The 124,764-nt window shown below is 40.2% G+C and overlaps 2 protein-coding genes across 7 annotated transcripts; one reads left to right on the forward strand and one right to left on the reverse strand.

Moving 5' to 3' along the window:
• Window positions 1-13,312: 13,312 nt before the first annotated feature.
• GTPBP8 (GTP binding protein 8) lies at window positions 13,313-92,235 on the reverse strand. Of its 5 annotated transcripts, none has more exons than XM_081797029.1 (6): window positions 91,858-92,234; window positions 89,932-90,030; window positions 88,031-88,161; window positions 86,601-86,700; window positions 84,557-84,675; window positions 13,313-13,428 (listed from the first exon to the last, which is right to left on the reverse strand). In XM_081797029.1, the coding sequence occupies exons 1-6, from the start codon at window positions 92,191-92,193 to the stop codon at window positions 13,338-13,340; spliced, it is 876 nt and encodes a 291-aa protein (XP_081653155.1). In that variant the 5' UTR covers window positions 92,194-92,234; the 3' UTR covers window positions 13,313-13,337. The 5 variants fall into 5 exon arrangements, with proteins under 5 accessions (XP_081653155.1, XP_081653147.1, XP_081653162.1 ...); XM_081797021.1 differs by lacking the exon at window positions 13,313-13,428 and adding an exon at window positions 21,828-22,074 and having other exon boundaries at window positions 91,858-92,235; XM_081797036.1 differs by lacking the exon at window positions 13,313-13,428 and adding an exon at window positions 52,891-55,447.
• On the forward strand, window positions 62,329-75,792 carry RMP64 (ribonuclease MRP subunit p64). Of its 2 annotated transcripts, none has more exons than XM_006742029.3 (9): window positions 62,329-62,511; window positions 64,388-64,542; window positions 67,562-67,641; window positions 68,026-68,157; window positions 68,567-68,644; window positions 69,310-69,671; window positions 69,818-69,879; window positions 72,867-73,120; window positions 75,152-75,792. In XM_006742029.3, exons 1-9 carry the CDS (start codon window positions 62,409-62,411, stop codon window positions 75,612-75,614), a joined length of 1,689 nt encoding a protein of 562 aa, XP_006742092.1. In that variant the 5' UTR covers window positions 62,329-62,408; the 3' UTR covers window positions 75,615-75,792. The 2 variants fall into 2 exon arrangements, with proteins under 2 accessions (XP_006742092.1, XP_030893494.1); XM_031037634.2 differs by lacking the exon at window positions 62,329-62,511 and adding an exon at window positions 62,604-62,966.
• Window positions 92,236-124,764: the final 32,529 nt, after the last annotated feature.

A 124,764-nucleotide genomic window follows, 5' to 3' on the forward strand; every position in this document is an offset into this window, starting at 1 on the left:
CCCCCCCCCCCCCCCGCTTGCTTGTATGTAGGCCTGCCTCAAGGATACAACGTTACTCCTTCACTCAACAAACAGTTGTGGGGCACTTAGCAAACTCTGGGCATGGGATAATTTAAGCCTATGGTTTGTCACAGAGGCACCACGGCACAAAGGGTCCAATCTTACCTTAGCGAACAAAGCCTTCATGGTTACAGTAAAGTGTGCAGGTGTGGGACTGTGGCGGGAAGGGGCAGCTCATCTGCCAGTGGCTTGGCCGTCGGGGAGGAAATGTGATCGACAGCGAGTGTGCAGAGGGGTCATATGCCTTGCAGGAAGGTTCCTTTAAATACCTACAGGCCCCCGGCTTCTAGGAGTCATCACCTCTCCAAAGGAGCTTGGGCCAGCAAACCAGCCCTGAGCATTTCCAGATTCCTTCTTGTCCACATTTCCTGCTCAGTCCATGTCCAGCTGCAAAACTTCTTTCCATCATTAGCAAGTTCCATTTTCTTTTCTTTCCCTTAGTTTTCTTTTTCTTTTCTCCATTATTTCCCCCAGAAACCTCCTTTGCTTTTTTTTTTTTAAAGATTTTATTTATTTATTTGACAGAGAGAGACATAGCGAGAGAGGGAACACAAGCAGGGGGAGGGGGAGAGGGAGAAGCAGGCTTCCCACTGAGCGGGGAGCCCGATGGGGGACTCGATCCCAGGACCCTGGGATCATGACCTGAGCTGAAGGCAGACACTGAACAACTGAGCCACCCAGGCACCCCCTCCTTTGCTTTTATCATCTTTTTCCCTTCACTTCTTTTCCTTTATCCTAGTCTTTCCCTGCGCACCCCAGGTACCCAAGCAGGCTTGGGCGGGAGAGTTGCCACGGAAGGGACCGTTTAGAGCTAAGAAAGAAACTGTGTCTCCTCTCCATACAGGCTGAAGGTTAAAGAACATGAGAATTAGACTTGGTGGTCTCTCCCTTCCTGCAATGCCATTACTTATAATTATATTAACATAAAATAATAGCTATTAAGCTCTTACTGTGAACTAGATACTGTACTAAACTCTTTGTCTTATTTAATCTTCACCATAATCCAATAAGGTAGATGTTGTTGTGATCCCCAGTTTACGGATGGGAAACCCCAGCCTTAGAGTGTTTAATCACTTTTTGATATCATAAACTAGTAAATGGAGGAGAGTCACCCAGAGCCACCTCTGTTTGAGCGCAGAGCCTAGGTGGTGATTTATAACGCCTTACTTACTTTCTGGGCTTCTATCTTTCCTCGGACCCACCTCCCACTTAAGCTGGCTCCCTCTCTCTTTCCGAAGTGAACTTTGCAGTAGAGTTGGCTTCTCTCCAGCGTTAGCAAGCTGGAGGATCCTTGGCATGGGCTTAGCTCTGAGCTCCATGGAGTATTGTAACTGCTGGTACTAGGGTAATAAAATCTTAACGGTCTCCAGAAAAGGCGGCTGTAAATTCTTCTGAAGTCCCACTTTGGGTGTAAAGGTTCACGCCTCTCTTCCCCCTCCTCCTCTTCTTCCTTGACCCCCCGCCTCCATGAATTCTCCCAGGTTTCATGAAAGGGGCCATGCGTTAAAACAAGGCACAGAAATCCCAGCAGCCTCCAGCTGCAGCCAGGGTTGTGTTTTGTCTAAAGAACGTTCTTTAAAAAAAAAAGTTTGGAATCAGCTTTGTTCAGGATCATAGACACATAGCTTATGCTTTGGGGAGCAATACTGAGAAAAAAGAAGAGGCAGAGGAAAATGGCCAAGAAGGATAAGAGAAAGGAAACAAGAATAACCCTGAGCATATAAGGATGCCCAGAAAAAAAACTTTGTGAAAACAACACCCAAGGGGTTCTGGGATTTTTCCTCTCTCAATTATTTTTAATATTGTTACCTGAGCCCTGACAAGCCAGCTGTGGTCTTTCTGAAAAATTCATTTGGCTGTTTGGAACTGAGCGGGGAAATAAATAGCAGAGGCCCGAGAGGGACTCAAAGCTCATTTCTTCCTTCGGGCAGCAAGTGAGCCGATTTGGAGCACCTGGGAGGCTGGTGTGGGGAGAGTAACAAAGGGGCCCCTTTGAGAGTTCCCTTGCTGCCCCCGCCTAATAACCGACCAGCTCACATTTAGAGAAAGCGTGGATATCAGACAGTGACCCGAGAAAAGTGACCATTGGGACAGATGTCTTAGGAGCCATATGACCTAAGTCCCAGCCATTACACCACAACAGGTCACTTTGACTTCCCTCTCCCAAGGAAGAGGCAGTACCAAGTGGGGGCCTGGAGGGCCGAGCTCAGAGAATGTATGTGCAAGTTAAGAATGGGTGAAACCCGGGGGCCCCGGGACTTGATAAACATCACAAAAGGGTTTTATGTGACCTGTGTGATAAAAGCCAAACGTACTTGTCTAAATCCTGCTTCCCTCTTAGTTTCTAAACCCTTGTGCATTTCACAGGAAATGAAATCTGTGTTTGTCAGATTCCTGTACCCCTACCTCATTGAAAGGAGGATAGGTTGGAGCTGGCTTATGCACCAGAAAGTCTAGGATTTGTTTCTTTAATTTACTTCTAATGCTTTTCTGATCAAGTTTGGAGTACAGTGGTAGGACCAACAGCAACTAGGTCTGTACTTCACTGGCCAGCTGGTCAAGGACATGATTGCTGCCTGTGTGTGTGTGTGTGTGTGTGTGTGTGTGTGTAAAGGAGAGGGGTGGGGTGTGGATAATTTGCACTACCACTGTTCGCTGAACCCCCCACCTCAAATTTGAGTCAAGTGTTTAAAGAAACTTCGGGAGTTGTTTTGTTCTTTTCCTTTCTTCAGATGTCATTTTGGGAGGGATGTGTAAAATTTTTCTGTTTTCTTCTGTATATATTTCAAAGCTCCTTGAAGGCAGGGATTTCGTCTTATGCATCTCTCTGAGTCTAGTAGAGTACCTGGCACCCGGTATTTGCTCAATTATTGTTTGTGGAAGGGAAGTCGACATCTTTAAGGGAGCATTTCAGCCACTCTCTTGAGCTCTTCCTAGTGTCTCTGTTTCCTTCTGTAGCCCTCTTGTAGATCTGAATATGTTGTTTGTCTCCGAAGTCCCCAGACTTTTCTTTGTCTCCTCTTTTATTTTTAATACTTAAAAAAATATTGCCTTTCTACAGATGACTTCCAAATTCCTTTGTTCTCGCCACTCCAAACCACCTTCCGCTATCACCACCTTCTGGCTCTTTGGGAGCCTTAGTTCGGGAGAAGGAAAGCGATAGGGAGAAGATACCCTTTGGCATCTCAAAGCGGCTGAGACTGCTCTTCTTGACCCTTTTCCCCGACAACGCTTCCCTCTGCACGAGCCCAGAGCCCTAACCTCCTCTGCTGCTCACTTCTGGTGACAGAGTGGGGCAGTGCTGTCTGCTGAAGTCCAGAGTGAGAGGGGGTTGGAGGCACCCCTGGGCCCTGGCATCTGGGGAGGGGCTGAGGTGTGGAGGACAGAAGGCAGTGTGTGGAGGTCTGAGATGCTGTCCGTGGCAGAGCCGTGCACACAGCACTGTGGCACACGAGGCCTCGTGGCCACTGGTGAGATGCCCATCCTTTGGTAGGACACTCCGGGCCACGGTCCCTCTACATTGCCTTTCCTCCTGATCTCAAACTCACAATACTGTGAGACATCTTTTTCTCTGTTTCCTCTCTAGAGAAGTAAGTCCTGCCTCTTTCTTGACCACAAAGGAAAGACCCTAAAAAGCTTGACGCTAAAATTTAAGCTTCTGTTTGTGAAGGCTCCAGCCTGGCGCCTGCCTACCTACCCTGTGGTTCTCCAACTTGAGTGTGTTCAGAATCACCTAGAAGACTTGTCAAAACACAGAGTGCTGAGTCCTACTCTCAGAGTTTCTGTTCAGTAGGTCTTGGGTGGGGCCTGAGATTTGGAATTTCTAACAAGTTCCCGGGAGATGCTGACGTCACTGGGGGGAGACCCCATCAGACCACCAGGCCCATTGATCCGCTTGTCAGACACCACTCAGTCCTGGTTTCCCTCAGTCACAGTCAGGGCTGCCAATTACTGAGCTTGCTTCCTGCTTCGCTTTTCCGATGCTTTTATCTCATTTAACCCTCACAACAACCCATGAGGTAACTACTGTAAATATTCCCATTTTAAAGAGGAAGAGACTGAGGCACAGAGAGGTTGTATATCTTGCTTAATAGAAGTGGTGAGGCTGTTTCAAAGCAGGGCAGTAATGACTAAAGCTTGTGTATTTAATCACTCTGCCATACTGCTTTCATGGTCTAAGGATATTTTTTTCCGAATGGACGTCTTCTACCTCAGAAACATGGGGCTTTGCAAACAAGGTGCTCTTTCATTCCAAACTTCCCCCTCCCCAAATTTCTCTCTGCTGCCGGCTAAGTATAGCAGGGGAAAGCACACATTTAATCTCCATTAAGACCTTCAGACTTTTTGGAGAGGAAGTCTGACTTGGGAAAGAAAACTGAAGTACTGAAATTTTTAAAGAAAGGCAGTTTTATTGCCTTCAATAACTTGGTAATACAAATGAATGGCTAAGGGAGCATTTCCAAGAATTCCTCTTAGCCTTTTGAAATAAATAAATATGGCTCATTTACATATAAACAACTGTATTAAAGAGCAGGAGCTGATTATTTGAGTTCCAGTTAAAAATACATGAGAATTTTGCCACCAATTTTTTAGAGGCTCAATATGAATTAAGAATCCATGTTTTGGAACATGCAACCTTTCAGATCATCTCATCAAACGATTCCTTTCCTTTTGCTGCTAGATTCGGGTGTTGGTGTCTCAGGAGATCTCTCTGGCAAAATCCACAAATAGGTAACTATTAAGTCAAAGCAAAATATGATGCATACCAGGCAGGCTAGGATTTGATTTTAAGTAAAGACAGTTCAGACATCTTGGTGCTTTACTTCAGCCTGGGGTCCCACACTTACTGCGAGTTTGCTTAAGTTACAGATTTTACCAGCGATTCTAGTGTACAGTGTGTCTAGAGGGGACCAGGGAATCTGCAACATACATTTCTCAAATTTTATTTTGTTCTTCTTTTTTTTCTTATCAATGTTTTTTTCCCCTGCCTATGCAATTCAAATGCACCAGACTTTGAGAAACACTGCCAGGTTGTGGAGTTGGGGTGGGGGTGGGGGAATTGGGGATTGGGAGGTTCTCAGACACTTCCAGTGGTTCCAACGCTATCTTCACATTGTACTCACTTGCAGTTCTAATAAAAAACATCAATTCCCCGGGCTCTCCTCAAGACCAATGAAAGCGGAATTTTTAGAAGTGGACCTGGGCAGTGGCATTAACAAACAAAAAAGCAAAACAAAAAAAAGTCCCTGGGTGATTCTAATGTGGGGGCCGGTGTTGAAAACCACCAAGTCTGATTCAGAGCAACACAATTAGGGGTGTATGTAGCTGAGGGTAAAAAGCAGAAAAGTAGAAGACACGATATGCTGAATGTATGGGTGGGTGGGTGGGCATCTTTTCCAAATTAGAAGGAACTTCTGTGATAGAAGACCCCAACCTAGGAAAGAGCTGTTGCCCAGTGAGGAAACTTCTGTGGGTCCTTCTTGTACCGTTGATTGATCAGATCCCTCTCCTGTGTACGGTCCAGGGACCATCACGGGAGGCCATCAGCCTAAGGTGCCTTGGGCAGGGACTTCGCGCTCACTTCGCAGGCCCTTGGCTCTCGGTCCCGGGCTGCTCTCTGCTGCTCAAATCTGGCAGCCCCACAAACCTCTGCCACCTGGTGCTTTCTGAATGATATCCCTTCAGCTTCAGCCCAGGGGCTCTGGCTTTTCTGTTTGTTTTCTTTTTTCTTTCTTATTTAAGAAGCTCAAGAGAACTTAAAAGCAGACCCTTGAAAGCTAAGCATTTCTAATCACATAAAGGTGTCTCTGCAGGGCCTGGGCTGAAGAGGGTTTGTTTGGGGGCTTTCATCTTTCTGTGTATCCCCTTCCTTCTTCAAACAATCTTTCTGGGCTCTTATCCACCCAGCTTCTTTGCCGGACACCCACCCCCATCATCTCCATGTTTGGGGCCCAGAGAGGAGAGGAGCGGAGGGGGTGGCTGAGGGCCTGAGGGGGAAGGGAGGAAGCAGTCAGCCCCCATGCTGGGTCCGAGGAGACTTTGTGAGAAAGCCCCTCTCCATCTGCAGCCCAGCCCGGTGGGAGTCAATTAATTCTGAATAACCTAAACCGACAGAGGTATTTGCATTCACAACCTGACTGATGACCGTATAAAATTGATTTATGAATTAAAGTGCTTCCCCTCCCTTTATCCCAATTCAGGCTGTAATTGATTATAAGTGCTGCAGCGAAATTAAATAAAAGAAAATTAAAAAGAAAAGAAAAAGGAAAGTGAAAAAAAGAGAGGCCCTTGCTTGGCGGTCCGGCCTTCTCAGGGCTCCTCGGGATTAGCCATTCTATTCATCACATACCAGTTTTTCTTTAAAAAGTTACTTCCCCTTTTGTCTCCACCCCACCGTGGCTCCCCCCACCTCTGCTATCGGCAGCATTCTCTCCAGGTCTCCTCCCACCGGCTGATCCTCTGGGGGGTGAAGAGCCAGTTACCCTCCTGCTCCCTGGACGGGGAGAAGCAAAGAGGGCTTGTCCCAGGTAGCAATGTGCCCACAGACACTGAGGAGCAAACAAGGGTGTCTACTAATCTTCTGCCTCCCTCTTCAGTGTGAGTCTCTCACCTTGTCCCTTTTCTAACTGCCCCCCACTCCGCATGCACACAATCAAAATTTCCTTGTTGGAAATGTCCTCATAAATATGTTTTCAGTAAGGCATCCATTAAAGATAACCTTTTTCATGGCTCAATCCTCTCAGTTACCAAAGAATAAAGTGTTGGATAAAGGAATAAACCTCTAATTGAAAAATTTCAAGCTCCTTTGCCTGGGGGAGGACCGTTTCTTGGTTCGAGGAGGGTCTGGAGTAGGGGACTAGGGGAGCTGGATTCAAATCTCCTAAACAGCATGAGAACAGACTTTGGAAGTTGGAGGAAGACTGAAAATTATGAGTCGTGTGTCCTTGTTCAAGTCACTTGACCTTTCTTGCTTTCATTGACTCCGATTTAACTTAGGGATAATGGCCTCAACTGAGGTAATGTATGTAAATCCCCTTGAAGTGGGGCTCAGAAAATATGGCTGGTCCTACGCAAATATTAGAGCCTACTTACTTGCTCAGTCCACTTATGAAGCAGGACTTGCTGACTCAAGAGCTTTCTGGTGGTAGGATAATCAATGGCTTTCTCCCAAGTCCAACCCAGTGTTGCTATTTGAATGACAAATGGAGATTTTTTTTCATTGCCAAACCAGTCTTGAGAGCAGACGACTTCTTTATTTCTGTACCCTCAGAGATCCCTGTGCACAAAACACATAATTAGACCCTCCCATTCAATTCACCCTCACTACTTCTTCACCTTTTCTCTCCCCTACCCTTCTTTCTACCTTGGGACTGCCCACGCTGGATCCCCAGTTCCTGCTACTTCTTTTCCTGCCTTAATTGTTATCTCAAAAACCCACTTCCTACTGTCCTCCTTTCTTGTCTTTTTTTTTTTAAGATTTTATTTATTCATTTGACAGAGAGAGAGAGAGAGTGCACAAGCAGGGGAAGTGGCAGGCAGAGGGAGAAGCAGGCTCCCCGCAGAGCAAGGGGCCCAACGTGGGACTCGATCCCAGGACCCCGGGACCATGACCTGAGCCGAAGGCAGTCGCTTAACCGACTGAGCCACCCAGGCGCCCCCTTTCTTGTCTTTGACAGGTACAGTATCGGTCCCTCTCCTCTGAAGTGCTAATGTGCAGTTTTATGGGCCAGCTCATGTGAAGTGCTGTTGGCCGCACTTCACACACACTTAAACAAAGTAGAGAGAGGTTGCATGGGCCTGAGCAGAAGAAGCGCACTTTGCTGACAACCAGCATGATGCTTATGTTCTCCAACTAGGAGCTCTTCCAGAAACAGATCTCTGACGGTGAGTGTGCACCCCCAAAGAGTCACCATAAGAAAACTGACAGTTGGATCCTCTTTGGGGAATGTTCAAAAGGTGAGCTATGTGACGAGCAAGTTTCTGATAAATGTCCAGGCAGCTCTAAGGTGCTAACCTGAGAGGGATTCAAAGCGGCCTGGAAGCCCCTTCTCATCTCAGGGGGGCCAAACAGCTGCACTGTGACATGGGCTCAGGCACCTTGAAATTCCACGTGACTACTGCTGGCTGCTCTGCAAATTCCTTTTTTGAAATGCAATGAGGGGAGGAAGGTGCTTCAGCGATTTGGGGCCCTTTACAGTTTGGTACAAAAAGAAGAGCATGCACCCTGAGGAGACAGACCACCTCTGCAACTTTGCTAATGGAAGCTCCACATCCACAGAAAACCCAAACGCATTTTAATATATGGGGAAGTCAGGAGGCCAGCAAATTAACACGGAGAAGAACCCAATGGAAGAAATCTTAAGTGGAGAGTTCTAATTAATAAGAACTTCCCTCGTCTTAAAAAGACTTATGTATTCATTTTTTAGAGTGTGTGCGAGAGAGGGGGAGGGACAGAGGGAGAGAGAATATCAAGCAGACTCTGTGCTGAGCACGGAGCCTGAGACCTGGCTTCATCCCACGATCCTGAGATCACAACCTGAGCAGAAATCAAGAACCGACTGAACCACCCAGGTGCTCCCAAAACATCCCTTTTTAAGTGAACCAGGGAACTTGACTATTTCCCTAAGGCTGGAGCAGGGTTTAAACTCACATAGGTGGAAAGACAATAAGCGTGGGGTACCCGATAGTATCTAGCTAGCTGAAGATTGACTTCAGAAGATGAAAGCTTTGTGTCTATGGCACATGACTGGGAATGGCATCTTCAGGAGACTTCTAGGACAGAAGTCTAAGTTTATGGCTCAGAAGCCCTGGTGGTAATGGGCTCCCCCCGATCAGCGGAGATTGCCTCTTCTCTACAATGGTGATATCTTAGGGCTCATCTCATCCTGGTCTGGGATCAGAGATTAGGCAGTCTGGATATAACTATGACCTTAACCTCTGCCATGGTGAACTTGGAGGAGTACCAAGAGCAGTTGTGAGGACTCGTAAGTCATGAGGGACCAGTCAGTCGACAAGCCAGGTAGGGAAAGCGTGGGTATATAGAATTCTGGGAGGCTCGCTCCTGTCACTCAGCTTCCAAATCAGGCGAAGCTGCACATGGATGTTCATAGCAGCTTCACTCATAACTACTACAACTTGGAAGCAATCAAGATGTCCTTCAGGAGGTGAATGGAGAAACAAACTGTGGTACTTCCATACAATGGGATATTATTCAGAGATAAAAAGAAATGAGCTATCTAGCTACAAAAAGATACCGAGGCACCTTAAATGCTTATTACTAAGTGGAAGAAGTAGATTTGAATGATTCCAACTATCAGGCAATCTGTATGGTTCCAACTACATGAAATTTTGGAAAAGGCAAAAATATGGAGACACTAAAAATATCAGTGAATGCCAGGGGGTAGAGGGGAGAGAAGAAGGGATGAACAGGTGGAGCACGGGGGTCTTTAGAGCAGTGAAACCACTCTGTTTTCATTCCATAATTGTGGATATGTTTCATCGTAGCTTTTTCAAAACCCATACAATGTACAACACAAACAGTGAACCCTAATGTGAACTTTGGACTTCAGTTAATACCAATGTATCAATATTGGCCCATAGATTGTAAGAAATGTACCAACACCAATACAGGATGTTAATAGTAGGGGAAACCATGGAGGAAGGAGGTAAAGGAATAGAAAGGAAGAGACGATACATGGGAACTCTCTATACCTTCGGTTCAGTTTTTCCAGAAACTTAAAACTCTCTAAAAGTAAAGTCTATTACTTAAAAAAGAGAGAGGGAGAGCCCTTTTTTCCAGTATTGACTTTTAGCAGCTTGTTGGAAAGAGCCTATGTAAATGCCAATTTATTTGATCATTCTTAAAGGCAGAAATGACTCCTGGAGACATAAAAACAGCTTGCTAATATTCAGAAAAAGACTCAGGCCGCAAGAGCGACACTGTTAGTGTTGATCAGTAATGCGGAGGGGCCATCCCTGAACTGGTGCCTCGTCCCACGTCCCACACTCAGGACCGTCCGCACGGTGCGACGTGCTCTCACAAGCAGAATCTGATCCCTTTTAAGCACTGACTTCCCCTGACCTTCCAAAGACAAAGAGAACGAAAGGTCCAAATTCCCACTTATGGGAAGAAGGGCAATCTGCAGAGAACGAATGACCAGCTGTTGAAACCACAAGAATGAGATCCTGGAATCAGTGTTGCTGTAATGGGCCAGTCCAGGATTCCTGGCAAGTCATGAAGCCACATTGATGTTTTTCTTTGAACATCTTCACCTCTGGTGTCCAACGGGTTTGCTTGTCATTCTCAGTGCAGACGTTTCTTCTGAACTCTTGCCCACAAATGGTACAGAGAAGGTCCTTCCTTTTGTTTAGAGGAAACCCAATCTTACTTCTGTGACTTCTGCATCTTTGAAGATTCTGGACAGTCTGCCTGGGCTCCTATCCTGACCTAGGATTACCTTCCTACATGCCAGACTATGGCCCAGGCCAGACCAACTTTTCTCCTATTCTTGCTGGGATGCTTTGTGTACTTGGCCCAGTTTCCCAATCAATTCACTGCTCTTACACTCAGCGATCGGACTTCAGGAAAGTATGTCATTTATATATAGCACTCTCTCGAATTCAGCTCAGCAAATTTGTCTGACCTACAAAACAAGACTCTGCAGAATCTGCAAAGAAAAAGAATAGCTCTTTTCCTTGGAACCTGGTCCTCTAGCTAAGATGTATGTAAATTAAACGAATAGAGAACCGTTCCAAGCCAAGATAATAAACAAGGGTTTGGTGCAGAGGTGCTGTCTGTATGTGTAAGTGCCAAGAGGGTTCAAAGAAAGGAAGAGATACCTGTGGGAAAGCCTTGTCAATGAAAACCTCTGGGAAAAACCAGTATGTAAGATCTAAAAGGAGACGTGTTTGCTCTAATGTACACATTTTCCTTGGCCCAGCAAAGTGATTAAAAACAATTGTGGTTTCGGTGTTCAGGAAAAGGTAGGATAAAATAGTAAAACCAACCTGGGAAGAGAGGACACGCAAGGAAAAAGTAAAAAATTTCACCAACCGTGTATTTTTTCAGTTGACTTATTCAGTATACTTTTCCCGCATGAGGTGATTATGAAGCTTTAAACCAGGTGATTTCAGAGCACCTCCTGCATCATCCTTGTCTTCTCCTTTTAGCTTGCCTTCACTTCTGCTGTTGTTGGAATAGGAAATTAGTAGGATAAAGATGTAGACTTGACTCTACCAAAATTAAAGTTGCCAGACATAACTCATAATCGCTGTAAATCATGGCGATTTCAGGGGGGACATGGAGGAGGTGGGGGAGGGAAGAAGAAGAGGAAGAGCCATATTGACTGTGTTTTAAAAGATAAGTTACTTTCAACTCTGCAAACGAACGGGCCATCAGAAAACCTGATGTGTGGCCATCACCTCTAAAGCCTGGAAAACAACCATATACTCAGAAGCCTGTTTATGTCATTAATATTCTCTCTTTGGAAAAGGAGGACAATGGTACCGGAGAGAGTATCGCAATAATTAAAAGAACGGATGCATTGAAAGCATTAGGACAGCACAGAGGAAGTACTATAGCATTAACTTTATTATTCATATGTGATAAATAAACACAAAGGGTAAAAAAAAAAAAAAAGCAAACAAAAACCCAGTCACTCTTAACATTTGGTTGGTATATTATTTTTAAGTAACCACATATTTGCTCTTTCCAAAATAAATGATATCTAGGATGGAAATGAGACAGTTTAAATGAATGCTGGTCTGGGTTTAATAACAAACTCATGTTTTTGTTCGGATGAGGAAATAAACCTTAATAATTACATTAAAATGAACTTTGATTGCCTGATATTAAGATGTCCAAGACAGGCGAATGTTTAGACCGTTTAAAAACACCCTACTTTTTTTTCTGATCAAAGGCTGTTTTAAGAGGATAAACCAATATCACTAGAAATGGGGGTTTGTTCCATCAGAACCTTCTTTTGACCTTGGGGCCAATGTTCCAAACCTGCTGGAAGAGCAAGTTGCCCAGCTCCCTGAGTTTCCCTGGTGGCCCCTATGAGTCCTTGTGCCACACCAAAGCTCTGCTGGCTCTGCCTTGCCATATAATGGCCCCTGCGGGTTGAGCCACATGCTGGAAGACGCCGGCAGAAGGAAAGGGTCCCTGATGTGCTCCTCCAAAGCTGTGCATTCAGTGGAGGAAAAGAACAACTGGCTAGAGAACTCAGCCATCCTGGCTAGTTGGAGAGGAACATCCCTGAGACTGCCTCATTGAATTCTTATTTCCTTCCGTGAAACTGAAAAGTGGGGATACACAGTATCTTGGCTGCTTGAATGATGTCTCTTCTATTTCTTCCAGCTGTCAACATCTGTGCATCTAATAGATTGTTCCGGTCCTCAGTCCCTCACGGTTACTTTGGTGAGGGAGACCCTTCACATCTTTTGTCAACCTCCAATCTTCTTTTAAAAAGACACATTTCAGCTCCCCAAAATTACTTTTTCCTCAAAGTACAGGGATTTTACTTATCTGATTTCCTAGAGATAGTCCACAGGAACATTCCAGAGGCAAATCTTCCATTAAAAGATGCTGGACAACAGAGCAGCAACCTAAGGAGGAAAGAATCAAGACTACCTACTGCATGGGCATAACTCATCTCCGCAGAAGGTCATGAGCAGTTGGAGGTGAGGTGCAATTTTAGGGAAAAGTAGTCTGCTAAGAAAAATGTGCAGAAAACTTATTCCGAATATCAAAAGGCCAAAATTAATTTTAAAAGTTTTTTTGTGTGTGAAAAGTTGAATGTTTACGCAAATATTATTTTTGAAATGAAGAACAAGTTCAGGAAGGTGAGGCCAGTAATGAAAGAAAAGAAAAGAACTAAAAGTCAAAAGCGTCAGTTTGTAGATGACCTGATAAACCATTCCGGCTTTGAAAACAACTTGGAATTCTTAAAAGTTATTTCAGCGTGTGTAACTTCATGTGATATTCACATCAGTGGTAATTGCTTTTATTTTTATTGGGTCTCTTTACTATTGAAGACTATGTCCTACAAAGGTATGAGTTTTGAAAATATAAAAGTCCTTGGAAGCTAATTCACCATGGGTCTGTGGTAAATCAGTCTTCAAGGCGTGATAATGGTGCATCTTTTCCAATTTTCTGTTTGGGCTAAACAATCTTAGCATGTACACATCATCATTAATAGAAGGAAAAAAAATTAACGTCCCCTCTTACAAAAAAAAAACCACACGAGACTGCTCAATAAGTAAGATCTGTTGTAAAATTAGAAATTTGGTTTCAACTCTGAGAATGAAGTTGTAGAGAGTTGGCCACTTTTGATTCTGAAGTGGGCCTTTGTAGCTGTCTTCGAACCCCTGGAATAAAGAGAGTTGATTTGCGATGGAATCTCCAGAGCCTGCAGTCATATATTACAATATGTTGTAAATCCAGAGGGTACAATATAGATTTCACAGGGGGCCCTGGGGTTAATTGAAATTCCATCTGCTTCTTCTCTGTGGCAAACTCAGTCTCCTGGGATATTAGCTCAGGATAAGATATGACATTTACAACTTTTTAAGTTTTAGGCTAAAGTAGAAGTTTGCCTAAATCGGCTCCTCCCTACTTTCTACATCCTACCTTCAATTTAAAAAAAAAAAAAGTTTACAAGACAGCCTTTATTTCCCCCACAGCTGCCCCCGAGGCAGCCCCCCCCTTTCCAGTGCATGCCGGGCAATGCCATGTATTCTTAGACTCCCAATGGCCCCCATTACTGTCAATTAGTTACGGAATGCTACAGGGATTCATGCCTGACAGCTCGGGTAAAGGCAGGAGAAATGGGCCCAGTAGGGAGCGAGGGGCCTGATTCTTTTTTGTGCACAAGAAATACCTTTCTCAGCAAAGCTTTTAATGGCCTTCCCTTCATTCTTTCCCTCTGCTCTAGCGCTGCGCCCCCCATGATCCCAACACATCATATACACATGCGCTCCTATATTCACACACTGACACGTTTGTGTGAATATCGCCCAGGACTGTGAGAACATTCTGAGCAGGAGGCTCTGAAATGTCCTTATAACCTCTGAAAATTACAGAGCTTTAACATTCCAGTATATATCTTTGCTATAATCTGATTCTTAACTTCCTCTCTTCAGAAGGTTTCTTGTTACCAAGTGCCTCTTTGGCCTCTGGCTTTTTAGCATATTTTCCTTCTGCAGTTCTGCTCCTTCCAAAGAAGAAATGCGTTCTCTCTGGCCACAGACTCTGGGTCGGGAGCCCACTGCACCCACCGTGGGGTCACTGAGTTGGGCAGGCGATGGTGCTTGGCATCTCCTGCCACTCCCAGGTCTTTCTGACTTCTTTCTCTTCCTCTTGCCATCCTCTCCTCTACTTTCCCACCATTTCTCCCTTTCCTCCTCCTATCTATGCCTAGATCATTCCATTTACTCTGGAGACTTCAGGCCAGAGGTGTGGTTTTACTCATTTTTGTTCTCTCTTCCCTTCCTTACCCACTCCAAGTATTTACCATTACAGGACAAAAGACTTTGTTTTGTTCACCAACGGATCCGTACTCCAAAGGATAGCACCTGCCCCAAGTAGGAGCTCAGTAATATGTGTTGAGAATGAATGCATGCATAAAAAAGCATTTAATACCATTGGTGGTACTCAGGGTTAAGGAGAACCCAGCATCACATCAAAATGGTCTGCCTGTTCCTGGTCTGCTGTCTTTGCTCTTTTGTAGGAGTACCAGCCTTTTCTTACCATTCAGAACAAAGATGCACTTAGGAAAAGCCTACTAGGAAGATAACAGGTCCCAGTAGGAAATAAATACAGTTAAAGCGATTACACTTCTCTGATGGGTTTGAAAAAGATGGCAGAGTAAAGGGAGGAGATGATGACATACTAGAGAAAAACACTCTCTGGGGCAATTCGTGCCCGGGTTATACATTGTTCCAGGCCCTTCCTCTCCTGGAGCCCAGCCTCATGCAGGGTGTTGAGGAGTCACCCAAGGGCAGTGGCAGGAAGACACTCTTAGCCCATCTAATCCAGACATCTATAGAAAGGCAGAGGAAAGATCCAGAAGAGGGCAATATGATGGAAACAGCAAGGAATGTAAACTTTGGAGGGACTTCTTGAGCCTAAGAGTAAGGCTGCAGGCATCCCTTTCCAGGCTCTTGCGGTCTCGGGCAGTAGTGGGTAAACACTGCCCACAGCATGACTCCGGTCTGCAAAAGGCAGCTATTTTTTATGGTCAACCCATCACCACCCACATATAGCTTTAAGATTCCTGCAGATTCATCGAGCTTCATATTTATGCCATCTGAGAGATATTTCCCATGCTGTCTATCAGATCTGCTTTACTTCAGTGCTTTTCAAATGTGACTGTGAACGTGAATCACCTGGCAATCCCATGAAAATGCCGATTCTGTGGTGTGTCCTGGGGTTCTGCATTTCTAACAAGCTCCCAGGTGATTCATTATTGCTGGTCCACTGACACACTGAATAGCAAGACTCTACTTCATCACCTTGGTAAGAAGTAGAGAGGGCTTTGTAAAGATGGATTGACTCTAACCTGAATTAAAGAAGTCAAAGTCTCATGAATAAAGATTTTGATTCCTCAGATAAGAAAAAAGATGTATGTATGATTCTCATATCTTTCCTTTTCGGTAAGTGAGTGTAGGTGGTGCTTGGAAATAGTCAACGAACTCATGAGCTAGATATGCTAATGCAGTTTGTCCAGTGTAAATTTCAATGCTTTTCTTCCCACTTGAACAAGAATTCTATTACAAAGTTTCAATTTTGTTTGTGTTTGTTTTAAACAGTGGAGTTACTTCATCGTGAAGAAAGAAGTAAGTCACTGTATGATCAATGAATGAGGTTACTTGGAAGAGAGTATGTCTACCTTGCTTCATTCCTACCTGCTAAAGAAGAGGCAAAAAGAAAAGAAGAGGTAAGGTACATAATACAGTTCCACTGGTAACCAATAAATACAATTTTGATTGGAAAGAAGTACAACAGAATATTCACACTTGCATATGGTTAATCCTGCCCATGGTGTCTGCTCTTATAAACACACAAGCTTGGGACTCAATATACAGGGACAACTTGTATTTATAAATCCAAAGAGATTCAGTAGACAGCTACTAATATTTACTACATCTGGTGCTAGGTGCCAGTTGGGGGTCCAGATCCAAAAGGAGTGGACAGTCTAATTAGGAATATAACACAATGTAAATGAAGCAATAATTTAAAATGTAAACTCTAACTTTTTATTATTCCGTAAACTTCCAGGCATTTATGGGAGTTAAAGGGAGTTTATGGGAAGAAGAGATTAATTGAGACTGAGATGGTCAGGGAAGGTTTTCTAAAAGGTAAGATATGAATTAGAATTTTAAGGAAGGTTAGGCCAGGAGAGATGGCAACAGAGTGATGAGTGTGTCAGGAAGGACGAACAACTCTGTGGAGACAAGAGAACATAAAGTGTGTGGGAGCATATGGGCACAGTCTGCTGGAGTGATTTACTTAAAGGAAATACGGTAGAGAGAGAAATGTGGGAACAATAAAGTTGGGATCAGATTAAGAAAGGTCTTGGATTTTAGGCTACAAAGGTTGGACTTTATCTGTTAATAATAATAATAATAACAATAAGGAACCACTGGATATTTTGAGTAGAAGAGTACATTTTAACCAAAGTATTTTATTTTATTTTTTTCCAAAGATTTTATTTATTTATTTGACAGAGAGATACACAGCGAGAGAGGGAACACAAGCAGGGGGAGTGGGAGAGGGAGAAGCAGGCTCTCCGCTGAGCAGGGAGCCCCATGTGGGGCTCGATCCCAGGACCCTGGGATCATGACCTGAGCTGAAGGCAGACGCTTAACGACTGAGCCACCCAGGCACCCCTAACCAAAGTATTTTAATAAATTGATTTCAATAGCCCAAGTATAAGGCATAATTAACATGGTGGCAAAGGACACTGACTATGTGGGATAGAAGGTTGATCTGAAGGAATCACAGACTTTAATGACTGATTATACTTAATGGATGAGCAGTGACCCTGAGGCTTGAAGTTAGTAGAATAGAAAATAAACAGTGGGGTGGGGGATTCAATTTGAGATATTTTAAGTTTTAAGTACTAGTGAGACAGATAAGTGGACAAATCCAAGAGTTAACTAGAAGTGGGACAGTGTGACCTTGCTGAGACATGGTGGGGGCTGATACCTTGGGAGTGAAAGACCTCTCCAAGGAAAAACATGCAGAGACCGAATCTGGGGAAATGCCCGTATGTATGGCCCACATGGGAGAAGAAGCAGAGGCACACAGAGAATGAAAGAAGAGAGGGGAAGAAGGGGCGTCGGGCCAGAGGCAGGGGCCACAGCATTGAATACTGCAGAGGAACCCAGCATGACCGGATCAAGGGAAGGTCCTTCAAGGCTACCGGTGCCTTTCCAGTGTGGACAACACAGAGTGGAAGGATGGGAGCCAGACGACAGGAGATTAAGGGGTGAGCAGGTCATAACAAAGTTAGAATTTATGGACTTCCCTTTAGATAAAAGGAAAAACAGAATGGAAACTGAGGGGGAAATTAAGACAAGTGCTTGTGTTGCTTCTTCATTTATTCTCATGGTGACCCAGATTTCTTTGTTTATTGATTAAGGGGAAGGAAAAAAGGGGAGAGGAAGAAAGGGGAGAGGAAAAAAGGGGAGAGAAAAAATGGCATCTTAAAAACTGCAGAGGGACGGGAATTTGAAGTGGTAAAATCCTGAAGGAGATAGGCCTCCTGGTAAAAGGCAAGCCCTATAAATGGCAGCAAGACAAAACAAAACAAAACAAACCTAAACCCAAAAACTCTCCAAACAACCCTGCTTCCATATATTTGAAAGAAAAGGGGTACAGCCTCCTGGGAGTCCCATCCCCTCCATCATGTGAGACTGTTTTCAAGTTCCAGGCATGGAGGTCACATGGAAGAATGGAGACTGTTTAGACTGGCCATTGTATTAGGAAATCAGCAAAAGGTGAATACAAAGCACTGCCAAACAACAGTTGAGATGAACGTCAACTGGCTAAATAAGCACAAACACACACCCAAAGACGGTACCCAGTGGGCATGACTCAGGGGTGTGGAGCCAACGCAACAGACTGGGGACAATGAAGCCCCAGAACACAAGCGGTTAATAACCTCAACTGGCATGATCCAGAAACTATGGCATATCGACAAGAGGAAGGTAATTAAGAATGCTGAGTAAGAGCTACTGTTTAAAAAAGAGACTATTTAAAAAGCACTCGTTGGGAGTCAAGCAAAGGACAATAACTCACTGAGCACCGTACAGCCCACACTCAGCTTGGACACGTGGGGGATACAGAAGAATCACCAGGCAGTGTTCCTGCCCTCAAGGAGCTTCAGTGTAGTTGGGGAGCGGAGATGAGCACGATCGAACCCTAAGAGCACATCCACATTGTGCCGTAGAGACAGGCTTTGAAGTACCATGAGGAAGAGTTGGTTGGAGCAGAGCTGGTTGAGAAGTAGCCAGGGTGCCAGAATGGGAGTGGTCCCCCATCCTACGTTCTTCACACCCTCACCAATGGCCACAGCCGACCCTCACATAGTTGTAGCTGCAAGATCAGAAATGGAGCCGAGGAAAGGGTAACTGTTTTCTTATCATGTGAAGGAGACCTGAGAGCTATACTCTCCCTGCTCAGCAACAGATCTGAAAGCAATGCTCATCTTCCTTCTGCGCCTGGTGTGGGGTGCTCTGCTCAGTACAGGAAGAAATGAGATTTGGGAGTGGTGAGAAGTCTGGAGCTCTTTTTAAAAATCTTTTTATTTATTCTTTCCCCAGTTGTATTGAGATATAATTGACACAAAACATTATATATGCTTAAGTGTACAACACAATGATTTGGTCTATGTATATATTGCAAAATGATTGCCAGGACAAGATTAGTTAAAGTGCATTACCTCACATAGTGATGTCTTTTTCTCCTTGTGATGAGAAATTTCAAGATCTACTCTTTCAGCACCTTTCAAATATACAGGGCAGTATTACTAAGTATAGTCGTCGTGAAGTCCTTGATGAGAAGGCAGGTGCCCGAAGCCACCCTACAGCGCACAGCCACTGAGTGCCTGAGCCGCCCTTAGGAGCATTCCCATGGGCTGTGGTGAAGACGCTTCCCCAGTGCTCCCCACTCCGGGAGTCTCCCTCCACTTCAGAGCATGTTCAGGTCATTCAAACCTGGGGGGCAGTTTTGGCTCTGCCACTTACCAGCTGGGTGGCCTTGGGCAAGTTGCTTAAGACAACTGAGTCGAATATCCTCCTCCAATGGGTAATAATTCTTGTAGGAAAAGTGTGTGGCAAGAGGCAATTGCTTGATGTTATTGTCATTTCCAATTACTCTCTCCTTCCCTTATCTTCATTGCTTGGTAAGGAAAATGGTAGTTTCCCCCTTCCTCTTTCTTTCATTCAGCCACACTGCTTGGCCGCGGAGAGTCTTCCCTTGGTCCGATGGATCTGGCTCAAGCAACTGACCATTTTTTTTTCTTTTTAATTTTTTTTTTTTTTATTTGACAGAGAGAGAGACACAGTGTGAGAGGGAATACAAGCAGGGGGAGTGGGAGAGGGAGAAGCAGACCCCCTGCGGAGCGGGGGGCCCGATGCGGGGCTCGATCCCAGGACTCCGGGATCATGACCTGAGCCGAAGGCAGACGCTTAACGACTGAGCCACTCAGGCGCCCCAAGCAACTGACCATTTACCTGGCGCTGGACTAATGCCCCTTTGATCACACACACACATGCACGTGCGTGTGCACACACATGCACACACGTGAGGCCTGGAATTCATGTTTTTAAAAGTTTCTACTCCTGATTAAGACTGTTATACCCATTCAGACTCAAGCACCCCATGAGAACACATAATGATATTGTATGAAAAACATGAATTATTTTCTATCAAGCCGAGTGAGTTCCGGGGCAGCAGCTGCCTCAATTATAGACCTAGGAATACATTGAAAGGGACTTGTCTAACTGGGGACTTAACATTTCAGAGAAGTGCACCATCAAAGACAACTTCTTTTTTTATTTGCTGCTTTCTAAAACAGTCTACCGTTCAAGCTTAGGTTTGCTCCAATCTTTTATTTTTGCTTTTCTGGGTTGAAAACTACCATCACTCCATCGTGGATGTTTCCTTTACCTGTGATCATGTGACTCATGTCCTTATAAGGAGTCAAGGACCAAGGCATCCACGGAAGGTGGAAGGCGGAGAGGGGGAGTGCACCACAGAGGATGGAGGGAGCAGAGGCTGAGTGTGGGGTGGCGGGAGAGGACAGGCAGAGTAGTTGGGGGTACTGGCTGTGAACTGAATGTCCCATATGTACAGTTCTGGCAGGTGGATGTTAAATTCAGCAAATCTGACCCAAGGAAAAAGCTTTTCAAATGTTTCTAAAGTCTTGCCCAGTGTCCCACACTTTTAGATGTGTGTGTGTGTGTGTGTGTGTGTGTGTGTGTGTGTGAGATGGGGGTGGGGTGGCTGTATACTCAGAGTTGAAAATAAAAAAGCTCCCTCTATTGACTCCTGAATGGCTGAGATAAAGAGAACCACATGGGACTCATTGTCAGAAATGAGAGCTCAGAAGCTGGCCTCCTTTTTCCCATTATTGTGCTATTCTCCTCCTTCCCCCTATCCCTCCCACCTCAAAATGTTTCCCCAGCCCCCACACAACCCCCACTACCCCCCTCCCCAATAGTCCAAAGACCCTCTTTTCAAGCTCCCACTGTTGAGGCCCCCTCGATGGAGCCCAAGACCTCCATTCAGAGTCACTGGTTTGGGTAAAATCCCTTATTCACCCCCTACCCACCCCCCTGCCCCATCAGCTGAGCCTCAGTTCAGACCTCACAAAACAAAACAAAACCAGCCCATAGAATTGATGGTTGCTGCTGGAGGACCCCCCTCCGCTCTGTCCCCCAGGGGCTCCTGCCGAGGCAGCTTCTATTCTCCACGTTCCCTCCCTCCCTGCCCCCGATCCTGCTGGATTTTTGTAGTTAACAAGCGCGCACTGTTATTATTGTGCCCCCTATCATATTTATTCCCTTTCGGAGCTGATCCACACTTTTGTCAGAGGCAACCGAGGCATCTTTTGACATTTGAGCCTTTCGGTCTGCCGGGGAGTGATGGCATTGGTGGCCACAGGGCTGACCCTGGCTTCTGAGATGGAGCAAGCAACGCAGAAATGAGGAAGAAGAGAACAAAACCCCAAAACAACAGGGACTGGAGAGGAAAAAGAAAAACATTGTAACTTGTTAGTGACCCAATGTGAAAGAGGTAAGGGGAGGAGGACGCTAATGAGTTTGACGACAGTTGTATTTAAAAGAGTTTTATTTCCAGCAAGGCTGCAAGTTGGCTAACTTGGTGATAACTCTCAACCAAGCTTTCATTTACACGTTACCTAAATTTGAGAGAAATGAGAAAGGGAAACAGAGAGAGTGAGAAGGGGTGAAACCCAGAGAGATTCAGAGAGAAATACCAACCACAAAAAAAAAAAAAAGAAGGAAAAGAGAGAAAGAGATAAAAATTTCTTTTTGGTGCTCTTAATATAACACACAGTTGCAAGTGGCTACTAGATTTGGCGAAGTCCCCTTGTGTTTTTTCTAAATGGAAAGCTTAGGAAATGTCACCAGAATCCCAAAACTTTGGTGATTAGTAAACTTCCCAGATTCTTTCATATTCATTTCCATTAAGAATTTTGTGGTCATGGGCTAGAAGTAACCTCTGAAAGTGTTGTTCCAATTAATGTCTGCAGAGTGCTGAAATGTCAATGGAGAGAAACTTCAAGAAAACACAGCTAACTAGTTTTCACTTGACCTCACAGAGAGGGGCATTTTTATTCCAATTGTACATCTGAGGAAAGGACGTTGAACAGCACTGTCATTTGCAGAGGCCCAAGGTAGAGCGAGGGACAGAGAACATCTGACTGCCGGGCCCCCAGCCAGCTCCTCGGAAAACCACAGCCTTCATTTTTCACGATCATATTTCTAGGGAGGAATGCATCTGTACTGATGAGGAAATCTGAACGACAAAATTCCAACATACTCCTATAGGAGAAGAGTGTGTGTCGAGAGAAGGTTAAGGGAAGAGATTAGCCTGTGGGATTAGTCATCTCCTGACTTGATTTTCTTTCCTTATAAGACAAAAAGAGAGGAATCTCATGAAAAGGCTACACAGAGGGAGACGCTCCGAGTCCTCTCTGATCGTGTTCTTTCACTTTTCTAAATAATCTGTTGTATTCTTAAAGACCTTGTCCTTCCAAATTGCTCAAAGCATTCACAAACATTAATCGAACCTCAGGACTGTTGTAGGTGACATATATCATTACTCTCCACTTTCAGGTGGAGAAACAGGCTTAGAGAAATGAAGTTTCTAGTGCAAGATTACTCAGAAACTCCACAGTAGAATGAGGTCTAGAATTCATCATTCCCAGGCTGAAATCCATCCATTTTGCTGTGAGATTAATGACATCCAACAGGTCCTCCAGCAAAGTCTCCAATGGCCAAATCTTATTTTTAGGCCCAAGCTTTCCCCCGTGTCCTCTTTCTGCAAACTTTAAATGGTGCCCATTACACTAACTATAATCTTTCCTGAGATATGAAATCTAAGATTCTCACAGGTTTTGCCTCAGAATAAACCCTTCAACCTTTACTTTATCCTCCCATCATACAATTTCTGTTCACCCTAGGCTTGATACCTGCCCCAATTTCCCTTTCTTGGGAGTACAGATACCCCCGCTGGTATTAGTACAAAAAGAATTGATCCATGATATTTGGATAGTGCTTCATGGTTCATAAAAAGGCTTCATTTAACCCTTCGGTTGAACTTCACTATAGTCCTAAGACTTTTATAGACAAGGAAAGTGAGTCAGGCTCAAAGAGGTTATGTGTCTAAAGTCGCATGGCTAAGAAATTTGTGTGGGGGTTGAGGGGGGGCAGGGAGACAAGAACCAAGTCTTCTAGGACTCAGATACAGAATATTTTATGTTAATGTTGGAGACAGCACCTGGAGAATGAATTTTCTGTATATACGGAAGAAGTCAACAAGGGCAATATAGAGTCTGAAAATAATCCAACCTCAAAGACAGTTTGTAGGTTTGATCTAGTAGAGTATTCCTTAAGTATTACTAAGGAACCTAGAACCACTACTTGAAAATCAAGAAGACTGCAACAAATGTAAGGTAAACTGTAAGCTATTTGGATGCAGGGACCTGAGATTTGGTTGACACTGAAACGTTCTGCTACATTGTGGGGAATAATTCATTCACGTAACCGAGACAAGTTTTGGGGTCAGAGTTATCACCCATTTTAGAAAAGAATATAGGTTCTGTAGATGTATGAAATGTTTTAAAGTATTAATTAGGTCAAGGTGGTCAATAGTGTTGTTCAAGTCATCTCTGTCTTTACTAATTTTTTATCTAGTTCTGTCAGTTGCTGAGAAAAGGGTGTTCAAATCTCTGACCATGACTGTGGACTTGTCTATTTCTCCCTTTAATTCTGCTCATTTTCACTTTGTATATTTTGCAGCTCTGTTATAAGGTGCATACTCACTTATTATTTTATACCTTCCTGATGAATAGACTCTTTATCATTATGTAATGTCCCTCTTTATCTCTGGAAATACTCTGCCGTTAAGTCTACTTTATCTGATAGTAATAGAGCTTTCTACCCTTCTTATGCTTACTGCTTGTATGGTTTATCTTTTCTGCCCACTTACTTTCAACCTGTATCATCTACTCAAGATCAAATAATTCTAAATTCTTAATTATATAAGAGCTTTTGTGAATTTTATTAGTTTGAGTGAGATACTGAGAGTATGATCATCTCTGGATGAATCAGTAAGAGGGAATTTCTGAACTTTCCCCCCTTCTCTCCAGAAGATAAATGCTAGTCCATGACCTTGTTACTTGGTCCATGATCATTAAGGTTTTCTTTTTTAAAAAGTTTTTTTAATTTAAATTCAATTAGCCAATGTATAGTACATCATCAGTTTCAGATGTAGCATTCAATAATTTATCAGTTGCGTATAACACCCAGTACTCCAACATCCCTGCCTCTCATCTCTTCAACTAAAAGACACAAGCAGGGAGTCTCATTGAATTTCTTTCTTTCCTGAGACTCTCTCCTCAATGCTCCTTTTGTTTCTTTTTTAACCCCTTGGTTTGGTAATAGCTCCCATTTTTGATGCTCCTTTATCCCTTTTCAAATCCCTCCACAAAACTTACTTCTTTTTCTCAGTCTCGGTTTTTTTTCCTCCTTTCCAGCCACATCAACTCAACTAGATGTCTCCCTGTTTATTCAGTGTTTTGTTTAAGCCTAAATCAGACAGTCAACGCCTTGAGGCTGGGGTTTCATGCTCAGAATTCTGTGCTTTGCAAAATACCATCTGCACTTACCACACTCCACAAATAATAAATAATCAGACCAAAGAATCAGAAAACTGGTGCCAGATCACTGATTAGCATAAGTACTCAGCACATAGAAAGAGCTGTTGCTGCTGCCAAAGAAACGTTTTCTCCGAGAAAAGGAGAGCAGGGAACAAGAACCTTGGAAGAGATCCTTGGTCACAATTCAATTTGGATGAGACAGAGGACAAACTGACTGTGGAGGGGAAGGCCCCCGGGGCTCCTTCTCCCCCTCTGTGTCTTAAGAAACTGTGGCCTGAGAGCTCTCTCTAGGTCTTATGCTTCCTCTGTACCCAGCCCCTGGCACAGTGCCCGACATGAAGGAGCCACAGAATAAACATATTCTTGAACCGTTGACTTGAACCTAAAGTGTTAGGGGGACACTGAGCTCATTCCAGTGCCTAGCTATGGAATTGTTCTTTCAGACAGAGCCTGACTCCTGACTCATTCATAGACATCTAATTGCTATAGGAACTGGATTACTACATTAAACTCCATTTGATATTCATAATTCGATGTTCTGAACATAGAGAACTATGTGAAATAGGCTCTGGTTAAGAAGGCAGATCTCATATATATAACATTTTCATTTGTTATATACAAATATATATTTATATTTACTTTTATGTATAATAAATGAAAAAAATCTGTGAAAATGATTATATCTATATCTAGAATTTCAAAAGTTCAGTGACAATATTTGATCCTTAAAGGGATACATCCTCAGCTACATAGAAAACTCACATTACAGAGGACTTGTAATGAAGACCCCAGTGGGTGGGGTCTGAAATTTCAGTTTACTGTCATTATATATCCTAGCTGGACCAACCATGAGTATACCTTTCTTTGTCTCTGCTTCCTCTCCCCCACATCCCTCTGTTTGCTAGAGGGATGAGCATGAGGTATATGAAAGCATATACCTTTCTAGCTTGCTCTAGAAATACCTGTACTATATCTTCTCCTATGAGGTATGGAGTTGGGGTTCTCCAACTACTAAGTTGTAGGATTCAGGTGCTCTGGGCCTGGTAACCTCAACACTCACATGCAAAAAGTTGGAGAATGACCATTTATCCATTCATTCAGTACACATTTCCTGAGCTCCTTCAATGAACCAGCTCCTTCATGAGTAAGATGAAGTTCCAGCCCTTTAGGAAGACTACAGCAAAGCCTTTAAATCCTGCAAAAGTTGGAAGTTTCTTATGATGTAGCTTTATCTTGGGATGGGAAGTAAAGACAAGGCTGATAAAGACATGACACTGATGGTCTAAATATCTTGCCTGTATCTTCTCAACTCTGAATATAGAAGACTCCTCTTTCATCTGAGACAAACCTGCTACTGACTGGGCTAACAGACAAAACCTTAAGGGCAAAGACAAGGCAGAAACAAAAGAGAAGACTGAGAAAACAGAGGGATGTGGGGGAGAGGACGCAGAGACAAGGAAAGGTATACTCATGGTTGGCCCAATATGAATCTTGTGGACATTAGGTTCATGCTATGGGGTCTAGGGTTGGACAAATCTGTGCTCCCTTTCTTGGCCTGAGTGGGCTTTGCAGCACCAGGCAATGATTAGCTAGAATAGAATGACTTAGATGGAAATATTAGGCTAATTAGGACAGTTTCAAGCCTCTGGAGAGCTGGGGTATATGCCTCTTGTAGGAAGGGAAGTCTAGGAAGATGATTTATAACATACATTTTTTGGCTGTGTACAGAAGATTTCCTCAAGAGGACTCAGCTGGATCTTCATTTAAGGGGCTCTGGATCTCAAGACTGGCTTAAGTTTAGAAATTGGTTGAGGGGCCTCAAGTCTCTATTGTGATTCAACTCAGAGTTCTCTTGAGCAAACCTAGTTTTTCTGCTTTTACAAATCTAGTGTAAAACTTTAGTAGACTGTCCATCTATTCAGCTCTAGAAATAGCAAAATTAACTAGCCAATGCCAGTGATTTCTGAGGTTCAGACCATTCTGTTTATTATTTTGGCTCTGCTACCCATTCTAGTAATCATATCCACCTTGCCTTTGTGACTTTCTGCCATTTAGCCCCTGCCATCCCTGAATCCACGGAAACCTGTTAGATGGCAACACAGAGCAGATAGGTGCTCTGGGTTCTGCAGCTCCCTCCGTGAACATATTTATTTCTTACAGACTTGATAAATGGAGAGTCCCCTGGACTCTCTTGTGGGACATAGTTGGAGGGGGCATGTCTTACAAGATAAATCCACTCTAGCATTCAGATGTCCTGAAGCCTTTGGATACCTTCCTCTGTGACAACAGATCTCAAACTTTTTGGTCTCAGACTACTTGGCATTTCTTAGAAATTATTGAGAACTCTAAAGAATTTTTGTTTATTTGGGTTATATCTATTGTTTTTTACTGTATTAGAAATTAAAACTGAGAAGTTTAAAATATATTCTTTTGATACTATACCAGAACTTAATAAGTGGTAGTTTCTTGAAGGTTAATTACCGTATAAAATCTAAATGACATCAATATATTTTTTTAATTCTGTAAAAACCACTGGTCTATCTTGAACTTTGGATGATATGGAACGATATTGAACTTAGAATATATTACAGTGTTATGCATTGGTCATTTGCAAAATATTGGTCCACTGACTTACACAGATCATCCAAATGTTGACACATTTTATTCTACAATAGTGAGAATCACATTTGCTAATATTAGAAATTAAAAGCTGTCAAGTATATAGTGGCAGATACAAGTTTTCAGTATCTCTAATTTTCACTAGAAAGTTTGAATTTTTATTATCAACAAATGCTGCCAGTTGTTTTCACTGAAGTAACATGAAAATGTCAAGAAAAACCTATAGTTTGTCAGTCTTTTTTTTCAAGTAAAAGATGGTATTCCACGAAAAAACCTGCTAGTTCAGCTCCCAACTCAAACAGTCACACAAGTGCTTTTTCTCAAGACGACCATCATATTTCAGCATGCAGCAGAAGTGCTTTATAAATACTTCCCATCTGGGGGCACATGGGTGGCTCAGGTCGGTTAAGCGGCCAAATCTTGATTTCGGCTCAGGTCATGATCTCAGGGTCATGCGGTCGAGCCCCACGTTGGGCTCCCCACTCAGCACAAAGTCTGCTCCAGGATTCTCTCTCTTCCTCTCTCTCTGTCCTCCTCCCCTCCCCACTCCCCACCACTCATGCTCATGAGCGCGCTCTCTCTCTCTCTCAAATAAATAAATAAATCTTTAAAAAAATACTTCCCATTTCATTACACAGAATATGAAAAAGATGTGCACTCAAGGATTAAAACCTAATACAATTAATATTATTACTGCTTCATCAAGGATAGTCTTTTTTTTTTTTTTAAAGATTTTATTTATTTATTTGACAAAGAGAGACACAGCGAGAGAGGGAACACAAGCAGGGGGAGTGAGAGAGAGAGAGAAGCAGGCTTCCCGCGGAGCAGGGAGCCCAATGCGGGGCTCGATCCCAGGACCCTGGGATCATGACCTGAGCCGAAGGCAGACGCTTAACGACTGAGCCACCCAGGTGCCCCCATCAAGGATAGTCTTAAGTGCAATTAACACTTTCTTTTTATTATGAGTGTGTGGCCATAAAGACTACAAGGGCAACTAGTATAGTTTGGAGATCCTGCTGGATTCTTGCTGACACACTCTACCCATAATTGCTTTTGCACCATCAGTGCAACATAGTGAAAAATGGAAATAACATCTTAGTATTATTATGAAAACGGTTTTGATCTTACGGACTCTGTGAAGGGTTTTGGGAGACCCCCAGGGCTCGGTGGACTACACTGTTAAGAATTGTTGCTCTACAGTGTATCAAAGAAGTTCTGGCATTTTATTTAGGATAGGCCACCTTTGCATCCAGAATTCAATCATCCAACCCATGGTAGAGCCATTTCCAGCTGCTCTTGGCTGCTTGAGCTAGTACTTAGAACTCAGAATCCAGAATCTCTGTTTAGTGCACCCATATCAATGAATTAGGCCATGCCCAACATTATACTCCTTCCACCCTGACCTCTCACCTTTAGGATCTATGTAGGATTCCCATACATTTTCCCCATTTTCTGTGAAAATGGGCAAAATTGTGCAATTCTTTTTGTGTGCATTGCACCTTCTTGTGGATCATCAATTCTGTACATTACCCTTTGGGCCTGCCAGGAGTTGAATCTGGTCATAGGTCTAGAAGCAATGAGAATGCATGAGGGAAGGTCTAGAAAAGGATCAGCAGTCTCCTGCAAGGTCACCACCTCAGGATTGGCCATTTCAGGTTCCTTAGGTGAGGAGAGACTAACCTCCATAGACAGGAAGGAAAGAATGCTCCTTTCAACAATGAAGACTCAGCAGAATTTAGGGGTTTAAGGTCAGGATGTGCCCATATGTCCTCATTACAATGTGTGCTGGGAATCTGAAGGCCTAAACTCACCATTTTCTTTCTTTCAAGTTCTCCAGCTTATTAAGAAGCATCTAACTAGCTCCTTTATACTTCTTATCTTTACGTTCTATGACAACATCTGCTCTTTCACAAAAAGCTTTGACTTCTGTTGGCAGTTGATTACGTGTGTTTGCAGATAATAGGTGATAATATAAGTTCTGTATCGGCATGACACAGATGACCAGTGTCCCCCTTTACCACTGGCAGTAGGGTAATTAATATATTTAAATCTAATCAGATCCAAGTAACAATTTCAGAAAACCCAAAGCTAATTCAGAGAACCCATCCTTAGGGCTCTGCTGCTCTAAAATCACTTCCAGTACTAATTTCTGTATCATAAGAGTTTGGAGAGAAGCAAACCCATGAGTGACATAGAGTAAGGGACTTTTAATATGCATTAGGCCTTGTGCAGTAATGGTTAAGCAGTCTACTTAAGGCCCTGCTTCCGTATCTCATGTGGGGCCCCAAGTCACCAGGGCCAATAGTCAGGAAAGAAAATTAGACATAAACTGGCGAGAGCAGATATGCATTAAGTGCTTACTATTATGTGCCCTCTGCTCTTCTGGGACCCACAGTGGTATGCTTTGTTCACCTCATCCCTACTGACCTTGCTGGCATTCATGACTAAAGCCAGTGGCTGGCGTAATGCTCACTTAGGTCCCTTTTGGCTCAGTTAGGGATAGTAATCATGGCTGGCAGTCCTGCCTCATCTGCAGACCCCTCTGGAATTGAGCTAAGACTTATATTTGGCCTTGGTCCAGGTGGTCTCCTCTGCTGAGTATAATCCCATGTCAGATTGGCAGGCCCTCTGTGGCAAGTTCTCTAGATAGATCCTCAGCCTAATTTGAGTTCTGCATGTCCTGGGTAACTTAAGGTGGTTTGGACAAGCTAAATTTGTATGTCTTCCGCTGTCCACTACATCGTACCCCTGGGTTTGCATTAAAGTAACACATCCCACGTTGATCAAGGGCAGCACAGGAGGTAGTCTTCCAGAGCCCCAGATGAGGAATCAGAATAAAGATTCCTCTCCTCAGAATTCACTTGACTTCATTGGGTGCTTCTAAAGCACACCTGCCATTTCAGTTCATGATCTGTGTACATATGTACATGATGGGCGGGGAGGGGGGCAGGAGGGAGAGAGAGAGAGAGAGCGAGAAGGAGTTCTATGGATCCAATAGTGTGTTGGTCATCTGGATCTGTGAGGGAGAAAAGCCCTGGTGTGCAGTGTTTGCTAATTTCTGTGATGAAATGGCTGATTTCTAGCTACCATTGATTTAATGACTGCTCAGAAAATTTTTGAATTTTTACAAAGTAACCTTGCTAGCCAGTATAAGCTGACTCCAGTATTCAGGTGCCTGGAACCTTCCTTTATCTGTCTTTTTTCCGTCTTATTTATCTATTGTCTCTTCTTACAACTCCACAGCCAGAAAGAGTAGGCTTTGTTTTTTTTTTTCTTTAAAAATTTTTTTAAAGATCTTATTTATTTATTTGAGAAAGAGACAGAGAGAGAGCATGTGTGAGAGCAAATGAACAAGAGGGAGGGGGCAGAGGGGAGGGGAAGAAGACTCCCTGGTGAGTAGGGAGCCTGATGCGGGACTTGATCCCAGGACCCTGGGATCATGATGTGAGCCCAAGGCAGATGCCTAACTGACTGAGCCACCCAGGCACCCTGGGCTTTGTTTTCTTTCCATTATATCACCTTTCTATTTTGGAGTGGTAAGCCTCTTGGCTAGGGAAGTCATATAATTTATCATCTGAATCAGGACTTTTTTGAGAGTGAAAGGGAGGACTCTTAATTATTCATCAGGATAATAGGAATAAACCAAGACTGTCCCAGAAAACTGGAATATATGGTTACCCTACTCATGACCTAGTCTTCATAATCAGTAATTGTATCTTCCATAAAATATAGAAATACTCTATGATCTGAGTTCTCCATGCTTCCTTCCCAAAGAAATTTAAGAAATCTTTCACACCCAAAGGCTAGTTTTTAAGCCTGTTGTCTTGTTAAATAGGCCTCCAATGTGGAGGGCTACAAGAAAACATCCACTATTTTAATATTTTTATCCCTTTCTGTCAATAAATACAAATCTCCTTACAGACCATTGAAAGGGAAGCCCTGTCTTTGAAGTCAGATTGGGATACAAATTCAGGTTGTGCCATCATATAGTTTGTGATCTCAAGCAAGGCTCTCAATTTCTTAGAGCATTAGTTTTGTAGTCAGTGAATTGGGGGATGGTGGAATTGGAGTTTAATTTTGTTACCAGCTCTTCCTGATTCACCTGAGACTATCCTGATGTTAAAACTAAAAGTCTGTATCTCAAGAACCCTCCCAGTCCTAGGCAGACTGGGATGGCTGGTCACCGTACGACCCAGAACAATTGTTATGAAGCTCACATATCATGTTATAGTGCATCTCATCTAGATGGACCTGCTTTCCCCAGGGGAGGGTGACTGAATGGTCAGAGGACAACCACCTAGCAATGGTTTTCAGTTTTGCTTTATTCTGTGTCTCTATCGTTCTACTTTATTGCCAGCTCTGGCGGGGGAGTTACCATCTGTTTGGTGGACATACCTATGGATGATGAGTTTGTCCTTTAAGTCATCTCAGTAATGCAATTAATTATTAGGCACAAAGTAAGAATTGTGAAAACGGATCTGATATAATTCTAGGCCCAAAATGATTCTTTAAAGAAAACCTCTGTATTCCTCTTGCCACAGAAAGTCTATGTTGCCAGTGGTGGACATTATCCTCCTGTTATTTCTGTTGGAATGATCACCACAATCCGAGAGGCAGAGGATCAATCAAGCGAGACATTCCATCCACCCTTCTGGGGACTAGTATGGCACTGTTTTCTCACAAAGGCTTTATTTAGATTGGCTTAATAAGAGCCTCTCTTTTTAAAATATAATGTGAGTTTAATACTGATGAGAGGGGCTGGACAGCCAGTACAGAAGTGAGTCTTCTATTCCCTGAGAAGGTTCAGCTGGTGTAGCTACAATATGAGTTTCTCTCCCCAAGTCTGAGTGGTGCAACCCTGACAGGTAGAAATTAGCTCTCAAGGGGCCTGTTTGGTCTCAGGGACTCATTCCAACTGTGACACCTTAGCCTCAGCTGCCCCATTATGCGGGGCAGAATAAATGACTCTTGCAGAGGCAAGGCTTGGGATGACATCAACCTTTTTCCATCTGGAAAGAATTGAAATCATCAGCTCATTTTTGGTAGTCGCCTAGGGAGTAAAAGTTGTGATTTAAGAAATTATGACTTGGAACTCAATTTGGGACAAAAAATATTTTTTTCTACTTATACCAGATGGTACATACACAGCACCTTCATTATCATCTCTTCAAGCACACATCCCTTTTCTAAATTGGCAGGCCCTTCATGGTTGGCGTTAATAAACCCAACTCTTCTTGAAACAACACATATTCCATGCGCTGGCTGGGAGGGAAGGATTAACGAGCTTCCATTCTTCCTTTCATTCCAACCTGCCTCCCTCCCCTTCTGGCGAATAAGTAATACTGGAGGCAGTGGTAGGAAGAGCAAGGATTAGGAACCATCAGAGTGCCTAGCACGTAGTAGGGATAATGAATGAGACCTAGTTGCTGGCCCTGGCCATGGCATTAAGTAGTTGTATGACCTACGAGTCATTCTACCACTTTGGTTCTATTTCACAACTCTAAGTGAGGGGTTGGGGTGGGTAATCCTCAAAGCCTGTCCCATCTGTAAAAGCCAATGAGTTGCATGCTTCAACAGCTTTTCTACTTTTTCCTTCTTCTTCTAGTTTGTGTTCCTCTCTGTCTCTCCTTAGAAACTGAGTAGGTTGATGAGATGGCCCTTGTCGGGAATGAGGAAGGGATGGTGATTAAGACTGGTTAGGAAAAAAAATGGATGTTTCTTTTATACTCCATAGTCAAGTCCTGCTTTCAGCAGGAGCCTCCCCAAGGCACCAGGTGGCTCTGCCCTACTCTGCAGACATGGCTTCACAGAAGCCATCTTGTCCTTTTTCGCGTCAATCCTCATATTCCTTCTAACTCTAAATGGATCATCTCCAGCCTTGGGGAGTGTCCCTTTATGGTTACTGGCAGTGTGTGCTGGTAAAACTGCCCTTGAAAAATGAAGTCCTAATTTGTAGGGTTTGTCCATTTTCATGGTGTAAATATTACATCTGTGGCTGATTTCAAGCTAACAATGGTTGAACAACCTGCTGGAGAATTTCCTGAATATTTAATGCTGTTCTCATGAGCTGGTGTGAGCCGATTCCAGCACACCACTTGGCTTGGCATAGATTGTAAATAGAAACCAGACCTTCTACTTCTTTCATTGGTCTATGGTATCGACACAATGTGGCGCACATAGTAGGAAGACAAGTGAAACCACTGGTTGACAGAGCCTCTTTGTGCCTTGATTAGTACAATCTTCCTTACTTCCTGCTATAGACTGAGGGCTCATATCTTCCCCAAATTCATATGTTGAAACCTAATCCCCAGTGTGATGGTATTAGGAGGTGGGGACTTTGGGAAGTTGTTAGGTCATAAGGGTGAGGCCCTCATGAATGGGATTAGTGCCCTTTCAAAAGAGACCCCAGAGAGCTCTCTCCCCCCTTTCCACCACATGAAGACACAGTAAGAAAATGGCGGTCTGTGAACCAGGAAGGATGCCCTCACCAGACACCAAGTTGGCTGGTGCCTTGAACTTGGACTTCCCAGCCTCCAGAATTGTAAGAAATGAATTCCTGTTGTTTATAAGCCACCCCGCCTTGTGTTCTGTTACAGCAGCCTGAACAGACTAAGGTATTTTCCTAATCTTTCTTAGGAGTAACTGTATTAATTTCCCCACTGGTCTTGGCCCCAACCCCTAATTCATTCTATTTATTGTAGTTTTCTTTTCAGCTTACAAATTAGTCTGGTTTGCTTTTTTTTCTGTTCCTTTCCTCTTCTGGTACTTTGATATTTAACGCACATACACACCCATGAAAAAAAAATCACCTTTAAGCTTCCCTGTCTATATCTTGGAAAAAAGAAGGTACTGCTAGAGCTCAACTTCATGCCGTGTGAACTCCACCTCACACTGGAGTTTTCTCGTGGTCCATGTCAGTCTGTAAGGTACTCAAGGATTCCTTCTTGAAATGACATCCATGGTGATCTCTGGGAATTGCACACCAGGTCAGAGGACTATTTTAGAGACTAACCTATTATTAACAAATCAGACACTGACTACACAAAAGCTTTCATAAATAAAAGAACTGCCTCTATTGGGCTCTTTCTCTTCTCAGTTCTTCCCTTGTTTAACTTTTGCCCGAACGTTGTTGTGCGAGCTTAGTTTGTAGGGCTGTGCCAGCTGAGGCTCTGGGACTAAGTGTTCCTTTTTCAGGCAGAGACGTTTCATCTGGAGCCAGCCTTGACTTTTCTTTCAGCCATAATGTAAGCATGAAAATATGAAAATGAACAGCACAAATAAGGTTTTATGGCTTTCCCCGGCAACGTCGGAAGCCGGGAAAGGCAATAACAGAATTCAATCCTTCATCCTCCTTCCCTATTAACTTGATTTCAATTTCTCTTCCAGAATAAATATTCGACAAATTTCCTCATTAGTGTGGAGCTGGAGGAAGTGCGGTCATTTTGGCTTGGGCGCGTCAATACTGTTCTTCCCTGGCAGTTCTGCCTCGCAGAGTTTAGTGTTGGGTTTGCAATTTCTACCAGGCTGTATGGCAAAGACTAAATAAAGAAGGTGATGAGGTTGCTGAGTAGGGGTCCAAGAACAGATAACATAGGTCAAGGCTGAGGTGTGCTGGCAGAGATGTGCTCAAGACCAAACTGTGCATGCACTGGCTATACTCATGCTCAGGAGTGCAATCCATTCTCCAAAGTGGAAAAAGACAAGACAGCTACCAGAAATAGAGTGAAGCCTTCAACAAATTAAAAGCAGTCGTTTTCTTCCCAGACTTCAGGAGTTAAAGCATTAGGAGGTCAATTGCAAATTAGATCAGGGAGGAGTGAAACATATGCACACTCCAGAAGGGGTACATGAGATAATTTTGAGATGGGATGGTAAGGGCCAGCCTGTAGCAAAATTATATGATTTCTTTTGGCATCCCCAACTTCTGCTGTCCTACCATCTTATCTTGCTTCAAAGTCTTCTGACTCCCCACCCTTTCCAGGGCCTTCCAACTCCACCCATTCAGTGAGACCGTGGATTCTTGCTAAAACAGATGCTTCCAGGAGAATGCCATATGCGGAATCTGATAATCTGGAACTCAGGTTTACATGTAAATATCTGCCTTCCTTTAGCTCTCTATTCCGATGATGTGCAAACGTGCATGCATACTTAGAATAATTTGGGAAGCCTTTCAAAATACCAATCTATTCCCTTCCCTTCTCACCTTCATCCAAGGAAGCAGGGCAGTAAGGGGGCGGCGGTACTAGGTGGATGTGGTGGTGGGAGGCAGCCTGATGGCTGAGGAACAAAGTGGGAAGATGTAGAGGTGGCAGATGGAGCAGGCAGCTGGAAGGCTGCGGATTGGTTACCTTTAGCAAATAAGCTAATTGAGCAAATAGGTAAATATATTGAGGATAGTCAATTCATACTTCTCACCATCTGAGACAAGATTTTCAAACGTGGAAATAGGGAAGGCTAGAAAGATGCTGAAGTGTTGGACTGAAGCTGTAAGTATTGGTATGAACTCATGAATTCTTAAATATATATACATAGATGTAGAAATAGTTTGAGCATACCACGTTCCCAGATCTTGGTTTTTATATGCTTCCTCCACTCAAAGGAGCCAGGGCTCCTTAGAGGAATGGCTGACTATAAGGCTAGGGCAAGGAAAGAACCAGATAAACGTCAGTCATCTTGTTGTGACAGAAAGTAATGCTCAAAGAATGATGGGGACATATCAATAGGACATATAAGTCAGCTTGAAGAGCTCCTACTGACCAAACCTAGGACAACTAAAGTATCAAGATAAATAATGAGAACACTGGATTGAAATGCAATGAATAAAATAATACTCCATAAGTTCACACTGATATAAATAAATGTGTACATAAGCAAATGAAGGAAAAGAAGTAGTTCTTCCTTACAGTAGAGTTCCAACTACTAAGTGTGCAAAGTTGATGCACAGCATATAGGTGTAATATTGGACTATCTCCCCACAAAACACTAATCGGATACAAAGAAAAGTGGTGACTTTGCTGTGGAGAACTTGGCAGACATAAACTTGGCCAGATGATCGGGGTTAACATCACTAGTAGTGGGACAGGCCATAGTGTAGCCTTGGAATGTGACGTGCTGAGAACAGCACAGCATCTTTTCTCCAATGTTTCTGCCAAGAATGCATGGCTTGTGTCTAAGGAAACATCTAACTGATCCGAGTGGAGGGTCATCCTAGTGAATGAAAAGTCTGTCTCTTTAAGACAGTCAAGTACACAGAGCCAGGGAAAGGAAAGACTGTTCCAGACCGAAGGAGAACAATGAGACAATGGGTGTTTCTGGAGAGGAATGAGAAAAAAGACACTCAGACAGTTGGAGAAATCTGAATGGGGTCAGTGGATTGGAAGTTGGTGTTGTGTTGATGCTGATTTTCAGACTGGGACAGTGGTCTGATGGTTTCACAAAAGAGTGTTCTTGTTTTGTGAAAGTAGACATGGAGTATTTAGGAGTCGTGAGTCATGATGTTGGGAAAAAAAACAGACTCTCTCTGTACACACATACACACAAACATATACACACACATATATATATGCACACACACACATATATATATACCCACACAGATTAGCAAATAAAAATGTTTATATTTCTCTATTAATACATTTATAAATATACTTTACATATATATCTGTATGTGTGTTAGAGTTACTAAAATTAGCATAAAGACATAGAGCCCTTGGACAATAATGGAGAAATGAAATGGCAACTTCTAAAATTTTCTCCATCTTTATTTGTCATCATTTGGGTCAAATGCATACAAGATATCATGGACCCGTTTAACCTCCTCAGAGTTCGTGAAATACCCCTTTTTGGTCATCACGTTAGAATGAAAATCTATGACACTACATTAGTCATTCATTTAAAGATTTTTTTCTTATTTGAGAGAGAGAGTGTGTGTGGGCATGAGTGGGGGGAGGGGCAGAGGGAGAGAATCTTCAAGCAGACTCCTCGCTGAATGCAGAGCCCCATGCGGGGCTCGATATCACGACCCTGAGATCATGACCTGAACCAAAACCAAGAGTCGGATGTTTATACTGACTGAGCCACCCAGGTACCCCTCATTTATACTGCTATTTTAGTAATCCTTCAAAGCCACAAGTAGCATTCATTCACACAGTATTTAATGAGCACTTACTATGTGCCAGGCCCTGTTTGACATAAGGACAGTGGTCATCTGGTGGTACCATCTCATTAAGTTGTGACCACACCATAGCAGTGTTAACACATACTGTGTTTAATCTGACTGAAAATGGAAACTGTTCATACTGTGCCTACTGACAAAACCTTTCCACAACACCAGGAAACTGAGAGAAGCTCTTTTAGAACAGAACCATGTTCCCTTGGTGATCTGCATGGGCCACACCTCTTCAGGCCGTGGTCCACACGTGTGACTTCCAAAATAGTCCAACACTTCCCAGTAGCAGGTCTCCCCTGAGTAGAGCCACATGCTCTCGTGTGTCTGAGGCAAATACATGTTTTCTGGACTGGAAATCAGAGCTCTGTGTCTTCATTCTTGTAAATTCCAAATACATGGGCATGAAAGAGGTGACTACAAATCCTTACATCGTCTTAAGTGACAGTGGCTCTGATAGGCTCTGACTGGGCTTAATGTGTTACCAACAGAGGAGAAGCAGAATATCTAGGCCTTGGACCCTGGAGGGAGACTGGCCGGGCCAAAAAGCTCCCTCTTCTCTGGGTCAGCTTTGGTAGGAGCCCCGGCCTTGGCCTTGAGCCCGACTTCCCCCTGGCTGCCCTGGCAATGACCCCAGCCTGACCTGGCTGAGCTTGCCTCCCTCTGCTAAGAAATGCATGTTAGGGAGGCTAGGGCAAGGCAGAGGGGTGGTAGGTGAGAGACTCTGCTAAAAGTTTCTTTTACCGCAGTGTAGACATTGTGGTTTTGTTGGAATCACATTTAGGTTTATGTGCATTTGGTTTTATGAAATACCCAGGGCCATTTGCCCAGGAGCGAAGTGAGTTGACCCAGCTCGGCCACAAATGACATTCTGGCTAGAGATAAGCTCCTGTAGGGAAGGGGACTCAAGGGGACAGTGTGGTGAGGGGGAAAGCACACGAGGACCTGGGCTCTGCCACCGCTCTGCTGCCAGTCAGCTGTGTGACCAAAGGCAGGCCCCTTGACCTCTCTGTGACTGTTTCCTCCTCTCTAAAATGCATGGGGGTAGAACCAGTGACCTCTCAAAGCCCCTCCAGTGCAAACACTCTATGATTCTGTGCAGGACTGCCTACATAATTTGCAGGGTCCAGGACAAGATGAAAACGCAGGGCCCCTTGTTAAAGTATTAAGAATTTCATGACAGCAACAGCAGAACATTAAGGGAAGCATAGGGTCGTTCCAGCACAGGGCCCATGAAGCCTTGATTCTGTGGGTGTCCCCATCACTACCCTTTGTTAATTACATTTGAAGGAGCATCTGCTCAATATAGTGGGAAGCATATGGACCCTGCCGTCAGAAAGACTTGGTCTGGGCGCCTGGGTGGCTCAGTTGGTTAAGCGTCTGCCTTCGGCTCAGGTCATGATCCCAGGGTCCTGGGATCGAGCCCCACATCGGGCTCCCTGCTCTGCGGGGAGCCTGCGTCTCCCTCTCCTCCCCGCTTGTGCTCTCTCTTGCTATCTCTGTCACAATCTCTGTCTCTCTCTCTCTCAAATAAATAAATAAAATCTTGAAAAAGGAAAGACTTGGTCTTCCCATGTTGGTCCTGTGTACTAGTGTGTGATCTTGGGTTTCTCGTGTAACCGCTGCTTGTCTCAATCTCCCCGTGTGTGAAACAGACAGAGCGCCCCCACCCAGCAGGCTGGCTGTTAGGGATAAAGACAGAGGCAGAGAGCGTGCGGAGGGGCTTCAGGAAGCAGCAACCCCAGTGTTGCAAGTACCCTGTGTGAACACGAAACGGAGTTCGATCTGAAAGACCGTTTCGTGGAGCTACTGCTTTTCAAAGCAAGGCTATGTGCTGCTAGAAAAACAGATTCAAAACAGACTTTATTTCTGCAAAAAAAAAAAAAAGTCACGAGTGGTTTTTTACAGTAACTGCGTCTGTGGCACTCTGCTTTTTGGACCACACACTCTCCGATTTAGGAAGGCATTCCGTTCCCAATTGTAAATTATCTCCTGGGCCCGTTACTTTTTGCGCTCAGTTCCCCGTCCTCCCACTCTTTCCCCTGCTATTCAGGACTGTACATGGCTTCTGAGAAAACCATCTGAGTTTCACATTTACTTCGTGGCTATTATTCTTGTTTGCTTTCCTTCACATGCTTGCACATGTGCAGTCTTGCCTTGTTCCTGTGTAGTCAGAGACGACGAGACCAGCCTCTCCTTGGGTCTCTCTCTGCTCTGCTTAATCTGCTGAGCACAGGTAGGCTTCTGCAGAGGAGGGAATTCCACTCATTCATTCATATGCTCATTCTTCCCACCCATCACTCACTCAACATTTTTCCAGCACTTATATGTGCTGGCCATGTTGCCAGGTGCTGGGAATATAAAGATGAATTAGGACTTTTAAGAAGCTCCAGAGGTAATGGGAGAGACAGATGAGTGAACATAAAACCCAAGATACAAGGTAAATGCCTTTGTAAGGATTGCATGGGTGGGGTGGGGCTGGGGTGGGGGAGAGAGGACTCTCATGAGTTCAGTTTCCACCTGGATGAGTCAGAGAAGGGAACATTTTGAGCTGGGTCTTGAAGTAGGAGTAGGAGTTTTCCAGGAAAAGATATGTCCATCTGAAAGGAACCCTGCAACCTCACTGCTGCTTTGCCACCCTTTAAGTCATCCCTTGTCATCTCCCTGACACATCTGGTGGAGGGTTATCCTTGTGGAACTGCAGGTTCACACACTGGGCAGGCCTTGGCGCATGCTCTACCATCTTGTTCTAGTGGATGAGAATGTCTGGAGGTGAGGTCCCTCCACTCTCCTCTTTACCTTGGTGATGTGGTGCTTCACTCCTTCCCCTTTTCTTTCCTTCTCTCTCAGGGGAAGAGGTCCTTTCTCCTTCCAAAGACAGCTCTTCCTCTGGGACTCCAAGCCAATTTTGACAGAGGGAAATGAGACTAGAACTTTCCAGGGGAAGAAAACAATTTCAGCAACTGGGTAAAGATGGGAAAGTACCATGCATGTTTGGAAAATAGTGAGCAATCCAGATTTGCTGAAGCTATCTCGTCTAAGTTAATCTACTTGATGAGTATGAAAATCTACATATTCTTTTAGGAAATATACAGCAAATGGCATAACTTAGGACTTTGCCTTATGCTTCAACAAAAACATTTATTTGAGTGCTTTATGTTTTTGTTGGTGTTAGTTTTGTTACACACATACACACGCACGCATACACACAAATCATGCTGGGTAGTGTGGATACACAGACCTTGCTCTTGAGGACCTCACAGTCTCTTAGGGAGGAGGGAATAACAGTTGCATATGGTAAATACTATCAGTACTAGCAAAGATGTGTGCAGTGCCTCTGGTTGCCAGAGGAGGGAAAGGAAATTAAGTTGGAATGGATTCTAAGGGAAACAATATAGATAGATAGCATTTGATTTAGGCCTTCAACAGTAAGTATAAGTTTGTCAATAAAAAAGAGAAAAGTAGGGTGTTTCAGGTAAAGGGAACAGGAAGAAAGCTGTGTGTGTGTGTGTGTGTAGCGGAGTATGGTGTGTGAAAATGTGTTCATAGAAAGGCAAGTTATCTCATGGGCTACAGTGGTTTTTAATGGAGGTGAGGTAGTTATTCCTGGTGGTTCTCAATGGGGGTGATTTTATGTCCCAGGAAACAGTTGGCAATGTCTCTGGACACTTTTTGGTTGTCATGACCTTGGGGGTGGGGTCCCACTAGCATCTAGTGGGTAGAAAGAAGCCAGGGTTGGTGCTAAATGTTCTCTAATGCACAAGACAGCCCTGACACCTAAGAATTGTCCCATTTGAAATGTCAATAGTGTTGAGACTCAGACACCCTGGAGTAGAGTATGGCGGTCCTAGAAAGAAGTGGCAAGAGATGAGGTTGGGAAGGTAGATTAGTGTTAATTTGTGTAAGGTCTTAAATGCCATATAACATAATGGAGGTTTCTAGAAAAGCAAGAGTTTCATTTTTATTCATTTGATTGGTGGCATTTTACTCAATGATACTCATTTATAATATGGTTCAATTAAAAGTGGTAATGTTTACAAGTGATAACAGAGCACTTGAACAACGATTTTCTTATGGAAAAGTGTTCATTACTGTCCCCTCCCTCATTGCCACCTAGATTCCTTTGTCCCCTGCCACTCCCTCCCCACCTCCCCCTAAGGTGTCCAGGGTCATCTGGACCCATGAAGTGCAAGGGCTGAGCTCAGGGTAAAGGTGGACCCGGTCCCTTTGCGACGGTGAGTGAACTGCTCACTGGTTTAGAGTTACAGTGAGGTATGGGTTTTCAAGAAAGATGGGCTCCGATCCAGGACTAATACTGGATGTTTGTGAACAGAAGTCTGAGGATCACTTTTTCTAAGCTTTATTTATATTGGAAAAGCTGAGTTCATAGTCTCCTCACTTCATTCAGTACTTTCCCCCACACTCTTGCATATGAATCCTTGCCGCATACCCAGAACTGGGTGGTAGATCTACTCCATTATTAGGAAGTTGATAATTAGCTGGAACTTACTTAGGAAACACAGAACTTCCAAGGCCTAGTGTCAACCTTCTAAAATAAGGTATCTGCCCAGAAAGTATTTCCCAAAATATGGGGGACCAGAAAGGTTACAGGGCAGGCTCTTCATTCAGATCAAAGACGACCGATTACTAAAGATTGTATACTAGTGCTTCTCAAAACTTGGAGGCCAGAGAACATTTCCAAATACTGGGATTTTTGTTGGCACACTTCAGGGGATTAAATGTTACCTACTGTTATCATCCCGCTATGATGGCATTCATACGCTGAAGTTAAAAGGATACAACCTACATGCCCAGAAAGGAAGTAAGATCACAAATATAAAGTCAGACCATTCCCTTACCCTTCTGCTCCGAAAGTGTACGCTCCAGAGTAGGATTGCCAGGTAAAATACAGGATGCTCAGTTATTTTTGAATTTCAGATAAATAATGAATATTATTATAGTATAAATATGTCCCCTGATAAATTCATTTATCTGAAATTCAAATTCAACTGAGCACCCTGTATTTTTATTTGCTAAGGCTGGCAATCCTACCCCAGAGAGAAAACAAGATGGCAGTCTTCTATTTATTCAGTCAGTATCTGTGCCCACACGCTTCTCAGGGCAGCTGGTCTCTCTGAATATTATTGCTAATATTACAGCTTTTCCATATGGGCCCTTGACCCAAGACAACTACCTCACCTAGTATTCCTACGGAAGAAATCATAAAATGCTGGGGATGGAGAAACGGCTGCCTGGAGAGGGTTTACTCAGAGATACTGGTCTCTGACGTGGCAGATTTCTGAAGTATTTTCTTCATTTGACAGATATTAATTGAGCACACTCAGGAAAAGTACTTAGTAAGAAAAAGGAACTAAGTCATTTCTTGTTAAAATAAGAAACGCATCATTCCTGTTTTCATGATGCTTACATGCTTATGGGGGAAGAGTTTTCATACCAGTTTTAATATCCTTAATTTTTATCCCAGAGTTGACCTGAGTTAGATGTGACCCTGCATATTGGCTTTATCTCACTTTAGCTTCTTGTCACTATTTGAATACTTTTGCGTATTGCCCTGATCATATTTTCTTATATACTTCTAGGGCAAAATTCTTGCTAAGTGGCAGCTCTCACAGTAGATTTTATGAGAATACACAGTGATACATACTGGTGTGAAAAAGAAAGCTTTTAGGAGCATGACTGTCCTGATAACTTTTTGTTTCTTGGCTGTGTGCATGTGTGTATGTGTTTGTGAGAATATCTGGGTGCACAGATGGTGGGTCTCTTGAAAACGCTGGGTGTACAAAGACTATCTCCTTTCTGAGTGAAAATTAATTTTTAAAAAACATTTTCTTGACTAGTTTAGTTGCAAAAGCAAACACTTGGAAGATTCCAGTAACAACTTCTTGTGCAGCAAAGATGGCCACTGCTCAGAGCCTGGGTGAGGAGCAGACACTGAAATGTGGCTGGGCTCCATCCCCTGGCAGAGCACGAGGGTGTGATGTTCCACTAGAGGCCCTGGTACCTTCTCAGAAACCTGCCAAATCCGGCACAGACTTGCTAGCAGCCACAACCGAGAGATCCTACTGACCCATGCCCAGTTCTCAGGACGTAACTGGCAAGAGAGAAGAAAGCAAACAAGCAACCAAATCCCTATGCACCTTATAAATCTGACTTGGAAATTTTGCTGCAAGGCTGTCAAAAAGTAAGAAACAATATTCCAAGGCCAGTTCTTGGGCATTTAATCTTTAAGGTAGGAAAAATACATCCAATTATCTATCAACTTGTTTTTTAAGTCTAGCATTCCCAGGATCAGATGACTCTGGTCCTTGAAAATGAACTTAGGTTATGCACTCCTGGCCAAAGCGAGGCCTTTGGGTCACTCTTCAAGGGACACGCCTTGAAATCACACGCATCTCCTTTGCCTGTGAGATATTTCCTTGATTATCTGAATCTCAGCTGCCAGGGGTAAGTTGATTTGTCGCCGTTCTGTCTGAGGTTGTGGAGCTAGGATTCCCTTGGAGGAATGGAATGCGGATTAAGTTACTTGGCTTGGCGTCGGACTGAAGCCAGAACGAGCCAGTTAGAGAGAGTAATCTGGGTACAGCCTTTTTCTGCCCCCTGGTGGAAAAGGTGTGTATTGAACTAGCCATAAAGACCGTACCTGAGCAAGCACTATTAAGATGTCCATGCCCAGGTCCACGGGGAATGATTATACCTAAAGCTATTAAGTTAAACTAAAATGTGAATCTACATGTCACAGTAGAAAGATATATTAAATAAATGGAGTTTGAAAGGTTTCTCTCTGAGAGTCTGATTTCTCAGTAATGGGACTTTAATTCTACCCCCTTTTTTTGTTTGCTAAGAACTTGTTTTTCATTTTTCTCTCTAAAGTCTTTTTTTTTCCCCTTCAACCATTATTTCATGTATCTTGAGATAGTTATAAGAATCTTGTAAGGAGTAATCTTTAAACATTTTTAAAAAATGAAAATCAGCATTTGATTGAGAGAGACTGTAATTCTTACATACTCCAGATCATAAACTGGGATCATACCTATACATTCAGATCAAAATCCAAACCAAAATTCACTTTCAGAATTCAAATGAATCATGTTAGTCTTATATCTTCTGAGAGTCCCTCAATGCAAGTGAGAGGCTGTCTCTTTAAGACTTTTGCATGCAAACTGCACTTTGTTTTTAAGTGGGCTCCCTGCCCAGCACCCAGCATAGAGCTCAGCTCAGAGGCTTGCTCTCAGGCCCTGAGATGCAGACCTGAGCTGAGATCAAGAGTCGGATGCTTAAATAACTGAGCCACCCAGGCGTCCCTGCAAATTACATTTTGAAAGAGACTATGCTTTTTTTTTTTTTTTTTTGTAAGTCCTGAAAATGCCAAAATTTTTCCCAAAAAGTATAGACAGGTAGAAGCATGCACTTTAAATTTAAATCTATGGCAGAATACATTTTAGAATCAGGAAAATTTTTGGAGACTAGTGTGTGGGATATTAACACATTATGCATATAAGTGTATGGCTGACCTTTCAAATGTGTTCCAGTGACTTCTAGAGCTATTATGTTTTTTTTTTTTTTTGAATGAAGAATTTTTTTATGCCAAGCTAGTACTTGGTTCTTATGGGAAAGCTTATTTATGAATTAACTCAGTATTTATTTAGCAAGCATTTCCTGAGCACCCAGGTGCCAGCAGGATGGAGGATATATATCTTCTGCCTGGAGGTGCTTACAGAACTGAGCACAAGTGTCTCAAGAACAAGACCAACTGTGGTCAGTATCATGAGGCAGGTAGAGATGAAGTGAGATGGAAGTTCAGAGTCAGAAGCAATTAATGCCAACCTTCAGTGCAGGGGAAACGAGGGGCATCTGAACTGGGAATTAAGGGATGAATAGGATTTGGACATAAAATTTTTCTACATGGCAGAAATTTGGAAATTTCTTCTAAAGGACTATTTTTCCTTAGGAAAATAAATTATGGGCAGCGGATGAATTCCATGGAAATAAACTTTCGCCCATTCAGGTGACTTTTGAAATGTGAGAATTAGTTACAATTCAGATACTGTCAATTCTTGATCGACTTCTGTCCTTTACACGTGAGATTTCAGCTTTCCTCCTCAAAATACTCCTCTCTCTCCTGACCAAAAGCAGTAAAACAAGAGAGGAGGAATAACCATTTTATCCCATCTCTCTGTCCCTATCTTTTCTGTAGGTCACCGGTGCTATTCATTTGATATTTAGCGTGCGCTTATTATATGCCAGATACTCTGCCAGATACCAGAAGGCAACAATTAACAAACATACATGATCTTCCTTCCGAAAAAGCTTTTACTGAATGGAGATAGTCAAATAAGCAATAGAATAAAAACTCTTAATGTACAATAAGAAAAGCAATACACCACAGAGGTCAATAAGCTGTCTTCTGGCATAAGGCAGTCTGGATTCAAATGTGAGTTCCGTTGAATAGACTCAATCATGTGACCTTGGGCTACTTACTCAACCTCTTTTCACTCCAATTTTTTTTTAAAGATTTTGTTTATTTATTTATTTAGAGTGGGGTGGGGGAGGGGCAGAGGGAGACAGAGAATCTCGAGCAGACTCCATGCTGAGTGGGGAGCCTGACCCGGGGCTCAATCTCACAATCCTGAGATCATGCATGACTTGAGCCAAAATCAAGAGTCGGATGCTTAGCCGACTGAGCCACCCAGGAGACGCTTCACTTCGATTTTTGATAGAAATATATTCCTAGCTTACCTAACAGTCCAAGCAATTGTTTCTGGTGTACAATGACTTCCTCCAGACAACAATTCCACGTTGTGACTCTGCCGTCCTCTAGGGCTTCATCCTAACTACTGAACAGGAAAGAGAGAGTGTGGAAGAGGCATAGGTACTTCTTAAAGACACTAGTCCGGGGATGACATCCATTGTATAAAACTCAGTGACGTGGTCACCCTGAATTCCAGAGCGGCTGGGAAGAGCAGCCCAGCTGCACATCCAGCAGTAAGCGGAGAACATGGATCTTGTTGTACAGCTAGCCAGCTTTGATACATAGTTTTTATATCATGTGATGAGCTTCAGGCTTTATCGTGGAATTAATATGCCATTGACAGAAAAGGACTAAAATGATCATATTTTGAATTTTGGAAAAGTCATTCTATCAGCAGCAAAGAGAATGGCTTCGCTGATTGATTGGATAATTTGGTGGAGAGAAATGTTATTCAGTGAAACACAGGAAGAGATACAAGTTTTCAGGGAGGAGGGTGGGAGGTGACTTCAGGTTGGGATGTGTTGACTATGAGATGCTTTGGCATCATCAGGGGAAAATACAGATACATGCTCTAGTTACCTGCTCTGAAGTCTGAAGCTCAGGAAAGAAATCTGAGCTGCAGACAGGGATTTGTATTTTCATCTTCTGGATGTAGCCATGGGAGCATGTAGAGAACACCATATCTAAGGAATGGGCAGAGGGAGAGGGACTGGCAAAGGACACTGAGTGGGAGCATCCCAAGCAAGAAGGAAAAATGGTGGAATGTAATGTCACAGATGCCCCAGGAAGAAATTATTTCAAGGAAGAAGTAGTTGACAGCGTCCAAGCAAGACACTGGATATTTTGAAAAAGAAGCTGTGTGAATGTGCTGATTATTCTGTTTATCCACCCTTCTCTCCCCTTCTCTGTGCCCCAGAGGCTGAGCCCTATAGACTTTATCACTTGAGCTCCTTTGCCCTCTGGCTTCCAATGGGGTTTGGCCAATGGCAGATCAGAAAGCAGAAGAGGGCAAGATATTCCTCCCATTCCCTCCCTGTTTCCGTGTCTGGTCTCAGGAAGTAGATGCACCCCACCTTAACTTCAGTTCCCACCAGGTGCCCTGTTCTCCTGGTTGTAGTTCTCACTGTTCCACTTCCTTTTGTGTCTCTTCAGCTCCAGGAATGATAATGGCTTACCACTGTCCCTACTCTGAGCACATCACCATTACATGGTTGTTGCCTACATTTCTGTAAGTAACCCCTTCTTTTGAACCATCTGGAGTGGATTCCACTTCCTTCTGGCATACTCACTGATAAAGTAATCAGTAGGAAGTCAGAAACCAAACTGTCATGGGTTGAAGACTGAGTACATAGTGAAGGAGTTAGACTTCCAAGGAGTTTGGCCGTGGAATTAATTTCTCCTTCCTTTCATTATGAAAGGGAAGGAGAGAGAGGACAACCAGTATAAACACCCTGAAGAGGGAAGAGTTTGTTCCTTCCAAGATGGAAGAGACTTATGTTTAAATGCTGATGAGAAAGAGCCAATAGAGAAGAGTATATTGTTGATGTTCAAGAGTAGGGGGTTCTTCTATTGCCTGAAGTGTATGAGAAGGCAGAAATATTTGAGACGTGGAACATAGATGGGGGACTTGCCTTAGGTGAGAGGAGGACTGCCTTATCCAATGTAACTGGAGGACTGGAAGATGGGATGGGGAGGGAGGACAAGTAGGTTTATAGGTTTCGCATTAGGAACTTGAAAGAGTTCTTGTCTAAGGACATGTTTTTTCCTGTGATCACAGAAAATTCAGAGAGCAGAAATAATATAGGGGTAGGCATTTGCCAGGCAAATGTGATAGAAGTATAGTGAGGTGAGGGAGTAGGGAACATTGGCCAGTGATGGACTGGGAGAATCTAAGCTGTATACAAATCAGGGTGAAGGTGAGAGGAAAAACAGTTAAGGACTGGTGCTTCAGGGACTTTTAAGATCAGATTTATAAGGAGTAACTTGAGTAAGAAAGCTGAAAAGACAGGAAGCTTTTGTGACAAACAGAAATGTCTGAAATTATGATTGCAGAGATGGAACAACTGTGGATGACAAGATTTAGGACCTGACTCGTGAACGTATGACCGGAGTGAAGCAAATGTGAAGGTCACTGGAGATGAGGACCATGCAGTAGCTGGGATGCTAGAGGACTTGGGATGGAGAGGAACTAGGGAATTCAAGATCACTACTTCAGTGAAGGAAAATGAATGGAAAAGCATTTCTTCCCCATTCCAGGAGTCCCTAGCATTTTCCTCATCATCCTAATCTGTCTCTCCCTCAGAATCCTGGGTCTCATATGATCAGGCCACATAGGAACCCCTGCCCCAGGCCTAGAATCTGGCTTTGCAACACCTCCTCCCTCTCACTATGTCAGGGGCTCACCGATGAGAGAGTGCCAGTGCCTGCTTTCCATATGGTGGGGAAGCTGATCCTGGGGATATGACAGGGTACAGGTTCCCACTCTGGCTGCTGGGGCTTGTAGGGGGTGAGGGGCAACAAAGCTGAGGAAAGATGTGCTCCTGCTACCACCTTGACTGTGGAAAGCACTTTTCTATAACAGTCCTGGGATCCAGAGTCAGCCTCTAGAGAACCAGTGGCAGGGATAGCATGTATGTTGGAGTCAAATATCTTTGTAGAGCTGGCTCTGGATTCTAATCATTACCCTTTATAATAATTTTATGGGGGAATGCATTCAGTTTCAAACAATGGACTTAGAAATGGCTCTTCTAAATCAGAGATTTCCATATTAAAATTGCGTTGGCCTCTAAATACCTCAGAAAATAGAGTGGCAAAAATCATGCTATCAATGGACATTTTTTTCTTTTTTCTTTACATGTCTATGAGGCTCTAGGAGTTGAGATAGAAGATTGACTTGTCAGCAATGATCCTTGCTAAGAGCGCTTTGTATTTGCAGTTTAGATATTTTAACATTTAAAAATATCATTTACTGGGGCACCTGGATGGCTCCGTTGGTTAAGTGACTGCCTTCGGCTCAGGTCACGATCCTGGAGTCCTGGGATGGAGTCCCACATCCGGCTCCTAGCTCAGCGGGGAGCCTGCTTCTCCCTCTGACCCTCTCCCCTCTCATGCTGTTTCTCTCTCTCTCTCTCAAATAAATAAATAAATAAAATCTTTTAAAAAATAAAATAAACATATCATTTATCATGTTAGGTAATTTGGGTTCATTGAACATAATTCTGAAAGTAAAAAGAAGAGAAAATAAAACTTCTGTATTCTCACCAATCAGAAATGACTAATATTATTATCCTGGCATCATTTTCACTCCAGATATGTATCTTTTTTCTTTTTTTGCCTCTTCTCCAGTTTAGAGTCAAACTCTATATAAAGTTTTATAATCTTTTATTCACTTAATATAATGTGAGCATTTCCCTGTGCCATTACATATCTTTAAAAAAGAATCGTGGCACGGTCTTTTAGCTGTTCACCAAAATCCATTTCCTTCTTCTTGGTCATGCACTAGTACATTTCCAGGGCTCTCTTGCAGTTAGGTGTAGCCAATGGAATATGAGTGAGTGTGATATGTGCCATTCCTGAGCCAACGCTTTCAAGATGAAGGTGTCTTTCCTTTATGTTATCCATTCCCCCTTCTTATAGCAAGATGCAGATGATAAGGCCCTAGGGGAATTCAAAGTCAAAGGGAGGAAGGAGCCTAAAATTCTGAATAATCACGTATTGAATACAATGTGGATGAGAATAAACATCTTTTGTGTTTGAATCATTATATTTTTGGATCTGTTTGTTTCAGCAGTTTTGCCTACCCTGTTTTTCATCCTACCATAATTTTTCATTTTTTTAATTTAAAATTTTAATTTATTTTATTTTTGTTTATTTTTGAAATTTGAATACAGTTGACATACAATGTTACATCAGTTTCAGGTGTACAACACAGTGATTCAATATTTGTCTATGTTATGCTTACCACAAGTACAACATTTTGACAGATGGTCACTACAATGCTATTACAATATCATTGACTATATTCCCTATGCTCTTTTATTCCTGTGACTTATTCATTCCATAACTGGAAGCCTGCATCTTCCACTCCCCTTCACTCATTTTGCCCATTCCCCATCTCCTTCCCCTCTGGCAACCATCAGTTTGTTCCCTGTATTTATAGGTCTGATTTGGCTTTTTGTTTACTCATTTGTTATTTTAGATTCCACACATGAGTGAAATCATATGGTATTTGTCTTTCTCAGTCTGCCTTATTTCGCTTAGCATAATTCCTCCTACGTCCATCCATCCATGTTATTGCAAATGGCACAATCTCATCCTTTTTAAAGGCTGTGTAATATTCCATTATGTATGTGTATATGTGTATTTATACTATATATTTATTAGATAGATAGATAGATAGATAGATAGATAGATCATTATCCTTTCATCTATCATAGACACTTGGGTTGCTCCCATAAATTGGCTATTGTAAATAATCCTGCAATGAACAGGGGTGCATATCTTTTGAATTAGTGTTTTTTGTTTTCTTTGGATAAATTCCCAGTAGTGGAATTATTGAATCATATGGTATTTCTATCTTTAATTTTTTGAGGAACTTCCATACTGTTTTCCATAGTGGCTGCGCCAATTTACATTCCTATCAACAATACCCCTCCTTTCTCCGTATCTTTGCCAACACTTATTATTTCTTGTCTTTTTGATTTTAGTCATTCTGACAAGTCTAAGGTGATATTCTGTTGTGGCTTTGATTTGCATTTCCCTGATGAGTGATGTTGAGCATCTTTTCATGTGTCTGTTGGCCATCTGTATGTCCTTTTTGGAAAAATGTCTATTCAGGTCCTCCACCCATTTTTTATTTATTTTTAATTTTTTAATTTTTTAAATTTTTTTAAAAGATTTTATTTATTTATTTGACAGAGAAAGACACAGCGAGAGAGGAAACACAAACGGGGAGTGGGAGAGGGAGAAGCAGACTCCCTGCCGAGCAGGGAGCCCGATGCGGGACTCGATTCCGGGACTCCAGGATCATGACCTGAGCCGAAGGCAGTCGCTTAACCAACTGAGCCACCCAGGCGCCCTCCACCCATTTTTTAATTGGATGGTTTTTTGATGTTGAGTTGTATGCTTTTTATATTTTTTAGATACTAACCCCTTATCAGATATATCATTTGCAAATACCTTCTATTCAGTAGGTTGCCTTTTTGTTTTGTTGATGGTTCCCTTTGCTGTGCAAAAGCATTTTATTTTGATGTCGTCCCAGTAGTTTATTTTTTGCTTTTGTTTCCCTTGTCTCAGGAGACACATCTAGAAAAATGTTGCTATGGCTGAAGAGAAATGATGGCCTGTGTTCTCTACTAGGATTTTTATGGTTTCAGGTCTCACATTTTAATCCACTTTAAGTTCATTTTTGTGTATAGTATTGGAAAAATGGTCCAGATTTCATTCTTTTACATGTAGCTGTCCAGTTTTCCCAGCACCATTTGTTGAAGAGACTGCCTTTTCCCCACTGTATATTCTTGACTTTTTTGTCATAGATTAATTGGCCATATAAGCATGTATTTATTTCTGGGCTCCCTATTCTGTTCCACTGATCTATGCGTCTGTTTTTGAGCCAGTGTCACACTGTTTTGATTACTACAGCTTTGTAGTATATCTTGAAATCTGGAATTGTGATACCTTCAGCTTTGTTTTTCTTTTTTTTTTTTTAAAGATTTTTATTTGTTTATTTGACAGAAAGAGAGACAGCGAGAGAGGGAACACAAGCAGGGGGAGTGGGAGAGGGAGAAGCAGGCTTCCTGCCGAGCAGGGAGCCTGATGCGGGACTCGATCCCAGGACCCTGGGACCATGACCTGAGCCGAAGGCAGACGCTTAACGACTGAGCCACCCAGGCACCCCAGCTTTGTTTTTCTTTCTCAAGATTGTTTTGGCTCTTTGGGGCCTTGTGTGCATCCATATAAATATTAGTATTATTTGTTTCAGTTCTGTGAAAAATGCTGTTGCTATTTTGAATCTGTGGATTGCTTTGGGTAGTATGGTCATTTTAACAATTTAGTTCTTCTAATCCATGAGTATGGATTATCTTCCCATTTGTTTGTGTTGTCTTCAAGTTCTTGAATCAATATTTTATAGTTTTCTGAGTATAGGTCTTTTACTTCCTTGGTTAAGTTCATTGCTGGGTATTTTATTCCTGTGGTGTGATTGCAAATGGGATTGCTTTCTTAATTTCTCTTTCTGCTCTTTGTTATTAGTGATAGAAATGCTACCAATTTTGGGTATTAATTTTCTATCCTACAAATTTATTGAATTCATTTATTACTTATAGTAGTTTTTTTTTTTTTGGTGAAGTCCTTAGGGTTTTCTATGTATGGTATCATGTCATCTGCAAATAGTGACAGTTTTAACTTTTTCTTTACCAATATGGATGCCTCATTTTGTTTTCTTGTCTGATTGCTGTGGCTAGAACCATGCTGAATAAAAGTGGTAAGAGCAGACATCTTTGTCTTGTTCCTGATCTTAGAGGAAAACCTCAGTTTTTCACCATTGAGTCTGATGTTAGCTATGCATTTTTCATATATGGCCTTTATTATGTTGAGGTATGTTCCTCTAAACCTACTTTGTTGAGAGTTCTTAAAAATCATGAATGAGTATTGAATTTTGTCAAATGCTTTTTCTGCATCTATTGAAATGATCACATGACTTTTATCCTTTGTTTTGTTGATGTGTTAACACATTGATTGATTTGTGAATATTGAACCACCTTTGCATCCCTGGAATAAATCCCACTTGATCATGGTGAATGATCTTTTTAATGTATTGTTGAGTGTAGTTTGTTAATATTTTGTTGAGGATCTTTGCATCTATGTTCATCAGGGATATTGGTCTGTAAGTTTTTTTTTATGTGGTGTTTTTATCTGGTTTTGGTATCAGGGTAATGCTGGCCTTGTAGAATGTATTTGAAAATTTTCCTTTCTTTTCTATTTTTTGGAATAATTTGAGGAGAGTAGGTATTAACTCTTCTTTAAATATTTCTTATAATTGACTTGTGAATTCATCTGGTCCTGGACTTTTGTTTTTTGGTAATTTTTTTTTTAATACCAATTAAATTTTGTTACTAGTAGTTGGTTTGTTTAGATTTTCTATTTCTTCCTCATTCATTTTTGGAAGATTGTGTTTCTGGGAATTCATCCATTTCTTTTAGGTTGTACAATTTGTTGGTATATTCATTTCTGTAGTATTCTCTTATAATCCTTTGTATTTCTTGTGGTGTCGCTTGTTACTCCTCTTTCATTTCTAATTTCATTTCAAATAAGTCAAAGGACTTATTTGGGTCCTTTCTCTTTTTCTCTTGATGAGTCTGGGTAGAGGTTTATCAATTTTGTTGATCTTTTCAGAGAACCAGCTCTTGGTTTCATTGTTTTTTGTTTTGTTTTGTTTTATTTTTTTAGTCTCTATGTCATTTATTTCTGCTCTGATCTTTATCTCCTTCCTTCCTTCCACTCACCTTGGACTTTGTTTGTTTTTCTTTTTTCTAGTTCCTTTAGGTGTAAGTTTAAATTATTTCTTTGACAGAGAGAGACACAGTGAGAGAGGGAACACAAGCAGGGGGAGTGGGAGAGGGAGAAGCAGGCTTCCCGCCGAGCAGGAGCCCGATGTGGGGCTTGATCCCAGAACCCTGGGATCATGACCTGAGCCGAAGGCAGATGCTTAACAGCTGAGCCACCCAGGTTGGCCTATAATGCTATATATTTCCCTGTTAGAACTGCTTTCACTATGTCCCAAAGATTTGGACTATTGCGTTTTCATTATCATTTGTCTCCATGTATTTTTAAATTTCTTCTTTGATTACTTCATTGATTGATTGGTTGTTTAGTATCATGTTGTTGAGCCTCCACAAGTTTGTGTTTTTTCTAGTTTTTTTTTTTTTTCTTGTGATTGATTTCTAGTTTCATACCACTGTGGTTGGAAAACATGCATGGTATGATTTCAATCTTAAATTTATTGAGGCTTGTTTTGTGGCCTAACATGTGATCTGTTCTGGAGAATGTTCCACGTGCACTTGAAAAAAATGTGTCTTCTGTTGTTTTGGATGGAATGTTCTGTATATCTGTTATGTCCATCTGGTCTAATGTGTTAATCAAAGACACTGTTTCCTTATTAATTTTCTGCCTAGCTGATCTATCCATTGATATAAGTGGGGTGTTAAAGTACCCTACTATTATTGTATTACTATCAATTTGTCTCTTTATGTCCATTAATATGTGCTTTATGTATTAGGTGCTCCAGTGTTGTGTGTGTTGATATTTATAACTGTTATATCCTCTTGGTGGACTGATCCCTTTATCATGTAATGCCTTTCTTTGTCTTTGTCCTTGTTTTAAAGTTTGTTTTGTCTGATCCAACTTTTTTCTTTTGCTTCCATTACATGGTAAATGTTTTTCCATCCCTTCACATTCTTCTCATTAGTAAGGTGGAGGTGGAGTGTAGACTGTGTCCACCAGCCCCTCCCACCCAGAGAGTGTTCCAGTAGCTCCCTTCCCACTGCATTTGCCAGCTGGTAGAGTTTTAAGCTTGGCTCTCTTTTATGCTAGCTGCTCTTTTAAACCACAGGTTTTTTCTCTGCCCCAGCAAGACTGCAGCTGGGTGGGTTAAAGAACCTGGGACTTGCTGAAACGGCAAGTTGGCTATAGCATCTGGACACTGCTCTAGTCTGTGATTTCAAGGTGGAGAAGGGATATAAACCTTGTCGTTCTCCAGTTCCCTGACTCTGAGAGTGTTTCTGCAGCTTCCCCTACCAGTTGGTGGAATTCTGGGGCTCCCTCTTTCATATGCTAGTTGCTCTTTTAAACCAAAGCTTTTTTTCTGTGCCCAAGGACAGATGAACCTGTTCCTAGTACCTTAGTTCTATCCCTCTCCACTGCACTTTGTAGTGTTTGGGGTGGGGTTCCCTTTGTTACCAGTGTCTGTCACTCTTGCTGTTCTCTTCTGCCATTATCTCTATCTTTTGTTGTGTAGAAGCTGTTCAGTAGGCCCTCAGTTCTTCTTCAGCAGGAATTACTCCATGAATAAGTGTAATTTAGTGTGTTCTGTAGAGGAGGTGAGTTCAGGGTCTTCCTACATTGCCATCTTGGACCAGAACATTACCGTAATTTTTTAAAGAAATGTTTCTTACTAGACTATAGTAGGTTGTTAAAAAGGCCCCCCAAAGAATGAATGACTCCTCCGTGTGTTCATGCCTCTTTGCAATGTGTCTTTATTGCTTTTTCCAACAAGAGCTGGAGTCTGTTTTCCCATTCCTTGAATCTGGCTGCCCTTATGACTTTATTTGGCCAATAAAATGTGATGGAAGTGGCATTCAGGGACTTCTGAGCCCAGACAAAACAAAGCCTGGTAGCATCTGCTTTTGCTCACGGTGGATCCAGCTGCCATGTAAAGAAGTCCAGGTTATTCTACCGGAGAGAGTCTATATGGAGAGATAGGTCCTAGAGAACGAGATGCCACATGGAAAGAAAAGTCATATGGAAGAGAACCAAGGTCCCAGACAATATGTGTGAGCTCAGCTAATGCCATGAAAGGAGAGAGACCCAGACATCCCAGCTCACCCTCAGCCATTTGAGTCATCCCAGGGAGAGTGCCAAAGTGGTAAGGCCATCTTGGGTCTTCTAGACCTAAGTCACTAAGTTGTTGATTGTTAACCAGCAGCAGATAACTGAAAACGGATATTTAAATGTTTCCAAAGTTTTGTTACTGTAAATGACAGCAATGAGCATCTTTTTACTGGCTTCCTTGTCTACCAAGGGAATATATGTTGTTGAACTTGTTTAAGTCTATAAATTGAGTAAAAAGTCATGTTTCTCCATTTTGGTGTTCAAATGAGTTTTCTGGCCCCTCCTGTACAGATGAAGTAATATTTCGTTGGGCTGGATCTATTCAATTTCCAGACTCCATCATCAGTTAGCTACTACTAAAGATCCCTGCTAGTCAAAACAAATTGATTATCATTTTGTCCCTATTGCCCATTATAGTAAATGCATCAATCTTGTCTCCTGTAGTTAATTGGTATCACCTGGCCTTTGTCATTCTGGGAACAGATTTCAATGGTGGTATCTTCCTATCATCACCCTAGCCTACAGAAGACAGCCATTACAGAACATTGTGAGGATACTGGTAGTACCTCATTAATGTATTTCTCAGTGCCTCAGTGCAGGGAGTGACTTTTAAGAGGACATAGTTGGGGGTGAGTGGATGGATGAGTGTGCATATCACAGATTATATATCCATTCCATTATTCCAATCTCCCTGAGAATATGGATTCCTCCTTCTACATCATGCCAGGAAATTTGACATCTTGCCTTCATTGAATATAAACTGTAGCTGAGTTCAAGTTTCAATCAACAAAGAAAATTGTCATACATAGTTCTAACTGCAAGAATCTCTAGCAAATCATATGATGAGACTCATATCAACACATCTGGTCCAATCCAGTGTTTCATATTCCATCCTCTTTAGTTTAATAACCTTAAAATCCACTATTACTTCAGTTTCTGTCACTAAAAATTAGCAACATTTTGCAATTATTTTGGAGTATAAACTATATTTTTCCATGTCAAACTTTGTATTTGTCTCCCTGGAGCAAACTGAGATCCTACTTGAGGTATAGCTCTAGGGGTGATGGGAAGTGGTTGAGATGGGTCTTGAGGTTTTTATAGGGTCTTCACAGAAGGCCCTTCAGACACAAGGTCACAGGCTACTCTGATTTTCAGCTTTTCCCAAATCAAATTAGATAATTCTTATTCCAAGTCTGAAGAGTCCTTCTTACCAATCAATGCCCTAATTTGTGTATATTGAGAGTCAATAAATTCAATTTAGTTTGGAATTATTCAACCAACAAAATTAAATTTGGGGTCAAGTTCAGCCCTGCAGCTGTAAGAAATTAGTGATTCTGACAGGGCCACCACGGAAGCTCTCTGATTCTCTATACTTGAGCTAAGAGTTAAAGATCTGAGCTTGTCATTTTTTGTAGGCTCTCCAGGGCACTCAGAAGCATCACTGCTACCATAATAGTCATCTAGTCCCCTTGGGGCTTCAGAAGGCATTTCATCACAATCAACCTCAGGTGATTAAGCATGACAGTACAGTATAGCATGGATTTATCATATCCCCTTTCCTCTTGATAAGGAGACTACTGAGTTCAAAGCTAAGGGACATAGCCAAACCAACCTCATCCCATTTTGAGGGGCTGTTTCCCAGGACTACTTCTTGTTCTAAGTATCATAATAGTCAGAGTAAAAAAGATTCATATGACCTATTTCACCAGAGAGAATTTAACATAAGGAACTGGTTAAATAGATGTTTAATAACTGAAAAGCATACATGCAAAAGCAGTTACAAATCCTGGAGCTGAAGAAACAAGGGTAAGAGTTTGGGGTTATCAGAATGTAGACTTTTGGAGGAAGGGATCTGCAGAATTGGGACCAAGATCTTTGAGGAGAGAACACCATCCAGGTGTTGCTACTACCTCTGAGGGGTCAACAAGTTCTGCTAGTGTGTCAAAAGAGTCAGGGACTAGAACCAATTGCCATTACCCAGGATAAAGAGCTGTTGCAGAGCAATACTGTCAGAAAGAAGGGAGCAAACAGGAAGGAACAAGTCCCTTTTCTCCTCTTCCTGCTTTCCAACCTCCTTCTAGTGGTCCATGTTGATGTAACTACCAGCTGGCAAAGATGATTTGGTTTTGCATTGTCCCAGCCATAGTATCACAGAGCAAAGTATAGAAGGGTAGGACTGAAGGTGAGAGGCCATAGTAGGATGCATAGTAGAAAGCATATGTCTCTAAATATAAGCTTGCGAGTGTGTGTGCACATGTATGCGTGCGCACACACACACACACACACATATCCTAAGACCTTGGCATACACTATTTTGGCATTAAAAATATTTTTTCTCATTATAGTATTAACACATATTTATTTCTTTCCTTATTTTCCTTTCCTTTAAGTAGAAAATACAAATGAGCTCACAGAAGAAGAGAAGATCTATCCCACTGCTGGAAAGATAATCACTGTTAACACCTTCATTTAGATCCTTTTAGACCTTTTTCTCAATGTGTGGGTGTGTATTTTTTTCATGAAATCGCATTATACATACCGTTTTCTAAGCGGCTTTAAAAAACACCTTACCGTATCATCAAAAATTGCTCACATCCATCCATATTTATTTATTTACAACTGTGGGTTCAAAACTGTTCCTAGGAAGTGTCTTATAACACTTAATGGGAGGGCCCTGCATTCTACCATACACCTCAATCACTGCAATTCCACTTTTACTTGTTTTATATATTTGATTTCTGTGGGGAAAAAGAATTCAACTGCCAAAATATTAGAAACCAACTGATTCATCATGTAAGTATTATATCATTTTCCATTTTTATGACAACAAAGGATAACTTTGTATCTAAATTTTTGTACAAAGCCCTAGTAACATGGGACACCATGCTTTTTACTCTTTTTACTCTATTTGACAGTACCTGAAAATTACTTTAATTGGCATTTCTTGGATTACTAATGAGATGGCCAAGGTTTTGTTTAATTGGTGGTCATTTGTGTCTGTGGCAGTCTTTCTTTACAGACTCTAAAATTTTCCAAGCATGGCCCTAAACCCTTACTTTCTGTTTAATGTACAGAGCCCATGCCTCTTCCACATCCCCCAGTTCAAGGAAGCTCTGACTTCAAATATCCACTGCTCACCTGCAACTCCATTTCCCTGCCCTCTGTTTTCGGTAATGATCGCAAATCCTCCTCCACAGACTACACAGATGCTTTTACTCTGGGGCCCCTCATCCTCCTAGTACTCCACCCTAAACATCTCCATATCTAAAGCTATTTTTATTTTTCTTCCTGGCTTGGAGAATAAAGGCTTATTTGATCTTTAAGTCAACCTCTTTACCTGAATATTGATCCCATCCTTGTTTGTCTCCTCTGGGATTTAGTATGGTGCCTGGCAAACAACTGATGCTCAAAAACTTTATTGAATAAATAATGGGTCTTGTTCTATTAATTTTCTCCCCTCTATCTCCGTGATATGGTTGGCTTCTCTAACTCTTTTGGCTCCTTTCCTTTAGCCTATATGTGAGCAAGTCATTTCCTGTCCATAATGGTCAATTTTGTGTATCAATTGGGCTAGGCTATAGTACCCAGTTACTCAGTCAAACACTAGTCTAGATGTTTCTGTGAAAGTATTCTGTAGATGGGATTGTCAGTTACAATCAGTTGACTTTAAGTAAAGGAGATTATCCTGGGAATCTGGGTAATACCAATCCAGTCAGTTAGAAAGTCTTAAAAACAGAACTGAGGTTTCTCTGAAAACAGGAAGGAGGAAGAAATCCTATCTATAGACTGTAGCTTCAGCTCCTGCCTGAGTTTCCAGCCCGCTCTTGTTGTCATATAGATTTCGAATTTGACTATCCAAACCCTGCAATTGTGCAAGCCAATTTCTTTCAATAAATTCCTTAAAAAAAAATCTATATATCTATATCCTATGATTGTGTTTGAATGGTGGAACCCTGACTGATACACTACCTTAAAATGAGAAACAAAACAATACCCTATTACAAATTAAACTGTCTCCCCTTCTTATCTAAGCTTCTAAAAATATTATCCTATATTCACCATCTCTACATCCCTCCCTTTGCAATCACACTTTGAGCTATAGTCCCATTTATTCAACTGGTGAATTGGCCATATTCTTGTGGACAGCCTATGGGTGATCTCAAACTCAATATATCAAAAGTTATCTCATTATCTCTGCCACCTACCTAAATCTGTTCTACTTTTGAAACCTATAACAAAAACTCAAAGCAAAAATCCGGAAGTCACGCTAGACATCTAACAGACATTTAATAGGTTCCACCATCCATCTTCAGTGCCAGTGTTTGAGTCCAGGCCATCATCATGTCTTGCCTCAGTGTTTGCAACAGATTCCTTTACCTCCTTACGTCCAGTCTCATCTCCTTTAAATCTGTTCTTCAGGGTGCTGTTTGATGCAAAGTGACCAAAACTGTCCTGCCTAAGACTCAGAGACTCCTTTATCACCTACAGCAAGGGCTCCCCAATCAAAACTTCCATCACAAGGAGCTTTTAAAAAAACAAAGATTAGAGCCCTACTCATACCTAATGAATAAGAATTTCCAAAGTGGGGCCTGCTAATTTCTATTTTTTAAAAGCTATCCAGGTTAATTATGATCAGCCAGTTTGGGGAACAACCAGCCTTCAGGGTAAAATCCAAGTTCTGCCCAGGATCTGACACCACCATTCCCAGCTTCATCCCTCAGCACATATCATGCTCCAGCAATACTGACCCAGGACTAGTGATTCTTCCAACCCATGTTGTTTAACACCTTTCTGTCAAGGATGTCCTTCTTCCCTTATCTGCCTGAGAAATTCCTAATCATCTTTTAAAAACTCTATTCAAGCATTATCTAGTCTCTTATTCAACCAGTAAATATTGACAAACTGTGAAATTTTACACATTAAATATGTGTGGTTCTTTGTATAGCAATTATACCTCAATAAAGTTATTAAAATGCATTGAGGTCCTACTATATGCCAGGCTCTGAGTTAAGCATTAAGATATAAAGATCAGTAAACTATATTACTGGTTACTACTGCCTTCAGTAAGCTCATATACCATTGAAGACATACAAATACAATACAGCAAAGTAAATTCTATGAGAGAGTCTATGGTAACTGAATAATGGCTCCCCAAAGATGTCCACATCTTAATCCGCAGAATCTGTGACTATGTTCCCTTAAATTGCAAAATAATTTTTGCAGATGTAATGAAGTCAGAGATTCTGAGATGGGGAGATTATACCAGGTTATTCTGGTGGGCCCAATGTAATCACCAGGGTCCTTCTAAACAGGCAAAAGGATGATAGAAAGAGAGGGAGAGGGAGATTGAAAGATGCTATGTTACTGATTTTGAAAATGGAGGATGGACACACGAACCAAGGAATGCAATGCAAGTGGCCTTTAGAAACTGGAAAAAGTAAATGAATTCTCCACTAGAGCCTCCAGAAGCCCTGCCAACTTTAGTCCAGTGGGATCCATTTTGGACTTCTGACCTCCAGAAATACAAGAAGTCTTTTAAGCAACTAAGTTTGTAATGATTTATTATAGCAGCAATAGGAAGCTAATACAGAGGCCAATTCAAGACACTATGGTAGAATATAAAGGGATCTCTATATCAAGTTTTGGAGTGGGGATGGGATGTTTAGGAAGAACTACCCAGCGGTGATGACACCAGAGCTGAGGGACAGTGTTTCAGAGGGATGATCCAAGTGGAGGAATTAGTATTTGCAAAGAAATGTAGGAAGAGCATGGCCAAGTGTTTCAATAGGGCAAGGTTACTTGTATTAAACAGTCGGAATAGTAACAGTATTAATTCTGGTAAGAGTAAATATCTGCTTGTATGCCAGGCACTGTTCTAAAGCACTTTACAACCCTAAGGTAGAGACTATAATTTTCATTTTACCCATAGGATACTAAGGTTTGGAGGGGTTACACAACTTTCCTGAAGTCATAGAGCTAGTAAACGGCAAAGCTAGAATTAGAACTTTGGTGGTCTGTCTCCAAAACCCATGGACTGTCTCTCTAATACATTACGGTGGATGACTTTCTCAAGTAAGGTCACGTCAGTGTGGCTGAAGATAAAGAATCTATTAGAAAGTTATTAATGAGGTGGGGATCAGCAGAGCTTGAGATACCGTCACGTCTTAAACACTGATAAAGATGGGGTTGATGGAGAGTCAGAGGGCCTCCAAGTTTCTTTGATGTGATCGCGGTTTTGCTGTTGGTGTAGAGGAAACTTCCTTGACTGTCTTGGACAAAGTAAATCCCCTCTTCTGTGTTTCAAGTGCCACACCTTTCATAAACCTCTATTTAATTTCTTCCGTTCCCCCTAATGTCTGATGCGGAAATGGGGGTGTATGAGTAGCCTCAGTTTTTACATCTGTAAAATGCCTTGGAAGTAATTCCAAATTTCCCTGCGTGGAAGCCTAAACACAATGCAGATTCCTCCCCGCTTTGGCGATTCTGATTGAGTAGTACTGGGATGGAACTTCCCCCAGCCCCCAACTCCAACCCCTCCCAAGTGATTCTGATACGCGGCCAGGTTTTGGTGACCAGAGACTGGACGACCATCCTCTCCAGTCCACTATATTTGGTCCACGATTTGGGGAAGGCCCCGCCCCCAACTCCGGGCCCCGCCCCAGTCCCACCCCTTGCCCTCTTCCTCCCCTAGATTTCCTCTCTTCTCCCCTCCCTCGGTCGCTTCATTAGGTCTCGCCCAGCTCCGCCCTTCCCAGCCCCTCCCCGGCCTCCCAAGATGGCTACGGTGCTGCCGGGCCTGGAGCCGTGGAACCGCGTGAGAATCCCGAAGGCGGGGAGCCGCACCGCAGTGACCGTGCAGGACCCCGACTCGGCTCTGGGTGAGTGAGGGGCCCGGGGAACGGCAGACGCTTCCGGAGGAGGTGTCCGGCCGGGCCGGCGCACGTGCGCGGTAGGGGCGGGACTTCCTGAGCCCGCGGGACCCTGGGAAGGGGCGCGGGGCAGGACCGGGCCAGGGCGCCTGGGCTCCCGAGCTTGCCGGGAATCTTGTGGGGACACTGGCTTGCTTTGGAATCCTCCGTTAAACGCACTGTGCCTACCGCACGGCCTGGCTGGAGCGACGAATGCCCAAGGCTCAGCCCCGCGCCCAGGGGGCGGAGAGAGGTGGACGCAGCTAGCGTCGGGGAGAAGTGGTGCCTGGAAACCCTGTGCTCGCTCAGCCAGCCAGCAGCCCCGTTCCCCCTGCCGTGTTTCCTGATCTTTTAGGAAGGCGCTGGGGCACTCTGTATTTATACTGCAGTCTTTCTGGCCTCCAGTGCCTCATCTGTAAAACGGGGTTAGTGCTGCCTACCTATCACGGTTGTTGAGAGCATCTAATGATGTCATGAGGGGAGAGTGCTCTTAGAGTGTTTTATCCGTGGCCCTGCTGTTTTTTGGCAGTAGGGCCCAATAGTTAGGAGCTTGGCTCAGGAGCCAAATTGGGTTTGAATCCTGGCACTTGGCTCTGCTGGAGTTGGGCAGGTTGGGGGGTGTCGTTATTTAACCTTTCTGTGCCTCAGCTCATTTTCAAATGCGGATAAACCTAGTACCTGCCTCATAGGGCTGTTTTGAGGAAGCGGTACTGTTAGAAAGCATTTGGAACAGTGCCTGATACGATAAATGAACCCTCAAGTGATAGTTAATGTGAAATACAGTCTATCTAATCATCCCATCCTCCTCACCATCCACCCAACCAGTGCAATTTACAGATTAATCTTCCTCTTTCTCTATTAAAAAATTCTTTTTTTTTTTTTTTTAAGATTTTATTACTTATTTATTGGACAGAGACACAGCGAGAGAGGGAACACAAGCGGGGGGAGTGGGAGAGGGAGAAGCAGGCCTCCTGCGGAACAGGGAGCCCGATGCGGGGCTCGATCCGAGGACCTTGGGATCATGACCTGAGCTGAAAGCAGACGCTTAACGACTGAGCCACCCAGGCGCCCCTCTCTATTAAAAAATTCTTTAACAGGATTTCTATCAGGCATGGAAATTCAGCAACTCCCCATCCTCCAAGCAGTCCATTCTGGCTTCATATAGTTGGGGACAAAATAAAGTTCTCCCTGTTCTGTAGGAATCTGCCTTTGTATTCTATCCATCCGGGATGCTAGTGCTACCCTGAGTACCACAGAGACACACATTAACTCCATCTTCTACTTCACACCTTTTCAGACTAGGAAGGTGTTACTTCGTTCTGAGCGCCCTGTGTTCAGTCAGGCATTCATCACATGTAACTTCCAGTTGCCACAGTGGTTTCTCTTATCTGAATATATTCTTACCTGAAAGTAGTACCCACATACTGCACCTTTGCTTTTAAGAGTATGAGTTTATCCATTCTGCCTTGCTTATGTACATAACAAAATAGGGGATTTAGAGAAGTCTGGAACACGTACCCCGCCATCAAAGTCCTTAGGTGTAAGTGTACACCAAATGACTGCAAAGTATTCATATGAAAGATTATTAAAAATCATAGTAAAATGTGATACAAAGATATTGTTTAACAGATGTTCTCTTAGTGATTTCTGGACTTTATATCCTCGGTCACCATTTTCCATCTTTTCACATACTTAGAATTGTTAATAATGTTCTTATAGTTAAAGCTGATTATATGAATTTGTTCTTAATCCCCTTAGTAAGGAAAGATGTTCCTTCAGGGTATTTTTACATAATAAACTTAATGTAGAAATACATACTAAGTTTTATTAAATATCTCTGGTTTAGACCTTTGTGTTGCAGCTGTAATTAGAGAATGCTGTCTTGTTACACTGTCACTGAAGAGCCAGACCTTAGATGCAGAAACAGATGTGCTATGCGCAGTCCTTTACAGCAATCACAACAGAATGGGCCGCCACAAGCCCCACTTAGCCCTCAAACAGGTAAGGAGGAAGCCCTGTGTTTACGACTCAACATGTTTGCTTGATGAAAATGAAATCACATTGCCACTTAGTATTTTGTTATTATGGGAAACTCAGTCAGTTACTTGTGACTTAATAGATCCTCAGTCCACAGGTGCATGTGGGCTTTCATTTTTTTCCCCCTGAATGCATTTCAAAAAGCAATTTATTTAGAAAGGAACTGTGTTTAATTCTTTGCCAGTCTTGTTTCTAGTGGGTAATTTTTATGAAAAGTTTCCATTATATATAATCTATAATTACAGTACTTTTGCCTAGTTCACAGATACAGTGATTTGAGCAAGACGAAGTGTTGGATTAAGAAACAATTTCCTGAGCATAATCAAAACCCTAAAATCATAAAAAGAACAAAGTTGTGGTTTATATATTGTGGGGCATATAACCTAATCAGTAATATATTAGACTAAATGGCTGTATAACAAGTTATGGAAAGTGGTTTCCTGTAATTTTTAGAGTTTAAGACAAAATTGGGCCCTCTAGTTTAGCGATTATTAGGGTTCCTTATAAGCTCATAAATTCATTCACCTTATTAATTCTGCAGGTATTTTTTGTAACTTTCTACGTGCTAGGCACTGTGCGTGGTGTTCAGTATACAGGGGTGAAACACAAATTCTCTAACTTTACAGATTTGTGCCCTCTGGTTAATTTTCTACTCCCATTTCTTAAGGCAGAAAGAATGGAGATTTCTTCATCAAAGAAAGATCTGGGAGCGTGGTCTTTCCCTAAGTTTTCTTTGCTGGGGCAGCTTTTTATCTCTTTAGGAGTCTTTTACTCCAAAACCAAATTTGAATGTATTTCAAGTTGAACATATTAGATGGAACCTATTTTTCCTCCTGGCTTCCAAGCTATGAATAATTATCTAATCAGAAAAATTTGGTGTTCTGTTTTCTCTGCTTCTTCCTTTTACGTAGTTCTCCCATTTAGTCAATTGATCGGTCAAAACTTTCTCTACGTCTAGACCCTTTTAGTTCTGGCTCCATCTTCTTTCTTCGGAACTTGTCAACTTTTAGTTGTCTTGCTATCCTAATTGATCTTTCCTCAACTCCAGTCTTTCCTATACTCTTGCATATCCTATATGCCAAATCCAGGTTAATCATCGTAAAACTCGGCTTTGATATTTTTAATGGTTCTCCATTGTCTCCTGAATAAAGATGAAACCTCTCAGCTTGGCTTACAATATCCTCCATGATATGGCCTTTTCAGTTTTCCTTAGCTCTCTCTCACCTTCATGTATTTTATATTCCAAGCAACCTGAACTCTTCACAATTTCCCCTGCTCACCACGTTCGTTCTCTCACCTGACTTTTGCTTACCTGGTCCTGTACATTTAGAATGCCCAGCCCCTCCATCTCTGCCTGGCAAAGGCCTTCCCATCCTGCAAGTCCCATTTCAAGCCGTCTGGCGGTGATAAACTTCCTAAGGTGTAGCATGAGTGCATATTGTGATAATCTCATTTTAAGTTGCATTTTTTGATTATTAGTGTAGTGGAACTCCTTTTTTTTAATGACTGTGGGCTATTTGGGCTTCCCCTTTGTGCTACTCTTATGGTATTGAGCATGGTCCGCATGTGGCAGTTATTTGTGTAATGTTTTATGTCCCCTGCCGTTCCTTCGAGTAGGGAACATGTTTCATGCTGCTGCCAACTACCATCTCCATTCCTACTACTGCCTTCTATCTGCTTAACATTTCACTGTTCACACTACTGTCATCTACTTGATTTTTTTCTCCCTTCAAAGAAAGCTCAGTAGTAGAATTAGCCTCCCATCATGTTCCCATACATAAAGCACAGAAAATAGTCTTGATTCCTCTTTCTGTATGACAATACTTTGGGTTATGAAGACTGTTCTTATGTTCCTCCCAAGTGTTTTATCATCTTGGTTTGTCAGTACTTCTCTCCTAGTGTCCAGAATTAAAAACTGAAAAGATAGGAGCTAACCCCAAAGTATTTGAAGACTATTGCTTCCACTGTTCTGAAAACTATGCTGTTATGATAGAATTGATACTTAAATTTTTAGTAGCATGTATGTAGCCTTAGCAAGATATTATCTTTGCCAGTATCAGTGCCCATCCAGATTATTACACCCTTCAAAGTCTAGATGCAGTCCCACGCGTGCCCTTCGTGTGGTATTTCCTGAGGACTACAGAATTCTTACCACATTTTGTATAATGCATAGCTTTTACCTTTTTTTTTTTAAATAAAATGCTGTTGGGTGCCTACTTAACACTGCAAAGTACTGAGTTACAGTGGTGGATAAAATAGATGAAATATATTGCCCTCGTGGAGCTTCCTTTGTAGTTGAGAGGAGAAGGGCCATTAGTCAATCAATCCATGGAATGTCAGATTGTGATAAGTGCCATGGAGAAAAATAAAGCAGGAAAGGGAGGGGTGCTGAGGGGATTGCAATTTTAAATAGAATATATCTTTTATTTTAGTATTTAAAAATTTTATGTCTTCTTATTTTTACTACTAGATTTTTAGCAACAAGAGAATGGGAAGTGTCATATACTATTTTATTTCCCAGCAATCCTTGCATATAGTAGGTGTTCAGTATACTTTTGTAAAGTGAGTAAACCAATCACTTCCCTCATTTTTGTGGCCATTTACAAACTGCTGAAATTTAGCGCTTAATTAATTTACTATCATGTTTTAATAGTTTCATTATTAGAAAGTGTGTTGCTTCAGAAAAATCTTGAGAATAATCTCATACTTAGTTCAGTGCCCTTTATAGCATCAAGCACATCCTGACATATAGTAAATTCCTAGCTATAACCTGATTTGAGAAATTTGTTTGGCTGGGTTAATTTCAAATCTTTAAGGAGGGGCAATTGCTTTTGAGCTACAGATTACTTTACCCTAAAACAGAGGTATTCACTTGTGTTGAGTGTATTTCCATACTTTGAACTTTTGCATTTCTTTGCTTTCCTGGTCCTATCAGCGGCTATGTCTGTATTATATGAATTTGAGCTGCTCTTCCCCCTTTCAGGTTGAACAATGTTTAAAACGTTTGAAAAACATGGATTTGGAGGGTTCAATTCAACATCTGTCTGAGTTGTTTTCTTCCAAGTAAGTGGTCCAGTTGCTTTGTGATGGGCTGTGTGGTGGGCTGGGACCTCATGGTCTTCAATGTGATCTCCTTTTGGACTTTTCTTTGCCTGGTGTTAGGATATAACCCAACTGAGGAGCTTACAAATTTTGTTTTAATAAGCGGCACCTGGTATTTGTGATAGTCTCTCCTCTGTTGGCTTGTAGGAGGGACTGGTATGACACTGAAATCTGCGTCAAGATAGATTATATTGAAACATTGTCTATCAACTCCAGCGAATTACTATTGAACATAACTACTTCAAATTGGGCTTCCAGCTCATCTGTGCTTGAAAACTGCTGTGTAAATGCTTTATAAGTAATGAACTTTAAGAATGAAAATAACATTCTTTTCCATTTTTGAAGTGAAAACCAGCCTGTAACTACCAAAGCATGTGTCATTCCCAGCCAACCGGTGGTTGAGCTGGTGCTCATGAAGATTTTGGGAGCCTGCAAGTTGTTACTTCGCTTCTTGGACTGTTGCTGCAAGACATTTCTGTATCCTTGATCAACTGAAATGCTTTTCTGAATTGGAATTGTTTGGATATATTTAATAGTATTTCTGTTTGAAAGCTAGGAGATTTGTAAAAGTTATAATGTATTCTTAAAATTTTGCTTCTTGGCCTCCTTTTCCTAGGAATTGCCTGATATATCCATTGCCAGAGACTGCCAGTCTCCATCTAGCATGTGTTATCCTAAGGGTACTGACAGAAATTCTTAATCATAGAAGCTAAGTAATGAGAACTCTAGCAGAGTGCGTATTACTTTGTTTCCGTGATTGAAATAGAATGTTTTAAAGCTTTAATTTCTTCAAGAAAATTGTTTCCCATCTGTTTCTTTCATAAATGTAACTTGTAAAATCCAAATTACTTTGGCTTTGTTTTCCAACTTTAACTTGATTCTCCAGCTTGACTGTGAAACACCTTGGCTTGCAAGAATTCATTATTTTAAACCTTGTGATGGTCGGGCTGGTGAGCAGGTTATGGTATGTATGTATGTACCTTTGAAATCCTTCATTTCTTTTTCATCTAACTCAGCCTAGGTTTTCATATTTGTTTTCCCGTGGGATGCTGATGGTGCAGGGGTTCCATTTCTTCACTTGATTAGAGTTTACTTGGGGTGGATTGGGAACCTAAGTTGATGGTTAGGTCTTTGATGTCTTAACCTGGGTCTCTCAAGTACTATTTCCAATCATCTTGTTTATTCTGTTTATTCTTAGAGGTAACATTAGAATTACTAACAGCTAACATATTATTCTTTTCTGTAATGAAAATAACTTTAATTTTTGCTGATTATAACAATAATACATGCTTATTTTAAGACATTCCAAAAGAACAGAGAAGATGTGAAGAACCTGAAACTTGCCTAAAATCTCACCATGTAGCTAAAACCTTATACATAAGATATTGACGCATATCCTTGAGACATCTTCCCTTGGAGTACTTTATTTAGTTTTAAGTAACATTTTGTACTTGGATTTTTCTGTTTGGGCTGGACTAATCTAGCTCTTCACAAATATGTGCTAGAGCATTTTTTATCTATAGTGGCAGATAGATAGACGTTTATTTTCAGCTTTGAATCTGTTGTGGTTATTACATAATCTGCAAATTATAATTACAGGCTAATTCATGACCTCCTCTCTTTTTCTAGGGTTCTCTATAAAGGTGTTTTGAAAAGGCTGACTTCTTTATATGAGCCATTGTTCACATTGCTTCAAGAGGTCTCTAGGATTCAACCACTGCCTTACTTCAAAGATTTTACTTTTCCTTCTGATATTGCTGAATTTTTAGGACAGCCCTATTTTGAGGTTTTTAAGAAAAAAGTGCCTACAGCTTTTGCAGCTAAAGGAGTAACTAAATTGTTAAATAAACTGTTTTTAACAAAAGAGCAATCACCGAGGTCTAGCGAAGAAACTGTACTCAGAATTTCCAAAAAAGCTAAACAAATGAGGATCAATACACAGAATAATGTGGATCTTGGACAGCCAATAAAGAATAAGAGAATCTTCAAAGGTAATTTGCTTTTATATAGCAAATTCTTATAATTCCCTTTATTTCTTTTCTAGTAATTTGGCAAGAAATGTCATATACTTAAGAATTCGTTGATTTGAAAATAGTATGCCTAAGTTTTTGTATCTGTGGTCTCTCCATCTCTACAGAAAAGTCATCAGAATTTGATGTGAGAGCTTTCTGCAAACAGCTGAAACACAAAGCTATTCAGGTTTGTCTGGCTTATATCACTATGGCTTACGATTTCTGCTAATTTGTGGAGTAGATGCCATTTACCTAGGGCAGAGATTGAATCTCTGTTTTTATCCCCAGCTCTCAGCATAATGCCACCTTAGTTTTCAGCCTATGCTTCTGAATGAATAGAGGCACTCCCAAGGGACTGAGTGCATCCAATAAATTTGGGTTAGAGAATGCCTTCAAAAACATCTTACTCAGAGTTTCGCTAGAATTTTAAAGTGTCACTAGGATCCATTGTAGGTGTGGATTTTATTTACAGTATGAGCTTTGGGGGTGCCTGGGTGGCTCAGTCAGTTGAGCGTCAGACTCTTGATTTTGGCTCAGGTCATGATCTCAGGGTCCTGGGATTAAGCCCTGCATAAGCTCTGTGCTCAGTGTGGAATCTGCTTGTCCCTCTCCTTCCCTCTCTGCTCCAGCCCCCGGCTCATGCTCGCTCGCTCTCTCTCTCTCACTCTCTCAAATAAATGCATAAAATCTTAAAAAAAAAAAAAGTATGAGCTTTGTAGTCAGAAATGGTTTGAGTCCTGGCTTTAGTTGGTACTAGCTGTGTGACCTTAAGCTTCTTGACCTGCCCACACCTCTGTTTTCTTTTTTTTTTTTTTTAAAGATTTTATTTATTTATTTGAGAGAGAGAGAATGAGAGACAGAGAGCATGAGAGGGAGGAGGGTCAGAGGGAGAAGCAGACTCCCTGCCGAGCAGGGAGCCCGATGCGGGACTCGATCCCGGGACTCCAGGATCATGACCTGAGCCGAAGGCATTCGCTTAACCAACTGAGCCACTCAGGCGCCCCACACCTCTGTTTTCTAATATAGTATGCCCCCCATAGGGTTATGCAGTTTTCATGCATGTAAAGTCTTTGGCACAGAGTCTGGAGTATGGTAAACACTTAACTGTGGTTGGATGTTATTAGCTATTCTCATCATTGTTACTGTCATCCTCATCTTTTGTCATGAGGCTTCTCTTTCTTTCCCGGTTAGGCTTCAAGCTTTAACATGATTCCTCTTAGTCAGTGTCTGTAAATTCTGTTCTGGACCTAGCAACAGATAAGTAAAGTACATCAGTGTCACCCACTTTGATGTGGTAATTACTTGACTTCTGTTACCATCTGTCAGATTGTTTTCTCCTGGTTTCCTGCATGGATTACTTCTTCTTTTCTATTTAAGAATTCTTAATTGGGGCGCCTGGGTGGCTCAGATGGTTAAGCGTCTGCCTTCAGCTCAGGTCATGATCCCAGGGTCCTGGGATCGAGCCCCACATCAGGCTCCTGGCTCAGTCGGGAGTCTGCTTCTCCCTCTCCCTCTGCCTCTCCCACTGCTCATGCTCTCTCTCTCTTTGTATCTCTGTGTCTCAAATGAATAAATAAAATCTTTAAAAAAAAAAAAGAATTCTTAATCATTTCTGATAAGTCAGAGTTCTTTCTTGAATGTTTACAAGGATTCTAGCTTGGATTTATATTCCATCTGATTTGTGAGTTCTGGAGGGAGGAATCATAATCATCATCATCATCATCATCATCATCATCATCATCATCATTGTAGTCCTAATAATAGCGAATACATATATTGCATTTACTTTTGAAATGCTTTATGTGTGTTAATTCCTACAATCCTTGCAAAAGCCCTGTGAGGTTGGTGCTATTATTATTGTTTCCATATTTCAGATGAGAAAATTGAGGCCTAGAAAGGACAAGGAACTTGCTTAGGCCACAACACAAGTACAGGGCAGAGCTGGGATTTGAACACGGGCAGTCTGTTTTCACAGTCTCTGTTCTTTACCATTATATCAGTTCCCCAAATTGTTTTGTCAACTCTTTCTCAAGAACTATGGCTCTCTGACCCTTGAAAGTTCTGCAGTCCATCCAGCTGTTCCTGGGTGAGCTGGTTTTAAAGCTGGTTGGTTGGTCAGCAGCCCTTGTTCATGACTAATCACTACCACAGTTTTAGCAATTAGCACTAACATGCTCAGCTTGCTTCTAAGGTAAAATTTCTTTTATTGATCACCAATGCAAAGTATTGATAGGTCTCTACTTTTATATTTTCTACTACTTTTTAATGTTTTTCTTGAAAGTGAGAAATTTGGAAGAAGTTTTGAATGAAGGATGAAAGCAGACCTAGTAATTGGCATATTTTCGTAAACACTGAAAGCTGCTACAATTCACACTTTACTTGACATAGAAGGATGGGGTTAAAGAACAAAGGTGCCACATCAAAAGATGGTTGAATTGGAAGTGTTGCTCAGTTAAGCATTTTTAACATACATTCAGCATCATCCCTGTCTTCATGTGTTTTCAGTAACATTTATGACCCATCATTGAGGAGGGTAACTCAGGGTATGGAAATAAGTGAAAAACAAATTTGTGGTAGTCTAGTAGTATCAAGGAAAAGGGCTCTTCAGTCATTTTTTTTTTCCCTACCAGATAGACTTTGACCAATATTTATTCATGTAGAGTTTCATTCTTATGTATAGATTAAATAGATATCTGTTAGAATATTTATGTTTCCCATCTGAATTCAGTTATAGATGGGATCTGTTGTTGCATAGAGGGGGAAAAAAATCTTGTGTTAGGAGCGGTGGGTAAAAAATTAAGTTGTTTTTTTTTTAAATTTAAATTCAATTAGCCAACATTAGTTTCAGATGTAGAGTTCAGTAATTCATCAGTTGCGTATAACACCCAGTGCTCATCACATCATGTGCCCTCCTTAATGCCCACCCCTCTCCCCTCCAGCAACCCTGTTTGTTTCCTGTAGTTAAGAGTCTCTCATGGTTTGTCTCCCTCTCTGATGGCTTCCCATTAAGTTTTTTAAGATAAAGGAAAGCACAGTGAGCTTTAAAAAACTTTTATTTCTTTTAAAAAGACATTTTCTAATTTTCATAGTCAGTGAGTCAACCTTTCTCTGTTGTTATATATTTATACATCAGTACCAAATCCAATATATTTTTCTCACATTTCCATGTTTCAGGAGACCAACTTTAAATGTTCTCAGTCCAAACTAAAGGCAACCAAACGTTCTTCTCAGAAAGCAACAGGAACTCCCTGTGCCAAAAGTTTTGTGCAAAGATTTCGAGAGGCTGAGAGTTTCATTCAACTTTCTGAAGAAATCCAAACAGCAATTTTGTGGTGCAGGAGCAAAAAACTCAAGGCTCAGGCCTCCTTTCTGGGTAACAAACTTCTTAAAAGTAACCGGCTTAAACATGTGGAAGCTCAAGGCTACAGGTAGGTATATAATAAGAATTATATTCCTTTACTTTTTCTGTTGTATAGGGCAAAAGTATATATATTCAAGTCAGCTTTTTTAAAAATGGGATGGCCAGTAGCCCTAGGGGGGCTAAAAGAAGGATCTATTCAAACTGCAATTTTGTTTGCCTTTGTTGGGCACAGCTGTATCATTGGGAAGAAGAAAGTTAACTTGGTTAATTGGATTTATTCATTTATGTTCTTCACCATTCCATTTGTTCATTCAGAAAGCCTTAGGAGTGTCTGTGGTATGCTAAGCCTGGGGATACATTGTGTAAGACTTAATCCTCATGGAGCACTAACTCTTCACTCTTGCTCTAGTAGGAGAGACAGCCAGCCTGCCCACAGCTTCAGGGCAGCAGAATGAGGGTGTGAGAGCAGAAGGGTCTGCCTCTTACAAGGACACACACCAGACTCTGGGCTTAGGGTCAAGTAATGTTCGTTCATGGGTGCCAGACTCCCCATGTATTGATTTCTTCCTTTTCCTCTGATTCTTAGATTCATAGAACTGCTTAAGGATGGTTTTCTTTGATTGTGAGCCAGTATTACTTGAAGCATTACAATGAAGTTAGACACTTCAGGGTTTTATATTTTTATTGAGAAACTAATAGATGCCCATGGTAACAATTTTAGACACAAATGGCTGTAAAGATCAACAAAAACAAGTTTTGATTAAGAGTTGTGGGAGAAGTTGTTAAGTATTCCTAAGGAATGAATTGTTGGAAGGGTTTCTACATTAGGGTCCTTTAAAGACCTGTAGCCATCTAAAAAGGATCTATTCTAGGATGGGAACTCAGCCCAAGATGGAAAAGGGGTAGATGAGACAGAGATGACAATAATTAAGAGTTAGTGAGAAGGATAACAAAGTGGTATTTGGTTAAACCATTATTCCCTTCCCCACAAAAATAACTGTTCTTTCGTACTGCCCTGTTTTGCTGTTTCAATGTTATACTTACAGTACATTTTAAATTTGCTTATTGTCCATGATAACTCTATGAGGTAGGCAGTATTATTCCCATTTTGTAGCTGAGGACATAGGGGATTTTGCTCAGATTGTTACAGCTGGAGATCCAGAATTCAATTCAGATCCTCTTATTCTTCTGTTTTCATTTTTTTCTATTTCCATTTCAATTAGGAGGTACACTTACCCTCTCCCCACTTAAAAATCACCACTTAGAGTAAGACAAGAAAAGGGTTTGGAAACTGATCTTGAATTGCTACATTATAAAGGGGTTTCCTCAAAGTTGTGTATTTATTTAAAAAGGAAAAGGGGAGAGTGAGGGGGTAGAAGTTACAGGTCCATGCTAATCTTTTGAAATCTATCACAAACAGTAAGGCAGTTAGCAAGGTACTGATGTACCTTGTCGCAGTATACCTTATTCAAAAGCAAAACACCTAAAATGATCAGCTATTTGAGTTCTGAATTCCCACACTTGAGGAAGATGTAAGAATCACGATTAGGGCAGCCCAAGGTGTCAGGTGGTCTATGCCAGAAGCTCTATCTTCTCATTCTTAGATAAACTCCCTCCCTCACCTTGATTCCTTTTCCTTTGTTCACTCCCTGATACAACATGAAGTTGTTTATCCAGATATGGATTAATGCATCCAGGCAGATGGTTCTCTTTGTGATATATCCTTTCCCCAGTCCACTCCTATTACACTATGGACAGTTTAGCGGTTATCAGGGAGAGGCTCTGACACTAAAGTGTGCAGGTATCTCACCATTCAGCTACCTTGCCAGGCAGTTGTAGGAGGTACTTTACTTTGGGAACATAATGGGGACATACTTGGCTACAGTCTGAATCAGAGGGAAGCTCTGCTCTGAAAACACAGATTTGGGTTGAATCTCCTATTTTCATATTTCTTGTGATAATTCTGGGGTTGTACACAGGCATAGGACTTGTAAATACATTGTCTTTTCTTTTGGGAGTTGGTAAAAAGGAGACAAAAGTTTTTGAAAATGTCTTTGTGTCTTAATCCCAGATTTTTCCTTTCTTTTGTCCTTTAAAGTTTGCCAAAGAAACTAGAATGCATAAAAACATCTATTTGCAACTGCCTTCTTCGTGGCTCAGGAATCAAAACTTCAAAGCATCATGTGAGCCGAAGAAGATCTCAGAATAGATTTTTACTGGAACAGAGGAAACTACAGAGAAAGTTGCAGTTGACTCTCTCAGAGGCAATTCAGCCATCCCCTCAAGGGACTCAGAATGCTACAGATAGTAGTAAATGGAGACTCTCGCACTGTACAGTTCATAAAACTGATCTCTACCCTAACAGTAATCAACTCTTGAGTAGCAGAGTTTCAAATCCTGTCATAAAAACTAAAGAGAAACAAATTCATGAAAACCTTATAGGAAGCAATGAAAATGAAACTGATTCATGGACAGTGATGCAAATGAACAAACATAATACATCAGGAACCATTAAGGAGACAGATGACATTGATGATATTTTTGCTCTAATGGGAGTTTAGATGTTCATTTGTGAGACATTTAAGTGCTTAACAAACTGGTCCAGTGTCCTGCTGTTTTACATGGAACTGCTGAAAAAAAATTTGGAAAGACTTGGAAGTACGACTTGGACTCAGAGATGAGCTACCTTAGCGTAACATTGTACGGCAGTTCATTTCAGTTCAATAAACATTTATAGTAGCTCTGTGTCATTTAACTGACAAGTATTTGAATATTAAATAGTCAAATTTTGAGTTTGACTTTGTACCAGGGGTTAAGATGAAAAAAATCTACCATATCCTGTCCTTGAAAAGCAGATATAATTCCTTGATTAAAGCTGTAAAACAGCTGTCCCTGAAAAACAGAATAATTTTATGATTTACCAGGGAATTAAGAACTGAGTAATTAGGTTTATAAAAACCTACTCTGTGCCTTAGGGTATATGGGGAGTCAGGTGGGGTGAGAAGTATCAAGGAGTGCTTAAAAGGTCACTTTGGTCTTAACTGGCTCCATTGTAGATAAGCCCATCTCTGAAAACCAAGATTTGTAGCTTCTAATGGTTGTACTGTCTTGATTATAAATTAGAATTGATCATCACAAGGGTCTAAAAAATTTTGCCACTGTGTTCTCAGGGGCTGGTCACTACCATATTTCACTTCATTTGTTTACCTTATCTCACAGGAGGGCATATTAAAATGCTTTTGGAGTTCTCCAAAAGTTTTTGGGTTTTTCTCTGGTTTACTTATTTGGGTGCTAGTGACTGATTCCAAATAAACTTTTTTTCCAAAAAGGATGTAAGGTGACATGTGGTTATACATGATATACAACCAGGATAACAAAGTAGAAGTAGATAAGAAAGTTAAATAAAAAAATAAAGCTTAGTTCACATAAAATAGACCCAGGAGTGAGGCCACACAAATCTATAATTTAATGCTGATGCTGTCATCTGGTATTTTTATATTGTTTGTACCATTGCTCAGAGGGTTGATCTTACATATTTTCAAATATTCTAGTTTACTAGAATTAGGTCAGTAAGCTTCTATTTGTTAAGAAGGTTGTAGCCTTAAGTTTTACGTTATATGTAGATTTACAGAAAAATAAAACAGTGCCCCAGTATATACCGCACCCTTGTTTTCCTTGGCCATCCTTATTCTATTTCCGTTCCATTCTTTTTTTTTTTTTTTTTTTAAAGATTTTATTTATTTTTTCTAGAGAGCGAGCGAGAGAGAAACAGCATGAGAGGGGAGAGCGTCAGAGGGAGAAGCAGGCTCCCCGCCGAGCCGGGAGCCCGATGTGGGACTCGATCCCGGGGACCCCGGGATCATGACCTGAGCCGAAGGCAGACGCTTAACCATCTGAGCCACCCAGGCGCCCTTCCGTTCCATTCTTTATCTGGCCTTGTTCTTTCTGAGATAATGACCTGAGCTGAAATCAAGAGTTGCATGATTTTCCCACTTACCTATACTGGTGGTTCTCATACCTTAGGCTGTTTTGAGAATCACTTGGTGGGTTGTTTAAAAATGCAGATTACCTTCTGAAGAGACTGATGAACACAGCCAGGGCATGGGGACAGAAGCCTGCATGACCTCATGACCCTGAGATCAAAACCCAAGCTGAGATCAAGAGTCAGATGCCCAACTGCCTGAGCTACCCAGGTGCCTAGAAGCCTGCATTTTTTAACAAGGAGCTTAGGTGATTCTGATGCAAGTAGTCTGCAAAGCAGAGAGAAACACTGTTTTAGCTTCCTTCTTTCTGAAGCCTTGCTAAACATCCTGGTTTACTTCAAAGTTCTTAATAAATTGCCTGGGTGGCTCAGTTGGTTAAGCATGCAACTCTTGATTTCAGCTCAGGTCATTATCTCAGGGTTGTGAGATGGAGCCCACGGTGGGCTCCAAGCTGAATGTGGAAGCTGCTTAAGGTTCTCTTTTTTCCCCTCTCCCTCTGTCCCCCCGTCCCCCCCCCCCCCGGCCAAAAAAGAAAAAAAAAAACTACTGTTAGTGTCATCATAGTGAATACCAATTTTACTGCTCTGGTAGCATTAAAACACTCAGGTTATTCATAAGAGCACTGTGGTGAGACCTCCCATACCAAATCCTCTTGGCCTTAGTTCAGCCACTCCTGTGGCAACCAGTTTCCAGTAGGAGTGGACAACTGCACTTTGCCTCCTGTTCCAGAGACCTCTTTCTTCCTGCTCCTTCTGACAAGTTGCAGGAACTGCTTGGCACTTAGGCATGCACAAGCTGGAAGAAGTGTGGAGCCACCTTCTCCCTACTTCAAAGACAACTCAGAGGCACATTTCTTAAGGCTCCCCAGAAGGTCCCTCAAGATCAAGACTAGTACCTATGTGATGTCCAACTCCTGCATCCTTGATTGACTTTCCTTTCTTCTGTTTCCTTTCTCCATCACTCCCGTACCCTGGGATCACTTCCCAAATAAACGACTGCATGCAAACTTCTGTTTTGGGCTCTGCTCTTAGAAGAACCACGGCTAAGACAAGCAGTAAAGTAACACTGGCAAGCAAAATGATGACTTCTAAGATTAGTCTATTGTAACCATATATTTTACTTTGTGAATGCCTACATAAAGTTTTTTGTTTCTTTTTTAAAACACTGCTGGTTAGAATAGACCAGGGCTATCAACTATAAAGCTGGAAACATAATCATAATCGAATTCCCTAAAAAAGCCACAAACTTGTTTTACAGCCTTAAGTTTTTATCCAGGGCTACTGCTATAATTTTTTAGTATTCAGCTTCACTTTGAAAAGCTAAGCCACTTACATGAATACGTCAGTAGCATCTTCATAAAAATCTTTTCTGTTAACTTTAGCTCGAAGTAAGGCTTTATCTTTCCATTCTGAATCTTACTGTACAATTCTAAACTGGTCCATCAACTTTTTTCTCCTGCTTTTTGCAAATATCAGTGTTCTCACTTAAAACTAGTTCTTGGTTTTTGTCTTTCACTAGAGAAAATGTTACCACCTCTATGACAAGAGGTTTTCTGTGATAAGTCTGAATTTTGCTGTATTCTTGGTTGGTTCCACTTCACAATAGAGTATTCAGATATCTTTTACACATACAATACTATTTTAACTTCTATAAGCTTTGTGAGTTATAAATGAAGGGCAGAGAAATCAAGTAATTTGCCCAAGACCCAATATAATAAATATTAGAACTGGAACTTAAATTCTGGTCTTCTGATTCTGAATCCTGTGTTCACTTGAAGGTGAATGATCCCAGTCTGAAATGACTGATGTTTCCAGTATGGACTGACTGAACTTTTATCAAGAATATTTTTTTTTTATATTCAAATAAGGACTCAGAAAAAAAGATAAATTATAGGCATAGAGAGAAGCATTTATCTTCCATCTACCTATAAATGCTTAACAGAAAAGTAGCCCCTTTTTTACCTAGCCCATTTTAATACTTAAATATACATAATAGACATTGTCTTTAAAAGACAAAAGCCCAATAAAAACAGGGCGAATCGTTCTCTACATAGTAGTAAATAGGTTTTCACATAATGGACTTATATATGCTCTTGTTTGTCAATATGTTAAAATAGAAACACTGTTAAAATAGGAACAGTATCTGTTCTAATGAACTGCATAATTTATTTATAAACTTTTTTTTCCCCAGCACAAATTCATTCTTGCTTTGGGAAGATGCAGGTTTTAAAGATGAAATTATCCTTCTGCAAATTATAGATACACAACATTTAAAACAATGTTGAAATTCTATATGTTCAACTCCAGTTGGCAAAAAGAATTTTGAATCTTCAGCTAAACTAGAGGCCATCAGTCTTAAGATTTCCTGTTATATTTGCTATAAAGCATCTCAACAGATGGATTCCAGAATAGGTCACAGAACTGTGAAAAGAAAAGAAAAATTTTCTTATTTCAGATATAGTAATATATTTGAATTCATCTAACTTAAAAACTGCTTAAAAACTCTTGAGTTCCACGTATGAAACCAAATGTCTTAATTTGTTCTACCTTTCCTCTCTTCCACCAGCCTCTTGTATTCGAAATCTGATGATCCACATTATCTGATCAATTTCCTTCCGGATCCTAAAAATTTCACCGTATCTACAACTTTGCCTTTTATTAACCAGACTAAGTTTTTTTTTTTTTTTAAATTGAGGTATAATTGACACGTAACATTAGCTTCAGTTGTACAACATAATGATTAGATACTTGTATATATCGTAAAATGATAGCAGTAAAGTCTAGTTAACATCTGTCATCAAGCATAATTATAATTTTTCCTTTTCTTGTGATGAGGAATTTTAAGATCTGCTCTCAGCAACTTTCAAATACGCAATACAGTATAATTGTCACCATGCTATATATCTCAATGACTTGATTATTTTATAACTGGAAGTTTGTACCTTTTGATCCCGATCACCCATATCTCCTATCCCCCAACCTCCACCTCTAACAACCACCAATCTCTGTATCTATGATTTTGCTTTTTTGTTGTTTCTCAAATTCCACATATAAGTGAGATCATATGGTATTTGTCTTTTCTGCCTGACTTATTTCACTTAGTATAATCCCCTCAAAATCCACCCATGTTGTCACAAATGGCAAGATTTCATTCTTTCTTATGGCTGAATTGTATTCCATTGTATATATATCCACACTTTCTTTGTCCATGCATCTACCAATGGACAGGCTGTTTCCATATTTTGGCTATTGTAAATAATGCTGCAGTGAATGTGGGGGTGCAGGTATCTTTTTTAAATTAGTGTTTTTGTTTTCTTCAGATAAATACCTATAAGCGGTATTTTGGGATCATATGGTAGTTCTATTTTTTTTTTTTTTTTAAGATTTTATTTATTTATTTGAGAGAGAGAATGAGAGACAGAGAGCACGAGAGGGAAGAGGGTCAGAGGGAGAAGCAGACCCCCGCCGAGCAGGGAGCCCGATGCGGGACTCGATCCCGGGACTCCAGGATCATGACCTGAGCCGAAGGCAGTCGCTTAACCAACTGAGCCACCCAGGCGCCCTGGTAGTTCTATTTTTAATTTTTTGAAGAACCTCATACTATTTTCCATAGAGTCTGCACTAATTTCATTCCCAACTGTGTACAAGGGTTCCCTTTTCTCCACATTCTCACCAATGCTTGTTATTTCTTGTTTTTTTTTTTTTTTTTGCCTTTTTGATAATAGCCATTCCAATAGGTGTGAGGTGGTATCTCATTGTGGTGGTTTTGATTTGCATTTCCCTGATGGTTAGTGATGCTAAGCATCTTTTCATGTTTTCATCTTTTCCTGTTGGCCATGTGTGTGCACTCTTCAGAAAAATGTCTATTCAGATCCTCTGCCCATTTTTTAATCAGATTTTTTTTTTTTTTTTTTTGCTATTGAGTTGTAAGGAGTTATGTATTTCAGATATTAGCCCCTATCAGATACATGATTTGCAAATACTTTCTTTCATTCAGGAAGTTGCCTATTCATCTTGTGGATGGTTTCCTTTGCTGTGCAGAAGCTTTTTTTACAGTTCACTGTAGTCCCTCGTGTTTATTTTTGCTATTGTTGCCTTTGCTTTTGGTGTCGAATCCAAAAAATCATTGCCAAGTCTGATGTTAAGGGCCTATGTTTTCTTCTAGGAGTTTTATGGCTTCAGGCCTTACATTCAAGTCCTTAATCCATTTTGAGTTAATTTTTATGTATAATGTAAGACAGTAATCTAAGTTTCATTCTTTTGCACGTAGCTCTCCTGTTTTGCCAACACCAGATATTGAAGACACTGCCCTCCTCTCATTGTATATTCTTGGCTTCTTTGTCATAGTGACCATATATGTGTGGGATTATTTCTGGCCTCTCTATTCTGTTCCATTGATCTATGTGTCTTTTTTTATACCAGTACCATACCTTTTTGATTACTGTAACTTTACAATATAGTTTGAAATCAGGGACCATGATACCTTCAGCTTCGTTCTTTCTCAAGATTGCTTTGGCTCTTTGTGGTCTTTGGTAGTTCCATACAAATTTTAAGATTGTTCTATTTCTGTGAAAAATGCTATTGGAATATCTTCTATTTTTGCCTTTTATTTCCTAGACTAAAAGTTTTGATTTCTTTAGTTTATTCTTCTTGTGACAAAGATTCAACAACCTTGATAATTTAGACCTTTTTTTTGTCATTTTAAAAAAATCATCATCACCATTATTGTGTCTATTACTGTCTACTCATCTTACTATATCCATCCATATGCATCCATCCATTTGTCAGCTGGAAGTGACCACATGGTTTCTCAGGCTACATGGACTTTTATGAATACACTATGATTTTTATGGATACAAGAATTGTATATACCTGCATATAAAACAGGTAAAATATTTTCTGCTGTACTCCTAATTCCCTTCTTGATAAAATACAGCATTTTAGACTTTTTGACCAAAGCTGCTTGCTTGAGAACAGCCCATAATGATTTCTGGGTTATTAAGTGAAGCTATATAGTTTAAAGAAGAAATACACGTTGGACTGTCCACACATTAATTATGGCATCTTGAACTCATTTGCAACATTTCTGTCAATGTTGTAATGTGATTTTCTTTGTCCTTAGAGTCCATTGTCTTTGCTTGGAATTCCACTATATAAAAAGCAATTATACTGTACCTACTTACATATTTCTCCCATGATTTATACAGACAGACTGATCCCAACATCAATTTTTAGGGGCTCTTCACCATTTACACATCTCTACTCAGCTGGGGCAGAGTTCTGACATGAAGTTCAGCACTTAACTTTTGCCAAAGCCTTAAAGGCCAAAGCTTGCTGGCCTATACTTCCACCTTTCTCCTATAAGGATTATAGGAAGAGAAGGAAATAAAACCTGACTTATTTTATCATAATTATTTCATGAATAGGCCAAACTTCTTTCTGGAGGGATGGACTAGGACTTGGTCTTGCACATAAAGCCAAGGAATGTATATAACTCTACTTTCTGAATTGGGTTTTGAGAGCTACAAAGTCCAGTCTGCCAAATTCCTGTATGTGGTCACTATATACAATGAATGTTGAAGTTCTTGAAAGTCACCAGGCTCCTGCATCTCAAGTCTTAGACTTGAATGGCTTCTGCAGTGCCTTGGTCACTTACGGCAAGTACAATGGCAGCAGTGATTCCAGGGTCATACAGCAGAGAATGCTGACATATCTAAAGAAGTGAGTATCTTTAAAAAGTACTGAGAATCTGATACTCTGGGTTGTTGGCCTAACCCTGCTACTTACTGACTTGGCAAGAAAGGAAGCTAACATTTATGATGTGTCTGTGTGTACATCCATTTTATTTGATCATTCTAACAATCACATTTTTACTAGTGAGAAAACAGACTCAGAAAATGAAATAAGTACTGAGAATCTGATACTCTGGGTTGTTGGCCTAACCCTGCTACTTACTGACTTGGCAAGAAAGGAAGCTAACATTTATGATGTGTCTGTGTGTACATCCATTTTATTTGATCATTCTAACAATCACATTTTTACTAGTGAGAAAACAGACTCAGAAAATGAAATAAGTTGCTTTAAAATCTATAGCCAAGAAGTAGAAGAACCATGCAAAATCAAGGCTGTCTGACCCCAAAGCCCATGCTCTTTCTATTTAAACCAATACCTCTCTGCAACTTACTTCATTTCCTTGACCTATAACCGTAGCTGGAAATAGGGATGTTTACTGTGAGGACCAGGTAAGTGTTATGAATGATGTAACCTTCCCCAAGACCATCTGTTTTCAGATAGCTCTAGTTGTTCTCAATGTCGAGTCACCGTCTAACCTGATTGGTCTGATGGCATGTAGCTCAAAGCTATGTGGAACTACTGCTAGATCATTCCCTTGTTTGGAACACTATAATTCTATTAATGTAGGTCAAGAAAACATTGTCAGTTTTTCCCCAGCCCCATTAAACTGTTAATTCAAATTCAGCTTATAGTCAACTAAAGATTAATTTTTTTCCCCAATAAATGTTGCTGTTAAGCCACAGTCATCTGTCCATCTTATGTTTGTGCTGCATTTTTAGTGACGGTCTCACTTCCTTCTTATTAAACAGTTAAAAGAAACAGCTATTCTTCCATGACAATGCTCAGGGCTCTAAGAAGTAGGATTTCATTCCTGCCCCTAGGAGTCTCCATTATACAGATGGGACACAGACAAATGAACAGGATAAATACTTGAATGAAAGTCAAGGGAGAAGAGCATTTTGTAGGAATGACTGAATGAAGGATTCTGACAGGCACGTTCATAATTACAAACAATTTAAATGTGATCTGGATTGGTAGGACCTTGAATGACTGATTAGGGGACAGTTTCATATACAACTGTTACTTGGTTTAATTATTTCTCATAGCAAATACCATATTGCTTTCCTCAAAGAAGTTAGAGTAAGAAAATCCTATGGGAATGGCACTATATCTCTGCTCCAGTACAAGGTACTTACCATATCCAAGGTATAAGCTAAAAGTATAGACTCATGTTTCATCACTAAACTCTATCAAATATCTCAAAATTGCCAGCTCTAGAAATAACCATTCTGTCTCTACCAATGCTTAATTCTAACTTATAAGAAGCATTTCTTTATATTTGGTCTCTTTAAAGAAAAATTTTTATCCCTCACAGCCTGCATGGCTTTCTACTATAGAGATAATTTGTTTTTCTTTGAAATTGAGAAAAGCATGGTAGTATCTTTATTGTGGCTGTTATTTAGCTGATTTTAAAAAGCAAAAATTTTCACTTCTGCTGAGATCTAGGATTGAGCTAGGCTGCAGGGAAGATCCAGCAGGAGCCTGCAGAAGGAAGACAAAATAGAAGGAAGAAAAAAATAAAAGTGCTGATGGGTTGTACCAATAAATCATGGTTAAGTGCATAGTCTTCCAAACTCCTCTTATTTTAAGTGATACCTCAATTTAAGAAACACTATATAATACTAAAGGATGTTAGTACATAAAGTTATAAAATAATTCAACTTTTACCTTATAGGAAACAACTGAGGAAAACATCCTTGTGTTTCAGTGTCAACAAATTTCTGGATCTGAAGCACTTGTTTTAAAAGATGTCCCCTGGAAGATTTGTCAATTTTTGTTAATACCATCTGTAAGAAAACAAATACTTAAGCATTAGAAATTAAGTCTTTTTTAATATACAGTTTTATACATTTTAGCTACAATTTTTGTTTAAAGATTTATTTATTTATTCTAGAGAGAGAATGAGTGCATGGCGGGGGGTGGGGTGGGGAGGGAGAGGGAGAGAGAAACCTTAGCAGACTCTGGCTGAGCATGGAGCCCAATGCAGGGCTCAATCCCGCAACCCCAAGATCATGACCTGAGCTGAAACCAAGAGTCGGACGCTTAACCAACTACACCACCCAGGCACCCCTAGCTACACATGTTTAATAACAACTAGGTGATCCTTGTAAGTTTCTTAATCTCTCTATACTTATTTTTTCATCTATAAAATAAAAGCAACACTCCCAAAAGGAGTTACCATGAAGATTAAATGAATTAATGTATGCAATGTATAAAGCATATACTACGTGTTTGCTGTTTACTGGTGTTTTAACTACACAGGGCCAACATATCTTGGATTCAAGACTAGTGAAAAGGACCCTTGAGCCGTATTTGCAATTGACATAAAACAAATTTCATATGATCACTATATATCTTATGTTAACTAAGACACATAATATTATTAGGTTGATCCATATAAAATTGCCAACTTATAATCATTTTTGACCTACAAAATGGTTCTGCCTTATATGTAATAATATAAAGGAGAAACTAGAAATCAGGCTATTTGTATCTTATATCCACTACAATTATAGGATGACTACAAAATCAATTAAAAAGTAAAACTTTGACCTTCAATTTTCCTGGGGAATTTCTATAAAATTAAATTTCCTGACTATTCATTTATGCTTTTCAGTTATAAAAAATGTTAATGGTAAAAGGAGTGAGAAGCAGAAAGTGTGTGGTTTCTAATGACTTGTGAGTCCCTCCAATTGGGAGTCTTTCCTCATAAGAGCAAATATGCTGATATTTAAAAGGAGACATAATTCCTCTATCACAACCTCTTTCCAAAGAAGAAAGCAATATTTCTTTTGAAACTGAGGAAAATGTACAATTTTACAAATTGGTACCTATGATACCAAATCAGGAATACTCTATCACTTAAAACCAGTTTGGCACTATTGGGTATTTTCTACTATGTGGACTATAATCAAACCTTTGGCTCCTCATACTGACTGTAGTTATAGTTTATGCTTCACAGGGCTTTTGCAAACCCCCAAAATTCCATAACCCCAAGAATACAAAAACATCGCTGATTAGTAACATGGTTTGATTTGCATTAAACTTCACTTTTACATTTTAGTGGTTTCCTTTTTTTGAAACCAAATTATAGTCAATGGATTCTTTTCCTTAGAAAGGAACTCTGGAGTGCTGTTTTTTCTGGAAAACTCACAAAGCAAAGTAAATGTGGATACCAACCTACTAATTTGTATTCTATTCTAGGACAAACAACAGAAAAAAATACTGGTAAGATATTCCCAGAAGAATGTAAAAATCCTACCTGTGTGTGCTGGAGCCTGCTATTTTCTTGCAATGGTTCTTAAACTACAAATTACTTTAGCAAATTTTTCAGTTGCAATGTCATTTATACTTTGATAAGTAGTATATGCCAAACTGCTGTTAAAGAGCCACTAATATGTTTTAGACAAATTTTATATTGCCATTAAAAAAAATGAAAGGGAAAAGCACTTAGGAACACTAAATGAACAGCTTAAAAATACTTTACTTTGACTATAATTTTGAAAATTTAAGCTGAGAGAAAGAAAAAGAATATAAATACCACAGAACTTATCTACTAATGGCTGATAATCAAAAAGATTATTTGAGAACTACTCTTGCAGAGACAAGACCTGCTCTCTCACTAAAAAGACACACACACACAAGCATGTGCACATGCATACACACAAACTGGTATTTCCAACAGCAACTATGATTCAAAAGAAATACTTACCACATAAGGTAATGCAAATTCTTCACACATTCCTATGGCAATACTGTCGGTTTTTTGAATTCCGACAACACTATCCACTAACAAAAATGTTCTCATCAAACTATAAGAATGCAGAAATAAAAATTAATGACAATATCAAATATACGCATTCATTTCTCCCCCTGACCCTCACTATCCTGAGAAATTTTCTTTTGAATAATTTTCACTCCAAAATTTAAAAATTTTTTAGGCAAAAGGAATTCTCAGTTCACTAGAAGTTCATCCTACAATCCAATAAATCTCAATGCCATTACTTTCAATAACTAAATTTACTAAATATTAATTTATTTCAATAGCAAGTATTGGACCTAAGATCCTCTGCCTAGGGCTGGACACAAAGATGAGTGAGTCCCTTCCTTTAAAAGCTTGAACTCTAGGGACACCTGGGTGGCTCAGTCAGTTAAACGTCTGCCTTTGGCTCAGGGCATGATAGTTTATTACACCTAGACTACTGCTTCCCTATTATCAAGATGTTTTGCGTGTTTCATTAGATGGTTTAGTGCTTTCATTAAACCATTTTTTAAAAGCATGTACAACACTATAAAACATGTGTTAAACTAAAATGATGTAAAGATGACAAAAAGTTCCGCATTGGGCTCCTTGCTCGGCGGAGAGCCTGCTTCTCCCTCTGCCTGCTCTGCCTGCAGTTCCCCCTGCTTGTGCTCTCTCTCTCTCTCTCTGACAAATAAATAAATAAAATCTTAAAAAAAAAAAAAAAGCTTGAACTCTAGTGGGGAAAGAGACATGAACCCAATTAACTGTAAGTTATCACAAAAATGTCTAAATTCTCAAATATTATTTTAAGAGTAACAGATAAGAGAAACCAGAGACATTATGTTTTGTATTTTTTGTGTGTAAATATTTCATCTTAGTTTCTGTGTAAAGCTACAACGAGCAAGATACTTGTAGATACTTTTTTATATTTCAAAAATTTAATTTTTCTATATGTTGTGCAATGCTTAAAACAGAACTGCAATTTGACTACCTATGGAGACAACAAAGATAACATTTACAGAGGATGTGATATCAGAGGTATTTTTAAAATGTACTGAGGTTTATTTAAATTTAGTAAATACCACATTAACCAATAATTTTTATTTTCAAAATTAGCCACCCACAAGTTTGACATAAGAAAATTAATGAACTCTGCTGAAATACATTTATAGTCTTAATTTAGAAAAACTTTTGAATTTAAGATTAAGCTAATCTACAAGAAAAAAATACGCAAGCAGTACATACTTTGGCCCTAAATATTGTATTGTAGAATATTATGAGAATAAAATGGACTTTCTAAAAGAAGTCATTTGATAATATGGAGTCATAATGTGGAGAATGTTCCATTAATGAAAACATGCTTTTGGATTAAATTTATAAGAAAATATTTTCCTTACTTCCTTCGTTCTTTTAGATAGGTCTCTACCATGTCAACAAAATCTTCGGGAGCTCTATAGCCATAACCTGGCATGTCCACCAATGTAAAATATTTTCCAACTTTGAAAAAATTCATTTTCTTTGTGTGCCCCTGATAAAATAAATGGAAAAATAAAAAATTTCTTAAAATACATCCTTTATATATTTAATGACTCAAAATATTTTCAATTCAATCAGCATATATTTATTAAAAGCCTAAGTGTTCTGAATATAATCCTAGCTGTGCTGCTAATGATAAAGGAAAAGAATATAGAAGGGAAGTGGCTGGAGATAAGCTTAGAAGATACTACTTCTTCCCTCCAATTCATTTTTAAGAGCATCCATATGACTTAAGAAGAACTTTCGATTAGGAATATGTACCCAAAATATGTCAGAGTCTTTTCATTAGCTCTTTCTCAGGGAAAAGTTACCCTATAATGGTGTCACTACATTAGTCAATATTCTCTGATGAATAATATATCTCCACTTTAAAGAGAAATAAATTATGGCACAGATTGGTTAAACTAAAAATACTTACTGTCAGCCATATAGGTTTTCATAAAACCTAGATGCAAAACCTGATAGTTTATTACACCTAGACTACTGCTTCCCTATTATCAAGATGTTTTGCGTGTTTCATTAGATGGTTTAGTGCTTTCATTAAACCATTTTTTAAAAGCATGTACAACACTATAAAATATGTGTTAAACTAAAATGATGTAAAGATGACAAAAAGTCATGGTTTTGTGTCCAATGACACTATTAATCAGAAAACAAAAGATTAAGATAAACAGCTTAAAAAGTCAATTTTTGGAACTTAGAACAAATATTTTCAGAGGGAAGATTTTATAAAACAGTGCTTAGGTTCCCAATCAGTTGAGATGTCTATCCATAGGAAAATGACAGATTAGGAATGTCAAGAATACATTTCTTCCTCACAGCAGGAAGGGAACCCACCCCACCTAGAAATCAGAGTTTAGCTGTGTTATTTGGTGAGACAGAGTAGGCCTAAGGATAGGAGATTTAATGAATTACAATCATCTGCATCAGTGATGGAGCCAGGGAATCAACTATATGAAGAAATGGGGAGGAAGAGAAGACTAGGGAAGCTTCATGGAAGGGTTCCAACGCAAAGAAAGTGGGGCAGTGAGCCGTAGGTTGGTGGGAACGTTTTGCCATGGATAGATAATAAGGTGAGGGGAACTGGGGGTGAGTTTTAAGGACACCGTATCTTAGATATTGGTAGTCTGCATCACTGAGAAAGAGTAGAGGAAATTTAAAAAATGACAGAAAGCTACTAGAGCAGACTGGCTGGGATAATCACATAATTTGGCCCTGGGTAAACTGGGGTCTGCCCAATATATATACGTATATGTATGTGTATATATCTGTATCTGTATCTACACCTGCATTTAAGAGACAAGGGGTAGTAAGAGAAGGGAGGGAGAAAGGAGTTAGCAAGGTATACAAAATTATAGGAGGGAAAAGCCACTTCAAAGCAGTTTCCTCTAAAACCAGGGTAGGACTAGATGATCATTCTTAAAGAAGCAAATATAGAATGGCAATAGAACACTTTATTTGGCAACTTTTTGGAAAAGATTTGGACAAAAGATTTCCTCAAGAAACTGGCAAGACAGCTAAAATAAATCCAGACATACTTCCTTCTTCTTCAGGGATATATATATGGGCATCAATAAAATGTCTTACTTTACTACTTGTTTCAAAGAAATCACTGTTCTAGGAACTTAGCAAGTATGATTTCTTGTACCTCTCAACATTAATTAGTTACTTTAGTCAATTCAGAGATAGTTCAGACATATTTTACATTTCAATATACTGTTTCTTTTATATCCCACCTCCCCAACCCTTTCCTTCAACATACCGGTTTCTTGGAGACTCTGACTTCAACCTCTGGGGCCAGTGAAAATAAGGCTTTTATTAGAGAGGATTTTCCAACATTGCTTCTGCCTATAAAACACACCTTATACAAGGAAAAAGAAGATAACTGAATACTAGGTTTATATATACATTTTTTTTTAAAGATTTTATTTATTTATTTGAGAGAGAATGAGATAGAGAGAGCATGAGAGGGGGGAGGGTCAGAGGGAGAAGCAGACTCCCTGCTGAGCAGAGAGCCTGATGTGGGACTCGATCCCGGGACTCCAGGATCATGACCTGAGCCGAAGGCAGTCGCTTAACCAACTGAGCCACCCAGGCGTCCCTATACATTTTTATTATATGTTGTATTAGCTGAAAAAATCTGTCAAACTATTGTCTTGCCTAGCCATGTAAATAGGTGGCTTATGTTTAGTCGAACCTCAAATTCTAAAATATAGCTACTATCTACTGATACCCGGTACTTTTCAAAGCACTTAATATAAATTTTCTTACCTACTTTTTACAACAACCCTATAAGGTAGGTAATATTATTATCCCCATTTTACAAATGATAAAACTAGAGGTAAAGAGATGTTAAATAACTGGCCCCAAATTATATAGCTAGAAAGGGAAGAAGTTGGAATTTAAACTCAGGACATCTATATCCAGAACCTGTGCCTTTAACTACATTATGCTACTCAAGAATATCTGGGACATTTATTAAGCATTCCATATTTACAAACTTTTTGAAGTTAAAAATTAGATGTCTCAACAAAACTTATTCTAAAGTACAACTACATGTCTGAAACTGCATTTCCCCATGAACTCCCAGAGTAGACTGTAACACCATTGTATTTATGAGGTTATTCCTTCCCCTTGACCTCTTGTTCCAATTAAGCTTTTCTCCTTTAGCCCTCTATAGTGTAGAAAGGAACATAATGTTCCTGATACTAACCATTGATATACATGACTCTGCTTTTTAACATGGTATTGAAGGGGGTACAATACCAATCAGTGGTTCTAGGTGAAGGTGGTATCACCCTCTGGCCGGGAGGCGTTTTGGAAATCTGGAAGGGCATTAAATTAAATGGCTTTTTATTGAGGTTATTTGAATAACCTCAGGTTATATATATATGTATATATGAATAGGACTGGGTGGCAGTGGGTGGGGCCAGGGATGCTATATATCTTTCAAGACTGCCGTTAGTCCTTCAACATGAATTGATCTGTCCTGCATAAATTTCAAATGCTCTGCCAGATTAAATCCAATGATAATATATAAACAAAACTAAATTTTAAGAAACGAATTACACAAAAAGTCCAGTAATTCAGAAATTTCAGTCAAAACACGACGCTATCTCAAAATTATTAAATGACTTACTTACCCCTTAGTTCTATTTAAACTATCATAGCAGTTCTGATTAGAAGGAAAATTTCCACTGCAGTGGTGCAGTGGCAAATAATGAGCTCTCTAAGACATGCATAAAATGCACACTCATGGAATTTCACTAAAAGTTGATTTAAAAAAACCTACATTGTTGCCATGTATATATAATTATTACTTTTGCACGACAGAAGACTTAGACTGGGTGAAAATTACGTACTGATAAGGATCACCACATTTGTGTAACTATTATACTTTTCATATTCTTCACTTTGTCTCATTTATCTCGGCATGTTTTCCCTTACGTTAATTAAAAAGGAAAAAGATAATAAAAAGCCATTTAAATTTCTGAACTGGTTTGGGTTTTACAATCTTCTAGTCTTGTACATTCATTACCAAAATAACAAACTATATATGCTTATTTAGTTAAAATAATTACATGCGTCCCCACAAAGCTAGAAAATCTCTCTCGTTCGGTGACAAGAACAGGTGAGGGCAAAATGCCTGCCCGAGTGGTCACGACCTGAGGGCAGCGGTGGCTCTCACCTCAGGGTGGGGGAGGTCCGGGGCGTGGTCGAGACGCACCGCGGAGCTGAGGTACTCGATGCGGTTGCGGCCCGTGGCCGTGAAGACGCTCTCCGCCTTGGAGATGTCCTCCAGACTCGGGTCGAAGGTCTTCACGTGAAGGTCCAACCTCGAGTCTGGTGTGAGCTGCCGCTGGAGTTCCTGTAGTGGAAACGCGAGCTTCGTCATTTGTCTCGTGGGCAGCCTGAGAACTTCCGCGAAGGTTTGGAACGTGCTGCAAGCTCGGTTCACGCGCCCCAGCGCCGCCGGCAGCTTCAATAGCTTGCCGGTGGGTAGTCGCAAGCCCCGTGCTGTCATTTTCCTCTCCCAGAAGTCCCGCGCTGGGCCCTGCGCCGAGGTCTGGTTTGCGCCTGGGTGATCCCGCTCCCGCTATGCCTGATGGGAATTGTAGTCTCGTCTGGCCTCACACACGCGCCTCAGAGCTGCCAATCCACAGAGGCCGAGGCAGCGGTTTCCCCGCGACGGGGAGGTGGGTGTGGGGACTCGGGGGCTGATCGTTGACTCACGCTCAGCTCCAGACTGACGACTGTGCCTTTGACTTGTGTATCACTGTGGGAAGGTTGTTTGACAGTTTGCAGAGGTGCAAAGACATACCTGGGCTGTGTGGCCCTCGAGTGTCAAACGCGAAAGAGCAAACGTGTGAAGCTCTGGTGGATTCCAGGCCTGTTTACGCCTCACAGTATCCGGTTGTCTCATGGATCATTGACGTTTGTTGACGTATACATCACTAGGCAAAGCTAATTCCGTTGTAGAGCTGCAATGAATATAGAGTCCAAGAGGGAACTGTCAAAGCCCAGGAAAATCAGGCCAAATCAGTATTAAAGGGGATTCAGTCTGGTGGATGGGATGTTGCAACACTCTCTGTGTTCTTGTGATATTCTGACTGATGGTTGGCAGCATATTGGTTCCAGGTGGTCTGTCTGGGTGAACTAGCACCCTCTCCAAAAGATCTAGCCTCCTGGCTAGGCAGGGTGTCAGGGTTTAGATTCAGTATAGGATTTAAATCCTAGTGGGAAAAAGGAATGTGGATTAGGAAACCAAGCCGCTACTTAAATCGTACGGATTGCGCAAACATAACAAGGACGTGAGATAAGGCTTGAATTGATCCAAGGGGATCGCTCCTCCCAGAGAACTGTGGAAATCCCACCCTGGGTCTAGTTCCACAGCACTGAGGTTAGGATGTATTTTGCTAAACTGTAGAAGCCTGGGGAGGCCGATAAATGAGGACTGTATTCATGTACTGTGCTATTATGTACTCCCCTGTATAATACTGTATGTACATTATCTAACAGAGTGATCAGGCACCCCTGCTAGATTCCATCATTTGTTAATTCATCAAATATGTAATGAGCACCAATTATATGCCAGGCACTATACTAGGTGCTGGAGATATATCAGTGAGTAAATGAAACAGGTAAGAGTTTCTGTCCTCATGTTATTGCCTTGAGACAATAATTAAGTAAAACACAGAATATACTGGATAATAAATGCTTAGGAAAAAGCCAAAGCTGAGTCACTAGAGTGTGTGTGTGTGTGTGTGTGTGTGTGTAGAGCTGTAGGAGTGTTGCATTTTAGTGTGATCCTCACAGAGCAGGTGATATTTGAGTGCAAACTTGAAGGAGGTGAGAGAAGCATTCCAGATATATGTGCAAAGGCTCAGAGGCAGGAATGTGTATGGCTTTCTGAAGAACAGCAAGGAGGCCAACGTGGTCAGAGTGGAGTAAACAAGGATGGATGCTGGCAGTGACTCTAACTATTCCTATCAAATTAGTTTGGATATAGACATTTGAACTGAATGTGTATTGTTTTTTGCTGTTTGGCATCCCTTGCATAGAAAGGAACCATCTATTCCCACTCTATGTGGTTCTCTTGGGGCTGTTGATAATAGAACTCTACTGATTACAAGAGGTAAGGTTTGGTCATACATTGTATATATTATGAGAATAATGACTATGTGAGTAATGTGCAGGTGACCCCAACCAAGCCACTCATTATGTTGAAGTTGGATGGGCAGCTGGCTCTGCTATTAAGTCACAGTGCTAGAATGTGACTCTAGCACTCATGATGGCCATTCTTCCCAGCTACATGGAGGACACCTACAGCGCTTTAAGAGACAATGACGCTAACACACAAAAACAATATTGAGAGGTGGGGGTCCAGGCAGTGTGACTCCTGATGAACTATGTTGAATATCATGTTCTCTGTCCCTCAGCTCTTCAATCACACAAGTCAATGTGTTCCTCATCTTGCTTTTACTGGACCTGATTTGACATGGATTTGACTGCAATCAAGAGTCCTGATTAATACAGCATTGTAAGATGTTGTGTGGTTCCTCATGTAAATCCAGAGCCATCAGACTAGTGGGACAGTTGGAGTGGCCTATGTAAATTTCAAACCTATTATAGAGGAGTCACAGTAAAGCTTCAGGGCTTAAAGTACCTGTGGCTGCAGGTTAGGCAGGCCAAAATGTTATCCTCCCTTAATGTAAAGGCTCGAATTCAGGGAGTTCAAGTTTCCCTTCCACTCAGGATATTTCTTCATCCAGTGGGTATTTATGATGTTTGGTAAAGGTCAGCAATCTAGTTACATTGTGAAAATTAGCAGAGTTCAGGATGTGTTTATGGTTCATCCTCCTGAGAAAAAGTACCTTCTGTTTGACAGCTTAGGAGGTAGTTCACCACAAAGTTAACAAGATTGTACTATTCAGTGTGACTTGGGGAGGTATTACCTACTTTGCATACACTTCATGGCATCAGCTTTTATTGCTACAATCTATCTGGCCTAAATGCTATAGTTTTACTCTGTCACGTTCATCTAATGAGAATGGGAAGAACACAGGTAGATCAGTGGCAGGATCTTACCATTAGGACAGGGTTATCTCAGTTGTTCTATCAGTGATGTCTGTCTCTATAATGATTGGCCATTAGTTCCAGAGTGATCTCAAATTATGTTCAAATTCTGTAAGTGTCGAGTTTAGGGAATCCATCTAACACACTGAGAAGGCAAACACTGTAGGCCAAAATAGGTAGAATCAATAATTTCAGAGAGTCAGCAAGCATAGCATACATGTAGATCAACTCTCATCTTAGGCCAAAAATGGTTTGCATGCTCTGACAGAAGCAAAGGCAGAGATTCTAGGAAAACTCACTTCTAGATGCAGAGAAAGGTAATGGACTAGGTCTCCATGTCCAATTTACACACAGATTTTCCTACCGTACTCTGCCCTTGTTTTAGCAATGGTAATTAACGTGCATTAAGTGCCTGCTATGCCTGGAATTGATCTGGGTTCCAGGAATAAAAATATAAGAAAAACATGGTCACAACCTAATTGGGACCTCCAACTCTTGTTTTAGGAAGAAAATATTGGGGGAAAGGAAGAAGGAAGAGGCATTACATGAATGAGAGCAACGTGGGAGAACCTACCACATGTAACTTAAATTGCTTAAATTGTAATAATTACTATCTGAATGGATGCTGTAAATTTAAAATGTATTGAATTATGTGTTTCTCAAGTTTTCTGCACAACAGCTCATTTCATTTAAAAAATGTACATTAGGGGTGCCTGGGTGGTTCAGTCGGTTAAGCATCTAACTCTTGGTTTCAGCTCAGGTGGTGATCTCAGGATTGTGAGATGGAGCCCCAAGCCAGGCTCTGTGCTCATTGCGGAGTCTGCTAGAGTTTCTCTCTCCCTCTTCCTCTACCCCCTGCCCCACCCACGCTCCCTCTCACACTCGCTCTTTCTCTCTCAAATGAATAAGTTAAAAAAATTAAATTTAAAAAATGTACACTAGTTATCCCCTAACATGTTGACACGTTTGTGGCGCACATGCAACATGATGTATGACTTGTTTCTCTAATTTTCTAATTGGATTATAAAGTATTCTTGAGATTTATTATTTTGCCATCATTCAAGAAACAGCAGAGATGTATTTCCTATGATCCTCTTCTTTGGGAACTCATCAAATAATTTGGTTTCACTTTATATTTCATTAATGTACCTTTAGAGAATATCTCTGACTTCAGAGAGGGTTTTTCCTTCACAGAAGCTTTTTGAGCTTTCTTTTAAGGTTGTGCCTGCTGTACTAACAGATTTCTTTAAAGAGATCTGGAGATTAAATATCAGACGGTGCTCATGTGTAGGAGGTAAGTTCTTAGAATGATTTGGGTTTGGAGGAAGGGTAGTGTAGAGCTTCACTTCCTTCAAGGTTGTTTTTCTCAATAGAAAAAAATTATTTTATGTAGTCAATTTTTCTCATTTGTAATTGTGTGTTTGATTTCTCTGCCATATCAGTGTTATTAAAATATTTTAGAACACTCTTCAACTTGTGCTTTTATATTATTCAGATTTGTTTGTTTCTTTGCCAGAAAAAAATATGGATTTTGCTGTTCTCATTGATAACTGCATTAACATTTTAATTCTTATTGCTTGGTAGACAAGGTTATTTTAATGGGTAAATTTGCCTTGTAGTATATCTCTAATCTATATCTTCATTATTTTATTGTAAATGAATGATGTGTTCTCTGGCACCTTGAGTAGATGAGATGACATTCCAGAGGCAGAGATGTTGAGATAGATTCAGATTGTTTAATTCATTTACAGATAGATTTTGTCAGGGGTCCCCAAGATTACTCCCCAGACTTGGTGGATCCTTAGGAGGACTCACAGGAGTTAGCATGTGATTATACTTTTGGCTATGATTTATCACAGTGAAAGTATACAAAGCAAAACCGGTAAATGGAAAGGCACTCAAGGTAAAGTCTGGAGGTAAATCAGCCACAAGCTTCTATGAGTCCTTTCCCAGCGGAGTTGCACAGGATGCACCCTATTCTGCCAGTAATGGGTGAAATGTCTCCCAGGAACACCTGCTTGAGCCTAGACTCCAGCATTTGTATCACTGGCTGGTCATGTAGGTCCGTAGTGCCTGTGTAACTGACTGCAGTCACTGAAGTTCCAGACTCTCAGAAGGAAAGCAGGTGCTTAGCATAAACCTCATTGTGTTGTTCATACAAACAGTAGAGGTACACTGAGCCACCATTATCATTTAGGGAACGTTTTCTAATCAAGTTCCCAGACACCAGCCAAGGGCCAATCTGTAAACAAGCCTTTCTGGAGACTGCAGTCATAAGCCTGCTATGTTAACTCTTTTCTGTACATAGATTAAAAGGTAAAAAATTTATTTGAGAGAGAGAGAGTGAGTGAGTGTGAGTAGGGGGAGGAGCAGAGCAGGGGGGAGAGGTTGGGGGAAAGAATCCCAAGCAGACTCCATGCTGAGCACACAGTCCGATCCGGCGCTCAATCCCACAACCCTGAGATCACCACCTGAGCTGAACCCAAGAGTCAGAGGCCCAATGGACTGAGCTATCCAGGTGCTCCTTTAGGTAAAAAAAAAAATAAAAATAAGAAGTTTCTCATCTGCACTTATTATGAGATTGTTTAATTGTAGGGAAGTTATATTGCAGGTTCTGTTCTAAATACAAATGACTTCTCTGGAGATTTTTGAGAAAAGTGGGATAAACCTACTCTAGTCTTTTTAGTAGAACATGGCAAAACTAGAACTTTGTGGGAGATAGCTACATCAGCTACCCTTAATGAAGTATGGGGCCTCTAGAGAACAGTTTGCACTGAACAATAGTGGTTGAATTGGTATGAACAGCAGATCCTAGGTTGACTAGGTGCACCCTGGGGTATTTAGCTGCTGTTGAGTGCAGCTAGGTCCTTGACCATTCATTCCCTCCAACCTGCTTACTCACCTCCCTCATGGGCCGGATAATATATTACAAAAGATTTTTTTATGATTACTTTTACAAAGGAGTAATGCCTAGGGTAGAGGTATCAGGCAGTTACCTGATAGGGCAGGATCTCCTGGATGGAGGGCACAGGAGTGGTTAAGGGTAGAATGTAATGTTAGATTGTTTTTATGCTGTGATGTACCCCTCTACTACCTAAGCCAGTACAAACCAGGGCCTAGACTTTCACTCTTCTCCCTGGATGTTCATTATCTGCCAAGGTAGTTAACTGATTTTACCATGATAAGATGAGCTCACAGACTCACATTTTGAACCCAGAAGGAAAAAAAAAAAATCATTCTAGAAGTAGTAGAGTGAACAGACCTGGTGCACAAAGAATTTAAAATAAAAACAGTAAATATCCTCAGAGAGATACTGGAGAATATAGGAAATATGAAACAGGAAGCTTCAAAGAAGAACGAATTGGAGATATTGGGTATCGATATATTATTGTTGAGGTAAAGATCTCAATGGATGGGTTTCATAATTGAATAGCAGAATGAATATAGCTGAAGAACAAAATAGTGATGTGGACAGTCAGGTTGGAGAATATTCTAAGAAAGGGGTAAAATTCTAAGAATTAGGAGACAGTAATAGGATAAAAAATAAAAAAGATGGGGCGCCTAGATGGCTCAGTTGGTGAAGCATGTGACTCTTGGTCTTGGGGTTGTGAGTTCAAGTCCCTGTTGGGTATAGAGATTACTTAAAAATAAAATCTTTAAAAATAAGTAAATAAATAAAAAATAAAAAAGTTAAGAGCTGTAGGGGATAAGAGAGGAAATGTTAATATCAGTATGAAGTCACTGAAAAATAAATGGCGGGATGTTAGTATTTGAAAAATAATTATTGGGGTGCCTGGGTGGCACAGTCAGTTGAGTGTCTGACTCTTGGTTTTGGCTCAGATCATGATCTCAGGGTCATGGGATTGAGCCCTGCATTGGGCTCTGAGCTCAGTGGGAGTTGGCCGGAGACTCTTTGCCCCTCCCTCCCCCTTCTTCTCCCCTCAGGCTCCCTTGCACTCTCTCTCAAATAAGTAAATAAATAACATCTTAAAAAAAAAAAAGAAAAGGGGCACCTGGGTGACTCAGTCATTAGGCATCTGCCTTCGGCTCAGGATCGAGCCCCGCATCGGTTTCCCTGCTCAGTGGGAAGTCTCCTTCTCCCTCTCCCACTCCCCCTGCTTGTATTCCCTCTCTTGCTGTCTCTCTCTGTCAAATAAAAATTAAAAAAAAATCTTAAAAAAAAAAGAAAAAGAAAAATAATTACTGAAAGTTTGTGGAATGGAAGATGTAAGACTTCAATTTGAAAGCGTTCGTAAAACAGAATAGATGAGAAAACTCTATACCTAGATATATTAAATTCACATTTTAGACCACTAAATTCAAAAAAAGCAAGTGCTGCAAGTTTCCAGAAGAAAAATGCAGGTCAACTACTAAGCAATAAAAGTCAGACTGAATTTTCTGAGTAGCAGCACTGGATGCAAGAAGAGAGTAAAGTAGCATTTTTAAAGCATTGAAGAAAATAAAAATCAAGCTAAGCAGTGACGCATGAAAACATATTCTAAAATCCAGAACTAAAACTCTAGTCTAGATCAATGCTACTCAAAGGGCCAATCCAAAAACAGTTTGTTGCCCTTATCTTGATAAGATAAGGAGCTTGTGTGGGAATGTACATCAAATCAATACACTGCTTTTTTATTGAGAAAATCATGCTAAGAAAAAAAAGTCAGCTGAACTAAATTGTGTGCTTAGTAATAGAGTGATTTACACCGGCATAAAGCTTTTTTTTTTTTTTTTTCCAATTGCAAACTGATACCCGTTTGTAGACCAACGCTGCTTTGTGGACCATCTTTTCAGGAGCACTGCTCCGGAAGCTATCAGCACGTGGTGAGTGTGGGTGAAGGTGTGCAAGACCCTAGGGACAAAAGAGTGAGCTTAGACATTTGTCTTGGTTTTGTGGTGGAGAAAAGATGTAGGTATTGATAAACCTTAACAATTTATAGGGAAAAATAAGCATATATATGAACTTATTCAGTTGGACTATCCACCATAAGACTAAAACCAGGATGTAGATCTTTTAAAATAGAACAAGGAAATTGCATTTTTCTAATGGAAGAATTAGAAAAAGATAAGTAAATAACCTTAAAGAGAATGGTAAATAGATAATTAGAAATAAGATGGCTGAAATAAGACCATAAGACCTAATATCACAGCAACATAATAAATATAAATAGTCTAAACCAATAAAATGATAAGATTCTTGTATTGGTAAAAAAAACCAAATAAGACAACAAAATACAAGTTTCAAATCTATCAGATAATTCTATATGTTGTCTTTGAGTCAAAGTTTAAAATAAAAATATGTAGCCTTTCATCTTCTGAACTACTTAATGGAAGCGAGAGGCAGCTGAGGGGATTAATATCTAGAATAAAAGGAACTTTAATATATTACAAAATATATATATATATATATATATACATATATATATAAAATTAACCCAAATAGAGAAAAAGCTAGGCAAAGCATATGAGTGGTCAATTCACTAAGAGGGAAACTAAATTGTGCAGAAACAAGAAAAAGATTTATGACACAATTACATAATGGCTTATGACTCTTCCAAACATAGAGGGACCATTAAAAGAACACCCAGGCTTAATAATAGTAATTAAATTTGGCCATCTTTGATATCTTGCCAGCATTTGTTCTTATACAAACAACAGGTTTATGTTAAAAAATTTTTGTTCCAAACGTATATTTGTTAAGGTAGGAGGATAGAACATATTTTATTTAACAATTTGTTACCTTGATTTATAACTTTAAAAATATTTGGATATACCAGAAGTGGGCCTGTACCTACACTCTCACCTGGCTCCGCAAGTATCAGGGGCGGGCCTGATAAAGGAAGCAGAATTACAAAAAAGCATCATAGCAGGCCTTTATACGTACTGTGGAAGCTTATACAAGTGCTACAGTGGCTAAATGATGTAGTAATTTCCTATTGCTGCTGTAACAAAGGAACTTAGTGACTTATAACAACACAAATTTCTTGTCTTACAGTTCTGGAGTTCAGACGTCTGAAATGGCTTTAACTGGGCTAAAAATCAGGGTGTCGGCAAAGGCTGTGATCCTTCAGGAAGCTCTAGAGGAGAATCTGCTTCCTTGCCTTTGCCAGCTTATCTAGAGGCAGCCTGAAATCCTTGCCTTGGGACTCCATCCTCCATCTTCAAAGCCAGGCAGATAGCATCTTCTATCTCTCTCTCACTCTGACTCTCTTCCCTCCCTCCTTCCCTTATGAGGACCTTTATGCTTATATTGGACTCACCCAAATAAGACAAAATAATCTCCCCATTTCAAGCTCCTTAATTTAATCACATTTGCAAAATCCCTTTTGCTATGTAGGGTACCATGTTCACATATTCTAGGGCAGAGGAGATGGATGTCTTTTGTGAAGACATTCCTTTCTTTATCACAGTTGGAGCACGGAATTGGAAGGCAGGTGGAAATTGGAGATCTTGGAGGAATATTTTTACTTTTTACCTTATATCATTTTGTACTACTGTTTAAATTGTTTTTGCCAAAAGATACTACTTTGGTAATAATAACTATTAAAAATATTTTGATCCCTCAGTCATTTTTGTTGTTGTTGTTGTTTTATAGAAGGTAAATTTTATATCATGCATCTCTTTGCCTTGTAGAAACATTATTTCTATGGTCTCTTAATTAAAGTCATTAGGTTGAAATAATCCCATTTAAAAATTTATTTATTTATTTATTTGAGAGAGAGAGAGCTTATGCACACAAGCGGGGTGGAGCAGAGGGGGAGGGTGAGGAGGAGAGAATCCGAAGCAGACTCTGAGCTTCAGCACAGAGCCTGAGGGAAATAATCCCATTTAACAGAGATCCAAATTGGTGTATATAGAGCATAATTGAATTACCTGATATTTGTACTTTAAGGGACTAGCTTTTGGAAGAAGAAAAACAGTGGAATAAAAGACTGTAAGTAAGGCATTAAAAAAAAAAAAGATGTTTAGGAAATATTTCAGCATGTCACTTCCCCCAAACTAGTTCCAATCTGTGTGTTGAGTCTTATTCATCAATACTGATGCCCCAGGGGACAAGGAGTTATTTGCTTCCAAATGGGCCTAAGACAAATATTAAGTTAAATACTCAGTGGCCTATTTCTTTTTTTTTTTTTTAAGATTTTATTTATTTATTTGACAGAGAGAGACACAGTGAGAGAGGCAACACAAGCAGGAGGAGTGGGAGAGGGAGAAGCAGGCTTCCCGCCGAGCAGGGAGCCCGATGCGGGGCTCAATCCCAGCACCCTGGGATCATGGCCTGAGCGGAAGGCAGACGCTTAATGACTGAGCCACCCAGGTGCCCCTCAGTGACATATTTCTAATGCCATCTTGGACAATTCTGCCCTGAGCACTGCTCTAGGACCTGAAGCCTTCTTGGGTACAGGTCTCCCCCTACATTCTTTCCTTGTTCAGCCACACCCTTAAGTACACCCTATAGGCATAATGTCTTTGATCTGCTGTGGAGATATGACCATGACTCACACCAATTCTTAAACCTTCTCCTGGGTGGTCCCCTAACAGGTGCCCAGCCTGTAGGACTATCAAAGCAGGTCTCTAGGGAGGTGGGGTTGCTGAGCTGTACTTGTCCTGTGGCACCGGAGATGCACGTCTGTAAGTCCCCTTAATAAAACACTTCTTGTCAGGGCTGGACTTGTCAGCCTTTTTCTTTAGACGTGTGGCTGAGTGACTCCTTTGGCCTTTGGAGGCCATTTTGCATACACCTCCCTATCATGGAACACCGGGAAAACATAACTTTTCTGCAGTCATAATTATTTATCTCCCTCTTTTCCTGATCATTTCACATTGCCAAACCAGATTTAAGTGGTCATAAAAGACATGATCTTAAAACAGAAATTATTTAATACATGTACAATGGACAAAGATAAAAGCAGCCTACTCTTCACATCACTGCCTACATCCTTTTCCCCCAAAGTATCTCCCAAAAGTCAGGGTGCTGTCCCTCTGGATGGAGGTGTCTCAAGATAGATATTGTGATATCGATTGACTTTTGAAGATGGAAGGATGACTGCTGGTGTTTCCACGGCTGTTGTTTCTAGGGTTCTCGTTTTGAAGAATTAGGGTTTATAGATCAACTTGTGGTGCAAGCTCATCCCTGGTTCATTCTCTCCAGGCTTCTTATAACCAGTAGGGGCTCAGTCCTAATTGGTTTACTCACTCTTAGGACAAATTGGTTAGAAGCTTCTCATAGGTCTGATTGCTTTATCATGCTCAGCCAAGTAAAATATAGAAACAGTAAATCAAAAAAAGAAAGATCTTATCTACCTTTTCTCAGCACAGAGCATTTAACATCTAAACATTTTCAAGTCTCGTAACCTTTTTTTTCCCCCAAAAGGTGAGATAATCTTAACAGTATTCTTTAGAAAATTCCCCTAGACACACTTTCAAATCATATTAAACCACTCCAAAACTATTGGTAGCATATTAAAAAACAAGAATTTAACAAGAAGAAATGGGGCATAAGAAAGAAAGGTCACTAGTAAGAAAGCAGTCAATGGAAAAATAATTTAGATAGATGTTAATGCAGCATAAAGTACTCAAGGAAAAATATCTTAATGTAGGACTTCTGACTTAAAAATTTTTTTGATTTGTTATATGGAATATCTGAGCTTTTACATTTCATTAACATAATCAATGCGACAGGTGACTAAAATAAAGAAAGATTTGAATAGAACAGACTGAAGGAAGTGGTATGAAGTGGAGCAGCTATCAACACAAGAGTTCTTCAGCCTCTGTTGTCTATGTTTTTGCTGCTATCCAAAAGTTAAGTGACATAGTGATTTATTTTTAAAAACCATGCTTTTGAATTCATAATTTTATCCTCTTTTTTTTTTTTCTCTAATCCAGTACAGTGGAGACGGGGAAAATGGTCAAGTTCAGGAAATATTTAAAGGAGGAATCAGAAAGTTTTACTGAGGGATTGTGGGAGATGAGTGATAGTAAAGAATCAAAGGATGAGACTTCTATATCCAGTAATGGCAGACAGAAATTTACACCAACCTTCCCAATGAAGGAAAGTAGAAAAGTTAGAAATAATAATAATTATTAGAATAATTCTGTTGGAATTTACCAGGGAACTTGCAAGGTAACAAAGAATTACCTGACCAAGATTGAGAAAAAAATATATGGATTGGTGAAGCTGGTATTTGGAACTACTTTTACTTCAGGATATTCATTAATCTAGAGGAGGGGACTGAAAGATTAAGGGGTGTTTAGACAGTCTCTTGGGGGCAGGGAGAGGAGGGAAGAAGGGGGAGAAAATAAAACCATTCCTTACATAGACTGCAATCTAGCTTTGAGGCATCTGGTGGTTTACAAAATCTGTCCTTAAAATTGGATTAAGATGATCCCAGATAGCTAAATCCACAGATTCAATGAACATTGTCTCTGGAGAAAGATAAAATCATTACAGGGCCTCAAATTATTTCTACGATTTGAAAAGCAACACATAATACCTGGCACAGGAGGAAGCGAACTTCACAGAAAGAACCAAAAGAAACAATAGATATTTACCCACAGCCACTCTAAATATTGGAATTATCAGACAGAGACTTTAAAATACTCTTTTAATGTTCAAAGAGACAAAAAAAAAAAAAAGCAAAATTAAAAGTTTTGGTAGAGAACTAGAAATTATAAAAATGACACCAGTTTCAAAAAAAGAATAAATAAACATTCTAGAATAGAAAAAAACAATTCAGTAACCAAAGACTAAGTAGCAAAACTGAAGTGTGAATTGGGGAAGTTCAACTTCAGGGACCATAGTCTTAACAGCTATTTCAAAACTAGGAAAAAAATTCGAACATTTTTAAACTTCCAAATTTAACTCTTTGAAGTTCAACCAACTTAGACTATTTTCTAGTTATTCATTGAAAACGTAGCATCATCTTATAAAAGATAGCATGATCAAATATGTAATCTGGAAACAAAAATTTTAAGTCACTTAAATATTAAAACTATGATAGTTCAAAAGGACATTTGTCATTCTCCTGAGAAAGGTCCGTTGTAAATTAAAGTGCAGACAGATATCAGCTTTTAATGTTTCATATTCTTTTACTAGAAAGTTACACAGAAATAACTTATTATTAATTTAATACTGTCTGAAACATTTAAGGTGATTGCATTTAGCTCATTTTGGAATATTTCTTTTTAAAATTTCCTGTCCCTTCTTGACTCTCTTTTTAGAATAACTTTCCTAAATGTTAGGTTTTAGCCATGGTATATGACTTGGCTTTTCATTCTTTTCAATTCATTTCTGTATTTTTCTGGACTTCCCCTTCCCAGTTGTCATTCGTAGATGAAAATAACATAACGGCCTCTAAAGTCCACCCCCCATCCCCCACTGTGAGAATTGCCCTCTAGTCCCGAAGTGGCCAGAAATCATCTAAGAAGATTCACCAAGGGGTGCACAAGGGGAATGAAGCAAATCAAACACTTGATTGAGGGGCTGATCAGGAGTTTACAGAAAGGGGTAATTGTTGGGGGGTACCTCCAGCTATCCCTCCCTTTTCTAAAGCGTCGGGGTGGGGATCCCTTTTTCCTTTTAGGCCTGCACCTTAATGCAGAGCTCCCCCTAGGTTCTTTTTCTTTTTGAGAGAGAGAGAGAGAAAGCCTTGAGGGTGGAGGGGGGGAGCAGCAGCAGAGGGAGAAGGAGAGAGAATCTTAAGCAGGCTCTATGCTCATTGCCTGAGCTCAAGACCCTGAGATCATGACCCAAGCCAAAATCAAGAGTCCCATGCTTAACACACTGAGCCACGCAGGCGCCCCGGTTACATTTTCAACAAGATTTCTATTCAGTAATTTGGTTTCTTGCGGATGAAAGACAATTGGTTGACTGGCATACCACTGTACTTGAGACCAGAATTAGATCAGATTATTTTCCAACATTTATCCACATGGCAGGCATTGTGAGGTACCACCTGATTCCTTCAGTGAAGGATTTTTTGCTCCAATGTTGAGAGTATTGTCAGTTAAAGTCAGACCCTTCATGGATTGCCTCACCTAACGACATGCTCCTTCTTAGAGCTCTATCTAATGACTGATATATGCAGGAATATAAAATATGGCCATTTTAGCATAACAGAGGACAACTCTAAAGGGTGTTTAAGCTCCAGAAGTCCCCATGGGGATAGCTGAACTTGTGGGACTACCTTATTGTTTTATTTCTGGCTCTGCCCACCTCAGTTCCTGTTCCTTCATTTTCACAAATGATGAGTTCAAGGTTATTCCTTAATAAACATCTTTCACACTAAACTCCATTTTAGAGTGTGCTTTCCAGGATACTCAACCTATGAAAATTTTATCTCAAATTTCCCTGGAATGAGGCATGGAATCTATTTTCCATACATCTATCTATCCATCCATCCATCCATTCATTCACCAATCCAACCATCTCTTTACACTACTATTTTTATTGAGCCATCTGTTTCTCAGAAGATTATTATTCTTTTCAATAATATTTTTTTAGGTCATAATATCTATACTACCCATCAAGTAGTCATTTGTTATGTTTCACTAGCTTCCAAAAGATGTAAATAAATGTGCAATGTGAGGTATGCAATCAAAATCACATCAAAACATTACCAAAATCTCAAAGTACTGCTATTACTGAATTTATGAAATAAGTTTATGAAAACATTAGCTTTAGTTTCACCAAATTATCTCCAGGGGGCAGCAGAGAGTAATATTAAATTAGTAAATCTGCAAATAGATTATTGGAGACAAAGCAGTTTTTTTCTTCCCTTTCTTTTCTTCCTTCCTTGCTTCTTTTCCTCCCTCCCTCTTCCCCTCACTCCCCACTCTTCTCTCTCTCTCTCCCTCCCTCTCTCCAAAACAGACGACTACGAAGCTGTAGGAGTGCCCAACTGTGCAAAAGAGTGAGTGAATAGTTGAACAAACAGATTTTGGAGAGGTGAGGAGTGTAGGAGATGTATTGGAGATAAGGCAGAGAGTTAAAACATAGGTAGTAAGTTAATTAGTCACATAACTAAGGGATAGACATTGGGGTGAGATTTTCTGGGGTCGAATCCTGTTTTCATCACTCTTTAGCTGGGTGACTGGACAATTTACTTAATCTCTTTGGCTTCAGTTTCCTCAACTGTAAAATGGGGATAATAATATGCATTTCATAGGGTTGTTAAGAAGATTAAATGAGGCCATATTTATAAAATGCTTAGAACGAGGGCCTGGATGTTAATCTAAGGGTTTGACATATGCTATTTACCATGGATATGATGAGTGAGGCTTAGAATTAATGTTTAGAAAAATATAAAATGTCGTTACTAATTTCTCTGCTCTGGATTTACTTGCTGATATTGCATAAATTTTATTTTCAAACATTAGCAAATTTTTCTTTTTGCATAATCTGAATTTATATAAAAAATAATGATTAATTCTCGTGTGATAGATGTTATGTCTAACTTTTTAAGAATTATAGGGGGGACATCTGGGTGGCTTGGTCGGTTAAGTGGCTGCCTTCAGCTCAGGTCATGATCCCGGGGTCCTGGGATCGAGCCCCATGTCAGGATCCCTGCTCAGCGGGGAGTCTCCTTCTCCCTTTAACCTTGCCTGCCACTCTGCCTATTTGTGCTCTCTCTCTGTCAAATAAATAAATAAAATCTTTTAAAACAAAAGAATTATAGGAATGACATAGAATCAACTGTATATTGGAAGTGAAAAATTTCAAGGTAAATATCAGTGTAATAGTAGAATGTAAAAAATACAAATAACAATTTGTGAGGCTCTTTTAAGTTATTTATCAGTACATTTAATGATTATGCATGGAAGAAGATCCGGGATTTCAGAAGAGCTTGAAACATCAGAGCTTGAATCAGTAAAGATTGCAGAGAGGGGAATTAGAGAATGGGGTAATAGGGTATGGCCAAGAGAGCAGCCATTTTATGCAATCGTGCATTGAATTATCATGCTTCAATTATAGTGGTAATTCATTAGCCTTAAATCTCTCACCATTGTGCCATGAAGGCAGGGCGGAAGTAAAATAAAGACTGGAATGTTGTGGAGTTTGAGGTCCTTGAAATTCTTCACATTGCTAGGCATTGGTCTTTCACCTCTGTGAAATTGTTACATGAGTACTTCCATAGCAGGAGGACAGGGTCGATTGAGGGATTTGGGACTAAGTGTTTAGTAGTGTGATTGTGTGTGAAAGTGTGTGTGTAGGGTAAATCAAGCCATGTGTCTAAGCCAGAGAGCTCACAGAAAGTAAAAATGATAAGGCAAGTAGATATTGGCTCATTTTTGCAAAAATACACATCTGGAAAATTCATCTAAGAAAGGAGAGGCAAGCAGGTACTTGTGTTCTAGGCTGTCAGCACTCAAATCTAGGAGGTGAAAGGATAGGCAATGGAGAACAAAGAGTCAGTGGCAAAAGGCCATTCTTTAATGTGCAGTAAGTATTCAAGATCCATGCAAAGCTTCTACATGATGGACAAGAGAGCAGCATCTTCTTACCTGGTTTCAATTGTGGCTAAGGATGAATCTGACATTGGGGACATCTGACTGGAAAAAGTTTACTTCAAAAGCATTAATAGGCAGATAAATCAGTTTTTGAGCAAATCAACAGTGCAAATTTGGGGGCATTATATCTTAAAGCAGCTCTAACTTATTAAAGCTTACTAAGCCTTTTGTTTTGGCTACCACAACATTAACCAGCATAAGGTAGGTCTTTTTGTCTCTCATGTGCACTGATTCTTTTTTTTAAATTTTGAATCCAATATATTTGACATACAGTGTTATATTAGTTTCAGGTATACAGTATAGTGACTCAACAATTCTGTATATTACTCAGTCCTCATCATGATAAGTGTACTCTTTAATTCCCGTCACCTATTTTGCTGGTCATCCTCACCCACCTCCCCTTTGGTAGCCATCAGTTTGTTCTTTATAGTTAAGAGTCTCTTTCTTGGTTTGTCTCTCTCTCTCTCTCTTTTTTTCCCTTTTGTTCATTTGTTTTGTTTCTTAAATTTCACATATGAGTGAGATCATATGGCATTTGTCTTTCTCTAACTGACTTATTTCGCTTAGCATTATACTATCTAGCTCTGTCCATGTTGTTGCAAATGGCAAGATTTCATTCTTTTTTATGGTGGAATAATATTCCATTGCTTATATATGGACACTTGGGCTGCTTTACAATGTCTTAGCTATTGTAAATAATGCTGCAAAAAACATAGGGGTGCATGTATCACTTTGAAGTAGTGTTTTCGTATTCTTTGGGTAAACACCCAGTAGTGCGATTACTGGATCGTAGGGTAGTTCTATTTTTAACTTTTTGAGGAACCTCCATACTGTTTTCCACAGTGGCTAGCCAGTTTGCATTACCACCAACAGTGCATGAGAGGGTTCCTATTTCTCCACAGCCTCACCAACACTTGTTTCTTGTGTTGTTGATTTTAGCCATTCTGACAGGCATGAGGTGATGTCTCATAGTAGTTTTTTTTTTTAATTGTAGTTTTGATTTGCATTTCCCTGATGATGAGTGATGTTGAGCATCTTTCATGTGTCTGTCGGCAATGTGTCTTCTTTGGAGAAGTATCTGTTCATGTCTTCTGCCCATTTTTAAATTGGACTATTTGTTTTTTTGGTGTTGAGTTGTATCAATTCTTTATATATTTTGGGTACTAACCTTTTATTGGATATGTAATTTGCAAATATCTTCTCCCATTTGGTAGGTTGCCTTTTAGCTTTGTTGACTGTTTCTTCAACTATGCGAACCTTTTTATTTTGATAGTCCTCATGTGCACTGATTCTTAAGTGGCAGTATTGAAGAGGAGTTGGAAGACTGAGGGAGTAAAAGGTTTGGGTTTCTGGTTAAGCTACACCTTTCTCTTGATCCTGTCTTACTCTTCTGCTCTGCTTTTGGGTTCCTGCACCAAGGGGCACAGCTCAGGAGAATCTGGGGCCTTTAGATTTTTCAAGGAGGTGCATTTACTAGAGGAGCACATTCTTCTCTTATTATATTGACTTTCATGGCATATCGTTGGCTTGCAAACTCTTGGTCCCTTTAATGTTTTTCCAAGCACTGGCTTTCCATAAGAGGTAAGGGTGAGAGTTGAGAGGTCAGGGGTCCACTCCTCTAACCTTTGGATGGAGGAGGTAAAGGAATGGGGAAGAAAGGCTCATCCTCCCAAAGCTACTTTGAGAATTCTATGTGTTTCGACACCATTCTGTTGACTCTTAAACCGCTAATTGTAGATGTTATTTTATTTTATTTTTTTAAAGATTTTATTTATTTATTTGAGAGAGAGAATGAGTGAGAGAGAGAGAGAGAGAGAGCATGAGCAGGGAGAGAAGCAGACTTCTCATTGAGCAGGAAGCCCGATGTGGGGTTTGATCCCAGGACCCTGGGATCATGACCTGAGCCGAAGGCAGACGCTTAACAACTGAGCCACCCAGGCACCCCTAGAATGCTTTATTTTAAATGACATTTCATCACTGATTTTCTGACACCTGGTGAAATATTAAGCAATGGGGAAGTTGTTTTTGCTATAGTCCACTATTGTTACATAGCATATATCTTCAAGTACTCCATGCCCTCAAGTGCCCGATTTCAGTCTCAATCAAATTGGTTCACAGGAAGGAAAGCTTGAGAAGGGGAAGGGAGGTGGGAATATATATATAGTTTAATGTTTGGCAAGAGGGAAGATGAAACTGCTAACCTAAAAGAAAAAAATGCATGTTGTTTAATATTTATCCCGTTTGCAGTGTTTTCTTCCCTTTCCTGGAGAGTTTTGCCTTGGGGTAGGAAATTCGTAGCGCATGAAGGATTTCTTTCCTCCCAGACATAATCTAAATGCATATGAGCTAGCCACATTAAGGCAGAGTTGTTTTGGGAAGTCTGAATGCCAGATATGTGACAGCAAAATATTGGTGTTTTTTTGTAATTTGGCTCCAATGATCATTCTGGCTCTTTAAAGGTGAAAGTAACTGACAATAAGTACTAAATCATGATAGAATAATGTCTGTGTCTTTTTCTGAAACTTATAAATAGGTAACCTTACATGGGAAAAAGGACTTTGCAGATGTGATTAAGGATTTTGAGATGTGGAGATGATCCTGGATTATCCGAGCAGTCCAATGTACTCACAAGGGTCTTTAAAAAAAAAATTTTTTTTTTTTTAAGTAGGCTCCATGCCAACATGGGCCTTGAACTCACAACCCTGAGATCAAGACTTGAGCTGAGATCAAAAGTCGATGCTTAACTGACTGACTGAGCCACCCAGGTGCCCCTCACAGCGTCTTTATAAGAAGGAGGTAGGAGGGTTTATAACCCAAAGAGATGTGACAGCGTAACAGAGGTGGGAATGATGCAGCCACAAGCCAAGGAATGCTGGTGGTCCCTAGAACCTGGAAAAGGCAAAGAATGGGTTCTCTGCATGTGTCCAGAAAGAACACAGCCCTCTGACACCTGGCTTTTAGCCCTGTCAGGTCCATTTTGGACTTCTGACCTCTAGAACTGTAAGATAAATTTATGTTGTTTTAAGCCCCTGGGTTTGTGGTAATCAGTTATAGTAAACTAATCCCATGATGATTCTTCTAGAGTTGTAGACCTTATAAGGGAGGATATTTTATTCCAAACTTTATTACTGAGGCTGTGCACCTCTTCTACTCGGGGAAGCTTCTAAAAATTACTGTGACTGGGAAATGTAAAGGGATGGGCCAAGGACAGATAAATATCCCGTTTTGCTTTGTAATCCAAAGTTTAGACAAATCTGTTTATCTTGGGCACATTCAGTGCTTTACTGTAAAGTTGATCTGTGTGCAGCAGAAGTGAGAGAGGGACCAATGAGCTGAAAGAGAACTCAATCAATCTGCTTCCTCCGTCTTTGCTTCAGTGCTTCATACAGGAAATCTATTGCTGTGTCAAGTTCCAGAGAAGAGGTTCTTCTGTTCCAACTTACTAATCAGCCTAAAACACAGAGTGAAAGGAAGAGGCTGGTAGAAAGGGAGTGTCCTGGTGCTGATGGGCTAAGAGGATCCAGCCCAGAGCCGCTAACCAGAGAGAGCCCCACCATGTCCAGAGCTCCTTTCACACCTGTGGGGAGGCAAAGTACCAAGTAAAGGGCAGAATACGAGAAATCAGAAATGCCCCACACTTGGAGAACTTCTAAACTATGGCTTCTACTGATTTTGACTGTCTTCTTAGTGCCTGGTAAGTCTTAATTCTCTGTGAGAGAGCGACTGGAGAATGGCCAGAAACGTGGCTCAGCTTTTGCTGAGTTTTCTTTGCCTTTCTTGTGGAGTGAAGCAAGATAATGCAATCATAGAGCTGGGGGGAGGGGATTACTCTCAGATTTATTTCACTTTATTCTCCTCATTTTGCTCTTCGTCTTACTTATTTTACTTTGTATCCTAAGGTACTATAGATATCTCTATAATTCGCCTCACTGCCCACTTCCTTATTTCACCGTGCCTCCCCCCACTCCGCCCCATGCTTTTCTGACCGAGGCAGAATAAATCAAGTATTTTCTAGTAGGGATCCAAGTCATCTGGGTTTTCTTTGCCCTTCAAAAAAATTAAATAATAATCCCACTGCATTCAGGTCCAAAATGTTCACAGTATAAATTAGGAAACTTCACTGCTTTTAATCGCCGTCTGTAGCCAGGTGCTTTTTAAAATAGAATGCACTCACAGTTTAGTGGTGCATGTGTGAGGTATGTCTATTCATCTTTAAGACGTGTAGGCTATAAAAGACACTTTCTGGATGAGAGGACACTGCAACATCTAGGTTCTCGTAGGAGTTGTAGGGCACTGGGGGCTCAAGGGGGGTGTCCTGGTTTCACTACAGAGGTTGGTAGGAGTTGGTGTGGGAGGGAGTTTTCAGGTTTCACTTTTAGTAAATGGGAGCAGCTGCAAGGGAACAGTGTAGTTGGCATTACATTTTATAATTTGATCATTGAAAAAAGAAAAGACTTATAAAATACTGCCCACCTTCCAGCCAAAAATCTGTTTTCCACATGACAGTCTTCCTGGTGAGCACAAGTAAAATAACCATATTGTATTCCTGTGCCTTTCTATGCAGAATTTTCACATACTTTTTGTCCTTTGATCTGCAAAGCAAACCAGTGAAGAAGGCATGGAAGATAGTTTTCCATGTTATGAAGGTAGAAGCTGAGGCCTAGAGAGGTGAACTGATTTGTCCAACACCACTTGTCAATGGCGGAGTCACACCCAGTCAGGTCTGTAAGCATCACCAGGCATTTGAATAGGCTTATGCCTTTACTAAAAAGCACCACTATTTATAACACCACTGAAAAAAATGATGCCCGTGCTTGGTTATAAGCTTAGTGGACTACTTACTCACTTAAGAAAAATCAAGTGATCTAAATATTTCAGTAGTTGAGATCTGATTGTGGAAAGCAAGGATCCAACTTGGCAGGGAAGCCAGCCAGGCAAGAGGCTATTATTCATGTCAAGTAACACTATGATTTTTGGGTAAAGGAAAAAAAAAATCAAGATGGAAATGATAATCTTCAATTGTAATGGTTTAAAGGTTTGAATTTTAAAACTATTTCTGAATAAAACTAGAAGATACTACATAAATCAAATCTCTGAAAGCTGTGCTTGTATAATTATAAAATTATTGAAATGTTTAGGATCGAGATACAAAAAAGCAAATTATATTACATGCAGAGATTTGCATGATAAATTCACCATGAAATAATTTAGAATGAGAAACAAACTACTTGGGGCATGACTTTATGTCTTTACTACTAATACTGCTTTGTTACTAATCCTGCCAAACAGAAATAACTCACTTTATTATACAAGATAAATTCACAAAGGTGCCTAAGAACTAATGACTTCAGGGCGCCTGGGTGGCTCAGTCGGCCTTCGGCTCAGGTCATGATCCCAGGGTCCTGGGTTGGAGCCCCATGTTGGGCTCCCTGCTCATGGGGAGTCTGCTTGTCCCTCTCCCTCTGCCCCTCCTCCTGCTTGTGTTCTCTCTCTCTCAAATAAATAAAAATCTTTTAAAAAAAGAACTAATGACTTCAATGTAAAACATAGCATTTAAAAAATCTATTTACTTTTCTGTTGACTTATTTGCCTATGAATTCAAGCAATGTGGTAGCTGGTAGACAAGGTTTATAAAAAATACTTGAGGGGAAAAATTAAAACAATGTAAGTGGTACACTGTCCAGCAAGGCTCTCCAACTCTATGTCTGGCCCTCTTCCCTCACATTCTCCTTACTCTAGCCTTTAGTATTCTAGATTTTTTCTTGTGTTCAAATTATATTTTGCTATCCTAATCAATTTGATTCTACCTTTTATAAAAGTCACTGATATTAAGATCCTGATTACTAAAAAGGACCACTTTTTTTCTCCTTTGGCTAATTTTGTTCATTTGTCATTATCTTCCGCTAGAGGGCAGGCAGTAACAAGAAGAGGAAATAAAAATTAAAACAGGGCTGTTGGTAGCTTGAGCAGGTTTGCAAAAGATGGAAAAAAAAAAAAGATGAAAAACAATTGCAAAAGAGAAGGGGTTTGTTTTCATTAATTTCAGTCCTGTCTTCCTTTTCTAGTTTGAGAGTTAGGAATTCGCATAACGTTTTCCTCTAAACATCTACACTTCAGCAATTAATAAAGCAATAAAAAGTATTAAGAACACTGAATTATTTATGGGGTGTGTGTGTGTGAATAGTGCCTAAAAGTTATTAGCAATAAAAATTAAGGAGATCAAGGTAAGATGAAATAATTGGAGAACATTTTAAATTGGTCAGTCTTGAAATTATCTATGAATCTAGTAAAATCCAAAGATGGGAGATACAGGGGGTTGGAGTTGTTGAAGTCTTAATGGAGGAAATGGATCTTGAATGATAAGTTTGGATAGGTGGGGAAAGGCAAATGTTCAAATTGAAATTGAATGTATTGTATTATTAAATGCCCTTTTGCTTCCAAATTTCATCCATGCATTGAATATTTTGGTGCTTTTCATTTTCTCGGTAAAATCTCAATCTCTGGGCACCTGGGTGGCTCAGATGGTTAAACGTCTGCCTTTGGCTCAGGTCATGATCCCAGGGTCCTGGGATTGAGTCCCACATCGGGCTCCCTGCTCAGCAGGGAGCCTGCTTCTTCCTCTCCCTCTGCTGCTCCCCCTGCTTGTGCTCTTTCGCTCTCTCTCTCTCAAATAAATAAATAAAATCTTCAAAGAAAAATCTCAATCTCCTTTCCCTGAATTTCTAGATTCTTATATAACTTTGTGTTAGGTTTAAAGGTTTGTCATGAGGTATACTTTTTTTAAAATTTTATTTTATTACGTTATGTTAATCATCATACATTACATCATTAGTTTTTGATGTAGTGTTCCATGATTCATTGTTTGCGTATAACACCCAGTGCTCTATGCAGAACGTGCCCTCTTTAATACCCATCACCAGGCTAACCTCTCCCTCCACTCCCTCCCCTCTAGAACCCTCTGTTTCTCAGAGTCCATAGTCTCTCATGGTTCGTCTCCCCCTCTGATTTCCTTCCCTTCATTTTTCCCTTCCTACTATCTTTTTTTTAATTAACATATAATGTATTATTTGTTTCAGAGGTACAGATCTGTGATTCAACAGTCTTGCACAATTCACAGCGCTCACCATAGCACGTACCCTCCCCAATGTCTATCACCCAGCCACCCCATCCCTCCCAGCCCCCACCACTCCAGCAGCCCTCAGTTTGTTTCCTGAGATTAAGAATTCCTCATGTCAGTGAGATCATATGATAATGTCTTTCTCTGATTGACTTATTTCGCTTGGCATAATACATGATGTGTACTTTTAACCACTAGCTGTGTCATCTTTAAGAAATTGTTTACCCTCTTTAAGTGATAATTTCCTCATTTGTGAAATGAAGCAGATGTATGACACTTTTGAGAAATACAGAGTTTTCAGACAGGAAGGGCTTTAGAAACCTTCAAATTAAATCCTTTCATTTTATACGTGGGCAAATAAAGCCTAGCGTTGTTCAAGGAATTACTAAAGATATCACCCAACTTTTTAGTAAAAGAACTGAGCCTGAAACTCATCCATAGTGTCAAACATAGAGGGTAAAAGAGATGTGGCAAGTGTGTGTGGGAAAATAGAAGATTCCTGTCTAGGAAAAACAAGTCAAAGCTAAAATGTGAGTCAGTTATTCTGTCAGTTAATAAGTCAGGGTGTGTCTGTCATGTGTCAGAAACTGTGCTTCCTGCTGGGGATACTTGAACAAGACAGACATAAATCATGCTCTCACAAAGCTTAGAATCTCAGAAGAGAGGTAAGCATTAAATAAATCATTACACATAATTAAATAATGTGTAAGAAGAAATAGAGGGAGACATAGAAATGTGTAATTGGCAAGTCTAGTCTGGTCTGTGAGGATCAGGGAAGGTCACTTTGGAAGTGATGTTTGAGACGAAGATGAGCAGAAAAGAGCTAGGCCAGGAAGAGTTGAGGGACTCACATTCCAGGCAGGTCAAACAGCTTGTATGAAGGGCAGAGGGAGCTAAACTATGACTGCAGTGGTAAAAAAAAAAACAAGGAGAAATCAACTGTATAGAGGTCCAGTTGGGGTTCTGGGAGTGGGGGAGAATGATGAGAAAAAGTGCAGAGAGAAAGATGGGCAGATGAGACTTGGGGGAATGTCTGCATTAATGTGGCTAAGGAGAAAGACGGAGAGAGTGAAGGAGACAGAGCAAACAGAGCACAAGGGTAGTGGTAGAGGCTAAGAAAAAGTTTTTACAAGGAAAGGGAAGTGGTTAATAGCATCAAAACCTTCCAAACAACCTAGGGGTACCAGCCCTGAAGAATGGCCAAAAGTTTGACTTTCAAGGAGCTGGTGACCTTCAGAACTGTGTTTTGAATGGAAGGGTGTAGGAGCCACAGGATTGCTGGTTGAGGAGAGGGTGGGTGTGGAGGAAATGGAGGCTGTGGTCACAGACCACTCATTCTAAACGTTTGGCAGTAACAAAAGGAGAAAGGATCAGAGCTAGAAGGAGAAAGCAGCATCTAACTTCTTTTCTTTCAATCAGCATAGGGGGAAACCTGAGTGTGTTCAAAGGGTGTCATTTGAGAACATTCAGTGATTCAGTAAAGGTGCTTTTCCAAACTGGGTGTGTGTATATGTAGCTGTTAGTTGTTTAGTGATTTATTTTCTTTTTTATTGCCATTTTTTTAGTTTGCCATGCAATGCTACCTTTCCCCAAAGGTTGAACTATTACATAATACGAGAATATCTGGTTATGTGATCTTATTTTGTGCTATTGACGATTTTCAGAAAAAATGTCCAAGTCAAAATAATGAAATCAAGTTATTTTTGTTTTCCAAAAAATCATTCCATTTATTGTTCATTGGCTCCCTCCTAGATGTTCCTCAAGGGTTATTCTAAACCTGTAAATAAGCTAGTTGAGAGTCACCTATAGAACCTAAATCATTAAAGATACTGTGATGCCATCTCAAACCTACTTAATCAGACTTATCAGGGTACAGAGTCTGAGATCTGGGCTTTCATAAATTTTTGCAGGTGGTTCTGACGGGAGCTTGGATTTAAACACTGTCCTAGGTCTTTATCACCCAAACTATCCCTCTTGTCCCTCATACTCAGCAGATGGCTGAGTTGATTTACTCAGTTGAGTGAGTAACTCAGTTGATTTACTCAACTGAGTTGATTGATTTACCTATCATCCAATGTGGATTTCTTTAACTTTCCCAAATGATGACCTTTCTGAGGGTCGAGACCTTACGTCATGCATCCTATCACCCCCAGAGCTCTGCACAGCTACCTGACGCTAAGTAGGTACACTCTGAAAACGTTCGTCAACATGAGCTTCCTCAAAATGTCTGTGTTTGTAACCTCCCTTGCCCTTTCTGCTTCTCTCTTAGAGACTAAGTATTTTCTTCTTCTTTTTTAAGATTTATTTATTTACTTTAGAGAGAGAGAGAAAGCACAAGCTGGGGTAAGGGCAGAGGGAAAGAGGGAGGGAGAGAGAGAATCCTCAAGCAGACTCCGCACTGAGCAGGGAGCCCGACACGGGCTTGATCCCAGGATCCCAAGATCATGACCTGAGCTGAAATCAAGAGCTGGTCACTTAACCAACTGAGCCACCCAAGCGTCCTAGTATCAGTCTTTTCAAAAGCAAACCTCCACTTTGCTTTGGCCTCATTTCCTGCCAGTACCTCTAAGAGGATCCTGCTTTACCATCACTGTTGTAAATTCTAGCTCTCCCTCTTTCTATCTATAAATATGCTGTACTCTCCTCTACTGGATACCTTCTCCCTCCTCATAGTTCCAAATGTCACCCCATCTCTCTCTCTCAGGTTTGACATGAAAGGATAAAGCCCCTTGTCATTCTCCCATACTTTCAGGGTCGAAAATCTTGAAAGAATAAGTCTCCATGTATTGACAGTTGCTTATGCTTGTCTCCTTCGTGTCTTGTACTCGTCCCTCTGTCCTAACACTACTCTCTTACAGCCACTACAGGTCTCTGACCACCTTCTTGTTAGTAAATCATAAAGCCTCTTAGTCCTTAGTTTAAGACTTTTCCCACGTGATTTGTTTTCGATGATTCCTGTCTTGAAATCTCCTCCCTGGTTTAAGGCATTGCGTTTACTTTCTTCTTTTCTTCATCATTTTTGCTAACTCCGCTTCTTCCAACAGATTCCTAATTATAAATGTTTTTGCAACTCTGATTTTGGCCTCTTCTCTAATTTCCACATCAGAGATGGCAATTTGGCAGCCCGTGGACTAGATCTGGCTTGCAGACACTTTTAGTTGGCTCATGTAATATTTTTAAAAATCTGATTTAGTTGCCAATACCTTAAAATTGGGAGGTTTTTACCCAAAACCCCTGACCTAGTGTCTAGGGTTGCTGCGAGGATTAAGTTAAATTATGTATATAAAGCACTTAACACTGTGTCTGAGTTTTACATTCAAAAGATGGTATCTTAATTATTATTTTGTGGTTTTCAAGTATCTTTCATAGATATTATTTCAAAACTTATTTAATTAGCCCTTAGAGATCAAGGGCTAATTAAATAAGTTTCTTATTATTCTTTCTTGCTGTTCAGTTTTCTGGAATTAAAAACTATGCTGAAATTAATATTCTAGTACATATATCTTTGCATATTGATATGTATGGATATTCACTATCCATTCAACACATTGTCCCTTGTGATCATTGATACACATTTGTACAGCATCTGTCCTGGGCTAGGGAACAAATCACTCCCTATTAACTAGTTTTAGACGATGTGATGGTAACTGCCTGAAAAAAAAAATTAACCCAACAATATGGGTTTTATTAGCACTGTGTCCTGACCAACTGATACAGGCTTTGTGATGATATCATTTTGGAAACTAGGGTCAAATTTGTTATTTACCATAATTCTTTTTGCTTTCCAAATTTTATTCATCCATGGAATTCATTATTGGATTCTTATGCTTTGGACCTTGTTACTTAAACTTTTCTCACTCTTCCTTTTTATAAACAATCTGGGTGGGGCGCCTGGGTGGCTCAGTTGGTTAAGCGACTGCCTTAGGCTCAGGTCATGATCCTGGAGTGCCGGGATTGAGTCCCACATCGGTCTCCCTGCTCAGCAGGGAGTCTGCTTCTCCCTCTGACCCTACCCCCTCTTGGGCTCTATCTCACTCTGTCTCTCTCTCAAATAAATAAATAAAATATTTAAAAAAAAAAATAAACAATCTGGGTGTTTTATTTTTCTCTCTGTGTTGTATCTGAAGAGTATATAGTTACCATCTAAGTCACCTTTCAGCATTATCTTTTAATAACTTAACCTTATCTTTTGTTGGCCTGTTCATATCATTGCTCATTTTTTCCATTGCGTTGTCCATCTCTCTCTTTTTTTTTATTGGTTTATGTGTTTTCTGTGTATTTTTTGGAGGAAATTAGCCTTTTGTTTATCATAAATGTTCAAAATATTCCGCAGGTTTTTGCTCGTCAACATTAGCTTACACATTTTTTTTTCTTTTTTGCCATACAGAAATTTAAAATTCTATGGTCATCTTTTTCAATGTTTTCTTTTGTGGTTTCTGTTTTGTACCAGGGTTAGAAAAATTTCTTTACTCACAGTGACAACTGTCCCAGTTTGCCTTGGACTTTCCTGGTTTTATTTTTATTTATTTTTATTTTTTTAAAAGATTTTATTTATTTATTTTAGAGAAAAAGAGAGTACAAGCAGGGTGAGCAACAGAGGGAGAGGGAGAAGCAGGCGCCCCACTGAGCACAGAGGCAGATGGGGGAGCAGGAGTGCTCAATCCCAGGACCCTGGGATCATGACCTGAGCTGATGGCAGACACTTAACTGAGTGAGCCACCCAGGTGCCCCGACTTTCCTGGTTTTAGCACTAAACATCCTATGTCCTAGGAAACCCCTCATTCCCTGGCAAACTGAGATGTTACTCCATGTCCCATTTAAGATATAAAAAAAAAATTACCTATGTTTTCTTCTAGTATATCTATCTTCTATCTATCTATCTATCTATCCATCTATCTATCATCTATCTAGCTATGATTTCAGTCTTTGGTTCATTTTATTTTGTGTGAGAAGTGAGGTAGGAATCTGTTTTGCTTTTTTTTCTAAATGACTAGGTAGTTTTCCTAATACCATTTATCAATGATATAAATAATTATCCTCCCCTGTATGAATTTGAATGACCACTGTTATCAGATACTAAATTCCTCTATGTATAGATTAAGCAACTGAGGTTCAGAGAGTAATCTGTGCTAGATTGCAGAGGTAATAAATGGAAGAGCCAAAATATTGGTCAATTTTCTTTAATTTTGGTGTTTTTCTGAATTTGTTCTGCTAGAACTTTGGGGTTTCCATCCAATATTTAGTTTATTGAACACCTAATTAGGTGTTGTCTGCTACTAAATTAATACCTTTGAAAATGTAAATCACTTCTATAAATTAAAGCATAATAACAGCATCATTGATGCTATGATACAAAGATCAATTGCTCACATTGTTATGTTAAAAAATGTAAGTACTAATCGTACTTTTTGGGTTTCTTTGAACTTATTATTTTAATTTTCTTTTATATTAACATATATATTGCAGAGTGTATTACGTATGTGCATTTCAAAGAACAATTACACAGTGAATGTTTATGAAAGTTTATGTAAGTTCTACCTCCCAACCTTTGCTGTAAACTGTTATCTTTTGGGATAATCATTCCCTGCCTTTTTTTTTTACATTTTACCATGTATGTATCCAGCCCCAAACAATAACAGTTATTTTGCTCTTTTGGTTTTTTTTTTTGGATTGCATATAGATGAAATCATATTGTGTATATCATTTTATTGCCGCTTTCATTTGCTGAAGAGTATGTGTGAGATTTACTCATATTTAAGTTTGTAGTAATAGTATATTAATATAAATAACTTTTATCCTAAAATTTCAAATGCTTGCAAAATAGTTTTTTTTCCTTGAAAAAGTTCTGGTGCAGAAATAACAAATATGATTTAAGATAAGAAATCTCCTATTTCTTATTTCAGTTTCTTTCTTTTTTGGAAGCAAGGATTCATAATAATGGAAATATTAAGCTATAATATATATGGAGGAGAAAGTTTTCATTTTAAAAACATGTTATATTTCATATGGCTAAAATAGCAAATATTTATTTTTCTTTTCTGTTCTCCTTCTGTAGGAAGATATATTTGTCTCAGGGAAAAAAATTCTGAAATTATTTTATGAGACTAGCATAATAGCAAAAGATGAGATTCTCTTATTTTGGCCTTGGTCTTTTCTTTTTCTTTCTTTCTTTCTTTCTTTCTTTCTTTCTTCCTTTCTCTCTCTCTCTCTTTCTTTCTTTCTTTGTTTCTTTCTTTTTCTTTTCTCTTTTTGTTAATATTTATTTGTTTATTTGAGAGAGAGCATGGAGGGGTGGTCGGAGGAGCAGAGGGAGAGGGAGAGAGAAACCTAAGGAGACTCCTTACTGAGGGCAGAGCCCGATGATCCCTGAGATCATGACCCTGAGATCATGACTCTTGGCTGAAACCAAGAGTCCAGTGCTTAACCAACCAAGAGTCCAGTGCTTAACCAACTACATCACCCAGGTGCCCAGCCCTGGGTCTCCAGATCCTCGTTTTCTATAGTCCCTTCAGACGCGTGTTGTCTGCACATAATAGTACTTTTATTTAGAATATCCTTCCCTCTCTCTCTTTTATTATTGGTTTCTTGTCTATTGGATCTTGTATTAATTACCTATTGTTACATAATAAATTACCCCCAAACAAATATTTATTTTCTTGCAGTGACCCAAGCTGGGGGAGAGAGAGAGAGAGAGAGCGAGCAAAAGCATACTGGGATAGAAACCACAGTCTTTTTATAACCGACTCTTGACACTGACATCCATCACTTTTGCTATATTCTATTCATTAAGTGAATGAGTGAGTCCAACCTACAGTCAAGAGGAGGGAATTTTACAGACATGAATATCAGGAAGAGAGAACATTGGGAACCACCTTAGGGGCTGTCCACCACCTCAAGACTAGGATAAGTTGCTCAGGGTACATTTTTCACACTATTCATTTATTGCTATTGCAATTTCACATAATTATTTGTTTATTTGGTTAATGTTTATTGTTCCCAGTAGACTGAAACTCCATGATAAATAGACATTTATTAAGTGCCTAGCTACTGTAATTGAATAAATGACTATTAATATAGCTTCTAGTTGCCCTCCACCAGTCCAAAAGTTCTAATATACCTGATAGGGGGTCACTCAGGTGCCATTTGGATGAAAACTACTAGTGATCATAATCTGATCATAATCTTAGAAGGCAGAATACATTTCCTTTATTTCCAAAATTTATCATAAAATTAATGCATTAAGCTTCAGGCAGCTTTAGTAGAGAAAAGATTCGCATGAGTCTTTTATTTCAAGCATTTCCATTTGCTATTTATAAATAACAACATTTTGGAGAGAATTGGTGATGCTTTCAATTATTCCTACAGGGTAATACTGCTTTTAAATTATATATCAGAAATAAAATTATAATTTAGGCTCCCTCCTCCAAAAGTTACAAAGTTCATGGATTTTTTTTTTTTTTTGGTTGGCTATCATGGACTTTCATAATTCTTAGATCCCAATGTGAAAACCGCTGCATTAGAGGAAGAAATATAGCCTATTTGGGTGACAATTTCTTTTGAGAATCTGTGAAAAAGGACACAATTTAATTCCACAACTTCTTGCTTGAATTCATTCGTAACTGTTGGGAAATAATACTTTATGTCTAACCTACATCTGCAAGATGCGGTTTTATAAAATGCAATACGAACATTCACTAACTAAAATGTTAAGTTTGGTATTTAAAGCTTTCTGGAGGCAGAAGTAAAGGTTGAAAGTAAAGGTTTCTGTATTGTATTGACTTTACCATACGGTTGATTAGAAAAAGTTATGTGCTTAGTGTAGCTAAATAAAGGTTGTTCTAGCAGTGTAATTTGAGTTTCCAGGTCTTTGTGTGATTAAGATTTCAGCCTCAAAGTTGCATTTATTTTAAATGAAACCTTGAATCTTTAAGTGAGCTGTACTGCTTCTTTATAACTGGGTTTAATACCTCAGTCTGTAATGTGCTTTGAATACCTTTCATGAGTTATTCCTCATTCATTAATTTAAGAATGAGAGTCTATGTTTTGCAGAGGGGAAACCTAGAGTGTATGGATTCATTTAATTATCTAAAATGATTCAGAAGAGAAGCAGAGTGAGAAATAAAACTCATATCTCTTGTATTTTGCAGCCATTGCTAATCCAAAATTGTCTAGCACTATATTTGTTATAATAACTTGTAGAGTTTTGAAGTTTGAAAGCTTGAAACATCAAATGTAGAATGAAATAATTCTATTCCTTGATTTTCCTTATGAAAAACATTAGGATATTTCCATAGATCTCAATGTATTGAAATGTATTTCAATGTATTCTGTATTCTGTTTTTTTTCAAAGTGGTGAATTCATTCAATGTTATATAACAATAAAGATGACAAGTGAAGATGGAAAGACCATAATAAGCAATAAGAATGACTTCTAGTTAGTTATTAGCTTAGAGGCCCCAAGTTCTGTAAAGAAATGTCAAAAGAAATGTAAAAATGGAACTATACCACATGATTCTCTTTTGCAGATATATGGGCATCTTATTAGAGCATAGCAAATACTTTAGGCTCCAGTTTTGCCCCCAGTTAAGCATTATTTTAGCTTAAAATTCATTGTATTAGCCTCCTTACTGCTTTGTTTGCATTCTCCTCAAAGAACCTGCAAAGGAATGAAAGGGCAAGAAATCCTTGACTTTTTCGTTTCCCATCCCCCCACACTGGAACTAATACATGAATCTTAGCAACCCTAGTAACTATTGGAGGATGGCATAATCCACATTCTAATTAGGTTACTAGCAGTTACTTGACCCGGGGCTTTTATTGGGAGTGATGAAATATCAACAATGCCTATCTCTCACTGTTTTAGTCGGGACAGCACAGCAGACCACAGGATATGAGAATAGATAAAAACTGTTTAACCTCACAAAAAAACCATGTGCTCTTTCTGAGAACCTTCCCCCGCCCCCCTCACTGGAGGAAGCCTTTGGAGCATGGCTTTGCACGGTCATGCCCATATAATGTCTGTTGTGTGGGTGGTGTATGCTTGCTCAGGCTTATGACAATGACGATTTGGGAAAGGAAACTTCTGGTGCTCAAAGTGAGTAAGAGGTTTCATTTGTACTAAAATCACAAAGCAATCTTACTTCTACTGATGCTTTTGACTTAGATGGGAAAGTTTTTTAAACATTATTTTCAGTGTCAAGGGTTTTTCCATTTGTGTTTTGTTTTGTGTTTATTTGTGTGGATGCATGTTCTAATGTTACGTGTGTTAAAATCTGATGTTTCTGATACTGTATTTAATTCAATTGAGGGGCAATTTATGTACCATTGACTGCATCCATTGAAAAGGTACAGTTTGATGAGTTTTGACATATTCCTGTGAATCATCACAAACAAGAT

Source organism: Leptonychotes weddellii, chromosome 1 (assembly GCF_054177405.1).
Source record: "Leptonychotes weddellii isolate Sample4059 chromosome 1, ASM5417740v2, whole genome shotgun sequence".
Classification (NCBI taxonomy): Eukaryota; Metazoa; Chordata; class Mammalia; order Carnivora; family Phocidae; genus Leptonychotes; species Leptonychotes weddellii.

Bases quoted from the DNA above. Each gene is read 5' to 3' on its own strand.
- RMP64 (XM_006742029.3), top strand. From the start codon at position 62,409: ATGGCTACGGTGCTGCCGGGCCTGGAGCCGTGGAACCGCGTGAGAATC. The intron at 64,543-67,561 runs GTAAGGAGGAAG...TCCCCCTTTCAG, and splicing joins CCCACTTAGCCCTCAAACAG to GTTGAACAATGTTTAAAACG. The intron at 68,645-69,309 runs GTATGTATGTAT...CTCTTTTTCTAG, and splicing joins GGGCTGGTGAGCAGGTTATG to GGTTCTCTATAAAGGTGTTT.
- GTPBP8 (XM_081797021.1), bottom strand. From the start codon at position 92,193: ATGACAGCACGGGGCTTGCGACTACCCACCGGCAAGCTATTGAAGCTG. The intron at 90,031-91,857 runs GTGAGAGCCACC...TCCTTGTATAAG, and splicing joins CGGACCTCCCCCACCCTGAG to GTGTGTTTTATAGGCAGAAG. The intron at 22,075-84,556 runs GTAAAAGTTGAA...ATTCCTCCCTAG, and splicing joins CCTCAGTTGTTTCCTATAAG to AAATATGATCGTGAAAAATG.